Here is a 118,876-nt window from a genome sequence, read left to right as displayed (position 1 = left end):
GGTTTCTCTGAACTACTGCTGGTGTCAGCCATAAAGAAAGGCTGTCAGTGCCCAGAAACCTTGGTATTCATAAAGGACTGGTGCTGTGGGCTCCGACTGTTTTTTAATGTCTACAATGAGACTGAAAATAACTTAACATCTTTGTAACATTATGTAAGAGTTCTGATTAAAATATTCTGCCATATTAAAGTTGAGGTATTTTAGTTTATGACGCATTGATTCATTTTATATAAAACGATACAAAAGCTTTTTATTTTTTCAAAATGTACAAGTCACTAAGCTCTTAAGATAGAAATGGGGAAATGTGTTGAATTCACTGAAATAAGAGGATAGACCCGTTATGTTTCTCAACTAGAAAGAAGGTAAATTATCAGTTTGTGTAAAAGAGCAAGGTGAGTTGTCGCCTGTTCGCTGCTTTTTGTAATCCTTTTTTTTTTTGACATTTTGGTGTACTTCTGTTGTGCAAGCTTGGCAGTTATTTGGCTTAGAAACAGTATTATACTTTAAAGTTAGAAAAGTGCACCTTCGACCTGTGGTCATTTATCATTCAGATCATTTATGCTTCTTTTTGTAAAGTACTTGGTTCTAAATATAGAAAATTATTTTGTACTTAACTTTAATAAATCAGTTCAGATAGAATGTGAAGCAAAATTTCTGACATTTGTGTTGCCTATAATCTGATTTATGGCATCAGCCTGTTGTGTATTACAGGGATTTAAGAGCTAATCCCTGACCTTTTATTCGAGAAATCTTTTTTTAAAATTATGTATTGGATTATTTTGTAATTAATATTTAATTTTCTGCAGGAGTTATAAAGTAATGGGCTGGAAAAAGATCAGCTGGAGAAAGTGGTAGTGTGGAAAAAAAAACTCATCTGGAAATATTTTTTCTCAAATTTAAGAGCATTACTTTTTAATCTGAAAGAAGGTTAATGAGCAAGTCAAAGCAAAGATGCATTTAACTTAATTTTAGTGGAGTGGTGTTTTATTTGCAAAAGTTAATTTGTTCATTTTTTTAAAAAAAAATTAAAAATCTGATGAACAGAATGGACCTCATTTTCAGATCATCTCAACAACCAACTCCAATTCAAGAGTAAATTCAATCCTAAAATAGTTGTAATAAATTGAAGCCATTGAAGTGTAGTAAAAATGTTGACTGGTCAGGGCTGTGACAATTTTCATACTGATGTATCAGGACAACAAAGTTAAAAATGTAGGCCTGGCACTTTTTAAAGGTCCACAGCCTGGCAGTTGAGATGGCTGTATACTCCAGCAGTCTCAAGCTTGTAGAAAACATCACAATGTAAACGATTCTCTTCTGACATGTCCACAGAAACAATGCTGAACATCTCATATGGTGGAATCAGTACTTCATCCTCATCTGAGTCAAATTCAGAGTAGAACTTGAGGTAGGCACCAAAACACGTGTGTATCTCAAAGCAGGTCCTCTGTCCAAACTGATGCAGGTCATTGCTAAGCGAGCTGGAGGCAAATGAGCCAAAGCGGATGGTTTGTCCAACTTCTCCGGTGAAAAGCTGTTTGCTTCTCCGGTAAGTGGTGTAACAGCTCCTTTGGTTGAGCTTCAGGAGCCGGATGGCATCAGACAGCAGGAAGTGCAGTGCGTGGAATTCAAATGAGGTCTTGTATGAGTCCTTCCCATTGCGGACGGCTCGGTTTAAGTCATCATAAGCCCCAGCTGTGTAGGCACACAGAGCCCTAAAGTGATTCCAGGACAGAGGGTCATAGATGTCCTTATTCTTCATGGCTTTAAGGGCACAAAGTTTCGTGTATGTGGTGCGCAGATCTTCTCTGGTGCTTTGAGGGAGGTAGTGACGTTTCACCTTGATGAGCATCTTCTGGGAGCAGCCATAATACATGTCATCAATAGAGTTCAGAGACATGCTCAGAGGGATTCTGATGAGCCTGGAGAGGCCTGAGGAGACTTGCGCAGGGCCACCAGGGACCTTCTGTGAGGTATTTGTAGTTTTCTGCATGGTAGGCTGGGTGGAAATGTCCTCAGGTTTTACATGATCTTCAGAAGTCAAAGATGGACCTGTCGTAGCTTCCAGTGGAGATGATGCCTCACTAAGCAATACTTGGACATCAGAACCTCCGGGAGAGGCCTCCTGTTCAGGCAACTGCAGAAAAATAACACGCATCTTAGTTGAGATACATGAAGAGTCAACATGGGCATGTTTTAAAGAAAATATTCAACACAGAATTACAGAAAATGTTGCTATATTCTCTTTTTCTGGGAATCTGGGGGTTCAAGAAACTTCAGTTTATATTTTTAAATGAAAAGCTCAGTGGATTATTTTAAAATTCAAGTAATATTTCACCAAAATAACAAGCGTTATCTTACCGTATTTGCATTCAAAGGAATGGTCATAAAGAAGCAGCAGAGGACAATACACAGCAGCATCTTATTGTTCAGCATCATTGAAGATACCTAATGGTTGTTTATAGAAAACATTTTGTAATGAATATTTGTTAGATGCAGAAACATTTAAAAAAAAAAAAAACCAGCAACAGTAACATGCTGTAATTAACATTTACAGGCAGAACATTCATGATACATTAGTACATCAGTATGATGTCAAATGTCAAATTGAAAGTCATCTTACCAGATATTGGCATTAACAGTCCTGCTGCACCGAGTATGAGGTCCTCATTTTATGTTTGAGCTGATGTGGGTGTGTACAGGAGGGAGGGTGGGCTCGCGTGTAAAAAGCATCCTGTCAATGTAAATCTATACTCATGTAGTTAACCAAGGATTTTCCCTGAGATTATTTTAGGTAGTCAGCAAAATGGGCTTTTCCCATCTTTTACAAAAAGGTTGTGGTTACAGGGCTCATTTACCCAATTTAGAAAATTAAGATCATGCGTAGTATTGCTTCTGCCTAACTGAGAAAAGTACCTGAGAAAAATTTAGCAGAAATGTATAATTCAGTATGGAAACTGCTGAGTATGTTCTGTGTGTGATGGAGACACCATTTCTGTAGGGAGAACCATTTGTTATATTGAGGGCAGATCAGTTGGGATAAGTTCTTTTAAAAAAAAAAAAAAAAAAAAAAAATTGAAGGCATCAATTATAACTCAGTTCAGACAAAACTGAAGACTGGATGGGATTAGTAAGTGTACCACGTAGTCACTTTCAGAGAAGAGTACCTGCTGAAATGCTAGCTGATAACACTATATGAATGTTAGTGAAAATGTCTACACCTTAGCATTTTATCTTCTGTACCTTTAAAACATAAAAGCAGCAAAACAAGCAAGCAGTCTTGATTAAGAATACGGTTGTGAAACCAAAAACGGTCTTTCGTGTTTGAAGCTGAAACCTCAAACCCAGTTTAAGATTTCAGTAAGAATCACCACTCTGGAGAAACGTGTGTTTAACCAAGTGTGTGTTTCCTTTTTTGGGAAGTCCCCTCAACTTCCCTGCTTGCTGAACTGGCCTTTAGAGCAACATTTGTCAAAATGACTGAAAAGGATTGTAAAATAATTAGCAAAGGAAGTTCAGTAGTTCATTGCGAAGTGGCTTGACAAAACATTTTAAAATTCATGGTGTCCTTTGTGACACCTTTGAAGCCATGTCTCCCAGTAGATTTTTAAACTGGTTAAAGTTTGATTCAAAAGCAGTCATGAAACTATAGAAAATCCAGGCACTACAGTATGTCTAGCTAAAACCAAGGCTGTCTAATACAGCCCTGCACTGAAACCTAGTAAAACTGATTTTAAACTGGAGCACTGTTGACACCTGAACTGTTTATCCAATCCATTTAGAGCAGAGTAACAAACCTTTAGGTAAAGTAATGCAGAACACAACCAGTTCAAGCTGATACAACATCCCAGGCATAACATTGACCATGAACAGTTTTATTGCAGGACTATATTTAACTGTTAGTTTTAGCTAGCATTACTTAACCTGCTACCTCAGTGAGGCTTCTGGCTGTTTTTATAAGCACTGAACATAACCAGATGAGGTGAAATCTGGTTCAGTTTGGTAGAAAGGATTTAGAAGAAAAAAAAAAAAAAAAAAAAAAAAAAAATATAATCATTTGTACTTCTCAGCTGCTACAAATACCTGGATCTGTTTAAACCTTCCCAGTTTAAAAGATCAGTTGAGTGTCTACAATTGTTTTGCAAACTTTAAGGAGTGGGGAAGTTTGTGTTTTTAATCCAGCAGAAATTACATCTAAAAAGGTGGCCCCATTACACTACATGAGGGTGGGTCAGATATTTTGCACCTTGCTGTGCTAGTAAACCTAATGCAGCAACTGGAGGTTTTTGTGTGGGTAGAATTTGTCATTAAGTCTAACAAGCTCTGTTGCTGATCAGTTTATTCATATGCAGCATTATTGCCAAGTTCGCCATTAAAGAATGTTTCTAAAATACAGTTAGTAACAACGAATACACTTTATTTACTTTCAACATGAATCACTGCACAACAGTAAATTTGAGTTTAAAATTTAAAGGTTCTCTCAGCATCATTTGGCTTGAATACAAATGCATCAGCATCAACTTGGACTCCCTCGATCTCCCCCTAGAAAATAAATGTCAATTTAAAAGCTATAAGCACTCTGGATACAAAGTGATACATGCCATCTTTAAGATACAATGAGCTTAATTCAAAGTATTTCACAAAAAAAAAAAAAAAACAAACTGCTCATGTGTCAGGGTCAAAAGTAAAAGCATACCCATCTACACAGTGGGCCATGCATTTAGCTACTTACGTCACCAAAGAACTTCTCAATGAGGTTACGTGCAGCCTTGTACACCAGATTGTTGTCATGGTTCTGCAGCATCTCAATACGGTCCAGTCCTCCCAGCTCTTCAACCAACAGGCTGAGTTTCTCTGTCTCACCAAGCTTCTCTGCTGCCTGAAAGTCATGTACAGCAACTGAAACCACATCTGATCAGCAGCCCATTTCAGGGCAACTTCAACTGGCAAGTTTTTGATCAAGTTGATTCACATTAATCCCTCACCATAAAAATGTTATTGATTGCATCCAGTATGACCAGAATGACTTTAGCATCTTTGACCTGCAGCAAATTGATGATTGCCTCCAGGGCACCAGACTGCACCAGATGGACCACTTGTTCCACAGTACCCCCACTGGTAAAGTTGGTCACTGCCCACACTGCCTCCCTTTGAGTCTTGAAGTCTCCCTGGGGGTGAGGGGTCAATTGCAAAGAAAATTTAATATTTGAGATGATTTTCATACAACATAGGTGTGCAGTCATTTTGAGTGTCATATTTTAAATTTATCCTGAATTTTCCTTCAGGTATAAAGTTTTATCTAAAATGTCAAGATGTACACAATCCCATTAGAAGTTGCTTGCTATAATTTCCATCTCAGCCAGACAATTTTAAAAGCATTAAAAACATACATTAGGAAATTGTTTTTGCTTGTATTGTGTAGGAAAGCAGTTCTAGATGACAATTTGAAGGTTGCCAAGAGGCATATTCAAGTGTTGCACGTAAGGAACAGGTCAAAGCATTCTGAATTTCTTAGTTCAGTAGCTGCTTTTAATGTAATGTCAGGTTTTCAGCCATCATTAACATTATTGAACACCTGATGTAACATGTCATATCTTGAGAGATTCTTAAATGCTAGTAAACCCTCTGGTTTATGATCTACTCACATTTCTGAGCTGTTCTACCAAAGGTGGGAGCAGGCCACAGGTGATGAGCTGTTGGATTTGCTTACTGGGCCCTGCAGCAATATTTGACAGTGCCCATGCTGCCTCCTTCTGCACACTGGCCTTTGGGTGCCTCATCAATTGAGGTAGGACTTGCAGAACTCCAGCATCAATTGCTATCTGGGTCTGCACGTCAGTACCACTCACAATGTTCCCAATGGAGCGGAGAGCTGGAGTCTGGAGGTCAGGCAAACAGGTCAGAAATGTCATTCAATTTCAGAAGCTGTATCTTAGGCCAGTAATGACTAAGTCCAGGATGTTAAGCTTCAGTAATCATGTCAGATTTGGTTTGAACAGCACTACCATGACACTGAGGTCTTCATAGCTCATCAGCTCCACCAGTCGAGGGACAACACCAGCTTTCACCACAACATCAATGCGATCATTGTCACCATCTGAGAGGTAGGAGATAGCCCAGCATGCATCTGATAAAATGTCCTTGTCACTGTGATGGAGCAACTGGATCAGAGATGGAAGCAGCTGAAGGAACAGTAGTTACAGCACATTAGTCATATTGCTGATGGATGGTGGTTGGATTATTTTTGTACTGAAATCCTTGACATTGGGTATCAAACTCATGTTTACTTTGAGTTTGAAAGTGACTATTTACCTGCATGACTGCAGACAAAGGTGGAAATGGGTTTTTATTTCGGCACAAGTTGGACACTGTCCATGTTAGGTTACGCAGGTAGCCAACCTGGAGTGATAAAACAAACAGGACTACACAGCAATGCATGTGAGAAAATTACTACATGTATAAGAGAACCCGTTTTTGGCTCTAGTAAGAGTTCTGCTAAACCCGACGTGTTCAGGTAAGTAAGGATGAAGTTGAATTCCATGTTCATTACTTGGACCCCTATACACCTGCTCCTTATCTGCTCCAAGGCCACATGAGCCATTACTTACAGATCTTGTCATGAATTGTGCAAATGATTCATGTAGATAAATCTGCACATCTCAAGTGTAGCTCAAGTTTAAATTGAAGTATTTTGCACTTTATTTCCAATCCAATTTTCCCCTAACCCCTTAAAGTCACTCTGGAAACAGAACATTTTTAGGCTTTGGTTCAATGCTGTCTGGACTTACTGGAGTGTCTGGGGAGATGCGGGCCAGTAAGGCTGGGATGACATTGCACTCAATCAGGACATCTCGATAAGCTGACCCATCACCTTTGAATGGTTGCATTTTGTGACATTAGTACAACAAACCACTGGACTATGTAGACTGTGTGCACCTTCAATTTAATTATCAGATGGATTTTTCAACAATAGACAACATTAGAGCAACAAGCCAATGTTTGTTGAAAACTGCTATTTTCCTTAATGTCCTGATTAATTTGTATTAACAGTCAAACGCAAAACAGTTACCCTATAAAAAAAGTCATGTCATTTTACCTGCAATATTTCCAAGAGCCCACACAGCCTGTTCACTGATGTGCAACATTGGTGAGGCTAGTAAAGAGATGAAAATTGGCACTGCTCCATGTTCCACCACCTAAAGACAGAAGTGGATTTGAAGTTTATCCTTTAAAAGCAAGTCAAGCTGGTGAAGGCCTAAGGCTCTGAGGCCCATCATGGTCCATACCATGAGGAGATAAATTAGTGGGAGTAAATTTTCAGTCACCAACATTTAGACTACAGTCCATTTAACATGTCTTCAGACATTTAAATGTTGACACCTGTTGTGTATGCCAAGATGTTCCAGAGGCAATGTTGGTGAGAACCCAAGCTGCTTCAAACTGCAGAACCGGCTCATCATCCATAGCCAGGAAGGCCACAAAGCGGGACAGCAGACCAGCATCAATGATTTCCTTCAAGGGAGGATTACACTCCTGAGAAAGCATTTTTCTAAGGAAAGGATAGAGAAGATACAATTAAAAGCACATCTTAATTAGTGTCAGCAAAAGGGACAGGAGGAACACTCCAAAGAGTTCCTTTGTCATGAAAATTAAAAATTAAATGAAATTACACCCATTTAATGGTTTACTGTCTCACCTGGCTGCCTGACAACCACGAATTTGGGACTCCCTGCATTCGCTGTTCACGTTTTTAGTGATCTCCTTAATGGAGAGAGAGGGCACCTAAACGAGAGAAACTGTTAAGACTGAGCTAGTCTGAATTAAGTCATTAAAGGTCTGTGAACTCACCACGCTGGAGGTGGATACGGGAGACAGAGCCTGCTCATCCGGGAGAGACGACAGCGCTATATTCCTTCGTTTGAGAAAACTTTCATTTTTCTGCGCTTTGCGAAGCTCCACGCACTCCGTGATCCTTTTCTCTCGAAGTTTCTGCACGAGGTCAATATGCAGTTTTGGAAAAAAATCTCAATACGTATAACATTGAAACCCCTTTAACATAAACACTTACAGTTGGGTCTTTCCCCTTGTTTTTGAATTTGGAAAAGCGCTCCTCAGTTATGTTCTTGGTGGGCATGGTGGCCTTTTACGCGGGGTGGACACGTCCTGGTTGTTTTACTTACACTGATGAAAACTTATTAGAAGCCTACAAATGGGGGTTATATGCGGTGAAGCCGCCCCAGGTGAGTCAAATCATGTGTGATTGATGGCTCGCTCCTGCTGGTTCATTTATGTACAGCCGTGCGCGCTTCAGTGAGGTAAACAATCCAGCCAGGTCTGTTTTTCAGCAATCTTCTCTTTTCGCTAAGAGGAACAGTATAAAAACTACTGGTTTAATGTCATCAATCATAAACAAGTGATTAGCTAGATTCAATTATAGCTGCACTAGAGACTGCACATCATTTTTTCCCTGCAGGCCGTTTCAGATTGTTATTCTTGTAGTGTGTCTAGGTTAAAATGGTTTAATGTCACCTTTGCAATGTTGAATTGTTTGTGTTAATATTGTGTATATAAAATGATTCCTGTTTGATCAGTGTTTGTTATTTCACCAGGGAGAAGGGGTCAAGATAAATTCAGTTGACTTAAGTTTTAATAGATTAATGCCATTATTGTTTTAATAAATCATAAATTTAAAAATTACACTTTTAAAACGGCTTAAATTTCTGGTTTGGGAGTTTCTGTAGTAATAGATTACAAATGCTAGTGCTTTACCCAGTCATGGCATGTCTTAGTCGGCAGATGGCAGTATAATATAACTGACATGTTAAGTGTGTGACTGAGGTAAATTGTAATGAACTCTGTTGTATTGCTAAATCAAAGGAAATGGATCCTGTGAGTTGATGTATATTTATTTTTGGAGCTGCCAAAAAGGGGAGTCGCTACTCATATAAGTTTGACTATATGTTATATGATCTACATCACAGCAGAAAATTGGTGAAGAGATCAAACTGAATTGACAAGTGAAAGAGAATTAAGTGGGTGAGTGAGAAAGTGAAGCAGAGAAAAGTGGGACAGTGATGGAGTCTTGTCTTCCTCTGTAACAGCCAGGAAGGGTTGAACAATAGCAGCTGGAGTGGATGTTTCCCCCTGAGCAAGTTATAATCACTTCCTCTTGATAACATGTGTACACACACACAGACGCACAAGGGTCATGTGAGTGTTAGTGCTCAGACTCATGTATAAACACACTCACTCCTTCTGCAACCTCCCCACCACCAGTCTGAGTGTAGGCCACAACCATCATGGCCGTTTCCTCTTACACAGCTGCTTAAACCTTCCTCACGCCTCGCTCTGAATAACCTGCAACCTCCACTGTGAACTGTCTTCCACTCTGATGATTGGCCATCCAACTGTGAGCATTTTAAAAACACTGTTGTGATTGAACGATTGTTGTCAGTTATTATATTATATTATATTATATTATACATGGCTCCCAAAATGAAAGAGACACACATCTTTTGTCTATCTCTGAGCACATTTCTGTCAGGTTGATTGGTGACTCTAAATTGCCTATAGGAGTGAGTGTGTGTGTGTGTGTGTGTATGCGTGTGGTTGTTTGTTTGTTTGTTTCCATGTGGCCCTGTGATGGACTGGTGACCTGTCCAGGGTGTACCCCTGCCTTCCACCCAAAGAGAGCTGGGATAGCTGAGAGCTGATCCCTGTGACTCTAAATAGGAATAAGCAGGTACAGATGATGGATGGATGTTATTGTGTCTCTTTGTGGTTGTTATGTTGTCATTATTGTTATATCTCTTTCTGGCATTTTTTGCAGGAGAGTACTAGGGGTCCTCTGTTTCTCAGTAAATCAGTTAAGTAACCCATCAATGATGTTAAATCATGTAAAAGGAGCATCTCATTGTAATTAAGCCTCAAATTATTCAGTTCAGTTTGCTTTATTAATAATCTATTTTGCGGTTTTATTTGAGAGCTGTTAATGTTTGCAAAAACATATTGGATTGTATAGGCTCCAGCAGATCCCTATATAGGAAAAAGCAGGTATGGATAATGGATGGATTGATGGATACTGGATTGTTTCCATAATGATAGATTAGGAAGAGGAACAAATACATATCCTTGAAAGGGGTATTTTCACATATCTTAATAGTGCTCATGAAAGTCTTGCTAAAACTGTTTTGCTGCCTGCTTTGCTATTACTGATTGTGGAAAATCAGGGAGGATAACCAGAGACTTCACTTAGTCTCGTGCTTTCACGCTACTTTGACCATGAATGCTACAGATTATGAATGGCTACTGTGAACCTTCACTGGAGGTATTAATATATAGCAGTGCTTCTTGATTAGATGGTGAGCTACAGAAGGAATGAACAAAGTAGACCTTCAAACACTCAACTCCCCTTTCTCTAAGGAGGGTTATTAGTTTTAACAAAATGCTTTTTTTAAATATATGTATTTAGTGGGATCATAACAGTGTGTGTGTGTGTGCTCTGCTGTCCTTTTGACCTGGAAGTGCTTATGGTTCCTCCAAAATGCCCTGAAGGGTGTGGAGGGTTTCTGTCCTGCTTCCGTCTTTGACTCGTTGTTAGTGTGAACAATGTGGGGTGACTGGAGGAAATTCCGCTGTGCAGGTTCAAAGCTTCACACACACACACACACACACACACACACACAGACTCACACACACACAGACTCACACTCACACACAGACTCACACACAGACTCCCATGTATTCGGAAATATTCACAATAACATAATCTTATGTTCAAATCCTTTCAATGAAAACAAGTATGAAAAATAACTGATCAGTGGACATTGACATGTTTGTCAATGTTTCATTCAATAGTACCTTATTGGTTTACATGTAAGCTTTAACAGTAACAATCAAGAACATTACTAGAATACTGTTTAATTAATTCACCAATTCTTTATCAGTCAGTTGTAAGCCATTACTGAAAACAGCCATTTGCTTAACAAGTCATGAAAAATCTCTATGGTTGAAGCCAAATATTGACTAGTTAACATTTACAGCTGCAAACCATGACAGACCGACATATTCAGCTTCCAGTGGATTTTCTGTTGGATTTTTAGAAAGTGAAGCTCTTGACCTGATATCGTGACTTACAAACAAGTTATACTTGCAGATTTGATCACTTATTAGAACGTAAGAACATCATTAGTATTTTGCTATTGTTCTGACTAAATGACTCATCAAGAATAGAGAAATTATTTCTGGCTTATTACTGGTCAGTAAAATAATATTGTATACTTTATTTACCATTAATAATGTCATTGGTTACAACTTATAAGCCCCTATTTGAAAATGACACTAAATTTTCAACAAAGTTGTGCCTAAAAAGCACAAAATTGTAGCCTAAAAATTAGTACAGAATTTTTATTGTGGGTTCACTTTGCAGGTATTTATCCTTCCATAGCCTTTTCTTTTATGATGTGTCCTCCTTCCCTTAGTCTTTCTTTCCTTCAGTCTCTTTTGACTTCTCTCCCTCCCATCCTCCCTGGTTCCCAGATCAACTTGAGGTGTCTATAGGAAATCATTACTATAGATTGTACTGCAGTGCTGCATCAATACACACACATACACACACACAGATACACACATTTGTTTTAATTCCTCATGGGGACTTTACATTGACATTAATTTCCCAGAGACCCAACTTTAACTATAACCACTACTTGTCTAACTATAAGGTTAATCTAAACCCAACCTTAAAGCAAATCTTTACCATAAAATTAAATCATTTACTGTGCATACTGGGAACCAGATATTAGGAAGACGAGCCCCCACAATGTGAGTGCTAGTGGGCACACACACACAAACACACTCACACACACATTTTTGCGTAATACACCCCCTCTGCACCTAATAGCAGAGGAATGCTTCATCCCTCTTTGCTGTTTAAAGTGTAATGCTGAGGACAAATTCTTGGCAAGGGATAATTGTGTGTGTGGATCCGTGTGTTTCTCTGTGTGAATGCGTGTGTGTGTATTGTTGTGGTAGGAAGAGCTCAGTCAAACACACATAAAATACAGATTGCACTAATGGTGACAAACACTCGTGCAGTGTGGCAAAGACAAAGGTGTGCTTTGTCTGTCCATGTAAGTCTATGGTTCTCAGATATCAAAGTGGAGGAGAGAACCACAAAGAACCACAACAGGATGTAGGTTAGAGTGACAGCAAGAGAGAGACAGATTCAAGTGTGCATGTTTGTGTTTGTGAAATGTACCAAAGATGGAGGGAATTTCCATTGAGAAAAGAAAAAATTTGATACTGATATCAGACATATTTCAAATTCTCAGACACATGTACAATATGTGAATCCTTTGCTTTGCTAATACTACTAATCACTTCTACATGTTGTAATTCCTCAGGTATGGCCTCTGTCATTTCGAACATCTCTCTTTGCCCTTCTCTTTCTCCTTCTCATTCTTTGTCAGATTGGCATTGAACTCCACTCTATTAAAATTTCATGGTGCCATTTCAATACCTGTCTATCAATAACCCAGACAAGTCACACCTCAGGCCCAATCCATCATAGCCACAACTGACCAGGCGGCATAGCTGTGTGTGTGTGTGTGGAGAGGTCATTTGTTTCTGCTGACAAAGCCCTTGTCGGTGGCTTGTATAAACGGGCTCAGGGCTCAATAGCTGAAAGATCGAAATAAGCCATTTATCATTTCTTATCGAAACACATTCACACTGTCACATGTGCAAACACACACTTCCATTCACACACACATACACAAACAGATGTTCACTGGCATGAGGGATTGAAAATTCAATACAGATTTTGTCTGATGATTAGTCAAAAAAGGTTCACAGGCCAGTAGAAACAGGAAACAAAGTGAAATAATCACTTACAGTCAGACAGTAATATGTAAACACTACATAGAAACAGCTCCACTGAGGCCAGGCATTCCACATCTTGATACAGTATGATTTGTGGTGTCCTGTTTCTACGCCAGGATATCATTTTAATACCAAGCTTATATCACTTGCTTATTCTTTGCAGTAAAGATAAATGAAAAACTGACATGACACATCCAATTGGAGGACCTAGAGTTTTATGGCTACTATAGATTGTACTGCAGTGCTGCATCAATACACACACATACACACATTTGTTTTAATTCCTCATGGGGACTTTACATTGACATTAATTTCCCCGAGACCCAACTTTAACTATAACCACTACTTGCCTAACTGTAAGGTTAAACTTGCCTAACTGTAAGGTTAATCTAAACCCAGTGGTGAAAGTGGTAGCAATTTAAAAAAAATACACTTCACCAGTTCTTCATCAGTTCTGCAGTCCTTTTAAAAATATATTAATTTCACAATAAATAATCTCTAAACTTCACAAAGGGTCATGTAAAAATTAAGAATACTCTTCAAAATGGCTGTATGCTGGAGGTTTAATATTTCATCCTATCAACAGAAAAAAACAAATACTGCTGTATTTACATGAGACAGCTGTGTAGTGAGAAACGTCTGTGAAGGTTAGTGCTGTTTGTCAAGGCAGTAAAAAGCAATGAAAAGGTTTCCTCACATTGTCTTTAAGCCAGCCCACTCAAACTATCATCAGCATGCAAATGTGACCCTTGTTTTAATCCACCTGTGCGCCTTCAAAGTGACAGTGCCATTTCAGCACACTAGTGAAATGCAGTAAATTGTGAGTGGAGTTTGTGGAGAAAACACCATTAAACAAAAGCAAATAAAGTTAATGGGACAGTTTTTCTACAGTTTAATGTTTTGGACACCCTTATTTTGAACGCTTTTTTAACACACCTGCCTTTGCTTGTTACCATTAATGCTTACATTCCATAGATGCATGTGAATGTGCAAATAAATAAATGAAATGAAGAATGAATCAAGCAAGATTAGGTAGTTGTCTATTTGCTCTGTTCCTGAATCATGTATGTTCATTTTCTTTTTTGTTTTGCAGTAACATGTAGCCTGAGTGGCATTATCTGTGGATCAGCCAGCTCCCCCTAACAAGAAAGGGAATCAAAGCAGTGGAGGAGAGACGGGGAGGAGAGGAGGGTGCGCAGGGAGGCATGGTAGAGAACTTCAAAGGTGAACACAGAGTTCACACAGATATGCAGCTCAGACAACAGGGCAGAGCCCACATGGACTCTACAAAAGAGAGAGGGCAGAACTGAGAACATACACATAACATACACACTTGGTGGGATACACAGCTGCCATTACTGTCAACAATAACATCCTTCATTCATGTTGTGCATCTGTGAGTAAAAAAGCCAGCTGGCAGGCAGACAAGAGGAGTACGAGTTGGAGGCTTTGAGGGTCCAGTGGAGACTTTGGAGGGTGAGGTAGTGGGTGAGTGTGGCTGGGGGGGGCATGAGCCAGGTATCAGGTGTATCTGGGCTGAGAGGCCCCTCGCATGGGCATCCTATTCACCTGCTGTCCAGACCTGGACAAAGGCTTGGGCTCTGGGGCTCTGCTGGGTCACAGACACGCTAGGTAACACTAGAAGGTCTTAATGGCCCCAAGATGAAGGAAAGATGGTTAGAAGATTACAACATGGGAAAATGTTGGGTTAAAAACAGCTTTTTGATGATCTGAGGCTCCACCTGAAAGACAGTCAGCATTTTCTCATGCAGCCCTTTTAAATAACTGAACATGGCAATGCTTTACAGAAACCATGTGTTTATTTCTATTTATTTTTATGATCCAGATATTTATTTAGTAAACATATAAACTTTTGTTTATATGTTTAAACATGCTGTGTGAAATTGTGTATAAATTTATGCAGAGACATTTGCTTTCTTGCAGAAAGTGACACGAGAAGTTTAATATCACCATCATACATTTGCACTTGAGTGGATTTAGGTTTTATTACCTAGAGCGTTTATGTTACTAATATCAGATGCAAGAAGATACCCAGTGTAACTTAAAGTATAAAATATAAATAAGGAATTACAAAAACTGGTAAAACAAGGTCAAACTGATGCAGTCCTTTGTTTTAGTGGTCTTGTACAAACACTTCGCATACATACTGATCTTAAAATGTTTGAGAAATAGCCTTAAATTAAAAATCGTTGTTGAAAAGCAAACATAAATGCTGACAGACCAAAGTGTGTGCATATGTGTTTGTCAGAAGAGTGTATGTGTGTGCGCGATGTGTATGAAACTCATCCGGGATTTACTGGCAGGGTGCCTGTGCCACAACGGCAGTGACATTTATTAAAGAAAAGGCATATTGATTTCTGCATTGTTCTGTGCATTTTACTGCAGACACATACCTTCTGCAGAGGGCTGAATCTAAACAGTAATTACCATTCCTCACTGACAAAGAGACCGACTTTAGAGTCTGTGTGGACACGCAAATGACTCTTCTTCTTTGCTGTAAGTCATTTTGTTTTTATCAGTGTAAAATGATACTCTACTAAAACAAATCCAACATTAAAGTGCACAATTAGCATTCACTACAAAAACAGCTGTCATTTTCATTTTACAGCAATTAAAAATTTATCATTCAGCCTTTTGGTTTTAGTTTTATGAGTTATAAGCAGTTGTAATAACACTCAGATGATGGCATAGAAATGTAGAAAGGAATTATTCACAAAGTGTGTGTCTGTGTGTGGGTGTAGGTGTGTGTGTGTGAGAGAGAGAGTCGCAAGTACCGTTGATTGGATAGAAAAAGTAAAGACATCAAAGAGCAGTGGAAGAGAGAAACAGCTGGTCATTGTGTGTGTGCGCATGTGTGTGTGTGCGTGCGCGCATGTGCTCATGAACACACCTTCAAAGGGGACCTAGAGGTGCCAGCCCACCTGACTTCATGTATCAGTATAGGGATGCTCTCACACTATTGCAAACTCACATCCACACATCCTCAGAAATCAACACACAGCACAGGCAGCCACTACACTCATATATACTGCACATGCAAAGCCCCACCTGTCACTGTCTGCACATGTGCCTGCACATGTGTGTGAATATGTGTGTGTTTCTTGTCAGCAAGCAAAGTGCACGAAAGTCGCACACAGATAAATCACCAGTTCTGTGGATGTTCAAGGGGTGCGCATGTACAGACATGCCCAGGCTCAGTGTACCACAGCTGGGCAGGATTGGCCTGGATTCAGCCTCTCTGGAAGGTGGGAATAGCAGGAAACTGATGAGGAACATTTTTTGTTCATACTGTAGCTGTAGCTGGAGAATTTTGCACTTAAACTGTGATATTGCAAAGTCATTATCTTAATCGTGTCATTGTGTGTTTGTTCTCTTTGTCTCGTTTTGTTTTTATGGTTTGATGATTATAGCTATGATGTGACATGAGGTACAGTGGGTTTAGGTGGATTTAGTCTGCCATAAAAAGGATAGTTGCCATCATAAATATCAGGTATAGAGTTCAAATGTCACTGACAACTTTGAATTGTGAGACATTGACAAAATTATTGAATGAGACTCATGACAAGAGGAAACTGCTTAAAATATGATTTGCTCCTTCTCTGGAGAGAAAGAAAGAAGGTTTGTGAACGTTATTGTGTGGAGTATAACTTTAGGTGACAATGTTGTTTACATCCTGGCAGGTCAAAGCTGCTTTGAAGTGTTAAGGAGTGCACATACACACACACATAGCACCCAGACATTTAATAAAACTGCAGTCAGGAAAGGAAACTCCCTGGTTGAGAAAGCCAGTGATCACTCATATGGTGATCTTCTGATAACAGCAAGCGTGTGTGTGTGTGTATAGCGCATATGTGTGCACTATGTGTGTGTGCTACATGTGTGAGTAGTGCATGCATGAGTGTACCGTATGTTTGTGTGCTCATTTGCATAGTTTTTACAGTGTTTCCTTTGCTGACTACTGCCATACTCGCTGCCTGTATTCATTCAGAGGCATTCCATAACTCTCTTGCCATTTGGTCTACACACACACACACACACACACACGCACACACACCCACACACACACACACACACACACACACACACACACATAAACTGATGCTTTTCCAAATATCATCTGTCACCTCTGTGTCTCGTAACTTCTCAGGTATGGATGCTGTCATCACATGCAAACACATCGCTCTGTCCTTTTCTGTTTCTTTGTGAGGTACCTCTGCATTTAAAGAGAAATCACAGGTGAGACAGAGGTGACATGACCACAAACTAAGACAAGATCGAACATCTCTTGTGTGTTTGTTCAGGACGCTGTGACTGTTAATCCACCTCTTTAGGACTTCTTTCTGGGTTTCCCCCAGAAATTGTTTAACAGACGTGATAAGCCTCACAGATCGCGATGCACACAGTCTTGTGATCAATTTAGTTGATAGCCTAAATAATGCTAAACTCCAAACTACACTAGCCTATAGAATTTATTGTGTCAATGAGATTCCTCCCAAAGATAGAAGTACACGTGTGTTTGCGTAACGATTAATCCAGTTTTAATTCATCCTGTTGTTTTTGTACTGACAGCAACACGTTTCATAACATAGTGCGACAGCAAAAAGCACCGAGCAAGACTGCTGTTGTGAAGTCATGTTTTGTTCTGAAAATCTGGCAAACCTCTTTAGCCTGACCGCTGTCTACACCTCTCCCAGCTGAGAACACAATAACACACACACACACACACACACACACACACACACACTTCCTTTGAGAAAAGGTGTAATAAAACTTTCCTGTCAGTCTTTCATGTGTGAGGCTTAAGAGCTGTCAGACTAACAGGAGGAAACCACCATGCTTTGATAGCTCGTCCATACAGAACAGAACCTTGCATGCAGCATGCATGGACGTGTGTTAGTGTGTGTGTGCACATGTGTTTGTGTGTCCTCATGCCAAATAACCTCTGATTTCATTGTTTGATAACCCCAGTTTGATATTTTGATATTTTTCAAATAGTGGTGAGACAAACAGCACTGGCTGACAGTTTGGAGATTGCTGGATGTTATGCATGATCATATCAAATTAAAAGTACCAGTCAAAGGTTTGGACACACCTTCTTATTGCATTCACTGGGGAAGTGTGTCCAAACTTTTGACTGGTACTGCATAAACAGTATCAGTTACATTTGAGAAATTAACAGCTAATATTGACACACAGTCAGTTAGTGTAGAGCATGGGACCTTTCGTTAGCATAGGATTAGTTTTAGCTTTAGTTTTAATATTCTAAAGCTTGAGAAACCATTTTCTACATGAGCCCAGGTACGTAGGAGTGAATAGGATGTCATCTTGCCACATCATATCCAGCTCTCTTCTGTTATGTCAATGAAAAAACTCTAAGTACATTTATAGTGTCAGTTCACCCAAAACACACACAAAATTCAGTATAAAAATATAGAAAAAAACTGTGCTGTTATATATTGGAGCAAATTTGGTTGGAACCAAGATTTCCCATATTGACCATTGTTTACTTTGTGCTTGTTGTGTTTTTAGTGTCATTAATTGTCATTAAGTGATTTATTTAGCCACTCATCTTGCTTTGCTTAGGTGCCAGCTTAGTTTGGTATATAATCTATTAATTGTACAAATTAAATAAAACAAATGATTGTCATCAAAGATTTATCATATTGGTTTACATTTTCTACATCATATCACTATAACAAAATAGAGACATAGAGAGCATGGGACAGAAAAAAGAGAAAGTGAAGGGGAAAGTGGTTTTGGGGAGCACTGTCGGACAGTGGAAGGACTGCGCCAGTAGGTGCAAACCCATTTAGAATTGATCACAAATAGGAGATAATCAATTCAACTTCTGTTGAATTCACATCAAGAGGGGGGGAAAGGTATTCCAATAGAGCAGCTGAGGTATTATTGTCCTCCACCACTGATGGTGTGTTTGACACACATTTGTCATGTTAAGACCTTGTGGAGAATTCCTGCTGATTGTTGGATAAAAATCTATGGTTTCTTACTCCCCTGTCGTTGCTGTAAAATCTCTGGTGTCATTTGTTTCCTTGTCATTTCACATCTGCAAGGCTTTGTCCTCGGTGCAGTGCAGAGTCACCTGGGGTACTGGGTATTTATGATGACTATACAGTCTGTGTAGTCAGAACAAACACACACGTCTCCCGCTGATGAACGCACAAATGCTGTTTCATTGATTACTAATCTAGTGGGGCGGGGAAGTGCAAGACTCTCATTTAGTTAAAATCATTACCCCCTCCCACAATATAGATAGAGATAAAGGGATTAAGAAAGAAAGGAGTAAACGGGAAGGTGGATGGAAAAAGGAGACCATATGAGGTGACAGCAAAAGAGGCACAGAGGGAAAATGAGGGATGAGGAGAAATAAAGGGGATAGAAAAAATAACATAAAGGGTCATTCTAAAATTAGTCTGCTCTAAAGTGAGTCTCTTTCTGTCTCTCCCGTCTCTCTGTGGCTCTACCCCTTTCTCTCCCACACTGCAGACTGCAGAGAGGACTTTTTGCAGAAGGAAGTCTTTGCAGTGGTCGATAGCGCTTGGCAAGTGATCTATTGACAGAGCAGGAGCATGTGAGAGATGAGTTCAATATACTTCAATTTAGCTCCACTTGCTTTAATTACTTTCACTCTGTGTGTGTGTGTGTGTGTGTGTGTATACCCCCAGAGGCTGAGTGGTGTTAGACTACCCATGAATGCTGATAATAAAAATACAACCTTGGCCATTATTGAATTCAGGGTCTGCTGAGTATTTAGGAGGGTCCTAAGGGTTGTGACCACTCAAAGTGTAAATTTAGAAGGGACAGACAATTATATAAAACAATGTGGAATAATTTTAATCAGTATGTCTATTTCATATCATTTGTGATTTACAGTGTTTTTTTGTAGAATAATAACTTACCAGAAACTGTGACGTTGTTAGTTAGCCTGCCTAAACAAATTGCTGCTTTTATGTTTTTGATGACTGCGACGGACTGGTGACCTGTCCAGGGTGGACCCCTGCCTTTCACCCAAAGAGAGCTGGGTTAGGCTCCATCAGATCCCCGTGACCCTTGTTAAGGAATAAGAGGGTATAGATAATGGATGGATGGATGTTACTGATGAGCCCAGAAGGTGAAAACACACAACCTAAGGGCATTTTGTGATCTAAGAGTGCTTTGTTATGACCAGAATGGCCAAGTGGTAAAACTCTTGTGTTAAAGATGCAACTGATATATGTGTTTGTGGGTTGAAGTCCCTCTTCTGCTATGGAGTAGAGAGATGTCTGATAGTTTACTTATGTGATGTCAAATATGTATTTAATCTGTTAAACCTGGGTTGGTTTGATAAAGGAGCCTTCTGAATAATACTATGACAAAGTGCTGACCTCATAAGTACAATTTTTAGGTATTTTTTCATATTAATGTGTTGTACAGTGTGTGGGATAACTTTTAATTTGTGATATTCAAACTGTGATGTACTGTAATCTATCACTACCAGTGTAGGTTTAAATCACAGCCTTTCTTTAAATTTACAGTATTTTCCCTCCCTCTGCCTGTCACCGTCTCCCACCCCGTACCCGTCCTTGTCTGGCATGTTAATGGATGTTTCCACTCCCATTAGGACTTTGGGAGTGAATTTGTCTGTGAATCTATAACATTGAGCGAACACATCCATCATAAGCAACATAAATGATTTCAGACCACAGGGGTGGAGAACCACAGGGGAATAAGTGTCTACTATCTTTTGTCCCTCTTTCCCTCCTCTTACACTGCTGCAAAGTTCTCTGTCTCAGTGAGCTCCCTGTTCCTGAGTGACAACAAAATAATCTTGATGCAGATGTTTTGGCAACAAATATTTCCTGTTTTAGAATTGACCTCACACTTTTTAAGATTTCAGTGTAGTTTAATAATCTTATCCTTTTAAAGTATTTGAAAGCAGACTTTACTGTATATTTTCTTATTGTCAAACTTTTAATTAGTTTATCTGATTAGCAAAAAGTGATAAAAACATATAAAGTATATTGGCAATTTTGATAAATATTATCCATTTGTGGAGTCCACAGTCAAAAATGACCATCCACAGCACAGACATTAGCGTTCATATAGCGATAGCATTCATATGGAGTTGTGTTTCTGGTCACCTGACAAATTGAATCCACTCTTCTTTTAGCTCTGTGTTGGTCTCCATCTACTGCTATGAAAAATGTCTGCCTCTTTATCTGATTGTTGATTAACGCTCCACTGCATTCACAAGGTGACATCTGGGAATATTAGGGCAATGCTGCCCTCCCCCCTGTAGTCTAATGGTTTGATTAGGATGGTTTACTTCTACAGTAAGAGTTATAACTCTCTGTGAGTTTCTCAAAAACTACCAAATACAACACAGACATTAGTATTCATATGATGTTGTGTTTCAATTGTCATACTTTACAGAATAGTTTAATTAATTATTAATATTAAAACATAAAATATCAAAAATATGCAGAGAAATGAACCTACAGAACTTTTATAGAGCTTTTGTTCTCTTTCTGCAATTTGTCGTTTTAAGGTTTGTGAATATGAGCTGAAAACAGTGGTTAGATGGGTATTTAATATGGAATCTGCGTTCATGTTCAACCTTCAGAAATGTCATTGATAACAGGGTTGCAAATATATGCACTGGTGTGAATCTTTCATCTGCAATACATCAGGTAAAACTCAGGCCGAAGGAAAATGGCAGGAGGGTGTGGAGACTCACTTGGTTTATTTTGGGTTTTGATGTGGTTTGACGCCATACTATTGTTTTCTAAGATAATTTACCACTATAATTGGCCATTATTTCATCTCTGCTTCATATTATTTTTAAATTGTACACTCTTCCCATAGTAATTAGACTTTTGCTATTATATTGAATTTTTGCAGCACAATAATTTAGTATACACAGTATGTAGCGTCCTTTAAATGCTTAAACCTGCATTGGCTGACTTTTGGCCACCTGGGGGCAATGGAACAAGCCGTAAACATAATACTGATTCATTGTAAAATGAAGTTTCTGGACACAAGGAACTATATTTTTCTACTCCTAGCTTAAGTCATTCGCTTTGATTGACCCTCCAGAAATGCCTAATGTCTGACACTTTGGCTGCTAACTGTCCGTCTGCAGTCACTAACAAGTCACTACTTTATCTGTACGTCATTTACTGTGGGGTTTTTTTTCTTGCCCCAAAGCACAAAACAGAAAGTTCTGCAGACATAAAAATAACAAAAAATTTCTTAATTAGTACTAACACATATCAGCATGGAGAGAAAATGCACAGATGTTTTGACTACACCTTCTGCACCACTTCCATAGTTTCATGCTTAAATCCTTGTAACTTTTGCTCCCTTTGAGTCAATCTTCTCATCGCCAACAGGTGTGCCAAGTGGTTACCTGTAATCACGGGTGTCCACAGACCTGCCTCTGATAATCCCAGGGTTTCTAACAGCATACATTCCAACCACTGCCAGAAAACAAACAGATATTCACAGAACTTTATATGAAGGGTGAAAAAAAAAACTAAATTACACTTATGTGTCAAAACCATCTACTCTAACTGATACAGAAAAAAATGCATAGTGAAAAACTTCTGTGATACACTACAATGAAAACATCATGTAAACACCATTGAAGTTTAAGTAAAAATTCAGATTACATTGTTAATGAAAGTGTTTACAAGAGATTACAAATTTGCATGGCTGCCTTACTTTTTCTACACCAACATACTTTAGCTGGGAAATCGAATGGCTGCTTTCTGTTAAATGGGGAGCAACAGGAGAGGTTTTATCTGCAAAACTAATGGCAAAATGTTTTTCCTACATAGATTTTGGAGTACTGGCAGTGTAACACACATCTAACATTCTTTATATGCTGGTTATTCATGATTTTATCCGAAATTAACACATTTCCTGTTACACATAGTCATTTGACCCAGTATTGATATAAACTGTCTAATTAGCATAGCTTTAAAACAAACACTTTTCATTTTTAGTAACTACAATGTAGGTAGAGTGATCTTATATTTCTGTAAAAAGCATCCAAAGAGACAGAGTGGCTGGTTTAGGGTGTAAAACCTAACTCTAATACCAGAACTATATCGTTTATGTCATACCAACAAACAACACTAGGTTCTTTTTTTCCTTTTCTTTTTGTAAAGTTCCTTGAGTTGGTTGTATTGTGATTTGTCTGTATACAAATAAACTGAATTGAATTTCATTTTCAGCCATAACCCCATGTTTTCCTAAAATAAAATGCACATGGATTTCCTTTTGAAGGCCCCATTCACAGAAATGTGAGTAGAAAGATGCATAGTCTTGATTGAAAAATTAGGATATTCAGTAAACCAGTAAATGTTGTGGGTTTGAAAGGTACGTGGCTATAAATGCAAGTTTGTAAATAAGTTGCCACTGTACGTCAGAGTTGAAGTCGTTTGTTAGTCAAAAGCTAGATGAGTTCATAGATGTCTAATATGTCTAAGAATTTGGAAAGTGCACATAGTGTCTCTTTTTGTCTGATTTCACCACAGCTGAGTCACTCCCACAGCACCATTCATTTCTTGCACAGAAAAGTGATGATAGATGGTGTGCGCATGTGTGGAGTGTGTGTGTGTGTGTGTTGACAACTGCAGGAAGAACACCTGTGAGGACTCCACCAGTTGTAGATATGTAACAGCAGAGATCACTGACTTCTGCACCTGCCCATTGAGAAAATGCAAAATCACACACAGATGGCACCTAAAACCATAAATGTGACAGGGGCTAAAAAATGCCAATACAAACAATCTAAAATATCAATTTTTAATACAGCTAAACGGACAGCCACATCTTATTTAACACCTTAACTTGACACTGCTTTTAGGACAAGAGGCTACACATCTGAAGCAAGGGTGCTTTAAAAGTTAGAGAGAATTTCTCAGGATTTAGGGTAAAGGAAAACAGGAGCTGATCATCTTTTACTGAGGTGTCAAAGGTTTGGACACACTGTCTCATTTAGTTCAGTGAGAAAGCATGTCCAAAAATTGGACGTAGCCTTGTGTACAAATATATGTGCCAACTGACACTGTATGTGTAACAAACTGTCAGTATTTTTTTTGGATTGCAAGCTAAGAAGACTGATGGGCAAGATATGAGGAAGAGGTAAATTGTTTTAAAAATTATTCAGTTTTCTTTTTCTGGGTCTTTATTCTGGTTATTTGTGCATGGACCATTACCTGCAGGATCAGTAGAGATCTAACCAGTCAATGGAAAACCCCACAGAGGACAGACAGGGAGTGAAGCGAGTGGGTGGAGGCATTATATACACACAGATACACACATGGGCCTTCACACATCAGTCAGACAGCCCTCTAGTCAGGAGAACCCCTGGCTCACCATCACACAGATTCACAGATCACACACACACACACACACACACACACACAGTACACACACACAGAAGATGTGCTGACATGAATCTATGCAATTGCTTTGACTCACATAAACATACCTCCCCCCCTCCCTGCAAGCACACGCACCCACACTTCAAAGGAAGACTGTAACCTGACAGGACAGCAACACTGAGAACCCATATACAGATTTTTTTTAATTCTTTTTCTCAAAAACCCACCTGTTTCTTAAAAACTTTCAAGTCATACCTCTCTGACTCTCAACTAGTTTTAAGATCTAGCTCTCTCTGTCTAACATACACTCTCCATCAGTGTATGTATGCTGGTACTCAGGCTCTGTCTCTCCAATGTTATCTCCCACTCATCCTACACTGTATACCCCTATCAGAGGATTATACACAGGCTGAACCATGCCTTAACTAGACACAATGTAGCCATACTCCTGCATGAACAACTGAGCAGATGTGAACCACAGCGCTCTGTAATCTTATCTGAAACATGCTGCTGAGCTGATGAGCCTGTATGCTGGCACAAAAAACATGGCAATGCCGCCTTGATGTGAAATGCAGCTGGAAACATAAAACAATTTCAGTACAAATATGACAGAACTGGTGTTTCCCCAGTGCCAGACAAACATAGGCCAGATGTTAAAGAGTGCAGACTGACAAAAGCAGAGCAAGGTCAGCCAAACTTTGTTGAGCCTTAGTGGTGGGGTACAGAGTTTGAATATCTGTAAGGAACTCGGAGCAGAGCCATGACCATCGTTAGTCACTGTAATGACAATAGCTCCATTCCTTTGGGTAAGTCCAGCCTAGTTGTTACTCTAAGTAGTGTCTATGTTTCACCAAACGTCATGTAGTATAGCACCAAAATGAACCCAGTGCGGTGGGGTGGGAATGAAAAGGCTGAGACCAGCCACCTCGAAGGACCTGCAGAGAACCATGGACTTAAGACTCTATGGTGCTCTCATCATACCCACTTTTCACTTGGCTGAAGATCATGGTCCGATGAAGCGAAACAGAACCACACTATATGCAAAAAGCAAAGAGGCAATTCTGAGACCCCCAAACTTGGCATAATCCTCTTTCCTGCTGTGCCCTCAGATCCATGAAAATCACAAAGAAAGCATAACAGTCATAATGTTTCTTTCACTAAAAAATGAAAAGTTTTAGGGGTTACATATGAGTTTTAATGCCACATATATAAAACATGCAGGAGTTTATAGTTTAATGGCCGTTTCAGTCTGTCAGTGTGCTTGTCCAGCCGTTAAAAACACTGAGCGCCACCAGTTAAGAAGGTGAACCAGACCTCTCACTCCCATCTCTTGCTACACAATTGAAAATAATCTTTATTATGATTTTGTTATGATCAGAGTAGCACGTTTACGTAATACGTTTATTAGATATTAATAGAGCTGACCTTTAACAAGGCAGTCATATTGGTGGTTAGTCTTTGCGCTCCAGTTTCTTTAGATGTCATGCTGTTCTTGCATTATGGAGAAACCCAACCATGTGCTTGTTATAGCTACAGCAGCTTGTACCATAGCTAAGCAATCTCATGGCTGCCAAAGCTGCAAGAGCAGAAGGGAATCATAAGGATGCGTAAGATATAGGCATACGTTGTTCACTGGATGTCGTGCCCCCTGCTTTATATAAATCAGTCACTACAAATCTTGTGATATGCATCAGATGTTGATTCTACTCAACATATGCTTGACTTTGATTTATTTAAGTGCAACCAAGATGTGAAATCTCTGATGGGCATTCTCAATCCTATTGTCAATTTCTCACAAACAGGATATATGATGTGTTCAGTGTTTAATTTTGTACTGTGTACTTATGGGTACGTAAAGTGTATTAAAGAAGCACTCCAGTGATATTACATGTTAAAGTCAATTTCGCAGGGTAGTACTTGTGCTGCCCCTTATTCACCTTATCAAGTTTGAGGAAACCTGATATCACTTGAGTAATATTGTCTTAAGCTTCCATCCATCCATTTTCTATACCTGCTTATTCCTAACCAGGGTCACAGGGATCTGCTGGAGCCTATCCCAGCTCGCTTTGGGTGAAAGGCAGGGGTACACCCTGGACAGGTCCCCAGTCCATCACAGGGCCACATAGAGACAAACAACCTCACACACTCACACTCACTCCTATGGGCAATTTAGAGTCACCAATCAACCTGACATACATGTTTTTGGACTGTGGGAGGAAACCAGATTACCTGGAGAAAACCCACGCAAGCACAGGGAGAACATGCAGACTCCACACAGAAAAGGTCCGGGTTGCGAACCCAGGACCTTCTCGCTGTGAGGCAACAGTGCTAACCACTCAGCCGCCATGTTGTTCCTGTCTTAAGTTTGGACACTATAAATATTTAACATAAAGTGATGCTGTAATGTTTCAAGTCATGAATATTTACCAGGCAAAGATGCTCTGTGTAATTATAGTGATTATAGGATGCAGGGTTTTGGGGCTTCACTGAAATTCAGCATTTTCTCTGCTGGATTGACTTAGACCTTTTTTAAAATATTTCTTTGGCAAGTGTCACAGTTTTACTTAAGTGAAATACAAAATCTCCAAAGTGCCATTTTAAGAATGTCTAACTCTTTTGGACACTTGCTTTAGGGCTAAGGGACTCACACAACTGCTTCAGATATAACTTTAGGTCAGCCTTCAAGCACTGACAGTTTTTGTCAACGAGCAGATCATGTTAACCAGGTTAGTTCAGATATCCTCATGTAACCAGTCCTCTAACCTAAACGTTTGCACATACACTAGGTTGAAGTTAAAAAAAGATTGTGGTTTTGGTTTAAAATCCCCATTGTCATAATATCTACAAGACTAAAAACAAGATGAAAGAGTTATGAATTAAAAACAAGATTTTTTAGAATTGAACATTTCTTCCACTGTTTTCTGGACCAAACATCCACCCGAATCTCTTCCAGCTTGACTTTGTTGTTGTATGTACCTAACTATGTCACCTATCTGCAATTACTTGTTGGCATGAATGACATTTGCAGTCGTATTGCAGGAGAAGAGTCTCTCCCAGTTATATATGTGGTCATGGTAATTATACAGAGCTGTGCTGTTTTTGGCTGGGATAAGATGATTTCTTGGTTCTTCTTGATTTTTCTTAACAAACCATGGACAAATTCGTGAACACATTCCCAAAAAATGTGAATATACCTTGCTACCCCAATTATACAGTGTGAATGGAAACAAGCAAATGACACAGTAAATAAGAAAAAAAACCTCTCTTGGCTTGTTCTGCATATTTTTTTTATTTTTTTCTCATACCTGTAAAAATATATTCTGAAAATAAATAAATATATGAAATAAATATATTGTATGTCCTAGAAAACAAAACATCATAAATAAGAATAGAATCTGGCAGTCTGTTCGTAAAGGTATCTTTGTTGGGTCCCATCCTCATTGTTTCACTGCAGTTGGTCGGCGAACAACAGAATTCCTTCACTGAGTCCAAACCCAACGCAGTAACACACAGTATCCCAGCAGGACACCACAGAAGAAGTCCTTATAAAACTCCATTTGACATCTTCTTCTGGTATTCATGCACTTTGTAGAAAAGTCACATTTTCTGAACAACATCCCTATTTTGAACAATTTGGAAGAGACTCCACCCATGCTGTCACAACACTCAGACATGTTTTGCAGAACAAACATGGCTGCTTTCCAGTGCATGAAACTACCTTTTTGTGTAAACCCTCCACATGGTGTAGTAGATTATACATTTCAATAGACGGTTTACTTAGCAGCCATTGCAGTGTTTAGATTAAAGCAAAAATGAAAAAAAATGGAATTGAATAGACTTGCCAGCAACGGCAGTAAAAAAGCTATTAGCAGCCAGTTGTTAATCTGAACTCTTAGTCCCACATTTTTTTGTCCTCATAAGCATGCAGTTTGGACTAGCAGGTAGTTGGATTTAATTAATGGAAACTCAACAGAAATCCAGAAATCACCTGTTTGGCCACCAGGGCCTCTGCATAGGCCATTTAAGAGCCAATATTTGTGGCCCAAGTAGTCTCTGTCTCTGTTATGAGGCCTTTTTCACCCTCATGAAATTTTCTGCTGCTGTATAAATTCCCTGGCCAGTCACAGGGGGCTTCTTTCATTTCTCCAGTGCAGTGGTGGAGAGTGTTGATTTGGTTCGCTTTTCATGATCCTGTTTTGTCCAAAACAAGAACTTTCATCTCCCTCAAGAAGAAGGTGCCATTAGGGGCACTTGGTCTGCTTTTCAGCTCAGACTGATTCTGTTAGGGTCAAGGCAGTGGCCCCTTAGGCTCAGCTCTGGCTCAGTATATCCCTGTATAGCTCTGGTACTCTGTCTGGGTCTACGGGCCTTGGTAAGAAGTGAGTGAACCTCTGATGTCGCCTTGACCTTGTTCCATCTCGAGAAGTTCCATCTTTGTTTAGAGCAACAAAGTAAAATGCACCTTTTTCTCCATGCCGATAAATATTGGAAGAGTATGTGTTGTACCAGTTTTCCTCAAATTGTTCTCTAAACACACATTCTGCTGACAGCTTCTCCTGCAGAAAAACAGCCAGAGAAAAAGGAATATGAGTTTTCTGAGGAAAATTGATAGGTTACACGGATATACTGAGATTGGTACAGATAAATATGACTGTTTAGTGTTTGAACAACAGTCTGTCCACTCACCGATCCATACAGTTCTCCCTTGCTGTTCATGGCAAGATAGAGGCCACTGTCCACCCCTCTGATGCTGACCAGTCCTACAGCAAGACTGATGAACTCGAGAATGCCTGCACACACACATTACAAAACATTACATTTATTTGACAGATCATTTTGTCCAATGAAAGTTACAAGTGCTTCTGACCTTATTAACACATCTGCTAATACATAAACATTGCTTTAAACAGCAGCTTTAAGCCTATGGCATCCAAAATTATCATGTATTTGTAAAATAATTACTATTTGTAGTTTCCCCATAGATTTCCCCCTCATTTCCTGCATGCAGTACAAAAAAGTACAGTAGCTACATAAGCCTGTGTATGTCTGCACCAGCTGACTCTGACAAGGCTGGTGTGTGGAATGGCCTCTGGCATGAAGTTGTATCCAGGTCTGAATGGAATGAATCAAGAAGCACTACAGTCCTGCAACACTAAAAGTGCTCTCTAAAAGGTCTACTTTTGATCTGCCTAAGCTGCAGCTGCTTATGCTGATAACTAAGGATAAGACGATGAAAGCAAAGAAAAGCTTCCAATCTAATCTCTAAACGGAAATATGGTAGAAATGTGCAAACAAAATATTCTCACTATTGCTTATTTATCTTGAAATAAATTATATTTCCCTGGAAGCATTAGAGCACTGACTGATAGACTTCATCAGATTACTGCATATACCATTAGCGTTAGTAACCTGTATGGCCGGAGGAGCGTGGTCATTATCATGTGATAGTGACAGTTTTCATGGTTATATAAAGTGTGTGCTCCAGTGGGTGGGAGTGGTGCAGCTCCCCTTTGTTGTGAGTTAGAACACCAACCTTCACTTATTTCTCGGCTTTTGACATTTAAATCAAATTTGGCTCTACTGTTGATAAATATCAATCCAAAATACAAAGTTGGAAATGGAAACATCACACACTAAATCTTTTCCTGTTTTAGCCTCTCTCTCTTTCTGTGTGTGTCAGGATACCTGTCAGTCCACTGTATCTCAAAATAAAGTTTTAGTATGTTAACAATAATAATGCACAGCCTATAGCTTTAATTGTAAAAAGGTGTGTACCGAATCTGCTGTGGTCCTTCCTGGTGCCCTGCACAGTACCATCAGGACGGATCTCCAGGTGGAACCCGGTCCTGCAGTAGAGCTGCCGCCGCCTCAGAATCCCCTTTAGATGTGTGAGGTCCGCCAGGCTCCGGGACAGCCTCTCCGCGGACACCAGGTGCTCCTGGTGCTGCCCCTGTCCCCCCATCAGCAGCCCGGTTACCGAGTAGTAGTCCACCGCTCCGGCAGGGGTGAGAACAAAATGAGAACCAACGGGAGCCGGAGCGGCACCCGCGGGACCAAAGCTGTCCAGAAATCCGTTGGCGAAGCTCCCAACCTCGGCTGCTGCCCCCATCACAGTTAAAACACCCGATCCGGTTTGCAGTAAGCCTACAGGAGATCCCAGTCGAGATGCAACTGATGAGCAGAGAGTCTACGAGCCAGTGAGCGAGGATCAACCATTGAAGCAGAGAAAAAGAAAAGTTGGACGTGCAGGCGGAGAAAATCCCCAGTGAGTGCGCGTTTTGGCTCAGTCACCAGCTCCGTTAATTAGATTGTCATCTAATTGAGATTAAACTCCCGCGGTATCTTGATGTATGCAGGTATCCACGGTTGCAGCAGTGTGTCCCTTCTCCTCCTCTCTTCTGCTATTTATTCCTCTCTAGTCCGATCTGTCCGCCCCCCCTCCACATCCCCCTCTCTCCTCTTCACCTCGGGATACTCCCCTTTACTCCGGTGCACACCAGGGTTTTCCTCTCGCCCTCTCTCTCTCTCGTCTCTTGAAACCTCCTTAATTTACCTCAGCCTTTAATTCTGCGGCACTCTCTACTCTCTCAGCTCTTCCAGCAGCAGGAAGAAGCGCAGTGAGACAACACACAGCACTCCACGTCTATATAACGCATTGCTCCACATAGAAATTTACCCCCGGGTTGCCTTCTTATGCAAATGCGCCGCGATCCCCTGCCTTTATGGCTCATTTCTTTTCGCGTTTGAAATGGAGCCCACTCATCCATCTGCTCGTTGTTCTCCAGCCTCACCTTTGATGTTCAGTTTCAGTGCGCAGGGACTTGGAGAGGAAATTAAAAGCTACTTAGAAAATTTTGTCTTTCAGGCTTATATTCGCTCCCTCCACCTCCCCCAGCTACTCAGCTGCTCACATAAACGCAATGTCCTATTTAATGCTCAGGGGCACTTCAGCAGTGCGGATATCTGCCTGTTCAAACGGTGTGAGAAACTGTGTTTGTGCTGGTCTCAGCGGAGTGTGCAACTCAGCACCAGCTTGTGTGTGAAATAGGCATGGATGGAAAGAGTGAATGTGTATGTCAAACAGCATGGAAGCGATATTGCCATTAGGCTATCCTAAACGCTTTACAGCCCCACGCCCCCATGTCGAAATGTCTCAGGTGCAGCCCGAGAGAGAGGAAAGCCCCAATTTGCGTAATTTTCGCACTTGGTTGTTGATTTATTGCCCCTGTTTTATGTAACCCAGCCGCACTTCTACAGCGCCTGCACAGACACAAGCACACATAGCGAAACACAGGCGCACCACACACACCTGTGCAAACGACATCACTTGACTGTCAATCCCTTCATTGATCTTTGCACGAAGCTTTGAACAACGCAGGAGCCCGTATAGCCTATCCTTAATTGTGGTCTTAAAAAGACGAATCAAAGACAGAGGCTTCAAAGTGCAGGGATCTTGTAAGGAGCTCAGGCGGTAACAACCAGAAGGGAATATACCTGTTTGAACTGCAAGCCTAGAAAATACCCAGACACTTGAAGGACTTCAGAAAAAATCAGGAGCTGTTAATTCTTTATGTAAATAAAACGACAAATTTTTATGAACAGATCATAAAGCCAGATTGGTTACTGCTGTCAGAGATGACACAGCAAACACGAGGATTTTGGCTTGTACAGCATTTATCCAATTTTTAAGTTTAGTTTAGACTTTAGTTGGAGGCCATGGGGGATCAAACCGCAGTTTACACGGTTGGTTTATCTAAACAGGGGCACGGGGGCCCGTGTTACAGCCTATATGGCATTGATTTTGGCAGCTATGCAGACACGCGTTCGCGCACACAAACAGCTGCCCCTTCCCTTGGGAGACGTGTTGATAAATGAGTTGACGGTGCGGAGGTGGAGTGTATGTGCATGTGCGCGCGTGTGCAGGTGATCGCTATACGCAAGTGATTTTTTTTTTTACTTATTTCGATTTTCGCAGCATGATGGATGCATATATGCAGGTATATTTTATTTTATTTAGTGTTGTGCTCGTCTATTTAGGCTGTATATTTGCTATGCCGTGAGTGTGGTTGTGTGCATGTGTGAGACAGAGAGGGGCTTTATGTGTGTGGCGTGCGTCCCTCTCCCTCGGTTCATTAGTATTTATGACCAACAAAAAAAGGAACTTTTTAAAACGAGATAGGGTCGATCGGAATCGCCTCCAGGCTGATCAGCTGCAGCTGTATTGAATATCGATCTGGTCATAATGAAGACGTCAACTACACGCCACATTTCCTCGCTCACTTACAATGTGCAACTTAGCGAATAGTTCCCAGGGTCACGTGCTTTACTTTAAATATATTTTCTGTAGGTTTGCTACCATGAGAAGATAAGGAGTTGGGGGAGGCCCCCAGGGTTATACCCAGCACCCACACACACTTACAGGCACAGAAATTACAACCTAATCGAATACCTGGATAATGGAATAACTGAATAAGTAGCCTGGAGGTTATTAATGCAACTTGTTTCCAAACGGGTCTGGGGAATTCCAGGGGTCCCCAAAAGCAGGATGCAGAAAGCCCCTATATCAAAATGCAGACTTTTTAATGTCATTAAAATTTAATGTGATATATAGCCAAGAAGAAGCATAATGTCAGATTTTACCAACACCACTGACCCATGTCTCTTACTGGACACAGTGTTATCAAATGAGAGTGTGCAGGATTTAAAATAGTCGGTTACTATTTGACAATGTTAGAATTTTTCGTTGTTGTAATTCTGTATTAATTATCTGTCTACATCAATGGAGGATGTGTTATTGTGATTAGTCACCATAATAGGCTAATCTACTTTATCTTATGTAAAAAAATCAAAGGAACAAATGAATAGCTTAATAGCCATACTTGACCTTTTAAAGGTTTTATTTCTACCAAAAGGTTTTAATCGTCAATGTTTGATCTGGTTTCAACATTTGGTTATAGCCTAAATGGAGTTCATTGGTTAGTAAAAGCTTCCATGGGCTTCTTGTGTGAAAGATGACAGGCCCATCTATTAGACTTCTTCCCTTTATTCTCTCAGCATCAAAGTCACAAGAAAAGCCCCATCAGGTTAACATTAGTCCTACATGTAAGGACTTAAATGAAGAGTTCATCTTTGATATTCGTTTGATATCTGCTCTTCATTGGCTACTTTGATCCTGTACCCCCCACTGGTAATGTGGTACAGTACCACACTGACCCTAAATATAAAGACTAACCAGTGTTGATATTGTTGGTCACTTACATCTCCACCGTAAAGTGAGATTTCTTATATGTTAATTCCATATGAAGACTAGGAGTGAGATATTTGTGGTAGTAGATAGTTACTTCTGTTAATTTTGCAAAGTGGGATTTGTCTTTTCCAGTATGTTTTTGGTGTGGGTCTGTACATTGGTTAAAAACAATCGACAACTTGACAATTTAAAATTGACAATTTTAAAAGATTTTCTGTTGGAAGAGAATTTTCATTTTATGTTATTCAATCCCACATTTCATATGGGAGTTATAATCTTTTTACTCAGTTACAATTATCTGACAGGCTTGTCACTACTGGTAATTCACATTACACATACAAATCATTTAATCGATTTACACAGTATAAGACATTTTTATAGATTAATCTACCAGTGTGCCTGCAGCTGTGACAGTAGTCAAAAAATTAATCTTATATCCAGCAATTAATAAATTATATATGAATTATATGATTAATTCAATCTTAAATAATTAATTAATATATGATAATAGTTCGGTACTTTTACTTTTTTAAGCTCGTGCTAACATATTCATAAACATTTAATCAAGTACCAGACCTGATTAATTCTTACACCACTAATAGCACCTTAAAACATGTATTCCAGTCCACGAATTACATTTGGTTTACTTTATAGTAATTGTATGTTGCCTAATTTGGTGTAGGCTGCTGAAATTTACAAATTTAATGGCCAAACTCCATAAATCTGTTCACTCTAAAATCTATAAATCTGTATCCTACTGTATGAATCTCTATCCTACTGTATAAATCTGTATCCTACATGAATCGAGTCCAGTGTTTATATTGGACCGCAGTATTATTTATAATTGACTGCGCTTTAGATTAAAATCCTGCCTCTAGGACTCCCAGCTCTCAGCCTCAGCATCAGCAGAGCGGCCGCACATCTCGCGATAAAAACGGGGAAACGCGATAGTTTTGTGCTGTCTGTAAACTTGTAACTACAGCAGCCCGGCGACAGCAGCAGCAGCAGCAATGGCCGCTTTCCGCAGACTTGCAGAGCTGGCCAGGAAGCTGAACCACTGGTCGGCTGCGAGAAACGAGATCCTCGGTCGGACGACCAGCGGAGGAGCAGATCGGAGGCGTCTGACAGCCGGGATGTGTCTGGCGACGGGAGGCGCCGTGGCCCTTTACTTCTACAGCGACAGGAGCGGCGGCAGAGGCAGGAAGAGGATGGAGAGACGCAGCATCAACGATCTGCTGCCGTCCATCCCCGCTGTTGAAGCCAAGGAGAAGGTACGAGGCGAAACTGGCGTCTGGTAATGACAGCGTGAAAGCTGCAGGGCTGTAGTGACACGTAGCGACTCGGTCGGTCGTTGCAGGTAAATGCCCTCATTGTTGACTTGGGGGGCCTCGTTGTAGGGACTGTGGAGCGAAAAAGAGCATTTTCACCGCCCTTGCTACTAACATTAGACCAATAGGACTGGTTAGACAGCCCTACTTCTGTTCTCTACCCATTGCTGTCTATAGCCTACATTTTCTTCTGGGGCGGATAGTCTGTGTCACTTATTCCCAGCACGCCCAGTGGAAACATTTCGCTCACTGTCTGGCTGCAGGACGACGTGCACACGCAGATGGTGGAGAGGCGCTCTCCGCTTGAGCTGGTGCTGAAATGACACCAGGATGTCACCCAGGCAGCTGTGTGCAGTTGGTGCAGGGACTGCTCACCGACAGCCAGTGCCAGAGCCGGAAGCATCACTTCAGTGTAGAAATACTCAAGATGCAAAATTCACAGGTGGAGAGAAACTGCCACAGGCTTCTGCTCAACCCACGCATGCGCACATTGAGCATACGCGTCACAAAAGATACTAAAAGTAAAAGCAAACGTTATACAAAATGGTCCATTTCATAGTAATATACAGTACTGTCAGCTCCACCAGATCCCCCTGACCCTAAATATGAATAAGCAGGTAAAGATGGATGGATGGATGGATGGATGGATGGATGGGTGGATGGATATACAGGTGGTTACTTGATTAGTTGATTAGCATTGATTTTGATGAGACGCCTTCCTGATGGTATTGTGAGATGGTTTAAATCCACTTTCAAGAAAAAATGCAGAACAGAATGCATGATCTCAAACAGTAAAGTCAATGTCTTAACCTTGGGTTGCTGGTCAGGTGAAACAAGTTTGGAGATGTCACCTTGAGCTGCCGAAACCTATATAGGGTACATTTAACTTTTTTTAAATACAAAATTAATATATATTAGTATAAAAATAATCAGGATATTTATCAGTGAGATAATTGTGTTAGTTCAGTCCCAGTTCCAATTCTGCCTATTACTTTGATCACATGCCTATACAGTATATATTTCTGTAGGATGAAACTGAAGTGAGATTAAATCTTCATCTGACTGGAAAAAGCTGTTGTTTTCTATAGGCCTACTAAAGTGAACTGACATCAGTTACTCCTTGGAAAGTAAAAGTGGCTGCTAATATGATGCAGGAAGTAGAATAGTTGCTGTCTGGGACTCCTGGATGAAGCAGGCGAAGCCAGTTTAGAGGCAGGAGCATTACATAAGTTTGTTAGATAACAGCCCAACCTGAAAATAAGAACTCTGGCGGCCAAAGAAAAAAAAAAAAACAGCGATCTGTGAGTCTGTAAAGGTGGAATATAAAGGTTCTGAAGAATTAGGTTGAAAAAACATTGGTATAATTCACCTGCAGGGAAAGAAAACAAAACTGCAGAGAAACATACAGGGGTTGGACAACGAAACTGAAACGCCTGGTTTTAGAGCACAGGTGACCAAAGGTTTGGCTATAGCAGCCCGGCCATGGGTATTGACCCTGTGGAGCTCCCAACGAACAGTTTGGAGGTGGAAACAGGAGAGTTGAGGTGCACATTTAATTCTGCAGTGAGTTGGGCAGCTGTGGTTTTATGTTTTTTGGATACAATCCGGGTTAGCACCCGGACATCCCTTTCAGACGGCTTCCTCTTGCGTCCACAGTTACTCCTGTTGGATGTGGTTCATCCTTCTTGGTGGTATGCTGACATTACCCTGGATACCGTGGCTCTTGATACATCACAGAGACTTGCTGTCTTGGTCACAGATGTGCACCAACAATTTGTCCTCTTTTGAACTCTGATATGTCACCCATAATGCTGTGTGCATTGCAATATTTTAAGCAAAACTGTGCTATTACTCTGCTAATTAAACCTTCCCACTCTGCTCTTACTGGTGGAATGTGCAATCAATGAAGACTGGCCACCAGGCTGGTCAGATCTAGCCATGAAACCTCCAACACTAAATTGGCCAGTGTTTCAGTTTCATTGTCCAACCCCTGTAGGTTCCAACAGGAGAGCCACTCTAAAAGGTATCAAGAAAACTGTAATAGCATAAAACTAAAATGGGTCATCAGACCTGGATTTAGAAGACGTGCTTTTAAGAACCACTGAGGTACAGGCCTAAAGGACACCCACACCTGTAAACAGGCTTAGTGTGAAATTGGTGGGTTCCCCTTTTACAAGCCAGCTAGACCATCCATGGTGCTGTACCAGGTGCCAGAACAGTGTTAGCAATCTCAGGGTCTCAGATTTCTCTCTCTCCCCTAGTCTGTGCAGGTGTCCCTGGTCCTGGAGCTGTATATCACTGATGTGCAGTTACTGGCCCCACCAACTTGCAGTGTCTATTTGTTGTTTATTGTTGCTGTTCTTTTCTCTCTGCTCTATCCACTCACCCCAACCGGTCGAGGCAGATGGCCGCCCAAACTGAGCCCGGTTTTGCTGGAGGTTTTTTCTTCCGTTAAAGGGAGTTTTTCCTCTCCACTGTTGCCAAGTGCTGCTCATAAGGGATTTGTTGGGTTTTTAGTTTTAGTTTTTGTAAAGTGCCTTGAGATGATTTGTGTTGTGATTTGGCGCTATACAAATAAAATTGAATTGAATTGAATTGAATAGATTTAAGAGCTAGTTGATATCTACTGGGGTCTTAGGTAGTTACATTGTCCTGTAATTTAATGGAACTGAAAGAGCTAAAGTTGATATTAGGAAGGAGCACAGGAGGTTTAGTGATAGCACAGTTTGTCCTTGATATAACAAAGGAGATGGGCTAAAGAGCTGCAGCTGTGAATAGGGAACACTTGGTTCCCAGAGGGGAAAACACCTGGAACATCTGCTGTCCAGTCAGCATAGCAAGACAAGGCAACAGGAATAGGTTTGGGTGTGGCTACATGACATTGCGACTACACAGGAACACAGTGTACTGCACTATAACTGCAAAAATGCTATTTATTTATTGTTTTTATGTAGCTAACATTACTTTATATCAGGTTGTGCGGCATAGCATGTATATAGCCTTTGCAGAACATAGTAACAATAACTCATTGGTGACAGTGTAAGAGCATAGACGCTTTTAATGTGTCTCTGCTCTTACACTTGATTACTGTGCATTCCTATGAAGCAGAGCACTCATCTTCTATTCAGGCCTTCAAAAGCTCCCCTGGTGAAAGCAGCATCAAAGCTTTATGAATGAATTTGTGTGCTCATTAGCATGTTAGCTGAGCAGGAACCTCAGCATGCTTGGCCCTGTGGATAAATAGGTTTATATTTGGAAACCCCTCACTAATTACACAGCTTCATGCTGCACAATCTGTTGGCATAGCAGCTCTTCTACACTTTAGCTAATCAAGTTGATACCCTGGATTCTCTCTCTCTCTCTCTCTCTCTCTCTCTCACACACACACACACACGCACACACACAAACAGATGCTAATCAAGTAGAAAGTATTTGTATGTGTATGTTCACATGTGTCCCTGTTCCCTTGTTATTGCACTGCAACATATGCGCTGAATCTAAACTATTTATAATCCCAGGAAGCCAAATAAAGAGAGTTGATGCCAAGAATGGATGTATCTCCTCATTATGGAGGGTCAAAAGCATTGAAGAGGTGCATACATTAGATTCTTACAGTTTAGATTCTGCTGTTTACATGAGAAACACAGAGTTGTCTCCTCAGAGAAGGCTGCCACAGATGGGAACATGTTAGAATAAAACTGTGATCTTTGCGTGTGGGTTGTAAGTTTTCTATTGTGTAAGTCAGAAATAATACAATGAAATGTTTGTGAAACATAAGTTGTATTCTATACTATGTACGTAGATTAATTTAATGTGATGGTCTCATTGTCAGCAATGTAAAAATATAGCAACAACGTAGAAAATATTATTGCTTTCACTGTTGCTCACAGCTCTACTGATTTACATTTATATTTTGTAATGTTCTGTTTCTATTATATCTATTATAAATGTAGCTAACCAAATACAGTAGGCCGCAAAGTCAATAACAGTGATTTTTGTTTTTTATTTTATGTCTGCAGGCACAGCCATTTGACTTTGAGGAGGGAGACGTGTACATGTCGTCCCATGAGCATCGCTTCCGCATGTTCAGCTCTGTGGAGTATGAAGGACAGCTGTACATGACTCCACAAAACTTCATCGAATCAGTCACCATGAGTGAGCCAAGAAGTATGTATCACATACTCACAAACTGTCTTTTATACTACATTTCCATATTTGTAAATGGAGACTTTATGTGTCATCATGTCTTTGATAACATCAACTAAACATGATGTATTTTTAGTTGGGTGATTTTCAGCTCTGACAGGACTTTTTACATTTCCCAATATAGATGTCAGTGCTGCATCTAAAAGAGAATTTTTCTTGTCTGAAACCAGTGTTTTGAAATTGTGGAGTTAAATATGTCTTTGCTGTTTCTGTCAGCCTGCTGCCAGTAGTAACAGATTAGTCCTGGACAGGCTGCCTCAAAGCAGATGGCTTTACAGCTATTGTTTAGTCTGCGGTTAATGGTAGTCAGGCTCACACAGACACACACCCACATGCACACAAACTCTTCAGCGTGACTGAATTCCATTTGCTCACACCCTTTCTCTTAACAAGTAAATATGTAAACTGGGCAATCTACTTCAATTTTTCTGTATGACAACTGGTTTAAAAATGTTCACACAAGTTGAGAGCATCGCATACACACATGCAAAAACTCTACTGCAGCAGGCATGTGGCTGTATTGCGTGCAAACTGTGCACCTGCATGCGTGTGTTTATATCTAGCCTAGCTCAATGACATACGATACAGGCACATATACCCTCTCAGCAGCCGACGTCCTCTAATGCCCCCTTTGAAGTTGAATTAGATGAACTTTGTTATATAAAACAGAACAAAAGTAGTATGTGATTTTACGGGGACATTCCACATACTACAAAGACAAGCACAGTGCACTTTAGACGTTCCAAATGGGCCTGTGATGATGACAGCATATATATACAGCGAGTGTGTCTCTGTGTGTTGGTGTGTGTGTTGTGACTGTACCCAGCACATTAAGACCCATTTCTAGATCATACAGATGCTATCTGACTGAGCCCACCCAAACTCTCTTCTCCTCTTTCCCTTCTTCTCTCATCTTTTGTCTCGTTCCCTGGCAGACAAGAGGCCCTGGAGGTCCCTGACCAAACAGGTGGGAGATTCACTCTAAATGCTTCTTTATTCTGTCCCTCAGTGTTGCAGGCATCTGTGAAATGTTAGATCTGATGCAGGCTTTGTATGCAATGTAGTTTAAAGTCTCATTTTTCTAGGATTCTTGAACAGTTTCTTCATGTATGTCAATGCAAATTCTTACATTTAGCACTAGAACTGAAACCTACTAGATATAAATAAATTTAAAAAAAGAAATGGCAGCTAATGGCACAAAGACAGTCAAAGAAAGACAACTGCATTGGCAGTGAATATCAGTCATTTGTGTGCCATTTGTTTGGGCTCCTGTTGCCATGGCATTAGACCATGCAAAGCAGTCAAGATTTGTTTTAGGAAGTGGCCACAGAAATCCACATCCCTTTACTCATTGTATAATTTCAGTTTACAATAAAATAAAATTACTTACAACTAATTCCATTTAAAAAAAAAAATGTGTATATTAATGTGAAATCTGTGATCCATTACTTCAGCACAAATCATGTGCTTTGCTTCAGCTTCATCATATTTGTTTATCAGTAATAAGGAGTGAGTACTATCCTGCTAACCAGATATTGGTCTTAATCCAGTGTTTAAGGTACCCTCTGGAGTTTTCTTGCAAATTAAAATTGTGTAAGTGCTTGAGCTATAAGAAATGTGTTGAATGAATTCCCTTCAGAAAACATTTCAAAGCCAGCTTTCACGTATTTCATAAAACACCCTTATTTACCATGAATCAATTATGACAATTGGCTGCTCAACTCCAAAATGACATCCATTCACTTGGATGAACATTTCTCTACCCAGATGTTGCCTCTTGGCCTGTAGACACTATCAGGGTGTGTGTAGATGCTACAAGTTCCTAAGCCATTTAGTCTGCAAAACATCTTGCTTCTATATTAACATTACAGGATTTCAATGATTATATTCCAGTAATATGCGATCAAAAGACTTCTCTGCATCTGACCTTTACCACACTGCTCGTAAACACTGTTACCCATGCACATTACAAACTTTCTTACAGCACTATCACTTGTCATAAATTACAAAATGATCTCCATTTGTATTCTAGCACAGAATAAAAACATAAATATAACCTCATATAATCCACCCATAATACACTATTGAAAACTTATAAACAAATCTAAATAATATATGGTATACTATGACAACAAAATAAACAATGTACTGAATACAATTATGTTTCCAGAGTAACTAGCTCTTATGAAAAAATCTCACCTGGATGCTTGTGCTAGTAGAACACAAAAAACAAGAAAAACCGGAACTGACAAATCAAACATTGCTCCATATTGCCACCAGTAGTCAAAAGGGTACCTTTTTTCCAATGCAGTTTTACAGTGTCTGGTAATACATAGAGATTGACTAATATTATGGTGTAATCTGGGCATTTTTTTTCTTTCATTTTTGCTTTAAAATATGCAATGCTACAGTAAATTGTCTGTAAAGATGGAGAGTTTGTAGTGAGTCATTTGCTCTTGTCTATGGTATGCTAAATTCTCTTTGTCTTTATAATAGATGAAGTTTGAAGGTGATGCATGTTTGTGTTTTATGGTGTATTTGGTGAATAATGTGTTTTTGTGCATGCATCAGGAACTGGAGAAGATCCTGTCAGATACTCCCCCAGTATGGAGAGGATCGTCCAAACTGTTCCGCAACCTGAGAGAACGAGGTCTATAGGAGCACACTCAGACACAAACACACACACACGCACGCACACACACACACACGCACACACACACACACACACACACACACACACACACACACGAAACACAGGAGCAAAGGCACCTTGTGCACCTGTGCAGTTGCTAGTACAAATAACACACACACTTAGACTCAAACACTGTTTTAATTGTTATCAGTAGAAGTCAGATAATAACAAGGTCAGTGAATGTGAGTGGATTAGGATTAGCAGCTTTTTAACTATTGAGACAGTACAGTTTAATTTGTTTTATAAATACTGTACCCTCTAAAATAGATAGAGGATAGATCACTTATAATGCACAGTTTAAATTTTTAAAAGTTTAAGACATTTTACAACATTTTTGCAGTTTTTCAGTATGATGTTCATGTATGTGTACCAGGGCTTCCCTGCTGATGTGTAACGTGTGCTTGAGCTTGGGTGTGTATTTGTGTGTGTGTGTGTTAGTCACTGCAGGTGTCTTTAATCCGGGGTTTGAGCCATACTGTTCCTCCTCACAGCCAAACAACCTGCTGAAACAGCTAAAAATAAACCTTCCCCCTTCTCCTGTCCACTCCTCTCCCATTCTCCCCACTCACACTGCATATATGAAAAGAACAAATTACTCAATGCAAAAAAGAGAAGGAGGAGAGAATCTCCCCTAACTTAAGCATTTGCTACAGGAGTGTGTAACACAGGATTCACGCAGTCTGAGAGTGAGTTCCCATAGCAGTAATTGTAAACACAAAAACACACACACCGCAGGCATTTATATAGTTGTGAAGTGACTCATAGCGAATCCCTAGCTTCTTACCTTAGCCTGAACCATTATAATTAAATGCCTAACCCAAATGCTTACCCTATCCCTGACCTAAAGCTAATTCCAACCTAAACACTAAAACCAAGTCCTAATCCTCAAACACCCCTTTGAAGATATAAAAACTAGCTGAAATGTCCTCACAATAATGGCACTGATTGAAAATTTGTCCATCATGGAGAGATACGTACACACACTCACTGGGAGATGCTAAATATAACATACTCTGTGTGATGCTTTCTCTTTTTTCTTAGTCATAAGGTTTAACATTTTGTTTGTGTGTGTTGTTTTACACACCAGGAAATACATTACAAGAACATTGCCTTCATCATGCAAACTAAAAACTGAGAGGAAATGAAAAATGGGATGGAGAGGAGGAGAAAAGGCAGTAGAGACAATATAATTGGAAACATTGCAAACAAAAGAGTGAGGGATTGAAAAGGAGAGATGTTAGAAGAAGAGTGGGAGAAGATAAAGTGTAAAGAAATTAATATTTAGGCCTACACAGAAAATAGACACAATAGAGGATGAAAAGAAAAAGTGCAAACAGAAAGAGGGGAAGGAGATAAAGTCTGCAAACCACAGTCTTCATGGTAAGAGGAAGACATTGTAGTTATTACACTGCATTTCTAATTAAACTGTATATGGCACATTGCCAAAAGCACACACACCATCATCATTTAGCAACACCTCTTTTTGTATACCAATTCATTTTTATTACGTCCAAACTACTCATTTGTTTATTTTAACATCTATTCCATGCAAACTTATTACAGTATGGTCTTTCATATAACTTGTGTAAATAAGCCGTGCGTGTGTGTGTGTGTGTGCGTGTGTGTGTGTGTGTGTGTGTGTGTGTGGTGATGTCAGGACATGATGTCTTCTTCATGCTGTGATGTGTGAGGACAGTTAAATGGATTTCAGAGAATGACAGAGCTGTGCGTCAGACAAAGGAATGTGTAGTGTTGTGTGTGTGTGTGTGGTGGTCTGAACAATCTGTCAGTATTGGTTGGCAGTGTGTTGCACAGTAACCTGGCACAGTGATGAGTTTAGGGTTAGGTTATTATTAGTACATCATATTATGGTGGACATTTGTATTACAAACATTTACGTTTCACAACAAATGTAAATCCTTGTTGTCAGCTGCCAGACATATCTGTTATTGTGTGAACAGGCCTTACACAGTATAAGGAGTTTACATTTTATCTTTGACACCTGGTAGAAGCAGTATTTATAACTAAAAATTCATGTTTTGGTCATTCCAAATAGGTTTTTAGTATTTGTGTCCTACTGTGTTTTTGATGCCACTATGCTGCAAGTGCTAACCCTCATAAAGTGCAGGATATATGATTGTTGTAATGACATTTAATGTTGAGTGTGGTTATGATAAAGTGTTATAGTTTCTCTAATAGACCTGCATAAGTTTTGACAAACCCCAAATTTTCCTGTTCTGGCATTATAGGCTAAGATTTGTTCAGTTGCCTGCCATTGCTTTATTAAAGCAGTGTTACATGGCAGATCCTTTACTCTCTTCACTAGCTTTGTGTCTGTGGCATTTCATGTTGGGTAGGTATATTTAAACTTGCAAGATAGGCCTGCTTTTTGTGGGGAATTTCTGGGAGTTGTTCATTGAGGTTGGCTGGCTAAAAAAAATCAGCTGAATGCTGCAGGAGACTGTTGTTGATTCTGCGTGGGATCATATTTACCAGCAACCCTTATTACAAAGAATCATATGGATTACATTTAAAGTCCAAACTATTAAAGTGGATTTTAAGTGAGCATTTTAAGCTCTCTGAAGAGTTAAGGTTTATTTCAGTGACTTCTGGTCATAAACCAGTGTTCCCTTGATAAGAAGCTTCATAATTAAAATAGTGAAGGTTAAATAACTTGTCATAAAAATGATTAGCACAGTAAACAATAATTTATATTTAGAATAAGAAATATATGAAGGCATAGATAGATTTTGTTATATTGCATACGTTTTTCAGGGAAACCAAAGTTTTGTTCATGCTTATAATTGTTTCCTTCATGAGATCAAAGCTAGCACACCTTTTTATTCAGTAGTATTTCATGGAGAGTATATGAGTGTAAACATGAAGAATGTATTTTAGAAACCTGAGTAGTTTCAGAGTGTATCTCCTGGTCTTTGCTGAGCTATCACCACACGGAGAAAAGAGAATTCAGTTCCAAACCAGCTCCTCTACACAAAGCAGTCAAGCATCAGCAAAACACAAGGCTCACACTGCTTCTGGTTGGTGTCATGTTCACCTACACACACATAGACATACACACACGGGAAAGCAGTCTCCCGTAACACTCAAGCAAGTCACCCTGAACTATCTGAATGATCAGACAGAAAGCGAAAAATAGGGCGAGAGAGAGAGAGAGAAAGAGAGAGAGAGAGATGAAATGGAGCTACAAAGATTCCTAAATGGGCCTGAGGCAAGAAAGGATCACATCCTATCCATTTTTCACTTGCTTATCCAAACACAGACACATACACAAGAGCATACCCCTGCCAGCCTGGATCTTTACTTTGGATACCCGAGGTGTAGAAAAAGAAACGGTGTGTGGCCAAATGGCTGTTGGCAGCTCAGCTTCAAGAAAACATATTTTAAGATGCTATCTTGGTGAAAAGATGGATTATGTGTGTTAGTGTGTGTCAGGAGGCTCATAGTCTTCCAAGATCTGTAAACACTGTGTGTGTTCAATTTGACCTTTTCTTTAACTCTCTCTGTCTTGGTGTCATTACTAGGCATCATCTCCTACACAGAGTACCTGTTCCTGCTCTGCATCTTGACAAGTGAGTCCGTTCACTCTCTTACACTACACACCATCCTTTAACTTAACCTCATCTTTGTCTCACTCTCCCTTAGCAGTATACTATTCCTTTTTTGGGAAAGCAAAGTTAGCCAGGGTGAATGATATGAATTATATTGAAGCCCACCCAGAACTTGCAATTATGTCACAAATGTGGTGGTTTTCCCCTTCCCCTTAGGGCAAGAAGGCAACTGAGAGAGGCAAAGAGAGAAAAAGAAAACAGCCCTACTTTGACCTGTCAAACTTAAATGTAGGCAGGGATGTGAGGCTTGTCATTCAAATGATCCTTCTCTACCCATTGCACACTCATCAAGTAAATGTATTTTTCATGTTACAGAATCAGGAGTTAAATAATCTAAATAATGTTGTTGTCAGTGCTTAGTGTTCTTTTTTAAGTGAATAAAATAAAAAATCAGAGGAACATTTCCTTTTAGAGAACGTCAGGGGGGTTTCATTAATACTGTTAACTTCAAGTACTGTGAAGTATTTTTATTTAAATGAATATAATATACATAATATATTATATCCAGCACTGAAATCGAAAGAACGAGAACAAATATAACACATAGCTTTACTTTTATTTTTGAAAAAATTATGTACAATTCTTGAAAGGTTTATGTACAGAGCAATATTAATACCAGATGACTAAGTAAAGGGTTGTATAGAAAAATAAAAATATTGAGCTCACAGTCCATCAGCCAACTGCTGATATACTGTACCTCCCTCTGCCTACTCTATATGCTACTTCTTCCCATGCTATTTCTGGATATAAACTTTCCTTTAACACATGCGCACACTCACCTTATGTGCTCTCCTCTCTGTTCTCCAGAGCCCCATGCTGGCTTTAAGATTGCTTTCAATATGTTTGATGCAGACGGCAACCAGATGGTGGACAAGAGGGAGTTCTTGGTGGTGAGTCACCGATACTGAGAGAAAATCCACCCTTAAATGAATTTGCATGCTAATAATATCATCACCTTTTGGATCATCACCATTACAACCAAGAGGTGTAATTTAGATTCTAATTATGCTGACAATCAGTGTGATGTGAATATTAGTGCTTTCAGATAGATGTATGGTAAGAGCTTCCACCACCACTTCTCACCATTGTCATCTCAGGTTTAGCACAGGAATAGAACACAGAAAAGTGCTGTTATTATTGGCCTTACCCATACATTTCTCATGCATTGGCTACATTTAAATTTCATTTAAATGTTTAAACTACTACTTTAGTTCAAATCTGACCTATAAACACTAATAATCTGCTGCTTTGATGTATGACATTTCAACATCTGGTATGCATATATATGGGAAATAAGAGGAATAAGGCGGAAACAGAGATATAATCAACATCCTTATCTGACTTTTATTCCCAGTGGCTTAAGCTGAAGCTGTTTTCAGATTTAAAGTGTTTACCAATGCTGATTTCTGTAGCCACATCTTCTAAATGTGACTCTTTAAACAGCTGGGGGGAATTTCTTTAGATTCAAAACCTACAGCTACATCTGTCCTATTTTCCCTGTGGGATGGGACAGACAGATTTTTGATCAAAAACACTGCTGAAGGTATGAAGTGATCAAAATCTCTGGAGGCTGATAGGAGTGAGATGGTGAATCAGTGGGACTATGTGGTAATGGTGGAAAGTCCCATAGCATCAAATGAAGAGCATCAGTAACAGTTGTTGAGCTTGTTGTAAGCTTTTAAAATGGTCCTGGAGATATTTCCTTATAATTGCTCTGGCATTGTTTGCTTTTGTGTATAAAAGTATGTGTATAAAAGCTGCAGTTGATACTTTGCTGGGCCAGTTCATTAACAAGCAAAACATAAAACCAACAATCTCTTGTTCATGCTGTCTTAGGCCTGTACTTAAATCACATCATAGACAAGCCATGAAAGAGCCAATGACTTGAATGTGAACTTGGTGAATGTTTGTACATATAAGCTTCAAACAAAGCTTTAGATATAGCTTTGAATTGTCAATGAGTCTTTCTCTCATTACAGCTTCAGGAGATCTTCCGGAAGAAAAATGAGAAGAAAGGGAGGAAAGGAGATGCTGAGAAGTCCGCACAGTTGGTAAGAAAGCTGATAGCACAGGACAAGGTTATGTGTGAGGATGGATAGTGTAGTATGGGATCAAATTCAGTCTTTTTGTGAAAGAACAACCACAGCCAATGGTGAAACAACCACGGATTGTAGATCTATATGGGTTTAAGTTTTAGTAATGCTGCTGCTTAAGATCCAAAAATGTCTTGGTTTGATTATGGCTGATTTAAGATTAAATCTTCCTGTAACAGTAGTTCACTCTTTAACTGGCATTTTAATACATCCATGCGCGTAATGTGGCTCAACACTTCTCATATCACCTCATTACTGCTGCTAAAAGCACAAGTTGAGTGTTGTGTCAAACTGCACATGTGGATGTTTTGAAAATCACACATCCTCATCCAAGTTGTCATTTACATTTAGGCAGATATTAGAATTAGCTGAATCCTCCATGCAACAGTTTGAGTGCATGCTGCCTTACAGAGACTGTTTCTCATAATGTGGTATCTCCTGTTTTTACAATGACAGTTATCCCTACTTGTTGTTGTACTTGTTATATTGGATAATCTCTCAAATAATGTCTCTTTCTCATCACACTTGTGCTTGACACTGGCCTCCTTGTTTTACTATACTGCACATTTCAGTTGATAACAGTACTGATAACAAAATACTACATAATGAGGAGATGTTAAAGTTCTTCCCTGTCTCCTTCCTTGTTTAAGTTAAGGGATTAAACATCTGCTATAATGTTAAATAATAAGTACACCTCCTTGTGCAGTGATAAGGGTTATACATTTGTTGTTCTAGGCTCATCTGGTTTTTTTTTTTTTTGGGTTCAGTGCAATACAAATGTAACATGTACAGTTAATCATGAAATTAAAAAAAAAAGTATGTAGTAGTTATCATGACTGTTGATAGCCTCTCAGATCTCTGGGAAGTGCAGTGTTGTAATCCAAAGTGTGTTGTTCCAAAATGTAAGCATAGATGTGTTGATGATGACACATCCCTCTGCAGAGTGTATCTACAGCCTCTTTCCTTGCATGTACTAACATGTCTTTTACCTTCTCTCCTCCTCCTCTGTGACTGCATGATGTGTGCTCCTTTTTTTCTTCCTCATGCCTCTCTGTGTGTTAGAGTATGCAGCTGTATGGATATCAGGTTGCCCCAATGAACAGCGTATGTATCCTAAGTCATATCCTCTTTTTCTGCTATTCTGTAAAAGAAATTGATGCAAAGGTGGACTATTTAATGAAAATATTGAAGTAATAAAGCAGTGGATGAAGGAACACTTTGCTGGGCCAGTGCATTTAAAAGCAAAATACAAATGACTACCCACTTGATTGATATTGATTGTTGTGCAGCTGTCATATGTGATTCAGCATTGATTTATCCTTTAGTATCTATAAATGTAAGCCACTTCCAAACAATCAACCAACAAGCTCTTTCTCATATTGTCTAAGGCCTGTACTTAAATCACATCATAGACCGTATACCACTGCTTTTCTATATCAGTGGATGAAGGGAGGTATGGGTATAGGCATAAAAGTCAAGTTTAATTGCACCTCAAATGTCCAAATAGTTAATCTCATGATGTACCACAACCAGTTGGTTGTTTAAATATACCCTGATTTAGTTTGGATTTTTTTTTTCTGGGGACTGGGGTTAGTTTTTGTAGGTATAAATGTTCATTATTCTGGGATACTTAGAGGAGTCTGTCACCCAATTTTGTGTCCTAAACCCTGACCTAGTGCACCTGATCCTCTGTTAGTAAAATGCACTCACAGGCTGTGTGAAAGGATGGACAGATGGAAAGAGAGAGTGACAGAAAGATTCAAGACAGGGCATCCATCTGTCAGGTCAGCTGACCAGTGATTAATTGAGGGATGATGGTAGAGGTTGAGATGAATAGAGGAATGGCAGAAGAGGAGAAATGGATTTAAAGGGTCAGGAGAGATGGACTTACAAAAAGAGAGTGATGTGATTAAAAATGACTTGAGACACTCTAAAGCTGTAAACACAATGAGACTGTCCATTTAAAACCATTTTAAAACAAGTACTGTTTGTTTGGCTCTATCTGTGTGTTCTTCTTCTCAGGGAGTTTTGTTGATACAAAGAGCAAGCAGGAGATTTTTATTGAGGGAAGTCTAGGCCACAGAAGGACTGTTCTTTCTATTATCTGAACACATTCACATTTCCATTATAAAGAAAGCAGTGACTTATTAATTATCTACAAGAGTTTTCTCCTAAATTTCTATTAAAGAAAATGATATTACAGATTATGTTGATCACTGTTTAGTCACATATCAGGCTAGTAATAACTTGGTATGGGTGAGACTTGTAATCCTCTCCTTTTGTCTTTCCATGCTAAGGAGTTTTTTTAATGGAGATGAGGACAAAAATATCTGGACAGTACACTACTACATGTAGGTGCCTGGCCACTAGTCTCTGTCTGGGCTATAAACCTGTCTTCTTTTTTTCACTGTTTCTCTCTGTCTCTTTCACACACACACACACACACACACACACACATTTCATGTCATGTCCAATGATGGATAGCGGCATTGTCACTGTGAAGTTGAGAGTGGTGAAGAGTCATGTTAGAATGTTGCTTCGATGTTTTCCCTGAAGAGAAAGCTGCAGTGGGTGGTCAGGAGCTCAGCTCTGTGGGTAGCCAGTCTTTTTGCTCTGTTTTTGTCACAGCAGGGGCAGCAATGTGTTGTTTAATATCCTAATTTAAAGAGGAAACCCTGCTCTAAGATGTAAGTTAATATATGCTACTCAAATATGGCTTGTGCTGCTGACTCAGCACAAATGCAAAGTAATGAAATGGTAGCTACAGTGATTTACATATAGTAGCTTTACAGCATATCATCGCATCAATTTTTTCTAGTTAATTTTCTTTGCCTTATGTGTGATATAAATGCAGTTGAAGAGAAACATGGAGTTTGTGTGTATCTTGCCCCTCCGCCACTATTCTTTTAGATGCTAGCATGTTTATTGTATGTGTGTTGCTTGCTACAGTGACTGGGGTAAATTTACAGTTGAATCACACATTGCAAATGGATGTTGCTGCAGTTTGTTGACAGAATATAAATTTCATCCATTATAGCTAAAATGGTTGAACTGAATTATGAACTGATCCTGGCCCCTGCTTGACCGCTCCTACAGGTGCTAAAAAAAGACAGTCAGGAGTTTGTGGTGCGGAGTTACTGGGACGTTCTGAGGCGAAGCGCCAGTCAAGTCCTCTTTTCTGACCTGGCGGAGGTACACAGACCCAACTGTCCTCTGTCCTTCATCCCTCCATTCTCCATCCTTCTTTCTCCTCTTCATATTGCTCTGGTTAATGTAGATCATCCAACTATCCCTGTAGGCTCACAGTAATGAAGCTGCATCAAAACTGGCCAGAATTAGACCAGAAGTGTTTGCCTTTAAATTAGACGTTTTACTTGACATATAAACATAGGAAAGCGCTATTCTCTTTTGGAAAAATCATCCTTAATCATACTTCCGTTTTCATATGGGCCAACAGATTATTTTTTCATATTTCAAATAGTGGTATCACATAGAAATGATCAAAAATGGTTGTCAGTATGGCCTTTTGGTAAACTGTTATGACCACCCATCACCCACCCAACTGTTCTTTGTCTCCTTTTCTCCCGGCGTGCTCTGAAAAGAATTCTTTACAATACATACAATTTGGACATCCAGCATATCTCTTTTAATACTGACTGAAATTTGTGGGGAAATGACTTTTTTATGTTACATGCTTCATAAATTTGTGTAAGCTGATCTGAGCTTCCTCCAAGATTATCAGTTTTCTTTCCATCCAAACCCATTTCATTGTGTTAATCACTTATTCCTGAAAAAACAAATTGATTTATTTATTCATATTTCTTCATGTTGATTACTGAATATTTGTAAGAAATTTACATTTTGTTTAGGTATACTGCATTTTTGTGACAGTATGGATCCATTAATTGTATTTAGATGATAGATAATGTTGATATGTTGGTAACCTGTTGTGTTTCAGACCTGCCCTCTGTTGTTTGTTCTCTTCATTCTGCTTTTGTATGTGTATCTGTGCCTTGTTATCTGTACTGTCTTGTGCCTGGTGTTGTAGCTTTGATGTCAAATCATTCTTACTTTACACCACAACATATTTAATAACACCAGTATGTAATGATAGGAGGGCAAAATGCAAAGCGCATACAAAAAACCCCCAAATTTTATAGCACCCTCACACCTATACTGAATCATGTTGAGTTTATAACCAATTTTGAATATGAGTACTTGAAAAGTATTCTGTTGCTTCAACACTCTAAACTTCTACTTCTAATATTAGACATCGTAAATGTTTTTTTTTACCAGAGAATTAATTCTGGACAGTTCAGCATTTCTGTTTACCGTGTTTTAATGTGGCAGAATGCTAACGCTTGAAACAATTACCACTGAACAGCAAGTATGGGAGGGACATTTTCATCTGATGAGGGCGCTAAATGTAAAGTAAGGGGATCACCTATCATAATTGAGTTATAATTGATTCAGTGGAAATAACAATGAAAATCCACCCAGTAATAGGCATTTCCTTAAATTTCAGTATCATTCAACCTTTGGTCCATGAATATATGCATAAACTTTTATAAACAGACAGACAAACAAATATTGGCAGCGTTGCTTCATACAAAACTCCTGGTTATGTTAATTTTTTATTAGTTTGATCCTGTTCAACTAAAAGTGTCTTACCCAAGGTGAAGGGGTTGGTAATGGTTAATAACAGCTAACATAGTGCTAGAAGGCTAGCTGACTAATAACAGACTGTTTGCTGTGGTGGCAGCGGAAACTGAGGTGGAGGTAATGACAGTGGAGCATGATGGGGCTGACCTTGTATTTACACCGTGTAGCCTTTCATCTGCTGGGATGTCAGACGGACAGAATAAACGAATCATAAAGGGGAGGCAGGGGTGAGGGGAAAAAAAGAGTGTGTGAGGGATTTAAATGTATAAAATACAGTAAATTAAACAAAATATTGAGATGAGAATACAATTGAAGGAGAAAAATGTAGTTTAAAAAAGAAAAGATTGGAGCTGCAAAAAATGTATTGACACACCTAATCAGATAAGCAGAAAACCTGAGGGTGAACAGAAAAAGAGAAGAGATAAAATCAGACAACAAACAAGTGAGAGAGGCTCAAAGAAGAAGACATAGGTCAGAGAGAAAACAAATGTTGAGGAACAAAGTGGGTGGGGAAGCAAAGAGGTTCGGGAAGCACATTTAGAGGAAAAGATAGAAGCAGGTTGTATTTAGAGAGAGATGTGTTTACTCAACAGATTAGTCACCATTATACCTCGATGCTTTTGTCTGGAGAAGGAGGGACTGACCGAAAAAAAGTGGGGGGTGGGGGGAGGGGCACAAAGCGATTCACCTCTATGTTTGGCAGGTGAAGACAGTACTGACTGGTGGTATGAGGAGAAAGGATATCAGAGTAATCTGAGCAGCGGCAGGATAAGAGGAGAAAGGCATGATAAGAGAAAAAGAGAGAGAGGAGGTGGGATATACAGATAGGAGGGATGTAGAGGCAGAAGAAGAACAGGTCATGGGAAGGGAAATGAGGGTTAGCTCTTTTAACCCTGGAAGGTGTGACAGACTGACAGTCTGACTGACTTGACTAAAGACCGACAATGAGCTCTTCCTCTGAGGTATTACTCACAGACAGGGAGGATGAGGAAGACCGTTTAGTGTTTACATCAGTAATTACTGTTTTTACCTTTGGCTTCATGATCAAAGTCTGGAAACTCGCACAATCGCACACATGCACACATCTAGATGGATGATCAGACATATGCCTTCACCAGGTGTTGGCTCGTGCCTTGTGGGTGTGATAACTATTACATCTTCACCGGGATGATGAGCTCACACTAATGCTGCCACATTTCCAGGAATGATAAGCTGAGTTGATGAGTTTGACATTATGTCTACCAGTGCTTAGATTGATACAGCTTCTTGAGAGGCCAGTATTTTTTTAATTAAACTTTACTGAACCTAGATGGGAAATGAACTTTGAAATTGCACTAAAAAAGGCTTTTTTTGGGGTTTTTTTTTTTTTTTTTTGGTTAGACTTAATTTATCATGATTGAGGAAGACACTTCTCTTTTACAAATATCCAGTTTCAAACAGATGTTAGACAGTTATATAAGCAGGTAAAGCTGCACTTTTACTGTTTATTAATGATGAATTAAATGACTATGTATAATGTGAAATAGGGCTTCTAATAATTTAATAACGAACCCACACAGAATTATTAGTCTTTAAGATTAACTTTAAACTGGCCAGAATGTATTTTAACATGGCCATAATAAGAGCTTTATAGGTAAAACTAGGTTATCAATTTAATGATTGATTTCTTATGGTGCACAGCATCCAAAGCTCAACAGCTTCTCTTGTGAGCTTGTCCAATTCAGTTCAAATCAGCCATCTGCCAGCTCCAGGCTCCACTCATTGCATTTTTGCAGTGTGGATTGACCCTATAGAGAGAGTCACCTGATGAATTAGAATTACACTAACGACAAAAAATAAACATTTCTGGACTGACTTGTAAGTTACTGAAAGAGTGATTGGACAGTGATCACTTTCATTGTGAATCTGTTAATTGCTTTATGCATTTAGCCAAAGATAAACAACATTGTTTTCTTCTTCTATAGAGCAAAACAGCAAAACTAATTGTAAGAGAATCTGAAAAGAAAAATAGGGAAATCCAAAGAGAGGCAGAGGCACATCTCCTAGCAGTCTAGATGTATGAGCAGCTCATGTGTCATAAAGACATACGTTCTGAGTCAGTCATAAGATAAAACAGAAAAAAATATTTTTGCCCTGTTTGTCCATAATCAGAGGCTTAATGAACAGACCTTTAAATAAGTGAGGCAACAAAAAGACACTGAAATGTCTGTAATTGTTTCAGTTTGTGTTTATATGAAGGAAATCTTCCTTTGTCCCTAATCAAAGTCTGAAAGACCAGACTCCAAAGTAAATCAGAAACAGACAGAAAGTTGGAAGTTACATTGATGTTGGTGGTCCTAAAACAGGCCTTACGTTTAATCTTTGTTTCCCAGAAGACATTCTTATCCTGTGAGTTACAAATTTGCATCCATTACAGCAAGATATACTAGAGGGCATTTTGTTAGAATTCACTTAGTGCCTTTATCTACTACATCTCACTGTGGAGAATATTATTACTGTGCATATGTATCCAAAGCTTGTTACTCATAAACCCATACGCTGATTTGGCTAACTGTTTTAAATGCTGACATGATGGAGCTTTGCCAGTGAATGTTTTAGTTTATTAATTATCTATCTTAGTGGTTCCCAAACTGTGAAGAGTTCTTTACTTATCTCTTATCCAGATGAATTCACTTTTCACTCCATTAATATACCTGCAACTCAGCCATATTTGCTCATTTGTAATAGAAATGACAGTATTACACCAAACAAGCAAAAAAAAAAAAAAAAAAAGAACATTCACATAAAAAAAAAAAAAAAAAAAAGTTTTTTTCATTTGTAAACTTGTGTCATCTTGTTTGACATTTTCTTCTTATCCCACATTGGATTTTAGGATTTTACCCTTGAGGTAGAACCACGAATGGCATCGTGGTGATGATAATAATTATGATGATGATGGAAATGGCATAAATGCTCTTCCTCCTTCATGACATGAGATTTCTCCCAATCTGATGTCTGCGTATTCCTTAGCATGGCCATGGATTGGAGGGGTTGTTGGCTGGGTGGGGCATGGCAGGGAGAGAGAAAAATGCGTTTGAAGCCCTCTCTTTTTGCCTCGATGCTGGCTGCAACTGCTCGAAAGCACGGTCACCTTTTTCTGAGACTGATGTGTTAGTGAACACAAACAAAGGCAAATGGTCAACGTTTGGATACACACTTTTCCTCAAAGACTCATACCCATGTCACGCTGTTTTTGTAAGGGATTAGGAAAGTGTTAAACTACAGATAATGGCATGAGCAAATAGTATAAGCAGGACAAAGCCCGTTCACTGGGTTTCAAATGACCAGGGTAATTGAGTGAGCACATACTCGCAAAGCATGGAAAGAAGATAGAAAGATTTGTAAACAGTATATTAAAAACATAATCAGCAAAACTTGCAAAAAGGTTGCAAAGTTACATCGTCATTGTTATTCCATTAACGGAAAAAGGTGGAATCCGCTCACATCCTCTGCATTTGGGCTTATGTGGGTTTTGCTCAGTGCTGCTTTTTGTAATTCAATGTTTTCTATGTAATTCAATGTGTATCTATGTGGCATTTAAAGAGACATGCATGAGATGTAGCAGCTTTAATTTGTTCCTGTATGTTTTCTAGCTCAGTGTTACTGTCTGCATTTGTCTGTCTATCCTTAGATTTTTTTCTACAGATTTTTGTTCCATCTTATGTCTTTCTCTCACCTCTTCCGTTGCCCTTTTCAAAATATAAACTTTCTGCTTCTTTCAACATACTTGCTGACCCCCATCAACACGGTTCCAACCCTGATTCAGTGAATATACTGTAGGCATGACTGTTTTTCATCTTTACGTGTGCTGCTACCTGAACACTCCTCGTGTCTTCACCAGTCTCTCTGTGTTTCATGTTGCTTTAGTGATAAGACTCGCCAGTCTAGGCTGCATGGAGAAAATGTACCTTGTATTATACTCCGATCAGTCATAACACCTGACCTACTCCAGATTAAACTTTTAAATCCCATTCATCTTTTTCACAAGACTCAGTTTACTTTGAATCTTTGTTAAAACGAAAGTGAGCTGCAGAATGACATGAGTGCTGTGTTGGCTCCTGTGTACACAGTGTTAAGTGGGTGGTCATAATGTTATAGTTGATCAGTGTATTTCCCTAAACCTCGAAGATTATTACTACCAAGACTGGTATGCTGAAGTCATTATGGCTGCTGAATGTTTGTCTGGGCTAATTTGTTTGACTGACAGTTTGTTGTTGCGCATCCTGCACATGTTCATCAGAAACCTGCTGCCTGCTAGCCTGGCACCACAGTTGCTGTGTTTGATTGTTGATGGACTCACCCATTGCTTTTCCTACAGCCACAATGCTTAATGTTTTTCAGTTTGCCAATCATCAAACCTGTCTCTTATTCCTCCCTCTCTGACGATTCATAGAGAGCAGATGAGAGTATTACGATTGACACCACCCTACTGGTCCATTTCTTTGGGAAAAAAGGAAAGGCAGAGCTTACCTTTGATGACTTCTACAGGTACTCAAAATATTCAGTTGACAGAGTTAATTTGTTGCTATGAACCCAACTGACAATACCATGCTTCTTTTGATACAATCTTCCTCTTCCCCTTGCCTTTCCTCCCTATTCTTTAGGTTTATGGATAATCTGCAGACTGAGGTGTTGGAAATTGAGTTTTTGACCTATTCTAAAGGAATGACCACCATCAGTGAAGAAGATTTTGCCAAAATCCTGCTACGCTTCACCAACGTGGATAACATCAGTGCCTATCTAGACAACGTGCGCCAGTGTATACCTGATGAGAAGGTGTAGTACACACTCATATAGTACTTTATAGGGACAGGAATGACTGGACAAGTTTATAATAAGCACAGACAGTTAGTGAACTGTAAAATTACAAAATGTGTGTTTTTAAAAACACAGGACTTTGGATAATTGATTATTCTGTAGATAACAGCAGTCTAGGATAAATGAGTAAGAAAGGTCCTTTATCCATCTCTTTAAAGTCTTCTTCCTGCTGAGTAATTTCCCACCACTGTCTCTGCCTGAGGCTGTTGTGGCCCTCCACATTTCAGTGCTGCACTGCTTCACTCGACCACACATGTACACTTGCACACACTTTAAGCTACATGTGAATATTTATCTCTCTGTCTTGATAGCTTGGCATCCACACTGTGACTTGTAATTATTATGCAACCCAACTATATTTCTGTCCTTCCCTTCTTTCCTTTTCATGCTGTGGAAGAAGCAGGAGGTTGGTCTATGCCTAGTACAATATACAACCTGCAGTTACAGTCTGTCAGTCTAACCTGCTCTTTACTGTAGCTAGGTCACTATCTTCTTTATTACTCCATATATGGGATTTCAACAGGTTTGATCTTGATTTACAGCAAAGAGCATGTGATGGCTTTGCCCAGTCATTTGAACTTGACGTTTGCTCCCATGCAACTCAATGCCATTCATTTTATTGACAGCAATATATTGGTGAATAAGGGAAATCACCCTCTTTAGTGTCACATCGACAACATACAATCACATGCCATCTGAACAGCCGGCTACGTGTTGAATGGCTTTAGCACTGTATGCAGCTACATTTGGGTTAAGACGCACTACAAGAAGTTACATTTTTTCATATCATGCACACGTAGTCCTGTCATTAATGAGAAATGTCATTAATGGGTGAAAAGTCATTTAAAGATCTATTCCATAGAGGCCTGTGAGGTGCTGTTTTATTTTGGTTAGGTAAAGTTGCAGACCTTTGAGTTGATGTGCCTCAGGGATTGTTGTATGCATGTCTGTCAAGATGCCTTTGGAGGGCAGTCTGTGCTGAAACATTTTCATCTGGAGAATGACCTTTCCATCAGTACTTCTCCCTTTAGTGGTTTTTTGCGCTGTCTAATGTTTTATTGCTTCATGTGTGTTTTCCTGTGTTTCAGGGAATTACTTTTGATGAGTTCAGATCATTTTTCCAGTTTCTCAACAACCTTGAGGACTTTGCCATTGCCATGCAGATGTACAATTTTGCTTCTCGCTCCATTGGACAAGGTAGGAAGTGCGTGGTGGGACCCGGAGCAGCAAACACTGAGGGTCTCTGCTTACACAGAAGGATCGTATTTCCTTCTATCATATTGTGCAGCAAGTAACAAAGATTTTATTTTCTGTACTGCCAGATGAGTTTGCAAGAGCAGTGTATGTAGCCACTGGGCTGAAGCTGACACGACACCTCGTGAACACCATCTTCAAGATCTTTGATGTAGACCATGATGACCAGCTCTCCTACAAGGAGTTTATCGGCATCATGAAGGACCGACTGCACAGAGGAGCCAGGGTGAGGAACACTGGAGCTCCTCATGTAAAACTTTTAAAAGCCATATAAATGATTGTTAAACCTTAAAGGCAATATCCAGTCTTGCTTCCACCTGTGCTAGAGTGTCTAATAATTGGTTAATACATTTTAACATTAAGATATTATGTGAACAGTAACAACCAACAGCGATAATGCAGCTATCTCACAATATTTTTGTAAAAATAATTTTGTTGATTTGAACCCAGGTGATCCAGTTAAGTATTGTATAAATAATAAATAATTCAAAACAACCAGGGCACCACGCATCACTGCCAAAGAACCCAAGTATAATCTGACTAAAATGGAAACAACCTTTGAACATGTTATCGGTAGCATGTATAGTTGCATCTACAATGCCTTAAATAGAATCTATACATTTAAAATACAAACACTGAATAACTTTAAGGCTGATTTTAAATAAAACATACGTATAGTGAATTGGTAGGGATGTAAATCATCCCTAATTGCACAAAACTGTGGCGCTTTTCAGGGGTTGAAAATCACTGTACGACCCATGAAGAATGACAGGAGCCTGTTCCTTTAGGAAGAGGCTCCTAAAAAGTGACAAACCCTAAGTGATGACTTCAAATGAACTGGAAATCACAATGCGGGAGTTCACATTGTCATTCCCATGGAGAGATACTACCCTCTAGTGTTGTGTTTTGGTGCAATGCCTTTGGCTGAAGTCTTGTTTTATACAGACATGAGGCGAATGCATATTGCATAACATACAGTATCATGGAAGTTCCCAAATCTGATATTCTGCAAATACCACTAACATCACAAAACAGTAGACCTGGACACTTTATAGGGCTTCTTCTTGTGCTGCCTTGGCCTCACAGTTTTGGCTTATTAAAAATGAGTTCTTTTTCCATCTCTTTCTCTTTTTTCTGTGCCTGCATCCTCAATCTCCTCTTTTGCCACACTCATGCTGCCATCACCACAAAACCTACACCTTTTTCTCCATTCCCATCCACTCCCCCCTCTCTTATTTACCGCTCCTGCATCTTCCCTGCCTCCTACCACTCCCCATATTTCCCTCCTCCTTCCTGTGTCACTCTTTTCACTGTCATGATGTATGTCTACTGACCTCTCAGGGCTATAAAGCTGTGGAGCGCGCCACGTCTTTTAGATCCTGTCTGAAGAAGGAGCTGGCAAGCAGATAAGTACATCCAATGATAAACAGCAACAGAAAACGTTAGATTGTGTTCATAATGTTTATTCATTTATATTCTATTCTACAGTTTGATTACATTAATCTAACAACAGCCACAATAAATAAATTACCACCATTAAATGTGGCCTTTTTAAAAAATCATATTAGAAAAGCACAACAATGCCACTAATCTACAATGTGTAGAAAACATCTCCTCCAAGTGTTTTAAATACAAGGGGCAATACTTTAAACATACTTCAAATATTTTGAAAAATCTGTCACACACCTTTCCTTTAAGCATACAATGTCTTGATTCAATACCTGGTCCCATTGTTGTACATTTGCAGCATGGGCCAACTCAAGTTAGGCTTTGTGATAATGGCAAATATAAATAGTCACATATCACATATCAGTAGGTTTCCCTTGTTGCAACAGTAAGTTCCTAAATGTCTTTGGTTTGGAAACTCCACAATTTAAGAAAACAAAAAAAAAGAAAAAACAAAAAGCTTGAAACCTTCCCCACTAATTTATTCAGAAACCCTATGAGATAAAATCTTACATTTTTATTTTATTGAACTGAAGAAATGACTCGTGACTCCCAGCATGATTGTGCTTTCTTTTGCTGTGTTCACCAGGTAAAGGGCCAGCATCATGCCTCCTTCTCCAGCTGTCTTCGCTCTGAGGCCAGAAGACAAGTACGCCAGCTCTGGAGGAGGTACCAGGAGAAGCCTTAGAGAATACCACCGGCAGACAGTATAAAAAAATATGAAGGAAGAAGAATAAATTGGACTGAGCTCTGAATTTACAACGTGTTTTTGAGAAGCTGAAAATAACTTCACACATGGCCGATTGATGCTCTGTTTGCTCATAATGTGCACCATCACTATTTTGTTGTTCCTGCTTTCTCAGTCATCTTCATCTGATGCCAATCTACCCACATATACTTAGATAAGCTGTAGAAATAGGTTTTAATTAGCTCACTTACTCTGACCAGCCCAAAATGCAAGGTTTACATTTTGTAACAATATGATATGAATATGAAATAGCTATTATAGTAACTAAGCAGGCTGAGCATTTTTGAAATTCTACCATCTGAATGGTATTTGTATACTTAATAACGTGTGATCAAAACTTTAATAACTTTAATAATGTTTTATTAAAAGGAAGAATCATTTGTTAAACTGCTGCTCTACAAAACTATAACTAAGCAAGGAGCACAATCCTTAAATACCTAAAACTATATGATAATAATAGCATTATCCTTAAAAATAAACAATAGTAATATAAAATAATATATAAAACTTCAGAACTCTATAATTGCTGAATTAATTGATGTTATTAATATGTTATAACATGTAATATGTCTTCACCTCATTTTCATCCTTTCAGTTTTTTTAACTTAGAATTTGTTTGATCTCATCTAGCCAGTAGTTACTGCTTTAATTACACTAAGAAATTATATAAACACTTTCACTACAGTTAGGGCTGCTACACTAACCTAAAATTACTGCAATAAATGGGATGTTATTAACATGGATATAACAACCTAGAACATGAATGACAACGGTTTTTTTCAGTAGGCTAATTTCATTTCGGGCGACTAAATCCTTGACTTGTGTTGTGTTTGACAGCTGCATGTGTAACAGATTTCCACAAAGGTGCCTTCTATCCATTCCCTTTCTCCTCTGAAAAATGTCACATAGCAAACCATATCATCAACTTCAGTGTGTTGCTATAAATGGCAGCAGAACTGGAACCATGCAGTGATTACATTGTATGTACTATATGTGATTTAAAACGCACATTCTCTATTATCATGTCTTATACATTATTTAATGGAATTTTGAATTCATTGGTGTGATATGTGGAAATTAATTTGAACATACTGAAATGAAGAAAGTGCAAGGTATTGGGAGTTCTTGTGTTATTTATCACATGTAAGTTATTCTCATCATGTTTGCAATAATACACATAACTGTCACTTCAGGTGACCTGGTGAATGAATTTCAACGCATGAATAAAGTATTTTAGCAAGACAGGCGAATTCTGTGGTATTCACTGAGCATGCGCAATGAAACTGCAACTACTTTGACAAGAATGAACTTAGCTCACCCGAGTTTTTGTTAAAATGTTTAATTTTTCTGCGAGATGGAAATACTGTGATAGAATTTGTGTACAATGGTGTACATTTACACTGGTAAGTTGCTTGTATTTCTGTTGCTATAAAGAGTAAATTTGCTGCCACAACCAGAGATTCTGGTCATACGGAGCTAATGCTAACGTTAGCTGTTATTGAGTGAAAATGCAAACAAGCAGCTGACATATCAGGACAGTAGCGTTAAATAAATATTATTAGAGGAGTATTTGCAGTAACTTCACGTAACTTTTAATTTATTTACCGTAATATATGTTTTCTTTGTGTTAGTTTAAAAAAATATATTTAGACTAGCTACCGAGGCGACAGAAATTACATCATTTGACCTGACTGGCTAGTTAATATTTTCGCGTTAGAGGAAATACTCAGCTCCTTTAGAAAGTTAAGGTAGTTTATGTAATGTGTCATCAGTTGTGTTAAGTTAACATTAAGCTGTAACAGAGCCAATATATCTTTGTATTTAGTTCATGATACATAATGAAATGCTGCCCTCATGTGTCGCTCCAGAAGAAAGCAAAGCCGTAAAAAGTGTTAACACTAAGGGGTTTTCAGACATTATCGTTGTGATATTGGGACCTATGTCCTCTTGTTTGCGTGTCTGTTACGAAGGAAATATGTAGGGTTTCTCCGCGTTTAGGTCTATTCTTTAAATTTGCGCGTATAAACCCCTCCAGACGAGGCGGATCAGGGGTCGTTATTGTAAACGGAACTGTACGTGTGTGCCAGCTTTCTGTACGGAGCATTACAAACGGCGTGTAGTGCGGCCTGTGTCGTTGGTCCAAACTTAACTAAACTTCATTTTGTTTTTATTTATTTAAACATCGGACCTGCTGCCTCATTGTTAATCGCCCAAACAGTCCGGTCGGCTGTCAAGGTTTGGGCTTGGACTGCTCTTTAGAAATCAACATTATTAAACAGCGCAAGGACGTATGTGACGTGGTTCGAAAAGGATTGTGGGTCTTGTGAAACTGGATTGCAGTAATACAAAGCAACTTCAATAACGCTTTAGACTAAAGCAGAGTTGGTATGGTTTTGTAAGGGTTATACTTTGTCTGCTCTATAAGTCTTATATATATTTATGGTTTTTTTCAAGTGCAGCAATGATAAGTAACCCTGAGTGAGAATGGTTTCCCTGTGAATGACATGGTGTTTTCAGCTCTAGTGACATTAAGACTATACTTTCAGGGATCATTTCTATAGTTTTTGACTTGAGAAATGTGTTTCTAAAGTGTATGGTCTCGCTAACCACGATGATGAGTCGTGATATTTTCTCCTGAGCGTGAAGCGGACAGAAAATAATGGTTCATTTCATATGTTTTCTGTCATTGATGACCGTTCTTTGCTTCTTTGTGGAGTAATGAGGGAGGGAATATGGTCAGAGTGGTTATGGCTTATTGTGAAAAGATATATACATATGTTTTTGTAAGTTCATATAGTTCTCTACATTGTCATTATGTGTCATGGAGTTAACATTGAATATTTCACATAATATTGGCAACTAAGTCTAATTTTAAAATGTTTGTCTAATTTCAGGACACAGTTACATTTAAAAGTAGTTGTCGTGTATTTGGTCTATCTGTAAATTATCACCACATATCTACCTAAGTATTATTTATTTCCATACCTTCTCAAGTATTTATACATCTTACAGTATGTGCAATACTTTTCCTCCTGGAAATTACCCATCATACATCAGGTCATAAGTGTTATACACTTTCAACTGAAGTGCAATAAAATGCTGTGCATTTACTATGTGTGTCTTTTTATCTTTAATTATACTAGCAAAATTTTAAAACTTACCCTTATTTTTAAAGTTTTCTCTTCTTTTTTTTCTTTTACTACTTCTGCAACATGTGTAGAGCACCCATAATTTCATTGTACTGACCTAATCTCTACTGATTCGGATTCAACAGAATATGATTTGCATAAACAGTGTTGTAAAAAGTTAATATGGTAAATATTTTGCAATGTTGCATATGTGTAGATGCAAATTGAAAGTGTAGTGGGGCAGAAAGTGTGTCAGCTACTAAACTGCTGTCTGGAAGTATAGCGAAGGGCTTGTTTCAGTCTTCAAAACAAACACTGTTAGGACAGCATAAAGACTGTTTTTTTAGACTAAAGCAGAGTTGGTATGGTTTTGTAAGGGTTATACTTTGTCTGCTCTATAAGTCTTATATATATTTATGGTTTTTTTCAAGTGCAGCAATGATAAGTAACCCTGAGTGAGAATGGTTTCCCTGTGAATGACATGGTGTTTTCAGCTCTAGTGACATTAAGACTATACTTTCAGGGATCATTTCTATAGTTTTTGACTTGAGAAATGTGTTTCTAAAGTGTATGGTCTCGCTAACCACGATGATGAGTCGTGATATTTCCTTTTGAGCGTGAAGCGGACAGAAAATAATGGTTCATTTCATATGTTTTCTGTCATTGATGACCGTTCTTTGCTTCTTTGTGGAGTAATGAGGGAGGGAATATGGTCAGAGTGGTTATGGCTTATTGTGAAAAGATATATACATATGTTTTTGTAAGTTCATATAGTTTACTCTACACTGTCATTATGTGTCATGGAGTTAACATTGAATATTTCACATAATATTGGCAACTAAGTCTAATTTTAAAATGTTTGTCTAATTTCAGGACACAGTTACATTTAAAAGTAGTTGTCGTGTATTTGGTCTATCTGTAAATTATCACCACATATCTACCTAAGTATTATTTATTTCCATACCTTCTCAAGTATTTATACATCTTACAGTATGTGCAATACTTTTCCTCCTGGAAATTACCCATCATACATCAGGTCATAAGTGTTATACTCTTTCAACTGAAGTGCAATAAAATGCTGTGCATTTACTATGTGTGTCTTTTTATCTTTAATTATACTACCAAAATTTTAAAACTTACCCTTATTTTTAAAGTTTTCTCTTCTTTTTTTTCTTTTACTACTTCTGCAACATGTGTAGAGCACCCATAATTTCATTGTACTGACCTAATCTCTACTGATTCGGATTCAACAGAATATGATTTGTATAAACAGTGTTGTAAAAAGTTAATATGGTAAATATTTTGCAATGTTGCATATGTGTAGATGCAAATTGAAAGTGTAGTGGGGCAGAAAGTGTGTCAGCTACTAAACTGCTGTCTGGAAGTATAGCGAAGGGCTTGTTTCAGTCTTCAAAACAAACACTGTTAGGACAGCATAAAGACTGTTTTTTTAGACTAAAGCAGAGTTGGTATGGTTTTGTAAGGGTTATACTTTGTCTGCTCTATAAGTCTTACATATATTTATGGTTTTTTCAAGTGCAGCAATGATACGTAACCCTGAGTGAGAATGGTTTCCCTGTGAATGACATGGTGTTTTCAGCTCTAGTGACATTAAGACTATACTTTCAGGGATCATTTCTATAGTTTCTGACTTGAGAAATGTGTTTCTAAAGTGTATGGTCTCGCTAACCACGATGATGAGTCGTGATATTTCCTTTTGAGCGTGAAGCAGACAGAAAATAATGGTTCATTTCATATGTTTTCTGTTATTGATGACCGTTCTTTGCTTCTTTGTGGAGTAATGAGGGAGGGAATATGATCAGAGTGGTTATGGCTTATTGTGGAAAAGTAACATGTGATGTTTATATGGATTACATCAACAATACAGAAGAACATCATGATGTTTGCATGAAATGTTAAATGCAAATTTAAAGTGTAGTAGTACAGAAAGTGTCACCTACAGAAGGGTAGAAATATAGTGAAGGGTTTTGTTTTCAGTTTTCACAACGAACACTGTTAGTAAGTCTTTATGACTGTTTTTAATGCATATGTTCTATATAATGAGAAGGCTGAAACTGGGTTATAAAGACAAGTATTACAGTACAATTAATCTTCTCAAGAACAGCTTGATGTCCACAAATGATTAAAAAAAACAATGAGAAAAAACTGTGTATGTATACTGTGAAAAGTGAGAAAAACAGGCCTTCAGACTTTCTCTTTTGTCTGCATCCTTCCTATATCACAGTGACTGGCTGAAGTGTGTTGTGTATCTACAGAGACGCACATGCAGTTGATGAAGCCTGCTGATGGCATTTTTTTTCTTTCTTTTTTACTTGGGAGGGGTGTTCATACGTGGTTTTGCTAAAATGTTCCGTGCTGGGCATGACAAGCACAAAAACAATAATTTAATTCCCATATTCTCTGCCATCAAAGACTGTTCTAATTCATGAAGAACCATGAAAACCTTTTTAAACAATAATGTACGTGTGTGTTCAGCTATTTCACCAAAGGTCAAACAATAATCACTTTTAAACTACTCAAATGCCGGGCTTATATGCAAAGTAGTCAGCTAAACATGTTTTTAATGCTGTGTTGTTCATTTTTGGCCATGTCATACAATGTGTTTGACACATGATTTGATTTAAAGAACATTTTTTATTTTAAGTTTCTGATGTAAAAAAAAAAAAAAAAAACTGAAAACAGGAAGTGGTTGCGTGTTACGTACATTTTGGTGCGTGACGTCGTTACGTCAACAAGTTGGTTTAGGTAGCTGTTTTCCTGTAGCTCTAATTATCTTGCGCTTCATTAATGACTACTAAAACACTATACGAGCCTTTTGAGATAAAACGGGACAGACCTTTCATCCGACATACGAGGATATGCCATCTGACTTTGTAACGTAACAAAGTAAGCAACAAACCGAGTCGTTAGTCGACGAGTTAACGGGGGTTATGTTAGCAGCACAGGTCTTCACCGTCTGCGGTCCGAGCTCACTTTCTCTCCCATTTTGTTTTCATCTCCAGTCCGCCTTTACAGTCTGTCGCCGGGTCCCGTCCGTGGTTACGCCAGGAGAGGATGAACTGGCTTTTCCCCTTGTCCAAAGGCTCCGGACCGCTCCCTCCTCTGAACAGCCTACAGCAGCAAAGACAGCGGCAGATCGAGTCCCTCAAAGCCGCTCACCCCAGGTACCGTGAACGGCCGCCGGTGAGCTAGCACCGGAGCACGGTGCTGCTCGTTAGCTTGTTGACGTGAACTGGTTATTGTTAAACCCCGAATTTAACCGAACAGTGTTTCCCAGCCACGGTATGATCACTTCAGACATGTGACACATATCGCCTCGGCTTGTACAAACAGCTTCTGTTTACTTGGATCACTTGCTATGATTAGTAAACACTAACTCCGGAGAAGAAGTCTTTTAGGGCGTCACAGTCTCTTTGTGTTCACGTTTGTTACTGCTATTGTGAAAGTGTGTCCAAAAGAGTGTCAGCGGCTGATGTCTGCTAAGCTCCTCTCATAGCTAACTAACACTAGCTCAGATGTGGTTTGTTAGTGTTAGCCGGTCAAATGGACCAGGGACAGGGACAGGTTCTATTTTTAGTGTCGATGACACAAAGTGTAGCTGTCTGCCCATTTCCTCTGGCAGGTCCCGTGTTTGCTAAGCCTGTTTATCACGCGTGTAGTTTTAGGTGACTAATTAGATGTGGAGATTAAAGTATTAGCATTTGTTTACTAAGGAGCTCTCACATCGGCCATAGACATAAACTACCAGCAAAAACAGTGTCCTTAGTTTTTCCAATCCAATAATTTATAGTTAACTACAATAATTCATAGTTAACTTCAATAATTCATAGTTAACTCCAGTAATTCATGGTTAACTCCAATAATTCATAGTTAACTCCAATAATTCATAGTTAACTCCAGTAATTCATAGTTAACTCCAATTATTCATAGTTAACTCCAATAATTCATAGTTAACTCCAATAATTCATAGTTCATAGTCCCTTCTGATGGGGACCAAACATGGAACTGACAGAGAAATGGTCACTGTATGTTTCCTACAAAAGTGCTGCTCATTAATGGGATTGCATGGGCCACAAAGACTAATGTCCTCTGTGAAATGCTGATCCCGGCACGGCAGTGATTTGAAGCAATGAGCTGAATAGAAACTCTTGAAGGAGTGTGTGAGAGTGTGTATAGGAGTGGCCGGTTTTCTTTATACAGATCTAGGTGTGGACAGACTTTTGTTGGGGTAAACTGTGCAGTGTTAAACATTAAAAATATGATAAATGTCAACTTTACTAGTCACTGAAATTCATTTTAGTTGACATAAAGGTGCATGTAACAGGTGGAATCTAGTCCTGTGGAGATATTGCAATGTGACAAAGAAATAACGGAGGTATTTGTAAAATTGTCTCTATGGATTTAAAAGAAAAAAAGAACAAATCTGCACGACAACAGTTTAATTCCTTGTTTTCTTACTAATTTAGATATAAATAGTCAAATGTTTTTTTTTCTTTTTTTATTTAAATATTGCACCATAACATTGACATGTTTTTATAAATTGTAATTGTGTGAAAAATGAGAGGAAATTTGTAAGAACAGTAGTTTCTAATAGATTTAGTATACAGTATACACTGCAGGCAGTGAAGCCATTGTTGCTCTTGTTTCTCATCCATCAGCAGTAAAGTCTCCCATGGACACACTGCCTTTACTCTTGCCCAATAAGCTGTGATCTGCTTCATAACACTATATCTGCTTAACCCATTACTCCCACCCCTATCACACTTTAAGTGTCTTTTTTGTTCTTGCTCTCAACAGCCTTGCAGAAATCCAGAAGGATGTGGAGTACAGAATACCATTCACAGTCAACAACTCCACCATCAGTGTTAACATGTAAGTACCTCTTGGCATATATGCAGTCTCAGTGTCGAAGAATCAAACGCAGCCTGCTTCACAGTCAGTCTGTGCCTCAGCTGCTATGAAATTTTAACTTCAGCTGGAAAATTAACTGACTACAGGATGGACTGGTCATTCTGTTTGTTCATAATTCATAAATAGCGTTTACATTTATAGTGTCAATTACAAAAACATAGAATTGCAGATTTAATTACAGAATTGTGATACCACCTAAGGTCAGACCACTGTTGTAGATGGTTGTAAATTTTATCATGGTATGTTTTTTCAATTTCCAAACATGCTTGTACACCTGCATTAATCTCAAATCACACATATACAAGTACAAGTATTTAAAAATATTATCACAGCAAGTAGCAGTGGCAGCATGGAGTCTTAGAAGAGAAAGTGTTGTAGTAATGAAACCAGATACAAAGGACTACTAGCATTACACTAGAAACTATATTAAAATTCTCATGTGTTCACAAGAAAGTTAGTGAAGAATAACAAGCCAAGAAGAGCCACTTAGCAATCAGAACATGTCCCATGACTGTGGTCCCCACTGTGTGGACCAGGCAAGTTCTTTCTGTTTGTAAGAGCTCTTAGTGAAAAAGTGTACTACATTCCCTCCACTTACGGTGAGGTTTCTATTTTTATCACCTGTTGGGCCTCACTGAACACATACAACAACTGAACATGGTGTTGAGCTTTAGAAACAAAAAAATATGCCTTCTTACAATATAAAGAAATATCACACATTGTATATTTTGTTATATATCCGGTTTCTTGGGGTCCTAAAAAGTTGTTTGTATGGCCTCTTTTTCTCTCTCCCCTAGTCTGCTACCTCCTCAGTTCCCTCAGGAGAAGCCGGCGGTTAGTGTCTACCCTCCTGTTGGTCATCATCTAGTCGACAGCAATAATGGCACCTTGATCACGAGTTCGCTCATCACTAATGTAAGTAGTTTTCTAGCATTTTGATTTTCATTGTTTTGGTAGAGCTAGTGGTTCCCAAGCATTGCTTTTCAGAGGCTTCTACAAATGCTGACGTAAAGGACACCAAAGAGTGTGTTATTTTATTTTATTTCAGGTCATTCAAGAAAGCCATGATCGGCCAATAAGTTGGCTGAACCGATGGCCGTGCTAATGTGTGTGCTAGATCAGTGTTTGTCTGTGTTATTCTTGTGTGCTAAAATAATCAACAGCAGTTGTATGACATAATTCGAGGAGAGAGAGAGAGAGAGAGGTAGGTTCATATAAATCCTACTGCTGATACTCGATGATTTCATCTTTGTCACTGTTTTATTACATCATTTTCAACTGTAAGATCATTTCCTGTAAATGGTCTTCAGCCTCTACTAAGCAAATGACTAAGCAAAACCCAGTAAATTAAACACAGTACATGTTACTGCTGTGGTATGTTTGGGGGGGAAGATATGATTACTTTCATATACCATATCCAAAATGATTAGATTTCACTGACTAAAACTGAAGTGGGAAACTCTAAAGAGGGTGATTTCCACAGCCAAACGGCAACAGTAGGTCTTTGTAAGATTCAGACCCAGTTGCTAAAGAAAAAAAAAACAACTGTGCTCTGTTTGACTGGTCTTTTCTAGATATTACGGTGTAATTTTCATTCATCTTCATCTTTGTCTTCCATCTTCTGTGTGCTTGAGTTGATTTTTATGCTTCCAATAGCCTGGTGTCAACTGTAGCAAGAGCTACTTCTTTTCTACATTGTCCTGATTCTACACTTGATTCTTTTCCATTAAGAAAATGCACTTTTTTAATACAATTTTTGGTCAGTTCATGTTTTGGCTTTATCTATGTTCTTGGTTCAATATTTAGCTTTTTTTTGTTCTGTATGTTGTAGTTTGGGATGCACTCAGATCTGGGTAAGGTCATTCAGAGTCTGCTGGACGAGTTCTGGAAAAGTCCACCTGTCTTGATGCCTGCTGGCCCGACTGGTTTTCCATAGTGAGTGTCCTCTCACTTTCATGGAGAACATGACCCACTTGTATCTCTAAACCTTCTCATTAGATTCTCTTCTGGAGAGATTTCAGGCGCTTTGCAGCCTGGATTTTACTGTAGTATTTTTTGCCATCTACTTTAATTTGGGAAATGCAGCAAGAAGATAATTATATTAATAATTATATAAGCACTTGTTTATTTTAGCCATACTTTGGGTAATTTGTCATGTTTTTATTTCATTCCCATGTTTTCCATTGTCATTGTACGTCATCGTAACAAATAATGAGATCCAACTTGTAAAGAAGATTGCTTTGATTTTTTTAAGAAATATATTAGATGTTTATTATGATCTAGTAAAATAATCTTGTTTCCTTCCCAATTTATTACAACAGTATGTATAAGCCGTCAGGCATCGCCCCCTACCCCACGCAGGCTTTCCACTATGGTCCTCGCCATGTTGGTCCCAGTCAGACGCCGCCTCCTGGTCCCAGCCCAGCTCCCACGCCTCACCCAGGGGTCGATAGTGCTCATGGGCCTCCTCGAGCTCCAGCCCCATATGGACTGATTTCTGAACTTCCACTGCCTGTACCTACTGCAGACTCACAGGTACACTGCAGATAAATAATGTACACAAGTAGCAACATCATTTCTGGCAGTGTGCTATCATTTAAAACAACAAAATACTCAATTTGAGGAGCAAATATCAAGGCAAACAGTCAATAGTTTGCAAAGCATCAACTTTACCCAACCAGGTAAAGATAATATTCATAAAAACAAGCAACAGAACAAGAATTTCACACAAAAGTGTCAGTCTTGGATTTTCCAGACCTGTTATGAGTCCAGTCAAGATTTAATTTCAGTCTGCCAGTGCTCAAAATATAGTTTGAAAAAAAGTGTGCATGTGTATATATTAAATTCATTGAAGAATGTGACATATTCTACATGACAGTACACTCTCATACCTCTGTTTTTTTTTTCAGGCTGGGCTGAATGGACATATGTACAAGATGCCTGAGATCCCTGAGTCTTTTCCTGAACTCTGTGACATGAAGTAAAATATTCCAAGATATTATTATATCAACATTATTAAAGCCATTTTTAACCCACACATAATGTTTTTTTCATTCTTCTTGTTCTCTTACACTGCTCTATATCTACCAATTTATCCTTCTGCTGCTTCACGCCTCTCCAGTCTGACCCAGTTGTCAGATATGTCTGAAAATGAGGATGTGTTGCTCGAGTTCTTTGTGAGTTTGCCACAGCTCAAACAGATCACTAGTGATAAAGAAGAGCTGGTCACCAGTATAGTGGACATGGCTAGTAAGTTTTACCCCCTGCCTCAAAGGTCGAATTATTAAAGAATAATAAGCTTTAATTGAGGTGAGCTTTACAAAGACCTGTATATATTTATTTACAGAGAAAAACCGCCGGATGGAACCACAGCTGGAAGGAAAAAGGCAAGAAATGCTCTGCAAGGTTAGTTCTTACATCTCCCCTTATTCTTACATATGTACATACATACATGCCATTGTCTAGTAGCTTCTGATGTGTGTTTTGTCTACTCGACAGTATGAACAGCTTACTCAAATGAAATCAGCCTTTGAGACAAAGATGCAGAGACAGCATGAACTCAGTGAGGTAGGAGGTAACACTAATCACGTAATGGTTTGATTTACAGCAAGCAATTTTAGAGCAAATGCACATTTTCAGATTCAATTTTCAGACAGACTTCCAGTTTTAATTTTGACTTTGGAGATGGAAAGCTATTTTGGGGCTTCCTTGAATTATAGGAGGCCAAACAAATTTCATTGTAGTGCTTTTAGCTTAATCTAACATTGATTGACTCCTCTGTTAAAAAATATTTTTAAAGCCATGTTGTTGTCAAATATAAGGAGGAAAATATTAACAAGTTTAAGAAACAAACTACTTAAACTTGATTAACAATGCTAAACTCAGTGTTTAATGAATGTTTTGACTCTTTATGTATTTATCCTCCACCAGAGTTGCAGTCTTAGTACGCTACAGGCTCGGTTAAAAGTTGCAGCCCATCAAGCAGAGGAGGAGTCAGAGGAGACTGCTGAAAACTTCCTGGAGGGACGCACAGACATAGATGAATTCCTAACCAGCTTCATGGAAAAGAGAACAGTGAGTTGCCTGAAGTGCAGTATTTGTGCGATGGTAGCCACAAAATAAACACTTTATCAAAAAGCATTAGAAGAAGAAAGGTGTTATGCCGTTTGTTGTCTTATTCCACAGCTTTGCCAGAGCAGACGGGCCAAAGAGGAGAAGTTGCAACAGTCTATTAACATACATGGACAGTTTCCTAGCAGTCACTAAAATATAAGGTACAGCAACTACACAATTTTATTTATATGAGCAATTGTAACTTAACGCAGTCATGTGTCTCTTTATAGAGGAAAGTTAATAGTTCTTAGCTGGCAGTTTTCACAACAGGCAGCCCCCCCCACCCCACATTTTTATCAGGAAACCAATTTGTCATGATAATAATCTGCTCATTCCACTATTTATTTCTTACATTTGGTCCTCAGGTTTGGTGGGGTTTTTTCAGCCACCTGCTGCCAACTAAAAAGACATTGGAGTGCAGAAAAGCACAAAGAGTCAACAATGGGCACTATGGAGACGCAGGAAAACAATGATGGCTCTTGTTGGTAAAAAAAAAAAAAAAAACTAAAATAATAAGTTCAGTGTTCTCAGATCTCAGATAAAGAAAATGTTGAAACCAGATCATGTGAGAGTAGGATGGAGAAGCTGCTGAGTCACTAGTGGAGGCCAAAACTGGGAGAATGACTGACACTTGCCTAGCTCTTCAACCATTGTAGATCATTTTTATTGCACATTCTGTTTGTTCAGTTTTGACTCAAAAGTGATGGCAGAGTTTTGTTTCTTTTCTGGATTTATCACATATTGAGGGCACCTGATCTGAGCAGTTGGTGATGTGAACACATTAGAAAGAAAATACAAGTGGCTTTGGACAGTATTCCCAGTTTTACATTTTTCCAGGCAATCAGCAAGTACATGTCACTATAAAAAAAAAACTGTAGAAATGTCCAGTCGCTGGATCATTGTCCAGTCCTTGCTTTACTATCTCAAAAAATAGCTCATTCTTACTGGCCACAGAGAAATTTTGAGAGTTTACTTGGAGAGGTCGTCGTAGTCATTTACATGAATCTCATCATATCAATAAATTCAAGATGATAATCTCCAAGAAATTCCTCTTCATAATATTAAAAACTAATTTGATGGAAGCAAGGGGTGGTGTTTTTAGGAGACATTCAGCTTGGGCTATAGAAATTGAAATTGTGCATTTAACTGCAGAAAGTGGTTGATAAATTATGGAGTTGTTGTGTTTCCTCCCTGAGCAATTATCAGTGTGTTTGCGTAAACATAAATAATTAGATTAAATATACTAAGGCAGTACTCTGACACTGTAATAATTAATCTACTCTATATTAAAAATTTATGTGGAAGATAAACCAAACAACAGACATCAGTTGTTTGTCTTTCAAGTTACTATTAGTTTTAGTAGCGTGTCTAACTGGTAAAATGTTACCCACATTATATCAGACGACACTAGTTTGACAAAAACAACCTAAGTCAGGTGACAGGGAAGTCAGAGAACTGTAAACCATATAAACGGTTTAATCGCACTATAAGCTTAATTCTCTGCTTTTTACAATAATCTATTTATTTGTGCGGATGCAAATCAGCTGATCACACTTTGTTCCGATAAGCAACATTAGAATAATCCAAATATTTTATGACACCTTTTGAACATGAAATATTTGATAAGGACCCCAGAAGATTTGGGCTAACGTTGAGAAATAGTAGGTAAAATGCTGCAGGGAAACTCAGTGACATTGGATACTGTATGTAAATGTTAATAACAGGATATATTGTAATCAAAGACTCTTGTATTATACGTTCTTATTTAATTTGTTAATGTAATAAAGCATTTAGAATAAATACTGTCTGATTTATATTCTGTTCAACAATCCCAAGCCAATCCAGCACCTTAGTAATTTTTGAGCATGAAAACTATTAATACTTGATCTGAACTTAGCAGTATTATGTTCACACTGAGGTTGGTCACTGTAGCCCGCAAAATATCACTTTATAGGACAAGCAGTGATTTATAATGTGAGTCATGTCCCAATAACATACTGGTTTTCTCTGCTACTTAAATATACACTTAAAGCAAACTTTGTGAACAAAGGCATAACAACTGGAGATCAACAGCTTAACCAAACTAAATACTGGATACTAACTGTGATATGCCTGTCAAGTCTCTTTTTTTTTTTCCACACTGGATCATTACTAATTGCTTGTGACTTTCTACCGTCACTAATACTTTCCACATTTTGGTTGTCTATGAAGGTTTTTGGTCTAATGTTTTAATTATTATCCCCATGTTGTTAGCACTTCTAATGTAGACCCTGCCCATGTATTTACATGAAGTTGAAAATTAAAAATAGCATTTTCAAAAATAAAAACAAAGGATATTATTTTGTTGTGTAGCATAGAGTGCGTTAGATGTTCTGCGGAGCAGCAGGTGGCGCTATTTCATCATACAGACCAACTACCGAAAAACAAGAAGAAGAAGAACGGAAACAGGAAAGCACGTACTGCTGCACGAGAGCCGGTAAATTTGTTTATTCTTTGTTTTTGTTAAGGAAGCTCGTTTCTGAAGGCATTTACGAGGTTAACCCACAGTAAAACCAGCCATGCAGCTAATAATCGAGGTCATCCGCCGACGAAATGTCGATGTTAGCGCAAGTTAGTAAACAGTCACGATTAGCTAGTTACGTTAGTTGACACTTGTTAACAGCCAAAAGTGAGTTTAGGATCAGTCTTTTCATTTCGATTTCCATTTTTTTTCACAGATCACACTGTTCACCTTTCTGTCTTCCTCTAACAACAACCCTTTTCTGTTCTTAGGTCCAGGCAGAGCCAACTTTGCCGTCTACAGTGAGCTAGCAGCAGTAGCTAATGCTAGCTATGTGTTTTCTTAGTTTAGCAGCGTTTGTCCTTATTACTGATCGAAGATCTCTGCTCTGTGTGTCCGGGTCTGTCCAGAGACATGTCGGGACAGATGGGTGACAGCCACCGGAGGTTTCTTCAGACCATGATGGCCATTGGCATTGTTGATGAACAAGAAGCAAAGGCTCTCCATCGGCATTGTTGTGAAACACACAACAGTTAGTCGTTTTATTTACATGTAAACTAGTAAATGTAAATATTTTTATTGCCTTTACCAGAAACTACACAATGTTAAAGAGTTTTGTCTTTTTTTGCAGCACCATATGGCTCTGACGCATTGGATGATTTCATTAATACTATTAACTCAAAGTTGCAGCCTCTGTTCATGCAGATTACCAAAGGGATGTCTGAAGACAATGGTCAACAATATTATGCCTTGGTTAGTAGCTTTAGTTGCTATACTGAGTCTTTGTGATCAGCCATGTTTCTTATTTGTGTGACTACTGGAAGCTTACAGTGAGTTGTGGTAGATTAGTCTGTGTGTGTGTTAAGCATCACAAGACAATTAAATGTCATACAAGAGGTTTGGTGTTAGAATGAAGTAGTTGCAAAGGGATTTTAGATCTGTAATGTAAGAAGTAAGTTAACTGCATTCAAAATCTGTTGAGTTACATGGAGTCATTGTTAATTCATGTCACTTCAATCTTTTGCAGGTAAACATGGCTGAGACTGACATCACCAGAATGTCCTCAGACTACGCCGACAACGAGCTGGAGCTGTTCAGGAAAACGGTGAATTTCACATGCACTGGAACATTTTGTAGTTTTTAATAGTGTCGTAACAGAAACCCATTCTTTGTCTTGCTCATTAGCAGCGCTGTTTTTACAGAGTGACCCAAAACCAGAAACCCATGTAGACTGCAATAAAGTCTCCTAATACAATATTACATTTGTGCATATCATACATGTCGCTATTGATCAAATAAATAAAATCACTTGTTCACAATATTTTTTACTACTAAAACACAGGAAATTACTAGTGGATTAATGTACCATTGGGGTTTTTTAAAAAGGTCTCAGTGGCAATTCTAAAATATAGTACTACTTGGCTTTTGCTGAGCAAATTATTCAAGTTGAAAATCTTTACAAATGTACGTTCAATCCAATTTTCAGCACAGCATCTTATAATGTGACTCAGAAGTGTGTATGGCACCTGTATGCACACACAACATCTGGGTGTGCTCCTGGCAGATGATGTCAGATGGAGAATCTCCTGTCAGAGATGCACCAAGACATGACATCCCTTAGGTGCTCAGTTGGATTTAGGTCAGGGGAACATAAGGGACAATCAGTGACCTTCCTCATCCAGGGACTGCCTACATAATCTGGCCACATGATGCTGGGCATTGTCCTGTGCCAGGGCCCACTGCACCAGCACAAGGTCTGACAATCATGACAACTAAAGTCCAACCAAACCATTGCCTTTTTGGGGGTTGTCTTGTTTTTGCTTCTCTATTGCACCTGTTTCCACTTTCATTTGCACCAAAGCAAGTGAAACTGAATCTCAATCACTTGTGTTTCCTAAATGAATAGATAGATATTCCTGAATTTTAACTGACTTGGCGTTTTACTGTGACAATTGTTTCCTTAATTTCTGAGTTTGTTTTCCCATTTGTGAAAATCATCAGTTCTTTCTTGAATATCTAAAAAGTGTTTAACTGAGTTAGCAATTTGACATGTCAGCAGTAATCGGGGTGTTTAGCTTATTCAAAACCTGTTGACTGACTTGAGCTGTTGTCACTCAGATGGACCTGATTGTTGTTGCTGAGAATGGTAAGGCCTCCTCCACTGACATCCTGAACAGCACTGACAGCATGACCACCAAAAAGCTAAAGAAGAGCGAGACAGAGCACCTTTTGAACCGCTTCGTTCAAGATAAGTGGCTCAGTGAGGTAAAATTTGAAATTCATTCGTAAGTTGTGTTCCCTCTTGTATTTTCTGCAAACTGCTGACATTTTTTACATTATTTACTTAATCCGATTTATATAGTGAGTAATTGATTTCTGCTCACTGATATAGAAACGGGGTGAATACACCTTGTCCACCAGATGTATCATAGAAATGGAGCCATACATCCGCACAATGTATCAGGACCAGGTCAAAGTGTGCCACATCTGTCACAACATCGCTTTCCAGGTGAATAGTTTCTCTTTTGTCATTTAGGGAAAACGTCTAATTTCATTACTTCTTTAAAGCTATGTAATACTGGTGAGAGTGTTTTTTTTTTGTGTGTGATTAGTTGAAAGCAGGCTAGCATATTTACATAATTATAATTGTTACACAAACATTACATTGTTAGAAGTTTGTAATTAAGATTATTTGTTTAATAAATAAATTGAATTAAATAATGATACTGTTTTGGTGGCCACACCTTAGTGTCAGCGCCCAATAGCGTTCGATCTCAGAAGCTAAGCAGGGCTGTGCCTGGTTAGTACTTGGAAGGGAGAACAACTTGGAAGACCACGGGCCTCTAGCCTTAATTGATCCACTGTAGCGACCCCGAATGGGATCGGCTGAAAGAAAAATAAATAAATAAATACTGTTCTGTTTATGTTCTATGTGAAAAATAAATAATTTTGGAGGCCACATAGACATGATCTTGAATAACTACATAAATATACAGTAAATGGCCAAGAAAAAACTATAGAAGCTTTAGTTCATTTCAGTGTTTCCTCTCTGTCGTGTTCAGTACATTCAAACAGTAGCCATATTAACCATGTGGTGACGTTTCTTAATTTGTAAACCATAAGTATCATACGTGCTTTATGTGCTATAGTTAATGTTTATGTAAATGTATATAAGTTAATGTTTCGTACACATTACCTGAGTTATCACACTTTTAATCTGTTCTGATTGATCTTTTCTTTTTCAGTGCCAAATTTGTGAGAATCCTACATGTGGCATAAAAATACACAACCCATGTGTGGCCAAATACTTTAAAGGCAGAGCAGAGCCACGGTGTCCAGCCTGCGATGACTTTTGGCCACATGAAATCCCTGGTATGTCAGTTTTAAAAAATTATCTAAATTATTATAAATTATTCCGGGGCCAGCAACCCATGTTCCATGTTTTTAAAAGTCTCATTTTTTTATTATATAATTATAATTTCAGATTTTTGTACTAATATAGTATTTTATAGTACAATATATCCACTGCCTTACTGGTGTAAAATATTAATAAAAGATTAATTCTTGAAACACACTATCATCTTCATTTACCTTTGTCTTTTGTACTACTGAATATAGTTAAAATGTAAGGCAAGTTACTTAAGAGTAAATACTGTGTGCCTGTGTTTCATGTTATTTGTTGTTTGTTACAGAGGCCACAGAGGTCAGACGGCCGCGTTCTCGGTCCAGAAGATGAGAACATCAAATCTTTTTAAAGTGGTTTAGTATTTTAATGTCAATGTGTAACAGACCAGATTTCATATATTATTTTTAATTTTTTCCAAAATAAACCAGAATAAGTTTCACTGAGATGTTACATTTGGTTTTGTTTATCTACACAAATTCATCTTTAAAAAAAGTATGGTACTTTGTAAGCAATATACATTGTTTTCTTTAGAAGCTGTTCCCTTCTACTGTATCAGCCTTATTAAGAAAATAGCAAAGATCTAAAAAAAACTAATCTGCAAACCAGTTTTGCATAGCACCCAATTCTTGAATCCTTCACTTATGGTCATGTAAAAGTTTTTAAAAAGGAAAAGGAGTTTTTTTTTTTTTTTTTAAAGTTCATTTTTTACATGAAGAACAAACACTAATGTTGATAATTGTTCAGCTGTTATTACATTGGGGTACCAGCAGATTTTTTCATTACTAAAGAATTTCAATATTTTTTTCTCCTTGAAATCATAAGTAGTCTATAAAGAGTAAGAAAGTGGCACAATATATGCATCACAATTTTCCTAATCCCAGGGTAGCATTCACCCCCCCAACACTATTTTTATCAGATGGTCACAAATCCAAATATATGATGAAGATGAAGAAAAGCAGCAAATTTTCACATTGAAGAAACTAAATCCGTCAAAGGTGTGGAAGTATTCCTTGATGAATGAAATCTTTGAAGAATTATTAAGTTTTATAGATTAATTTTCACCCTAAAAGTGTGTTAAAGGGCTGTGTGTATATATATATATATATATATATATATGCTGAGTGCTAATTCTGTCAGAGTAACATGCTGGCTACTGAGAGAAATGAGGATAGAAAATATCAGTGGAATCAAACACACAGACATATGCCACTGCATTCATTGCTTAGACACTCTACCACCACATATGACCAACAAAAGCTAAATTATTGTGATAGGCTTATGACATGACAAGTCTATAGTGAGTTTAAAGTATTTTTGCCTGAGAGGAGTTTTGCTCCAGTATCTTTAGGGTGACAATAAACCTGATAGCTTTTCGAAACCATGGATAAAAGAAAGCATATATCAGTGGGTTCAAACAGGAATTAAAATACAACAGCCAGGACACAAAAGCCCAAGATGAAGCATCATTTGAAGTGTCCTGTCCTGCAAGAGAGGGGTAGTAGTACGGACAGAAACCCATCAAAAACACCAGTATGACAATACCCAGAGTCCGGGCTGCTTTTTTCTCCGATTTCTTGGCAGTGACTGTTCCTGAACTGCCTGCAAGAGCTGTAATATGAGACTGCATGACTCGAGCTTGAGACACAGCCACAATGAAAACTCTCATGTACAGCACCACAATGACTGAGCATGGGCCGATAAAAGTGAACACAAGGTCCACAGCTCCAGGAACATAGTTAATTACCACCAAACACTCACCGTAGCAGGAGTTGTACCTGTCTGGCTGCCTGAGATGGTCCTTTAAGATTAGCCCATTGTAGAGGAGTGAGCAGGCCCAGCACAGAGACACAGACACCTCAACTCTGCTACGAGTGACTTTGGTAGGGTACTGCAGTGGATAACAAATAGCTACATAGCGATCAATGGATATTAGGACCATGTTCCCCACAGAAGCTGAGGTGATAGTGAAGCCAATAATGTAAGACAGAGCACACATCAGGCTACCCAGCAGCCAGCACGTTTCTATAAATCTCACACTTTCCACCGGCATCACCAGCAGCCCCACAAGGAGGTCTGACATAGCCAGAGAGAGCAGCAGCATGTTAGTGGGGGTCTGAAGCTGTCTGAAGTGGGAGATAGAGATGATGACAAGCAAGTTGAGAGCTACAGTGAGCACACTGATGGAGGAAAAGAACACATAAAGGAGGACAGCCTCAGAGCGAGGACGCATTACACCCCAGCAAGATGAGTTTGGGAGCTGAGGGTAGCACAGCTCAGCTCCCTCCACACCGTCCATCTTCTATTACTGTGCTCACAGTCAACTGAACCTGTTGAGTTCAAATAGCTCTTTGATCATATCAGACATAGTGTAGCTCATTTATCTCTGATGGCAACTCCCTGCTCCTCCTAAACTCCCTAGTCATCTTCATCACTGTCTGCTACCCTTCTGCCTCCGCTCTCTCTTGTCTTTCTACTGATCTCCCAATATTCCCTCCTATTTTCTCTCCTTCCCTCCCCTGTCAGCCTACTCTTTGTCTGACATTTCTCTTCATCTCTTCTCCTCTCCCTCACCTCTCCTCACCTCTTGTCATTTCCACCCGTCCTCCTCCTCTTTCGTCCCCTGTTGCATGATGCAACATGTGGGTTTTATGCAACTGATGGAAAAAGTTTTTTATAAAGGTGATACTAACTAACTAACTTTAACTCAACGAATCAGTTATCAGATGTTTGCAGAAAACCTAGATACATATTTGACCAGGTTTTGGAAAAAAAACAGACAGTAGTAGTTGTTAAGTCTGTATGCAGACTTCATTGAACTCAAGAATATAAACTGTGCAAATCTGTATAATAATTATTTCAGCTAAAGTTATTATTTGATTGACCAATTAGTCAATCAACATATAATTAATTGATGACAATTTTGTTAATGAATAGGTTTAAGTCATTCATTCCAAATGTTATTATTATAAATATATAATTTTGTTGTTTTACTGCACGTGATACAGGCTTGATACATGAACTGCACAAATGCTACACCAGTCAACAAATTAGGTAGAATAACTAACCAGCACCTGGCTCTCTGATCTTTGTACCTGAGCCATGGATCATGAAGCTAGAAGTGAATGTGTCCTGGATTTAGATTACTGGGCAGGATAAAATGTCTTTGGGTGCCCTCTGGTCAATGCAGCTGCCTCACTGAGACACAAGGCAAAGTAAAAGATGCTGCTGGCTCTAATTTATGTTCTGAACTGAAACCTCTTTGGCAGTGGCCTTGTCAGTGATGGCTGTGAGTTATGATACTAACTGGTCAGAACTATGAACCTTCCCCCTGTATATTTGTGGATCACCAGGGCTGTACCCGGTGACATGCCTCTCTTTGGCCTAATGCCGACACCATACACTGTACCTTAGCCAACCAAACCACACACACACACATAAAATGATCAGACTGGAAAGATTGTGAGTGGTTAGCACAGTTTATCACCCCACTATACTGGACGTTTTTCCATCATCCCTGTGTGTTTGTGCTTCTACACTGTGTGTGTATGGGCCTGTTTTTACAATAGGCTAGGAAATGCACACATGTAAATGATACAATTACTGATGGCCGATTCACTTCCAGGGTCCTGGTATTGTACGTGCTGGCTGATTGTCACATTGTCATGGCTTTAGTGGGGCACTTGAATAGAACAGAGCCATCATTAATGTCGGTAGGTACATGTGTGCTTTACCTGCTTTGAGAAGCAAAAAGATCTGCTGTTGAGTTTATTTGAAATATTCTAACTAGAATTTAAACCATTCTACCTTCCATCCATTGTATGTTTACAAATTTTTATTCAATTCTTTGTCTTTTCTGCTACATTTATTGTGGTTTCAACGCCTTACTTTTGACATGTTACATCCATGTTGTCTCGCCCAGCCTTATCGTGCAAAGGGGATATGGTTGCATCATGTGTTGATGATGAAGTGTGTTTTTTTAACACCTTTTGACTGGAATTCTCCTGTGGTTTGATGTGTTACAAACATTATTATATGCTGTGAGCATGCACAACTCATAAACACCACAGCTATTAACTTCAATGCTTGTTTTTCTATGTTGAAAACTACTTTATCCTCTGAGGTACTGATTAGTTTTGTGAGTTCATGTCTCCTAAATAAAAAATATACAAAAGAAATTATTCTCTACCGTGTTGATATCACCTTACCTAATGGTTTAAACCCTTTGTTAATCATTATTCTGTGGTGATTTTAGTAATCTTTCTCCAGATTTTTAAACAGTCGGGATTTTTTTTAAAATTAAGATTTAATGCTAAAAATAAGATTGATAGAGATGAATTTAAAACAACCATATAAATGAGATATTACACCATATTAGTATTAAAATGATCACTTTTTGTTGCTAGTTATTATACCATTCTGCAAATGTGACTTCAGACTTCCTGATACAACTGTATTTACTGCTAATTTCCAAGGCAAACCTTTAGTGCATAAACGTGCAACAGAGCAAGAGACACATTTTAATGTGTAATTGACTATTTCATATATCAATTAAATGATAATACATATATATATATATTTTCAGCTTATTCCTTAAAATGCAGCTTGCCCAGTTAATTATTTATGCAGACATTTGGTCTATTGCTTTGTTATTTTCTCAGCTTGATAAATTCATGGTGGCTAATTATTGCATTGTTTACTTGTACCTGTCTGACAGTACTGCAGTATAAATACTAAAACTCAACTGAAGCAAAAATGAGCCATGTAACAATCATTATTGAGCATTTCTTTTAGTTACATTCAGGCTGGAACAGCATGAGTTGTGTTTTTCTATTTTTTTCCAATTAAGAAAATCAATTTATTAAGAGGTTTGTGTTTTTAGAAAGCATTATGCTAACATTAACAATCAGTGGAGTCACAAACAAAAGCTTTGGTAATATTGTTGCTTAACTATATGACACATGACAACATTTTTCTAAAGGTTTAAATTATATTTAGTCATTTGTTATGCTTGACCCAGATGGAGACACCAAGCTAAGAGGTAAGGTTTAGATGATACCTTATTACTGTGTGTGGTTCAAAAGGGGATCAAACTAAAGAAAAGATCTCCTGAAACCCAGTAAACTAAAGTACAGTAAGAGATAGAAATTTGGAACATGAACATGCGATCAAAATTCAGACAATGGAGAGTACCCATAAACAATCAGTGAACAATTAGAAAACAGGAACTGGGTTTCGTGAAAATTCAGAGTTGTTTATTCCTGGGTTGATGGAAACTCAGAGTTTTCTGTTCCAGAAAGAGAGAGAATTTAAACTCAGGGTTCATCAACTCAGAGTTCAGGGTTAAGTTCAGAGTTTGTTACCTGCTTTTTGGAATGCAGGTAACAATTTTTTTTGGACAGCTATAAATACTCTAAGAAACCAGAACTAGGTGCTAATAATCAGATCTGATGAGAAACAATAATAATTTGCACATTGTCAAATTATCCATTTAAAGAAAATCCATTTCTGTGTTTGGCCATCTGCTGATGGTGAACATTAACTGACCCACTAAAATGCTGTGGAGCTGTTCAGTGGCTGAACTATGAGCTTGCACTAAGACCTGCTGCTGTTTATTTTGTCTGAATTATCACTGTTTCAAAACCAAAGCCACACTGGCAGTTCTTACAAAACAGAAATTCATTTTCTTCAGTTTTCCTCTTCACCACTGCTGAAGTGGTTATGTGACCAATCAGACACTAGGTGGCCCTGTTGTTGGCTCTAAACTACCTAGCTTAGCTTTTACATCTTATTGGCACTCCCCTTACAGACAGAGACAATTTATGTCATGAAGCGTATGAAAGGGATTTTTTGCTTCTTGTCCACACTATGTGTTGTAAGGCATCCCATACTAACTTACTTAAAATTAATTTTTGTGCTTAAAAATATAATTTATATTTTTTATGTATTTATGGTTAATTTCACGTTAACTCAAGTTAGAATTTCACACTTTCAAACTTATAATTGTGAGTTGTTCTGACGTTTGAAATGATTTGAATAAATGAACTGATGAAAGTTACTTCAAATTTTAAAATTGGAGTTTAAAATTTTAAAGAAGCAAACATGAAGTCTTACCTGAATGGATTGTTAAAACTCTTTAGAGGATCTTTTTTTTGGAGTTGGAAGAATCCATTCATAGTGCAAATACGTATACTGTTCGTCTTTAATGCTGTACATGATAAATGTAGTCCTAGTGTAAAACAATGAGAGTCATAATGAAGGTTAGTGTTGAATTCAGTCTCTACCCCTCTACAACCTATCAAAGTCTTTTGGAGATGTCTCTGTACTGGCTTTGGTGCACTCATGTAAAGTGAAGAACTGAGAAATGTAAATGTAAAAGTTACTGTGTTGGTCTGTCTGACAGACCTATGTGTGTGAACTGGCCAGTAAGCTTAATATTTTATTTAACTTGTTTTCTGACGTTTTACATTTTTAAAACTAAAATTTCAGCTATATATCTTTATTTGTTGCTTTAAGTCGAATTAACTCACATTTTCTAAGCAACAGGGGAACTTATTCAGTGCATGCTTATTTTTATTTCTGAAATCATGCATACTACAAAATAAGCCCCATTTTCTTTACCCTACAAATAGAAAACAACCTAAAAAGAAGTAAAGCAACAGCCGTGGTCTTGATTTTCTCTGAATGCTGGTTTGACCAGAGGACTGGAAGTGATTGCAGGGAAGGAGATTAATGGAGATTAACTTTTAGAAATCAATGAGAAGTTTAATAGCTCTGTATGAAGAGGGCGATGTTGTTTAAAAAGTGAGTTGTCAGTTACAGGGACAACATGGACAGTCAGTGCTCTGTTGGAGCACAGTGGAGACGACCGAAGGTGGGATGACAGAGGAGAACTGTGTAACAGTGTAAAGGACTCTACCTTACACTAATGTCTCCTGCTGATCCTGCTCCGGTGTCTGCCATAATGTTGGAGCCTTTACATAGTGTGTTCAAAGGCCATGAGGACTGGGCATTTTGGTAACACTAAAAATATAATCAATAATGCAATGGATCAGCCTGCTCTCATGAAAAATCTGTGGTTATTTGTATTAAGGGTACAAGTGTTGATTGTTATATGAAATATTTTTTATTTTTACATTGGACTCATTTCACAGGCAGCATGGTGGCTGAGTGGTTAGCACTGTTGCCTGAAGGTCGTGGGTTCGCAACCTGGCCTTTCTGTGTGGAGTTTGCATGTTCTCCCTGTGCTCCGGGTACACTGGTTTCCTCCCACAGTCCAAAAAAAAAAAACATGTATGTCAGGTTGACTGGTGGCTCTAAATTGCCCGTAGGAGTGAGTGTGAGTGTGTGAGGTTGTTTGTCTCTATGTGGCCCTGTGATGGACTGGGGACCTGTCCAGGGTGGACCCCTGCCTTTCACCCAAAGAGAGCTGGGATAGGCTCCAGCTGATTCCTGTGACCCTGGTTAAGGAATAAGTAGGTATAGATGATGGATGGATGGATGGATGGACTCATTTCAAATGAAGACTGTGATTTGTGATGTTATGGAGCTTTGAGGTGATATTAAAAGAGTTTTTATAATTTAATCATCACAAAAGTTAAGTCATAAAATTTGAACCAGTTTAGCTTTTGTGTTTTAGAGCTTTAACAATTCATTCTCTTCATCATTTGGACTCTCCTCTGCTTCAGTTCAGTCAAACATCCAATGACCTTTAAATGTCAAAATCACTTTCCCAGTTGGAGCCAATTTAATGCAAAATGTTTGTGTTACTTGTAGGGAACTATAGAAACAGACTTTTTTCAGTCCTTCCCAGAAAAAAAAAACTAATCAAGTAAGAAATTAAAACATCCTTAAAGTACCATAAAGCAAACTGATTCCTAAGTGGTTGTAGATTGCAGGTTGAGTTGTTCATTAGTACTTTTTATAGCAAATATATGACAGAAATGAGAATCAGCTCAGGTGAGAGATTTTTCAGCTTTGAATAAAAAAAATGAATATTACTATTATCATTCATAAAAAATAATATTTTAATAACTTATGTTTTTTTCTAAGTTAGCATATATGAATGTGAGCCAATTTATTGTGTAAAAAAATCAAGACAGAGCTGATGATAAAAATGACAAATCATCAGTTTTATATATACCCAGGGCATGCCCACACACATTAACACGCCTGATTTCACCCAGTTTTTCTTCCATACACTACAGCCTAATTGACTTTCATTTTAATTATGTTGACCCAGACTCTGTCTCTCCTTTTCACTGACAAGAAAACCCGCGCAGGCTGGCAGTCTGCTTCTCACACTGTGAGAATGACACCTCCGTCTCCTTACAAAGGAACGAGTTGAGGATCCACTTTGATGTCACTCCCCTGCAAAGGAAAGGTCAAAATAATAAATGTAGGCCCAATTGATGGGTTGGGAGGGGTGAGGAGGGGTGAGGAGGGTTCATTTCTGATTTTTGGACGGGCGCTCCACTAAAGACTTAATGAATTCATACAGTCAGTCATGGCCAAAGAGGAAAACAGCATGAGTCCTCTTTCCATGAAAAGGTTGATCTAAATCTGCAGACGAGCTGGGCTCCTTCTTCCCACTCACTCTTTAACACGTCGCTCTCTTCTTTCTCTCTCAAACACAGGCTTGTCTCACATTAACACACACAGATATGATTAAATACTCAAAAATATATCTGTCTGTTACTTCTCTCTGAATCACACCTCTGCATATGCATCACATCCTTCTCAGAGAGATGATCTGGATCACCAGGCATCAAAAACTCCTCAGCAAGCCACCTAACTATTCCTCACAACAAGCCAGCTTTGATTCAAGAGTAAACAACCCAGAAATAAACAATTGCTTCAGTATGTCTTTAAGAGTCCTCAGATCATCCTGGTAGTAGGTCAAAGGCAAAACTGGACTATATCACATCTATTGTTGCCTTAGACCTCCTGCCAAAAATCAAAAATTTAAGTGAAAGGTAAATGCAACAAAAGAAATCCAGAATGTGTGTGTGTGTGTGTGTGTGTGTGTGTGTGTACACACCATTTAACTAAATATCTTCTCAATTTCATAATAATTACTTCTGAAAGACTTATTATATTTGAACAATTTCCTACATATCTTTGGGGCTTTTTAATGTTGTATTATGTTTTAAATTAATATATATAAAATATAAATATAGAAATTATCCAGGGTGACACTTAAATTTAGACTGCATTTTATTTAGCATTCATAAGCAATGTATGTAATAAATGTTTTTAATAAGTGTTTTTACACCCTTTTTTCTGTAAAACTAAACTGGATTCGGGAAAAAAGCACAATAAAAATCCCTCTGAAACGTAGTAGAGGACAAGTAGAAAAAAAATAACACAGAATCTTAAAGTACACTACATAAGTCCTACGGAAAAATGTTTCATCCAACTTGGAGACAAATTAAAGAGAAGGTGTGAGGGAAGTGTTGAGAAATATATTAAAGATTTGGGTTAGTATGAACTGTAAGTAGGCCTAATCAAATTGTACAGCCTACATGTATCAAAGTGTCTCCAAATACGTCCATTAAACAGAACATTATTGCATTTGGTGCACAAAATATATGTTGATGTGTGCGTTATCATTGCGTTCTTGGCTCATCTTTAATTTGTCCTATCAATAAGGATCCTGTGTTTAACGCAAAGCAGGCTAGAATACTTTGCCGCTATTAAACAAGTGGAAGTGGTTTATTTTGTGCGTGTTCTTCTCTGAAAGGCAAACCAAACCAGTCTTCGTCCTTGATGACAAACAGTCAGATAAACTCAGATATGATTTCGTTCCACAGGCTAAACGCAATATCCTGATCAGCCACAATCCCTGTGAACCGCGTCGAGATGCGCATTAACACTGAGCTGCCACTTTCCTCCGGAGGACGGAGCCGCTACAGGCTCAATTACATGCGCAGTCCTGCCGTGAATCACACATCACCACGGCAACCGGCGTTCACACCGAGTCCCCGTCAGCATCAGTGAGGTCCGATCCCATCCACGGCCGACCGGAGGGCACAGAAAACCACAGTAAGTTCGTATTCCCTTTCCTGTCTTAATACCTACACTGCAGCACTTCATCTGTGCATTAGACGGATGTGTATGTGCGGGTGAAGAGAGTCTGTGTCGCTGCGGAGTGTCTCGCTATATGACAGAGATTTCTTCACATGACAATATTGACTTAGTGCATGTAGCTGATGGTTGTCCAGCTAGTTTAGTGGATCAATGGATAAGTATCTCACCTTTATATATGGGACTACATGTCCCTGTGGCATTCTGACCTGGCTTTTTAATTGGGACACCTACACCTCCCAATTATTCAAGGCTCCAATTAAAAACCTGTCTCGGCTTTATATGGCTTTAGGCTATATTAAGGAAAACTTAAAAAGAAGTCATGTCATGCAGAAAAGTTAGAGTGTGAGACTGAAGCTTATGCAAAAACAGGCTTCATGGGCTAAGAAATGCATCATTCTGATCCAGAATTACATAGAAAAATTGTTTGATCAGCTTTTGATCTACTCCACGTGCAGCTGTTATATCTCTGTTCTGGATTACAGCAGCCTGTATATCTTGTCGCAGCAGTCTTCAATGCAGCAAGTTCAGATATGCATGACCAGTGAACCCTGAAGAACTTGAGAGGCAAGGGCAGCAAACAGCCTGCTCTTACCTATTCATAACACAGCATGTCTTCGCCTTTAGAAAGCTGTGCCTTCACTGTCCTGCTTTTTGATAATTAAATGTCAATTTGAGGTGATGAATTAAACAAAAATAATATCATTATCCTGATATTAAAATTTTTTTCAGTGTATAGCCTGTGCATTAAAAAAATATCATATGCAGCTCTTTGATTTCTTGGACTTTGGTTTGTCAGTGTGGGAACACTGGCTCTTTGACAGCAACACTCGGCCCATTTGTTATTCACAGATTCAGGATGATTCATCATACCCACACTTCACTCTGACAGTGGGGAGGAAAAATGGTGGTCAGCACAGATGACCACTTTAACCGCCCACTCACCAAAGACACCAGAGACTGTAGTCTTGACTAATAAACTCATCAATATCCTTTAAATTCACCTGACAAATGTTACTCTCTGACAACTTGAAATGACATATATGGCTGATAGTTTTTGCACCTGTATGCTTTAACAGGTTGTAGGCTTCAGTCTGTTGTAAGTCCAAAATTTCAAATGTTGCCTGCTATTAAAAAATAAATAAATAAATATATATAGATATATATATATATCTATATATATATTTTTTTTTTCTTTAACAAATGCACATTTTCTTCCACAGCAGCGATTTCTCCTGCAGTATAAAAACTGTAGGTCTTTGCCTCCTGGTGTGTGTATTATCACTGTGAATCACTAGCGTCAGTGGGCCCGTGTGGTCCTTGGCTGGGGGAAGGTGTTGTGTTGCCTGGTGTGAATGAGATAAGTGGCTCTCCACCTCTTCTCTCCACATTTAGATGATCATTTGATCAAGGAGTGAAACCAGAATCATTATCAGAGCAAAGAGTCATTCAGAGCTGTGTTGGTGATGCATTTGATTTTCACATGAGTTATAAACAGTGAAGATAAAAGACTGAAAGACTGTGCTGAGGTGTATGCAATGATGAATCATAGACGGTTATTATGAACTCTAGATTGTTTAAACAGGAAGAGAATAGGCTTTTTTGTGAGGACGGTTACAAACATAGAAGTCTGAAGTTTCTATAGGCCACATAATTATATTTCCACTTACAATAACCTCACTGAATTATTCACTAGGCAGTTGTTTCTTTCTTGCTGCTGCAGTCACATAATAAGCCTTAACAATTAATTTTTTGTTTGTGTTGATGCTTCATATTACTGTTTCCGTGTGTGAGCACTGCAGAGGTCCTAAACATGAGCCCCATTCATGAGCTGATTTAACTAAATGTGTGCCATGTGCTTGCATAAATAATAATATAATTTGACATTCAAACTATGCATAAACAACAATGGCTTAGTAAATATATTCCTTCCTGTGAAACAAATTTGAAAGTTGCTGTCCTCCATGTCCTCTGAGCTGCTGACACTGAATGAGAGACAATATGCTAACGTCAACATGCTACAATGTAGCATGCTGACACTTGCTAATTAGTACTAAACGCAGAGATCCTTAGTTTGAGCTACAAGCAGCGTTGTCACATTTGGTTACAACGCACACAGTGAGTCAGACTGATCTGAGCTGTCTGTTCCTGGTTTTCAGATCTGTTCAGGCATTTTCAGGCAGCCATGGTGAAGCTGGGCAGCAATCTGTCTGATAAGTTGGAGAAGCAGCCGTCTGCAGATGATGGCTTTGATAACATCCCACTCATCACACCCTTAGAGGTCAACCAGCTCCAGCAGCCGTTCGCAGACAAAGTAAGTGTTGCCTATTATCTCTGTGTGGATGCATCTGCCCACTTATTCTTGTTTATCTCTGAAATGCTGTGTTTTTAAATTATACTCTGACCACAACAAAATCATTCATTATGGCATTATGAAATAGCCAACAGATTGCAACTCACTGCAGAATACACCTGGACAAACACCATTAAAATTCATGGGGACATTCTTGCCTTTCAAGTATAAGCCTCAGCACTGAGACTGTTGTATTTATCTTCCCTTGCCTACCATCAGGTTAAAACCTTGGCATCCGCCCACACAATACAAAAACATCTTTGAATGCATAATGCACCACCATATTTTGGTGGAATGACACGCTCAGCAGCACACTATGCTCCATAGACTTATTACAAACATTAACATTTTTATACATGCAGAACAGTGTTTCAGTGCATCTGGGCTACCTCGGCCTGTGTTGAACACCGGGGACAACAACATCCCTCAACTATGTAATGAAAAAAAAAAATTGCTAATTAAGATGGAGAGTCAGAGTGACAGTGAATTGTTTCTTCCTCAGGTCATTGTAAAGACAAAAACACAGTACAAGCTACAGCAGAAGAAGAACAAACTGTATGTGCCGAATATCAAGAAGCTAAATATCAACTTCTACAGTGATGTTTCAGAGAAAGCCAAGGTACGACAACAACAACAGAACATTTATACAAATTATTATCTTATCATATATCTGGGAATATCAGAAAGCATTGAGAGGACTAATGCATTGCAGGTTTTGATATTTTGAGTTCATTAACAGAAACAAAGCTTTATCCCCTGCCAGCTCTATCCTTTATGTACTAGTGGCACCTCTTGTTGAGGTGGAGTAAATGTGTTTGTGTGTTCATACATGTACATGTGGGCGTATTTGCTTAGATCACAGGTCTGATCCTCATCACTTTGGCCTTCCTGACCAGCCTGCTCCTCCTGCTCATGTACAAAGCCATGTGGTATGACCAGCTTACTTGCCCTGAGGGTTTCATCCTTAAGGTATAGCGACACGTGCACACGTAGACACACACACACACACACACACACACACCTACACACACACAAAGTCTAAGCAGCAAATGTAGATTTGCATGATTTTGAGAAAGAAAGGAAATATTGTCTGGCTACACTGTCATTCTGCATTAGAGACCGCCCTCCTTGGGTATCAGACTACTTATTACATTACCCAGGCCGAAGTAGCCAAAGGTTAGTTACACAGTCTACAATGCAACTCATCTGGTGCTATGTTTCCTGGCACACCCTCACGTCAGTCATTTTAGGAGGCTTCTCAGAAAATTGAGCTGGAAACCCAAACTCATTATCTCCTAACAACACCTTGGAGGCATCATGTACTGAGACAGTGCTGCCACGCATGTTAGTTAAATGACGGTCTCGCAGAGGAAACTGAGAGAGTGGGAGAGGCAGAGAGAAAGAGAGGGAGGGAGGGAGAGGGAGCAACAAAGCCCGCTTTCTGGTCAGGCACAGATTGGGACGCCCGCCTGTGAATTGGAGGGGTCTTTAATTAGGCCTGAGCGTGACTAAACTGTGATTAAAGGCTTAACAGTGAGGGGGGAAGCAAGGAAGGGAGGAGGGGGACCTTCCGGCAAAGGGCTTTGAAGTTTTTGCCGGTTACAGTTGCTTTCAGCATTTTTTCCTGCTAATGTGTTGTTGGAAACTTAAAAAGAGGAGTGAGGATGGAGGGTGGTGGATCTTCCAAGGGGGGACGCTTGTGTGGCCAGGACAACTCCGTGGGCTCTTTTCAAATCTTAATATTAACAGGAATGATGTTAAATTGTTTTTTTTATTTAATTCACCCACACTGTCTTGGGTGAATGGAACAGATTTACTCTGCTCCACAGTAGTGAAAGTCAGGCCTAAACACAAAGGACTGAGGATGACGAATGGACAATCTTCAGTCCTTGGTTTTTCTCTAACCAGGTTAGTAAGGAGTAAAAACTTTAATATTATCCTTGCATTGTGATGTGTCTATGTTTTCAGACACTGCATTACCCTTTGGTGCACAGTTTGAGTTTGCAAGTTCATTCTTGGCTTTAAAAATGGTAGTTTGACAGAATAATCATAACTCATTTTCCACTTATTAGTTTTGGAGTTCACAATGAGCCATAACAGCTGAGCAAACTCCATCTACTTGATGGAGCTATGATGGCACATTTATTTGACCAACCATCCACAACTGCCACTGTTGCCAGAAAGTACTTGGATTCAGTGCCACTTCCTGAACAGGCCTGAAATTTAGTTCCAAGAACAGCTCCATAAAGTGCACCGAAACCAGCAGAACATGAGAATATCTCTATGCATTACATCTAAGTGCTTTAGGTTTAAGTTCTAAGTTGCAGAAAAGTAGGAGTAGTACGCATCCACACTGATGCATGATCATTTGCCTTGTCAGCAAATAAAATGTGGACTAGGTGAAAAATACAAATTTATCTGACAATTTTGCCACAAGCCTTTTTAAAGTTCTGACTGAGAGTCGGAACCACATATAGACAAATTGGATATACACTTACTGTATCCAGAAACCTCTCAAAGAACTGTTAATATTTATGTGCATCGTCAGCAAACAGATGATTCTCTCTCTTCTCTAGAGTTTCAGGAAAGTTTGCATGGTTACATTCAGCTCCATAAATTGAACTTCCTGATGTGTATAACAGACTGTATCCTACAGATTTATTAATTTAAAAAATGAGTACTGTCGCCTCACAGCAAAAAGGTTCTGGTTTTGACCTGGAGAACTTTTTTGTGTACATGATTTCCCTGTGTGTGTGCGTGTGTGTGTGTGTGTGTTTTCAAGGTATTCCACCTCCCTTCCACCATCCAAAAACATGTACGTTAGGTTGACCAGCATCTCTAATTTCCAGTGGCTGTGAATATATGTGTGAATGGTTGTCTCTGTGTCAGCTTTGTGATAGACTGGTGACCTGCTCAGCACAGCCCCCCAACCCCTAAAAGTTAAGCTGTATAGATAATGGATGGATGAAGATATTGTTGTTTTCTGTTGTAACAGCAGAAACACTGCACCCCAGCAGCTCTGGAGATGTACTACACAGAGCAGCAGCAGCAAGACATTCGTGGTGGCACCAACACTGGTTTGTACACTGCTCTCAGCCACCTAAAGCAGGTCAAGGGCACTGGGCCTGAGCTACCATCACCATGGTTACCAGTCATCAGCGCTTTGAAGGAGGCAGAGGGGGCCAAACAAGGCAATGAGCCACTGAAAGGAGTGCTGGAGGGAGAGGAGTGAAGGGTCTCATGGAAATGTGGGTGTTAAGGGAGAAAATGATGATGGGTAGTTAGTGTAGGTTATTCTTGGCTGCGTAGTGTGTGTGTGTGTGTGTGTGAGGGTGTGTGTGTGCGTGTGTGCGTGTGTGCATTTTCTTTTCTCTTCTCAAACAGTTTATAGATTCATTGGTCTGTACTGGTTCTCCTAAAACTGAACATCTGCCAACATTTTTAATTAGCTATGTAAACCAGAAGTTTACTGAACACTTGTTCAATTATACTCTGTTAATATTTAGTAGAAGCTAATACTCAACTGTGTGTGTGTGTGTGTGTGTGTGTGTGTCAGTGAGAGCGTTGAGTTGCTGTGGTTTGAGGCAGGAATGTTATTAAAGTGTTGGAGAATGTGCCTGACTTTTACAGTGTTACAAAGTCGTGAGTAACCTCCACCATCTGTATTCTGTGTATATGTGCGTGCATGTGTGTGTGTGTGTGTGTGTGTGTGTGTGTGTGTGTGTGTGCGTGTGTGTGTGCGTGTGTGTGTGTGTACAGGGTAAATGCTTACATTCATGTGCAGTGTATATGCACACCTGTGTGTTCTCTGTACTTGTCTGAGAAAGTTGGAGGTGAGAGAAGAGAAGTGAGGCGAGAGCTCGGAGTGGGAAACAAAGATAACAGGTTTTTAATAAGATTACTGTGAGTTTCTCCACATCGCTCTGTCTTGTTATCTCACATTTTATTCCTTTACAGGGGAAAGTATGAAATCATCAGTCAGTGTGCTGACAGTTGAGACAATGAAATAAAATTGGTAATTGTAATTTTTGCTGAAATGAGTTGATTCTACATCTTATTATGCCAAGACTTCAATTTACAGTTCGGCAAACTTAAGGTCAGACGTTGCTCTTACACTTGAGATTATTTAAGTTATATAACCAGAAGCATTCTGCCTGTTCACACAGTGGCTTAGCATCATATTAGCAAAAAAACGTTTAGAATTAATTACTAAACAGATTTTAAATCAACCCAATAACACAATAAAGCATGCACAAGTTATGGGGCCTGAATACTTCACAAAGCCACTGTTCAACTCTTAATTGGAGTGTTGATGTGCTGAACTACTTACTATAATTATGAATCCTTTCAGAGCTTCTAATGTAATAGCACAAACATTGTACATTTGAATAGTGTTGTGTCTATTTTGCTCCATCCCAGTTTTGTTCTAAATTTTGTTTTTTATTTATTTTGCTCTAGGTATGATGTAATGCTCTTGTAAATCAACATGTCCATGTCCAGTTTAACTCATTATGCTCATTGTATAAATGTATGAAGTAGCTGCTTTAAACATGCAGGAGATATTGTCAGTGCTTATAATGTACTACTGAAGACTAGCTTAGGGTATCTACATTTATTTATTTATTTATTTATTTAATTAACAGATTGTTTATGTGTGTATTATTTGGTGTCTTTTGAATGGAAAAGTTGTATTTGCAAATTTTGCTATGTCTGTATGAATAGTGTAACTGTGTATCCATTTAAAAAAAAATCATGTCAAGTTCAACTGGTAAAATGGATGCAAATGTTTTTTTTTGTTTTTTTTTTGCACCATATATGACCCACAATTACCTGACAAGTACTGTCTTAATTCACTCACCTTGACACATCAGTCTATTCCTTTTGTCTCACTCAAATTTTACTTCTTACTTTGAAACATCTTACTTTGAAACCAAACTCTTCATCTGAGTGGGACAAATGTGAGATCAGAGCACAGCTTGTCCCCTGGATTCAAGTGCCAAACATTTAGATCAGACCCATCTGCTCTGATGTCACTGACTGAACAGAAATAAATGCTAAGTGTTGAGTTCTTTCATTTACAATGAGCCCCACTGATTTAAATGAATGGCCTCTAACGACCAGAACTGATGATTTGCCAAAACTGATAAAATATTGGTGGTTGGATTTAACAGAAACCATTCATGAGATATTTTTGGCCCCAATGCTGCAGGAACCACTAACAAAATGAGTAGCTGGGTTCTGTAGTACATGAGTGCATCCTGTGAGTAAATCATTAAATGTAACTAAATACACCTGTCAGATAAATACAGGGGTTAAAAATATTCAAGTACTGCACTTGCAAAGAATTTTCAAATACTTGTACTTTCTATTTTATGATACTCACTGCATGTACTTTTTCAGAAGCCGAACATTTACTTTTGTGTACTTTTTATTGCACCACATTTATTCAGTGGTGGAGGAAACGTAGCAGTACTACAATTTGAAAATTGTTGAAGTTAAACCCTAACTTTGCTGCCTACACATTGGACAATACAAGTGAACAGTATAACAGCAAATGTTTAACAGTAAGTACACACAAGAAAGAAATGAGTAATATTAATATTTACTGAATTATCCCAAATTAACTGTATTGTTGATAAATATAAGTTGAAAATAGATCATTCAATACTATCTGAAGACATGTACTTGTGTTTGGTGAAACTTCTTTCTGAGTCATTCCTCATTAAATGTGGATCAGCTGCAGAGGGGGCACAAAACTAATAACTTCTAATTAATCACTAATTACCTCAGTTACTTTTTCCTGCTCCTTTAAATAAAGTTACACATTATAATGAGAAATTGCAACCTTCATTACTTTGTGATCGTCTTACAGTAGGATTAGTTACCTTTCTATTGATGTAGCTCAAAGCATATGTATTGCATACATATGGAAGAGGGCTTACATATGCATGCAATACATATGCTTTGAGCTACATGAGATAAAGAAGTCAATGCCAACATTTTGTAGAAAAATGTACAGCACCTTTTCCATTCTGTTGGATATGGATGATCAGTATGCACAGAATTCAAAATACCATTCCTTCCATCTCCTCACACTTTAGTTTAGCAATTCAAAGCCAAGCCACATCCTCTCTCCCTCTCTCTCTGCTGGCTTCACTGCTGTGAGCCTGTCTGCATCTCATTTACACTCACATATTTTCACACCATTGCTCTAAACCCGGGGATGTGTGACTTGAAGTTTGTGTGTGTGTGTGTGTGCCCTGTTAGAAGTGTGTGTGTGTGTGTGACTATGAAATCATTTAGCTACAGTTATGTGAGTTTGTGTGAATGTCTCTGTGTTTCATTCATGTGTCTTTGAGCTTCTCTGTCTGTTAGAGAGTGGTGTGTGTGTGTGTGTGTGAGAGAGAGAGAGAGAGAGAGAGAGAGCCCATGCTTGGCTTGTTAATTAAATCTACATTACACCCATAGGGTTTTTTTCTCCTCACTGTTACTAGGTGACATACTTAAGAAACTGTTGGCCCAGGGCATGGAACTAAATAAAGTGTTAAAAAATATTTATTAGGGCATTTACAGATCCCATGCTTGGTCAAGGCATAGCAAGTTGTGCCAAAAAGCCACAGATTCATGGCCGGGGGAAAATCACGTAAAACCACTCGAATAGTAATGTAAAGGCTGCCAAGCCCCATTTTCCCCCTTTATAGCATCAACAGACCTAAACAGTAAAATAGCAGGTTGGCTTTTTAATTTGTCCATACTATTTGGAGACCCCCCTCTGACAGTGTTGCCCCTGAAGATTGAGAGTGATGGCCATGCAAGAGTCATTTGGCCATTAACTTTCCACTAGAGCCAAACTCCTCTGAACCCTGACGTCACTCAGATGTTGGAGAAAAGGAGGAAGTATTCATGGTTATGTAAGCTGTCGTCCTCTTTGCTGCATCTAGGTTGATGTGACAGGAGATGTTAAGATGCAGCTCCCTGTGAGGTAGTGTCAGCATTTCAATAAATGGAAAAACCAGTAAAAACGTACCTGTGGATCAAGGACAGAAGAAGGAACTAAAAACAGTGATGTCATACAGTGCAAGACCTGGAATTACCAAACCTTTAAAAGTACAATTTTTTTAACAGATAAAAGGAAAAATCCACCACTTTTACTGACATTTTGGACAATTTGCTTTCTAGTTAAACACAGGGTTAAAGATTGATAGACCTGTCATATGTCTGTATGAAAAATATTCATCTACATCTACAGATCCTAGCAAGATACTCCTATAAAATAAATATATTTAGTTTTAAACTTTGACTTCTGGATGGATTAATGAGTTAAGACATGAGTGAGCTTCAGAGCTGCTGGTAGGTGGATTTTGGACAAAGCCAGGCCAGCTGTTTCCCCTTGTTTCCAGTCTGTGCGCTGAGTTAAACAGCTGCTTACTTTAGCCTTATATATACCAGCTGGATAACAGAGTGAAATCAGTCTCATCTCTGCCAGAAAACAAATTACAGCGGTGGAAGAAGCACCGATTAGATCCTTTACTTAAATAGAAACATAAATACCACAGTATAATAATAGCCTACTCTTTTTGAAGCATTCAAAATTTTACTTAAGTTAGTACAAAAGTACTAGCAGCCAAATATACTTGAAGTACTAAAAGTAAAAGTACTCAATGACCCAACCTTACATGAATTTATTTTATACTCCTGGATCATTGTTACTGAGCAAACCTACAGCATGCTAACATTAGCTGTTAGCAGCAATAGATTTTAGCTACATTAACTGAAAGGTAAATCTGACAGCAGAGCTGTGTATGGAGACAAAACGAGTTATTAGGACGTTCAGTGAGGAAATGAGCTATTAGAGCTAAACTTCAGTGGCCGTTTTCTTTTCGACAAGGATTTCTGCTCAGTAAACAAATCATCAGGCCACCACAGGACTCACAGGCCTTGTCAGCCTGTCAACTGAGAGGCACAGCAAATCAAAAAGACAGAACAGACTTGTCCACCTAGCCAGAGTACCTGTTGACCATGTGGTTAATGGGAAGGATGTGGTGATTGACCATGTCGTCACTGTGAAAGACAGAGCAGCACCAATAAAGCAGCTACATTCTCCATCTATGCAGTTTAATCCTCTGCACTGAATTTTTCCTCTGCCACCGACAATTATTATATCCTGCTCTGGTTTTAATCTCTATACATTCTTATTTCATGTCTGTTTGGGTATTCATAATAAATAAACTAGACAGTTTTAATTTTGTTTTTAACTAGTAGAAAACAAGACTTAAAAAACAAAAGAACAATATGGAAGAAAGTGTAGATCTTTGTCTCTAATTGACTGTCTCAATAACTGTCATTACAGGAGAACTGATCTTCTTACTCCTACACATTATTAGTTATATAGTAAGGCTGCAACAACTAATCTATCAAATTCATAAAATTCAGTTTATTAAAATAGTGGGTAAAGAATATATTAATTGATTAGTTGGGACTAGTGCTGTAACTGTTTGCCACAGCTCACAGTGACATGGTGAGCAGTTGTGGAGACAGAAGTGGAGAACAGTGAAAGTCATGTTTTCCATAATGAAACATTTTTTTGATTTTCATGTGGATAGCAGTGATGCCTTCTTGTTCTAGTTGTTCTGTTATATGATCAGATAATCAGTCAGCCGATAAAATGTTTATGGTTTTCAGGCCAGTTGACACAGTAACTTGTGCATCTCACTGAACGGACAGACTTCTGTTTTATCTCATGTCAGTCCACACTGACTCTAAGACATAAACATGAGACCCATGTCACACTTCACCTCTGTGTTTTTTAGGCTTCATGTCTACATTTTCCGTGGAACACACCTCTGTTCTGATGACTCTGTTGTTGAATTAAATGTTTCTGTTTTCACATATAAACTCCAGACAATATCATGACAATCATGTCCAGCGATAGCCCAGAGTTGTTATTTTAACACATGTAGCCACAGTGGGAGATTGTTTGAATAAGATGTGGTAGAAAATCCAGGTTTCAGTGAGGGTCAGTCTTATAGTATATAGTAGTAGGAGTATATTAGAGACAGCGGATTTCTAAAGGAGCTTGCAAGAAAAAGGTCTGGTTAATATCTGGCCTGTGTTCCTTGGACACACGTTCTTACTTGCAGCTCACCAGGATATGCCTATCAGTGTTCAAGCACATGCCTGAAAACATGCTGCCTCAGTAGGTTTAATGCACAACAAACCTTTGCTTTCAGTGTGAAACAAGCACCTTCTTAATGTAACAACATTAAAGATTTGCTTAAATATTGTCACAGGTGAAAATCATTTGAGTTTGTTTTATTTCATTGTTTAAGTTTCATATTTTGACAATAAAATATTGAAAATCGATTGATTAATCTAAAACATAATCAACTGATTGAGCAGTCGATTTTCAAAAAGTTGTTTGTTGCAGCCCTAATATATAGATTTATCATTCTTCAGAGTCAGAAAATAACTTTTTCTCTTAGGTTGGCCTGTTTGGAAGATTTTTAATATGTCTGTTAGAAGTTCAATAAATAGCAACATGGAAAGTGAGGAAGAGATGGGAGTAGAAACAGAGGTAAAAGGATGAACAAGAGAGAAAGAGCAGATGAGAGGCGACCAGGCCTGGGAAGTGAAGGCTGGGATGAGGGTTTGGCTGCTAAAAGAGGAGGTGCTGGAGGCCAAGAGGCATGGAGGAGGAGGAGGAGGAGGGTGAATCCAGGCTGACCCCTGTGTCTGTGTGTGTTGTTGTGTGTCTCAGTGGGTTTCCTCTGCACTGGCGCCAGCTGGAAATGCCTCCACTAGGCAGAGGCAGTACACACATCAGCCTCCATTCACCCCCATTCACTCCCCTTTGATGAGAGTAACACTATACATACCCAGCATGCCTCACAGATCTAATCAAAGTGCTATTTAAAGGGCGGGAATGAGAGCTGTGGCAGCTCATCATAACTTATCGAGTGCTCGGATGCACTGTCATCCAGTTTTGTTGCCCTGTGGAGAAAATAAAAGCAAGGACAATTGAGGAGGTTTTGTAATTGCAGTGGTGTTGTTTATATAGTGGTGGTTTCATGAGGTACACTGCCACCTAGGGGTAATCTCCAAGGTTGCAGAGAGGAATCTGGTCTGCATGTTTTGAACCACTAATTTGATAAAAGAATTTAGGCAGATTACACTTTTTCTAAAAGCCTTTAAAGTTACCAAAATGTCTTAATGATCCTTTTTTTTTCACTTTACAAAGGAATTATACCTTGTTGTCCATACCTGCTATCAAATTAGTCACAGTTTCTCTTTAAAGTAGGTCTTCATGATGGTCTTAAAAATGACTCAATAGCCATGAAATTAGTCATTAGTTTGTTTTCCTGCCGGGATGTTGCCCTCATGCAACAAAAACCTCGCCAGTAAACAATTACCCGACCGACACGGAGAGGTAAAGGCCGAAAGCTGCAGCCCAGGCATTCCATGAAGAAGAAAAACAACCAGCTTTGCTTCGCGTAGGCTTAGTTTACTTTGTTCTGGCCATTACAGAGCTGAAATATTGTCATTACTCATAGACCAAATCATTTTACAACATCCTGCAATTAAACTTTAAGCTAATAGGTTAATGAGACAAATGGAGTTTGAACTCTAGAAGTTGGTTTCCATTAGTGATGCCATTGCAGGAAAGAGTGCACTGTTGCTTGCTTTGCACACACACACACACACACACACACACACACACACACAGTTTCTTTTCCTTTCCCTGCATCTCCCTTGCTCCCTCACACACACACACACACACACACACACACACACACACACACACACACACACACACACAGAAACACAGAGAACACACTGGTTTGATTTAGGTTTTGCGGTCCCCTCCTGGTGCAGTCACAGACAAGCAGAAAGGACCAGAGCACAGTGAACTCCAGTTCAGCCTGAGTCCGGCTGTCTCTGCTAAGCTTCAAGTTGAAACCCTCCAAATTGGGTTTAATCTATGTTTTGCTTTGCCAATTATCGACCCGCAGAGCTGCATGGCAAATGGGGATGAATGAGCTTTAGATGGGCCTGGTTGAGAGGAAGGTCACAGTGTGATTAATGATGATCTGTTGAATCCATGACTCTGAGATGTAGTATGGGATAAGTTATCAGTAAATCAACATCTGCAGGAAAAATGCAGGTTATGATGCAGCAAAAACGCATTTTTGAGTCATGGAAAGTCTTTGTATAGCACAAAATCGATGTTACTTAGAGATGGTGGATTTGCCAAACAACACATATTGTTTTTGAATCTGCACAGTCTCTAAACGTATCCCATCAAGACCTCTGCTTTCTGTGTCTTGTATTTGCCAGAGCTGTGGTATCGTCAGTAGCTTCAGGAAGATTAATTTCTTGCCTGTGATTTTACTCTTCATTTTGATCTTCACTGGTCATTTTTCCATGTTAACATCCATGTGGAGCACATGGAAAATCAAAATAACATAATTCTCAAATTTAAAGCATTTATGTGCTTGTCAAAAACATTACCTTATGAATTTTTGTCTCCTAAATTTCAACACAAATTTTAACACAACAATCATATCATGAAGAATATTGCCTAACCTGTGAAAACAGCTGAAAAAAATTATTCTGATAATGACATCAGGGTCAGATCATGATGTTAAAATGCATACATTATATACTGGAGTGGTGGCATTTGAAAGCTATGGGCCCTATTTTGTCTAAAGATGGTACTGACTCATGCAACGATTGTTTTTGGAACTTGACCAATATTTAGGATCTCTTGCCCTCTGCTGCTTGTAATTAGGTCCTTCATTTTTGAATCTTCTGACTGCCTTAACTGTAAGCTACAGTGTTTTTTATTATAAGAGAAATACTGCTCAAAATGTATCTTAATGTGGAGAAGTGCTGTCAAAGGCTTCTGTGACCCAGACTCCTTAAACAGCCAGGCAGCAGTGCACAAATATTCCCTTTTTGCCTTGTGTCTCTCTCTTCAGTTACTGCAGTGATGTTGCCATGCATGACAGCATGTTCTATTCTTTTTTTCAGATGTGTTTGGAATAACATGTGGGATACAAAACCAAGTGTATATTGTGACACACCTGCTTTGCAAAAGCTTTCGGTGGATGTGCAGGGCCCACTCGTTACTTCCCAAACTACACTGCCTTGCCTGTCCTGTAATGAAATTTCCTATATGGTTGTGTTTGCAGTAGACCTGAAGCAGGGCCGTCAGTCAGGGAGTTACATACACCCCACCAGCCGAATGTTCACTCAAATTTGTGAACTGCCAATTATGGAAATGTTTGACTTTTTTCTTGAAAAATGATGATTGATTATCAAAATAGCTGACCTTAAATTGCTCAATTGTTTCATACCTAGCTAATTGTTTTATTGTGCTTGTGGTCTGTATTGATATCTTATTGCTGTTTGTGATTTTAGCTGTGTTAAAATATTTAAAAAATAACTACTGTTTCTCTCTCTTTCTCTTTGATAGTGTTTTTATTCATTTCAAGATAGATGTCCTCACTGACCTGTCCCCCTGTGGGTGTCTATCTACAGTTTCCCTTTTGCAGTGCATGAAATAATTCATAAAATCAAAGTTGTGTCCAACACTGCAATTCTTTGACAATACGAAACAATGATTGCCAAACTGACAATACACATGCAAGTAGAGTTATTGATCTAACCCCTTGTCTGCTTTAAATGGACTTTACAAATGAATAAACTCCCTCTGAGCCAAACATTCATGACAAAACCAAACTCAGATTAATCAATAAAGTCTTTCAAATTAATCAAATCTTTTTTTTTTTCCTTTTTCTTCAAGACCGGAATGGGTATGAAGGATATGAAGTTCACTGGTTCAGTGAAAATGGCAGGGTGTGGGTACAAGTTATGGGATTCCTAACAATAGTCCACAACCTCCAGTGAGTCTTCAAGCCTTGACACGGTCCAGGGACCAGGTCCAGGATCTGAGCCTGAACAGTTATTTGTGTCACAGTCCAAAACTCATTGAAAACCATCACTCATGCTCCAAAAACAAGTTACTATTTATTTATTTAACTTTTTTATATCACTGGCAATGCTGTAACAGCCAATAATTGACATGTCTATTCTACGGTAAAAGTCAAAAATAAAAATAAAGACTTTAATGACGTCAGTGAAAGAAAATGTATAGTTTCAAGCTTCTATAGCAGATGTTGCATAACTGATATTATAATATCTAGAACTTTATAAGATCTACCCTACCACTCAAACGTTCAGATACACTTTCCCTTTGAATTGAATGAGATAGTGTGCCTAATCTTTTGACTGGTAGTGTATGTCCATGCAAATATTCACATGTACCTTTATCAACTCCCCAAATGTCCTTGATTATAATGCTGTCATTGTTTAATTCTATCAGTGCTAAAACACTGGAGGATGCAGTTCAATCAAAATTTCAGTGCACCACACTGAAACTGTATAGATTAAGTTGTTAAATGCCATTTATCTATGCAGCCTTATTCAAGGGCACAGGTGGGCAGGTGAGACAGGCAAACATTCACAGTCAGGTTCAAGCCACAGGCAAAATGTCAGTACCGGAGGTGATGGATCACTTTGCATCTTTTGATACTGTGGGTTAAATCACAAAACAAGGTTTATGTTTGGCTGATTGAAGGTTGGTGTATCATTGAAAGCTAAATCCAGCAAAACCTCAGTGAAAATTTTGCAAATAAATTTTACATGAATTGTAACACAGATGTCCATGGAACAAAAAGAAACGTTGTCTTTCCATTATGTTTTTATGTTGATTTCACCATCTTGACATTAAACTATAGTACTCTATAATTCTTCCTTTGTAATGGTTTAATTGGAAAATTAGCGCCCCCATTTTGACAAACCAGTTTCTAATCTTCACATAGTAGTGGATGGAAGCTATTTATACATGCTATTTAAAATGTGGTTAAAATTTGTACTAGTGTGAATGAAAACCTATTCTTCTTGTTATTCTCTGGTATGATGTACAATATAACTAGTGTAATAGTTAACCTGTGCTTTTGTGAATTCAGTATCTTTGGTGTTGTATTTACTTAATACTAACTCCTTGCAATGGAATCTTATAATTTTCTGATGTGTAACCTACCTCTTGTCCAGTGTCAGCTGGGATTGCCTCCAGCCCTCCCATGACCCTTGATAGGACCAAAGTGATATAGATGATCGATGGATGAACTTGTTGACCAATACAGGTTTTTTAGTTGCTTCCAGTAAAGCTTTGGAAAAGTGTTTCAATCCTACATGTCCTACATGTGATTACTATCAGAAGGCTATTCCTAGTTGGCAGCTTGTATTAAGAGTATTCCCACCATTTCCACTTCTGCTGTAGAGTAATTGTGATGATAAAAGACATCCATTACCAGGCAGCTAAAACCTAGACATTTGCCTAGACTTTTTTGATGACCACTGCTGACTAATTCCCCAAAATCTCTCAGTGGAGTGACTTAGGGCCACTCAGCTGACAGTCAGCACCCCCTGTTGAGAAGCAGTTAAAACTAACTGGGTGTCATTGCTCAGACTACACAGAGCACTCATATTATGTTATAGCCTACCACGGCTGCTCTTCTGGATCCTCTTAGACCCTGCAGACATGTATCATAACAGTTCTTGTCCTTTGTAAAGGGAATGAAAATTATTTTTGATTTGGTATTTCATTTTGAATGTTATTCCAGGTCTCCAGCTACACAGTGTTGAGTGGATGCTGTTTTATAAAAACATTTTGATATTCATGATAGTATCAGAAACAAGCCCCTTGGCTTCTTGGCTATTATTAGAATCCCCCCCGTAAAGATTACTATAAAAAGATGTCATGTCATTTGGTCATTGCCTCACAGTGACCTAATTCTTGACATGTTTTCACCCCTCACTTTATTTGACAGTGATCATAACTGCAGAGAAAACAAAGAAATGCTTTAAGGAAATCACAGTAAATTTGGGAATGATGATGAACAACTGTCAACAAATAATGACAGTCACTATTAAAAACCAAAGAGACCCTCTTGCCACAAGGCTTTCTCAAGGGGGATGAGGGAAGCCAAGAATAAATTGCCTGTCTGTAGTCGTTTGAATGCAACATTTAGCTGTGATTTATGTGAAAGCAGAAAAGCATTATGAGAAAACATTTTCCAAGTGCAACAGCTTGCAACAATTTACATTATATGGGGGGAAAACCACTGAAACAAATATTTGACTGGCCTCCGTAATGAAACGGATATATTTATACACAATGAATTGAGTCAAAGGCTCTGTATTGAGTGCATGGCTTCACTCGAGAACCTCTCTGCGTTCTTGTAGTAAACATGCTACAGGGGCCTCGAATGAATGTTATTAGAGTCATAATTCTTCTAGTGGGCCAAGAGATACAACAATAATCCACATGGAGAGGGACAGAAGATACACCAGAGGGAACTGTGTTTCTGTCTTGTGTTCATTTCAATTGGTTGCAGTTTAAAAAAGGAAAGGTGAAAAAAAATGCCTTTGCTATTCTGATTAACGTGATGACTGTGTTGCACATTAATCTATTTTTTTTTACCAAAAAAAAGTTCCTGAGGAAAAGGTAAATATATTTGCAGCATATTTCGCCAGAGTGAACTCAGTAATAGTAGACACCACATAACAGTTATACTTGTACCATCCAGTATCCACCTTTCCATTATGAGTCTTTTTATGCTGTCTTTGTCTTTGTCTTTAAAATTTAAGTTGCAGGTCTTGTGCTAGACTGACGGCCTGTCCAGGCTGCAGCCCGCCGCTCACCTGGGATATGCTCCATACTCTTAAGGATATGTGGGTATGTGGGTATAGGCAGTAGATAGATGGGAGATGTTACAGATGAGCCACAGATGGTGGAAACTGATAAACAAGCCCTGTGCGTAGCATTAATGAATCCACAAACACACACATTTGTTAGTAAGCATGCAGAACTTCAGCACTCTTTATACACAGGCGAGAAAACACGAACGCAAAACCCTAATTAATATGTCACAGAGAAAATATTTTAATGACTTACAAATGGGGTGACTGCACACTGCCCTGTGTCATTTATTTACAGTGAGGCTGAGACTTACTGGCATGAGGCAGCACATACAGCAAATTCTTAGACATCTAAATTAGAGGGGGCCTGGAGTGTCGTGGCTTCAGATACATGTGTGTAACCCCTGTGGTCTCCAAGCCCCCTCCTTTAAATTTGCGTGTTCCCTAATCACTGCCAAATGCAGATCCTTTTTTCCTCTCTTCCACAGCTTGGGTGATATAGGCAGTGAGGAAGAGAGGAAGGAAGTCATTGTATTCAATGAGAGCCTTCCATTTTTATTTTTTACAGCCACGTCACATGCAGACTCCCCCCCGCACATAAACGAAGCAACTTTACAATTACCAACGCTTTCATGTGTCCCAGTCAGTGGTCAGAGGGGAAGGAGGGCCAATTGCTTATAATTAAGAGGTATTTGTTTGGAAGCTGTGTGGTGCTAAATTCTTCATACATATGGCAGTTTATTGTCATATTATTAGAGTACTGTAGCACAAAATTCAGTATAAAGAGTGCAAGAACAGTATAAATGCTGTGCAAAATGTTCATATATATATATATACATATATATGCTACTCATGGCAGCGAGATAAATGGAGCTGCAGTGCGTGACTGAAGGAGAAAGAAGTTGAAGGTTAGTGGCATCACTGACATTTTTCTCACTGTGTCTGAACTAGTCAAGGTGAGCAGGAGCAGGGAATGCCTGTGAACGAAAAGTCAGTTTATTCTTCAAAATGTATAAACAATGGGTTGTTTCTTCTCTGCTCATCTCCAGGGACGTCATTCATCTGATCGATAGAGAAAATGTCTAATTCTGCACAGCGACGCTCTACTCGGCACTATTGTGCATTTGTGTGTGACAGAGAGTGTGTGTGGGGGTGGTATTACTACCATAGTACTGTCATTTGGTCCTGCTGACATGGCAGAAAACTGTCTGGGTCACAGAGTCAGCTGGCACCAGAGCTAATGGGCCTGGCCTCTGTGTGCATGTGTATGTGTGTCTGAATGTGGGCTTTTTTTGCATGCATGTCTATTCAAATTAATTGCTGTGCATGCAGAAACACATTAAATGTCTAGTGTGTGTGCATGTGTGTGTGTGTCAGTCCCTCACTGGCCCCCCAGGTCTGCTCTCTGTCCACAACGAGCCTCACTCTGAAACATGGAGCCGCATGATGACAGGCCGATTGGTGCGGGACAATGCGCTGTAATTTGTGAGGGGCTTTGCCACGAAAGGAATGATGGGTAATTAAGAGGAAGACACTGGGAGACATGGTAGGGGCTTGGTGACAGGCGACAGGCCTTTAGCTGTGTACCGGCAAGCAAACAAACCCTTCTCTGGTTCCCTGGTCCCTATTTTGTTCCCCTCTCTCTTTCCCTCTCCGTCTCTCTGTCTCTCTTTCACTTGGACACATACACACATAATTGTGTATCCATTCATATATTTAAAAAAAAAAAAAAAAAAAAAAATATATATATATATATATATATATATATATATATATATATATATAAAAATACATAAGGTGGAATTTTTTTTCTTGACTTTTGTGAATGGAAACATAAGAAAATGAGTAGTAAGTTTAAAGTTGTGATTATGATTAGTGCTAAACTATTCAGAACAGTCATTATTATACGCTAATAGGGTGCACAGACTTAATCTGCAGTTTTGACAGCTGAGGACCCAATTCCTTCTCACTCTCTGTGGATAGGACAGTACCAAACTGTAGCAAGCTGAAGGAAGGACAATGGAGGCACTGCTGTGTTACATATCAGATGGTAAGAGGCCACATGCTCCCTGTGCTCTCTAAGATGAATTACACTCCTTTTAACAACAGGGCTTGACATTAACACATACCGACCTGCCAAATGCAGGTGGATTTCAGCAGTGGCATGTAACACACTCACTCCCACTAGCCACTGTGGCATGCTGAATTTTATATATAGTTTTTTAAAATGTGGTCTTTTTAAAAAGCAACTGAAATATTCATATAATTATAAGCACTACCTGCACTAAAAGAAAAAACATACACTGTACACTTTTTTTCAAATAGCCACATGAAAAATACACATTAAAACCACAATAAGTAAATTGCCAAATTTGTAAAATCTCACTTCCTGATTTCCTACAGCACATTTCCCAGAATTCTTTTTGACAATGTTTTGTGGAGGCCTAAACATGTTTTATAGTTTAATGAAGATGCATTATTTGATGGACTTTAGATTAAGTTCATTATTTACAGAAATTATATTACATTTTCTATGATGAATTCCTACTTTCATAATTATAGAAGCAACATAGGGAGTTTACAAGAAAGTTTTTTTTCCTTCTGTTTTTTATCTTAAAGAATTTCCATAGCATATCAGAAGAATGCAGCTCTAGAAAAAAAAGCCTGTGGTTGAAATTCAATACATATGAAAAGAAGCATTTAGCCTTCCAGAAAATCTCAAACATTTTCTGTTTCCTTTGCATTTCTTCTCTTCCTTTCCAACCCTTTTCATCTTACGGGGCTCTCACCGCATTACTACAGGGACCTTAAACCACAGGACCAAATCCTCAAGGTACACAGTACATAAGCACCATTCCCACAGACCTAAAATACCCATATCAGCCTGTGTCTGTTCATCTCTCCCTTACATCTCCCTCGCAGCCTGTAAATCACCAAATCCCACTCCTGGCCCCATTAAATAAACGTGCTGGAGTCGCTGACTAATTGATAGCGTTACAATCTGAACTGGTTCATGGTGGCTCTAAATTGAAAACACCAGGGGGAGGAAGACGGGGATGTTGGCAGAAGAGAGGGAGGAAAGGCTTGTGAGGAGAGAGACAGGGATGATGGGAGGAGATAGAGGGAGGAAGGGCAAGGGCTTTTAATGACAGAGACAGAGGAGAAGAAGATGAGGCATGAGGCAACACATACAGGCCACGTCACATGCAGACTCCCCCCCTGCACATAAACGAAGCAACTCTTACAATTACCAACGCTTTCATGTGTCCCAGTCAGGGTGCTGACTACGCTGATACACAAGTAGGTAACAACTAGCTGGTAACAACTAGTAACAACTGTCTTAGGTAGTAATCCACTTAGTAAAGTGCAATCATACTATTTTTGTATATTGTTCTTAGCAGAACATCACACACACTGTATTAATGTTAGAGGTTCTTCAGTTTACTTCATTATTAAACATCATTAAACAGATTTATGATCTTATGATGTTTCAGCTCAGATATGTTTCCTCTTTTTCTCTAAACTTGTCATATTTTGACAAGGCTTTTCTAAGTTAGTTTAGTTCTCTGTGTAACATTTACACCAAGCAGCTACTGGGTGTGAACACAAAGTAAGGACTAGTCTCTATGCAAGAACTAGTTTGTGTGGTGCGACCTGGGACTGAACCTGCATTATAACTTGGCTATGTTTGAACTTAGAAACATCTGGTGCAACTGGCTCCTGTTTTGCTTATCCACACCAATGGACACGGCTGTTCTTTGACTCTTTAGCCATATTAGAAAGTGGCCCAATTCTCAGGTTAGGAAAACACCAACTTTGTGGACAGACAGTCAAACCAGAGGGGAAAGGTGGACGTACTCTTAGAGGATGTAGACAGAGGGAGGGAAAGAGAGAGAGACAGAGGCCTGGATGGAAGAGGAGAGGGAGGAGGGTAAGGAACAGGGGGGAGGTTTGTCTTTGATCTCAATGCATGTCTGCCATGCTGTTTTCCTTCAAGGCTTCCTGGTAAGTTTCAGTAGACACCAGCAGGTCCACTCTTGGGGCTCGGATGCTAATGGATCAGTTAAGGGGGGGACCTATTCTTTATGGCTGGGCTAAGTGTTATCATCTGAGGTTAAAGACACTGACCATGGAGCAAACTCCTGCCAGATACCAGCTCCTCTAGGGGATTACAGTAGACCCTTTGCCAGAGTAGAGAGCCAATTGAGGGAAAGTGGCTCTTGTTCTTTGTTTTGTTTTGGTTCATTTATCTCACTTAGATCTCTCTCTTCTATCTATCCCTTTCTCCAGCCTCTCTCTCTATCTCTCTCTCTCTGTCTCTCTCTCATTTTTTTCCCAATTTCCTTTGTTCCAGACTGCAGACACAAATCAGGGAATGCCTTTCTAAAGCTCCCCGAATGCTGTTTGAAACCATTTGTCAGTTGTACAAGACAGAAAGCTGACGATGGATTCCAGAGGTTGAGGTGACCCCTTTCATACAGCAGTTTATCCGTGGGACCTCTCAGGACCAACTGCTTCAAATACAATGCAGAGCACCGTCAGATAAGGATCACAAAGACAGAGACATGCCTCCTAAATTGATCATTCTCCGCCTGTGTTTTTCTTTAACGAGAGGGCCCAGGGCTGGATTGGCAGCTCATAGACTCCCTCTAATTGAATGTGATAGATCCAGTCATTAAGTCAATTGGCAGCTGGTTTTGATCATGACCTGTCACACTAACTCAGAGACTTTATGGCATAATTTTTGTAGTCACTTGAGCCTGGACTGGACCGTTCAGTTGTGACTTTTCATCACATTATTTTAACAGCCTGTGTTGTGCCAATGTCACTCCTGACATGAAGGAAACATAGATCAGTGGACCAGGTACAGGCTATTTACAGCTTTTTAAATCTAGTATGTGTTCGTTTTGCATATGTAGTATGTGTCAGTTGCTTTTTTTTCAAGTAAAATGTCATAAATATCTTAGTGTTATTAATTTTTCACATGAAAACTATAAGAGAGTACAATACCTACCAAAATGTGCACAGCAGCATCATTGCGAATGAAGTCTGGTGATATTTCTATTAGTCCATGATAAAAAAAAAAGAAGAGCTATAAGCAAAGCCTAGGTGTATCTTTTTCTTTTTGTGCCTTTGACCTTTGCTGTTATGTATAATCAGAGGTATATACAAAGACTTGGGGCTGGGCCACAGTAGGAAGGTCAGAAAGTAAAGCCTTTGTTTAGCAGCAAAGGTTATTCCACCACATCATTAAAAGAAGTAACAATCTAAAGAGTTATTTTCAGAAAAGAAAAGAACAGCAGCTCAAATATCAAAGGTTGGTTTTACCACATTACAATAAACCAAATTTGAGACTAAATTGTGATTTGTTTTAATGGAAAGAAGTAGTTGAGAGAAAACAGTTCTGTTCTCATAACTGAGCTGTGTCTGTTATCCAGAGTAATAAGCCACTGGGTCTGAAAACAGTTCAAAGAATTTTACTTTTTTCTTTCTTGTCATTCAGAGCCACAACTGAAACTCCATTCACCTAAATTTTACTGGGGTATCAGAAACCCTTAGATATCTTCAAACATATAAAACCAAAACTATCTGCACAAAATATACTTTTATTAGTGTAAGTAACTGTATATGTAATTTTGCACTGAGCATTTAAGAAGCTGGTTTTGAAAAGATACTGATGCACTGAAAGTACAACATCCTCACATTAGCTTGACTCTTACCTCTGTCTGTACTCGAGAGAAAGTTGAAAAGGTGTTGCTGTTCAAACCTGAAAACGTCTGTTACACAGCAAAACATCTCAGTCAAGTAGTAGAAGGGACCTGTCGTAAAAAATAGCCAATAACACGTGTTTCAAATTGGCCATTGGTTATAGATTGGTTTACAAGGCTGACTGGTTATCGGCCCAGTGGCATTTCCCTGTGTTGATAAAGCACCAGGGAGTTGTGGGTCAATTAGTTTGCCACAGCAGAAATTCCTGCAGACAGCCAATTAAAGCTGTCGGCCTTTAGCCATGAAGCATGCTCTTCCTGTTAATGGCTCACGTAGTTATTGGGAGCCCCCGGCAGCCCGTCACTCTGCCAGTGTAAAACCTTATTCTCTGTGCTATTATGAGAGCGCTTTAGGAGATCCCCATAGTTTGCTGCAAAAACTTAAAGCATGTGTGTTTGTGAGTGGCTTGCAGGCGGGTTATTTGGTGCAGAGCAGTGGTTGGGTTCCTTATTTTGAAGTCACTGGAAAGCGTATGTGTAAAGATAAACACAACGTATAAAGAAATAAACAAAATCAAAAAGGGTTAAAACAAGTTTATGTGTTCAAAGGAGAAGTCTGTACAGGCATGATTGGAGTGTAGGCCAAAGTGGTGCCGAGAGCAGACAAAAGACGACAGGAGATGATTGCATGGAATCAGTTTTCCATTGTGCTCGGCCCGTCTATCACAATGGCCTCAGAGAGCAAACCTATCTTCTGCAGCAAGGAGGATAAACTTTTATCTTTTTTCCCCTTTGCCTCTGGGTAAAGAAAAAACAAACAAACAAAAAAATGCTCCTGTCACAAGCTTTTATTATGAAGTCTTTTGTTCATGTACGACTGCAAATTGTTGTTTTTGTGACGTGACGCAAACGGAGCATAACAGTAAACACTGGTCCTTTGTGGGATGTTGGTGGAGGTTTGTGGATCATCAGACTCTTTGTGGATGGCAGGAGGAGCAGCAGCTGAGTCATAAACTGACGTGTGTGATAGAGAGAGTGCACAGTACAAGATTAAGATCTCGTTCTATAATTTTCACTCATAATTAAGACTTGCTAAAAAAAAAACAACTCATAACTGTACATTGTTAATGTGAGGGCAACATTTTGATCGTCCATTCTGCAGAAAACTGAAAACTTCAAAGATGATCCTGCACTTAGTCACAACCATATAATTCGATCAGATTCAGTCACACGCTTACAAGCGGTCTGTCAGTGTGTCTGTCTGTGTGCCAGGGGCCTCAAATATAAAAAGAGTTAGTTTCTGGGATCGCTATCAACCCCGCAGCTATGACTGCATGCATAACCACTTATGATCACTTATAACAAGCCTATAGACACGATGGCCGTCAGCTGATCTATGCTGACAGGCACAAGAAGCGGCACCCTGGGAGAATCCCCTTTAAAACCCAATTACCCCTTGGAGCCGGTGTCGTTTCAAAGGCCAACAGTAGAAGATGTTGGCCCTCGATAAGGGACACATGTGTTCCATCACACTTAATTGAAGCAGGGTTTCCTGAAAAAAAAAACAACCCTGGAGCAAAATGACAAAACAAACAGATTTAAGGACATAACAACTGTATTTGTAATAGGAACATTTTTCATGGTGCATGGAAATTGCTTTTGTGGGGCATATTTCTTTTTAAAAAGGAGCTTTTCTCACAGTCTAGCACAACATGTTGAATATATGCTGGTATGTGTCTTTCTTTCTTTCATTCTTTTTTTTTTACTGGATATCATTTTGTCTTGGAGAGCACAATGACGATAGGTTTCCAAACCTTCCCAAATTTGATTACAGGTCTGCAAAAACCTCAAACAATGCTGTGGCAAGCATGTCACTTATGGTCAAAAACCAAAGTCCTTCTGTGTTTTTTTTCTTTTCTCTTTCTTTTCATCCTTATGATCTGAAGTTAAGAATAAAGACATAAGTCGTGTTTTAACAGGAAACACACAGAACAAATTTACAGTAAAAAAAAAGAGCTAAGCTGCATGGCTTCTGATTTGTGTGTAATGCAAACAAAAAGCCTTAATTTGAGGAAGAGTTAGTGAAATCCCTGTGCTGCAATTACATCATCTGCTTTTGTTTAGAAGCACATTTCATGTTTAGAAAATCATTAGAAAGAAATAAAGTGAGAAAACAAAGGCTAAAACATCGAGGCACAGTGCTGGCGGCACTTAATGTATTACTTTATTTGTGAAAGAAAAAAAAACACAGGAGCCTTCTGTATCTAGATTCATAGCATTGCTGCCATTATCTTCCCCTGATATGTAGGACGTATTTAGCATTTACAATTTCTCATTTATGGGGATATTATTACCTCTCTGGCACTGAGCCTTGTTTTTGGAATCCCTCTCTTTAATGTTAAGTCATGTGGACATTAAAGTCTTTTCTTGACTTACAAGACATGACATCTCTGGAAACATACAACCCAGGTCAAAGATGGAGCTCGTTATAGGATCGCACACGACCACAATTTCACAGAGAGAAAAGGGGATGAAGACAAAAACTGTTTAGTTAAGTCAGACCTCAGTCGTCGGGGAAGCTCGGCTTTGTAACTGGCCGCTGGAGATGAGAGACAAAGTCAGTTTTGTGCGGACCGCAGACTGTCTTATTCAGTTAATCACAAGAAAATTGCGTTTGTTATCGACAATGGCTTTTAACAAGCACTGCAAACAACAAGGGATATGACTGCAAGGAGATAAAACCTCAAAAAAAAAACGAACACTTTACTCCTCTCCTGCTGATAGTAAATTAAGACCACGTTTTTTTAAAAGGTCAGATATGATGAAAAGCTGGTGCTTGCAGCTGTTTGATCACACACTGTTTTCCCCTGTTTTCAGTGGTACCTAACTGATGCAATATTGGCTCTTTTCTCATTTTTCATCAGGCTAATCTGTTTTTTTCTCATCACTTAGGCATGTGTACTCAACCTTCAATTACTGCTAAACAAACTAATCTAAAACACATAATACACATCATTCAGCCAATGATTCTCACCTACAGAGTACAAAGAAATTTCCAATTGAGTTGTTTATTCTCCACAGCGTCCACAGCCAAGAGTCAGCCAGGCATAACTACAGCTAACTATTTGTCTCATTAAATGTTGTTTGTATGTCATTAAACCATACCAGGGAGACTCTTAATTACCCCACAGATGAGCAAATTACAGAGTTAATATTGTAATCTTTAATTAGACTTTACTAGCTGCCCTCAGATTTGTAAAAGTTGTTTTAATGTCTTATTTTTCCAAAGAAATCCAATAGACCATAACTCCATGTGATGAACACATCCCATAACTGGACAAGAATCTCCTTCACTTCACTGCAATGTTTTTTTCTCTCAGCTAAATTGGCCAACATCATGATGCAATTTGGGTTTTTTAATCACCGTTTTAGCAGTTACAGTGTGGCTGTCCGATTTCCTGCAACAAAAGTGTGTAGCCCCATTAGTGCAAGTAATTCCACACAGCAGGCCTCCATTTGTGCATGTGATCAGATGAGAAGAAAACAACAAGCTTCACAATGGAAAACCTGAGCTAATGTCCTTGATTGTCCCACCTTGTTGTGGTTGTTTTCTGGCGAAATTACATTCTTTAGACATTATGGGGCAGAAATACCGACAGATGGGATATAATCCCTGGGTTCTGTTGTTCTCTCGAGTGTGTGTGGCTATTTATGCAGGCTCACGCTGAATTTCGAGTGTGCTTAGTGTTACTTGAGCTCATATGGAATACAGGACTATGTGACAGTCCCTTAAGGTTTCTTAGATGGGTCAGGAGGAGTGCTGGAAAGTTATTGCAAGGTCAGCAGTGAGTCATGGAGCTGATGGCAGACCTCTGGAGAGTGTGGTGCAGTGCTGGGATAGTTTGCTACTGTGTCATCGTTGCATTAAGAGATGTCAAGGTCGGGCTTTTTTAAGTGCTTCCGCAAAGAATCATTTTGTGGACAACCACGGACTTAAAGGAAAGTGTATTTTTACATGTACCCAGTGCCATATGCCTGACGACATGGAGGCTAATCTCACCTTTTTAGCCCACTCCACATTTCACTCCAACGCAGAAGTCAAACAAGCAAAGCCATGCAGCAGGTCAGATACTGAAAATTGTGCACTTACAGAGTGAAAAGCAAAACAGAGAGAATTCTTGTCCTGTTTTAAACTTTGTCTTATATAAACGTAGCCGGCTGGGGTGATATCTGATAAAATAGATCAAAATTACATTATTGGCTTTTATAGCCCACTGAAAACATAGCCCAAAGGTATGCTATTTGGCAGAGAGCAGCTCGTAATATGTCGAAGAATTGTTACCAGCTGGGTTGACTGCAGGGAATGCTTCTCTCTTAAAAACCTCAAAGTCAAAATGATACAAGTAAAATGCAGCATTCATAACCAGGTTGGCTTTTTATGGACGCCTGTCCACATTGATTTGGCTCCACAGTGTCTTAAAAATCACTTGTGCTATTTAGAAATAATCTTTTTTTTCCTTCTGAAAAGTGGGTTTCTCCCTTTCTCTCTGACACAATGCATCCAAATACAATGTTATTTTAGATGACTGACAACTCCAGTCTTAAGGTTTTTTGTGAAATTAGCTATTTTTTGTTCTCAAAAGTCACTTCCATCAATGCTTTTAGTTAAATCAAGCTTTAGTGATAAGGATGAAAACAGAGCTATGGTTTCAGTTTTAAGTTTATCTGGTTGGTTACATCAGTGTAAGGTCCCAAAAAACACAAACATACAATATGCAATCCCTCTGCCTGGACAAGAAAATGTTATCCCCTGACATTTTAACCCCTTTTTTCTGAGCTACACCCTTCTAATCACACTCCTGTACACAGTTTCAGCCCCTATTACCTTATTATGAGATTACATTGTCAATGTGCTCAGAATTCTGACAATTACAGTAAGTGGTGGAGTAATTTTCGGCATTAAATGGCGTCTTTGTGTACTATGTTGCTGTATATTTCTGAGGCCTGTCACAGGGAGAAAGAATACATCCTGATAAACTAAATGCATTCTCATACGTACAATAAGATGAGCACAAATAGAGCTGCATGTATAACTACAGATGTGGCCATATATGTGTAGAGTTACTACAGCAGATATCAGGAAACACACAAAGTTGCACTGACAAGCTGCCATACAGCAGGAACCCTAATGTGTGTATATGTGTGTGTGTGCGCACACCAAGGCCTGTGGCATATGAAACATGAGTCCCTGTTTAGCAGTGTGAACCATGGGGGAGAGGGAAGGAGGAGGCTGTTTTTTCAGTGCCTCCTTGACCTGTCACTTTTGATGATGTGTGTGTGTGTGTGTGTGTGTGTGTGTGTGTGTGTGTGTGTGCGCACGCGTGCGTGTGTGTGAGAATCCAGCAGACATCTACAGGGGGACAGCCACTCCCTCCACCCTCCTTCCCTGCTGCTGATATCCTCTCATGCCACCACCCCCCGTCCCTCCCAACCTCTGAGCCTCCTCTTCTCCCCTCTCCCGGCGCCCCGGTATGAGAGAGAAAGCTGTTGTTAATAAAAAGTTTTCAAAGAATGGGATGAAAAGCGAGGTGAAATTGAGCGGCCCTGGCCATATTATTTCTTCTCCGTATGGGAGCTGGCCTCTCGCGGTCTCTCCGACGCTCTCAGACCAGAAGGGGGTCGCTGGCTCGGTGACCATTACTGCCCTGGGGCCAAAGCAAATGATTTGCCTCTCTGAGGCTTCAAAGGGGAGCAATTACACTTAAGTAACCAAATGAATAGATAGCCCAGCTTGGTAGCAGTTTGGGGGAAACAGTGGAGGCCTTTGAGGGGAGAGGCACCACACCTCGGGAGTAATATGTAACAGCTCACATCACAGAGAACAAAAAAGAGAAGAAGAAAATAAACAAGAGAATATTCTGCCACTGAATTCAGAAAAAAAGGTGCTGAAACATGCCCAAACCAAAACAACAACATCATTTGGAGTGGTTTACCAATCCAGCCAATAGCTTTTAAAGTAATTGTGGCCTTATAGAAATACAGATCCAACCACTGACCATTTATCATATCACTTAAACACATACTGTATATATCATTATATTGTGGCAAATTTGGAAGAAATTAGATATGAAAATAGTGTTTTTATTGTTTTTTGTGCTTTATTGTTTTTCCACAGACTTGCTTTTGTTAGTTCTTGATCTGAGATAAGCCTCAAAAAAGGTCCAGTCTCACTGTTAGAGAAACACAGTTTGTTTCTGTTATGCTTGTGTTTGTTTGTGGACACTGTAATTACAATGCACACAGAGTTCAAAAATATATGTGAACATCTTGCATCCAAATGAGCTTGAGAAGAAGATGCTGAAACAAGATATAAATCACCCTGGCGCTGAGCTGAGCTGAGTGCGACACAATGAATAACATTAATTGCAATCTTGAG

At 39.0% G+C, this 118,876-nt stretch overlaps 8 protein-coding genes and 3 non-coding genes across 14 annotated transcripts; 7 read left to right on the top strand and 4 right to left on the bottom strand.

Moving 5' to 3' along the window:
- Positions 1-1,034: 1,034 nt before the first annotated feature.
- On the bottom strand, positions 1,035-2,713 carry LOC113128810 (NAD(P)(+)--arginine ADP-ribosyltransferase 1-like). The gene is made up of 3 exons (XM_026304388.1): positions 2,624-2,713; positions 2,362-2,448; positions 1,035-2,122 (listed from the first exon to the last, which is right to left on the bottom strand). The coding sequence occupies exons 2-3, from the start codon at positions 2,437-2,439 to the stop codon at positions 1,229-1,231; spliced, it is 972 nt and encodes a 323-aa protein (XP_026160173.1). The 5' UTR covers positions 2,440-2,448; positions 2,624-2,713; the 3' UTR covers positions 1,035-1,228.
- Positions 2,714-4,407: 1,694 nt separating this feature from the next.
- On the bottom strand, positions 4,408-8,239 carry kpna7 (karyopherin alpha 7 (importin alpha 8)). The gene is made up of 12 exons (XM_026303468.1): positions 8,069-8,239; positions 7,849-7,989; positions 7,697-7,782; positions 7,381-7,549; positions 7,097-7,196; positions 6,789-6,871; positions 6,313-6,399; positions 6,006-6,182; positions 5,646-5,879; positions 4,986-5,168; positions 4,733-4,879; positions 4,408-4,542 (listed from the first exon to the last, which is right to left on the bottom strand). Exons 1-12 carry the CDS (start codon positions 8,132-8,134, stop codon positions 4,462-4,464), a joined length of 1,554 nt encoding a protein of 517 aa, XP_026159253.1. The 5' UTR covers positions 8,135-8,239; the 3' UTR covers positions 4,408-4,461.
- A 20,183-nt stretch (positions 8,240-28,422) lies between these two features.
- On the bottom strand, positions 28,423-30,399 carry LOC113128501 (fibroblast growth factor 20-like). The gene is made up of 3 exons (XM_026303873.1): positions 30,066-30,399; positions 28,977-29,080; positions 28,423-28,846 (listed from the first exon to the last, which is right to left on the bottom strand). Exons 1-3 carry the CDS (start codon positions 30,397-30,399, stop codon positions 28,601-28,603), a joined length of 684 nt encoding a protein of 227 aa, XP_026159658.1. The 3' UTR covers positions 28,423-28,600.
- Positions 30,400-34,488: 4,089 nt separating this feature from the next.
- On the top strand, positions 34,489-61,694 carry micu3a (mitochondrial calcium uptake family, member 3a). 3 transcript variants are annotated; one of them, XM_026302994.1, is made up of 15 exons: positions 34,489-34,808; positions 38,885-39,032; positions 40,007-40,038; positions 41,643-41,721; positions 45,306-45,353; positions 46,200-46,282; positions 47,372-47,443; positions 48,548-48,589; positions 50,582-50,677; positions 56,580-56,674; positions 56,791-56,962; positions 58,093-58,201; positions 58,327-58,484; positions 59,600-59,664; positions 60,291-61,694. In XM_026302994.1, exons 1-15 carry the CDS (start codon positions 34,548-34,550, stop codon positions 60,295-60,297), a joined length of 1,467 nt encoding a protein of 488 aa, XP_026158779.1. In that variant the 5' UTR covers positions 34,489-34,547; the 3' UTR covers positions 60,298-61,694. The 3 variants fall into 3 exon arrangements, with proteins under 3 accessions (XP_026158779.1, XP_026158782.1, XP_026158780.1); XM_026302997.1 differs by lacking the exons at positions 48,548-48,589; positions 50,582-50,677 and having other exon boundaries at positions 58,093-58,243; XM_026302995.1 differs by lacking the exons at positions 48,548-48,589; positions 60,291-61,694 and having other exon boundaries at positions 59,600-59,668.
- Positions 61,695-62,982: 1,288 nt separating this feature from the next.
- Positions 62,983-63,198, top strand: LOC113128902 (small nucleolar RNA U3). The gene has a single exon (XR_003295549.1). It is a non-coding gene; the product is annotated as a small nucleolar RNA U3 (small nucleolar RNA).
- An 889-nt stretch (positions 63,199-64,087) lies between these two features.
- LOC113128903 (small nucleolar RNA U3) lies at positions 64,088-64,303 on the top strand. Its single transcript, XR_003295550.1, has one exon. It is a non-coding gene; the product is annotated as a small nucleolar RNA U3 (small nucleolar RNA).
- Positions 64,304-65,193: 890 nt separating this feature from the next.
- LOC113128904 (small nucleolar RNA U3) lies at positions 65,194-65,409 on the top strand. The gene has a single exon (XR_003295551.1). It is a non-coding gene; the product is annotated as a small nucleolar RNA U3 (small nucleolar RNA).
- Positions 65,410-66,302: 893 nt separating this feature from the next.
- Positions 66,303-74,425, top strand: vps37a (VPS37A subunit of ESCRT-I). The gene is made up of 13 exons (XM_026302998.2): positions 66,303-66,487; positions 66,604-66,765; positions 68,399-68,473; positions 69,310-69,427; positions 70,344-70,447; positions 70,834-71,047; positions 71,422-71,492; positions 71,634-71,761; positions 71,859-71,917; positions 72,011-72,079; positions 72,443-72,586; positions 72,698-72,786; positions 72,991-74,425. Exons 2-12 carry the CDS (start codon positions 66,656-66,658, stop codon positions 72,776-72,778), a joined length of 1,173 nt encoding a protein of 390 aa, XP_026158783.1. The 5' UTR covers positions 66,303-66,487; positions 66,604-66,655; the 3' UTR covers positions 72,779-72,786; positions 72,991-74,425.
- Positions 74,426-75,060: 635 nt separating this feature from the next.
- On the top strand, positions 75,061-78,974 carry nsmce1 (NSE1 component of SMC5/6 complex). Of its 2 annotated transcripts, XM_026303001.1 has the most exons (9): positions 75,065-75,101; positions 75,398-75,427; positions 75,536-75,657; positions 75,757-75,878; positions 76,153-76,230; positions 77,244-77,390; positions 77,518-77,634; positions 78,371-78,497; positions 78,818-78,974. In XM_026303001.1, exons 3-9 carry the CDS (start codon positions 75,540-75,542, stop codon positions 78,859-78,861), a joined length of 753 nt encoding a protein of 250 aa, XP_026158786.1. In that variant the 5' UTR covers positions 75,065-75,101; positions 75,398-75,427; positions 75,536-75,539; the 3' UTR covers positions 78,862-78,974. The 2 variants fall into 2 exon arrangements, with proteins under 2 accessions (XP_026158787.1, XP_026158786.1); XM_026303002.1 differs by lacking the exon at positions 75,398-75,427 and having other exon boundaries at positions 75,061-75,101.
- Positions 78,975-79,834: 860 nt separating this feature from the next.
- On the bottom strand, positions 79,835-80,827 carry LOC113127997 (trace amine-associated receptor 13c-like). Its single transcript, XM_026302999.1, has one exon. The coding sequence runs from the start codon at positions 80,825-80,827 to the stop codon at positions 79,835-79,837; it is 993 nt and encodes a 330-aa protein (XP_026158784.1).
- A 7,664-nt stretch (positions 80,828-88,491) lies between these two features.
- Positions 88,492-94,341, top strand: caly (calcyon neuron-specific vesicular protein). Its single transcript, XM_026303003.1, has 5 exons — positions 88,492-88,572; positions 90,774-90,928; positions 91,470-91,586; positions 91,823-91,936; positions 93,963-94,341. The coding sequence occupies exons 2-5, from the start codon at positions 90,800-90,802 to the stop codon at positions 94,197-94,199; spliced, it is 597 nt and encodes a 198-aa protein (XP_026158788.1). The 5' UTR covers positions 88,492-88,572; positions 90,774-90,799; the 3' UTR covers positions 94,200-94,341.
- Positions 94,342-118,876: the final 24,535 nt, after the last annotated feature.

Source organism: Mastacembelus armatus, chromosome 1 (assembly GCF_900324485.2).
Source record: "Mastacembelus armatus chromosome 1, fMasArm1.2, whole genome shotgun sequence".
NCBI lineage: Eukaryota > Metazoa > Chordata > Actinopteri > Synbranchiformes > Mastacembelidae > Mastacembelus > Mastacembelus armatus.
The sequence above is the reverse complement of the archived record's forward strand: the minus strand, read 5'-3'. Positions and strand labels throughout refer to the sequence as shown.

Bases quoted from the DNA above. Each gene is read 5' to 3' on its own strand.
- LOC113128810 (XM_026304388.1), bottom strand. From the start codon at position 2,439: ATGATGCTGAACAATAAGATGCTGCTGTGTATTGTCCTCTGCTGCTTC. The intron at 2,123-2,361 runs GTAAGATAACGC...CCTGAACAGGAG, and splicing joins TTCCTTTGAATGCAAATACG to GCCTCTCCCGGAGGTTCTGA.
- kpna7 (XM_026303468.1), bottom strand. From the start codon at position 8,134: ATGCCCACCAAGAACATAACTGAGGAGCGCTTTTCCAAATTCAAAAAC. The intron at 7,197-7,380 runs GTGTCAACATTT...TTCTGTCTTTAG, and splicing joins CATCTTGGCATACACAACAG to GTGGTGGAACATGGAGCAGT. The intron at 6,183-6,312 runs GTAAATAGTCAC...CTGTTCCTTCAG, and splicing joins CTTTGTCTGCAGTCATGCAG to CTGCTTCCATCTCTGATCCA.
- LOC113128501 (XM_026303873.1), bottom strand. From the start codon at position 30,399: ATGGGGGCAGCAGCCGAGGTTGGGAGCTTCGCCAACGGATTTCTGGAC. The intron at 29,081-30,065 runs GTACACACCTTT...GTGTGTGTGCAG, and splicing joins GAAGGACCACAGCAGATTCG to GCATTCTCGAGTTCATCAGT. The intron at 28,847-28,976 runs GTGAGTGGACAG...GTTTTTCTGCAG, and splicing joins AGGGAGAACTGTATGGATCG to GAGAAGCTGTCAGCAGAATG.
- micu3a (XM_026302994.1), top strand. From the start codon at position 34,548: ATGGCCGCTTTCCGCAGACTTGCAGAGCTGGCCAGGAAGCTGAACCAC. The intron at 50,678-56,579 runs GTACACAGACCC...GACGATTCATAG, and splicing joins TCTTTTCTGACCTGGCGGAG to AGAGCAGATGAGAGTATTAC. The intron at 58,485-59,599 runs GTGAGGAACACT...CTGACCTCTCAG, and splicing joins GACTGCACAGAGGAGCCAGG to GGCTATAAAGCTGTGGAGCG.
- vps37a (XM_026302998.2), top strand. From the start codon at position 66,656: ATGAACTGGCTTTTCCCCTTGTCCAAAGGCTCCGGACCGCTCCCTCCT. The intron at 66,766-68,398 runs GTACCGTGAACG...TGCTCTCAACAG, and splicing joins CTCAAAGCCGCTCACCCCAG to CCTTGCAGAAATCCAGAAGG. The intron at 71,918-72,010 runs GTTAGTTCTTAC...TCTACTCGACAG, and splicing joins GGCAAGAAATGCTCTGCAAG to TATGAACAGCTTACTCAAAT.
- nsmce1 (XM_026303002.1), top strand. From the start codon at position 75,540: ATGTCGGGACAGATGGGTGACAGCCACCGGAGGTTTCTTCAGACCATG. The intron at 75,658-75,756 runs GTTAGTCGTTTT...CTTTTTTTGCAG, and splicing joins TTGTTGTGAAACACACAACA to CACCATATGGCTCTGACGCA. The intron at 77,391-77,517 runs GTAAAATTTGAA...TCACTGATATAG, and splicing joins AAGATAAGTGGCTCAGTGAG to AAACGGGGTGAATACACCTT.
- LOC113127997 (XM_026302999.1), bottom strand. From the start codon at position 80,827: ATGGACGGTGTGGAGGGAGCTGAGCTGTGCTACCCTCAGCTCCCAAAC.
- caly (XM_026303003.1), top strand. From the start codon at position 90,800: ATGGTGAAGCTGGGCAGCAATCTGTCTGATAAGTTGGAGAAGCAGCCG. The intron at 90,929-91,469 runs GTAAGTGTTGCC...TTTCTTCCTCAG, and splicing joins AGCAGCCGTTCGCAGACAAA to GTCATTGTAAAGACAAAAAC. The intron at 91,937-93,962 runs GTATAGCGACAC...CTGTTGTAACAG, and splicing joins CTGAGGGTTTCATCCTTAAG to CAGAAACACTGCACCCCAGC.